This window comes from Haemaphysalis longicornis, unplaced genomic scaffold (assembly GCF_048455015.1).
Source record: "Haemaphysalis longicornis isolate Haplotype H1 unplaced genomic scaffold, Haemaphysalis longicornis Haplotype H1 scaffold_1, whole genome shotgun sequence".
Classification (NCBI taxonomy): domain Eukaryota; kingdom Metazoa; phylum Arthropoda; class Arachnida; order Ixodida; family Ixodidae; genus Haemaphysalis; species Haemaphysalis longicornis.
In genome coordinates this window covers 411,720,121-411,830,491 of record NW_027526203.1, presented here as the reverse complement: position 1 = coordinate 411,830,491, position 110,371 = coordinate 411,720,121, and the positions used below count along the sequence as shown (strand labels likewise).

Here is a 110,371-nt window from a genome sequence, read left to right as displayed (position 1 = left end):
GGGCATAGAGCAGTAATTTTTGGCTGAGGTACTTTGCGACATCTTAATCGAAGTACTGGGCGTGTTGGATGACTACGTTCTGCAAGCATTTAAGATTTAAAAAAACAGTTGAGAAAAGTGTCGCAGGGTCCCTTTAATCCGGCTTGGGGAATGGGAGAATTATCTCGCTGTTCCTGAGGTGGTAGTTGCGTTATTTGGATACGCACCTGGCGGGCGCTGGGTCCCAACCTGGGAATACGATTCTAAAATTGCAAAGAGAAAATGGCGAGACCGTTTAAGGTGTCGTTGGGCGCGTCACTGAGCAGAAAACTGCCGGTGCACTCACACTTTTCGCCGGTGATGTTTACCGTGCCAGGTACTGGTTCCTCAGGACTCTGCGCGTACCAAATTCGTATTGGGTCGAGGTCATATACGCTGAGATTTTTAGATGGTTTCCTGGTTTGGAAAGAGCAGTCCTTGCGTACTCACCTGTGAGAACCCCTTGTAATTGTGGTGTTTTTGGTGTGAACAGCACAGAGCCAGCGGGTGAGAAACTAATAATAATAACTCGTAATCCTCTGTCCCTGTCCTTACGCCGAAAGTGTAAGAAATACCGGGCGGAGTGGTTTTGCCCAGAGAAGCCTTTTATATTCGCAAGGTAAATTGCATTTCAGAGAAAAACTTATGAGGTTTACATGTGAATATTTTTCAGACATGTCGATGCGGGCTGTCTGGGGTTAGAGTCATGAATGGGGTCGTATATATGATAGTTGTAAGTGCTGAGCTGGCATGTCGTAAAAAGAAAACCGGAAACGCGACAATACGAAGGAGCAAATATACGAGCACGCATGAATGGAGGTTTTGAAAACCTGAGATGCCTGGTATACGAGGCGACGAACACACAACTCGCGCGTCGTGTATTGTTCTGCGTGTTGTAGGCAACGTAAGACAAGCGCTTTCTGCTTCTTCTTTTATAGCGTCAGCGAGGATAAAAGGGCCAATCTCAGCACGCCCATAGAAAGAAGTATTTCGCGGAAAGTCCTATTTCGAGTGGAATTCAAACCTGACAACATGCCAAGCTAAGGTACTACTCACGCGTAAAGTTGCATGGCTACATTTGTGGATGAATTCTTGGCCAATAAAGAGACACTGACCAGTGTTAAAAGCATTGCTAATTGCTTTATTAGGCTAAAATATAGAATGGGTAGGCCATGTTCTGATATTTTCGGCCCGGATTTACCAGGACTTTTTCACGAGAAAAGTGAGTCGAAAAGCGCTGTTTCCATCGCACCATCCCCTCCGCCGGCGATTTGCGGAAGTTGGCTGTGAGAACACGTTTTCAAGACCGAAGGCTGGAAATTAACTAATTTCAAAAACATTGCGTGGTGGAAACGGATAAGACTTATCCTCAAATAGCGCTGAGTAAGGTCGTTGCGGTGATTCTTGTGGCTGTGGCGACGCAAAGGGCGCTTGGTGTTTCCTCCCGTTACAAGCTTCAGATATAAACTACAAGACCTGGCGAACTGGTTACATAGCGACCCAAGAGAGCACATAATGAAACGACGCAATGCAGCCACCTATAAAAGTAGCAGCGAAAGTACTTTAGGGTCTTTTTAAGAAATACACTTGTTTAGGCGCCATCTTCGATTGGATCAGTGTACGGAATCCCACTCTGCCGACACACCTTTGAATTCGTTGGTGCGTTGGGGTCGCCGGTGATGAACGTACACTCTTAAAAATCGCCTCAGGTGGGCTTTACCACAACACCCCAGAACGACCAATCATCGTGACGAAATGTGCAAGTTTGGAAAACGACGAAGCCCAGCATGCGATTACAGCAAAATATAGTATCTGCGGTGTGACAACAGCGTAGATGCACACATAGAGTTTCTTAGTAAGTAGAGAGGAAACTGCACCTGGGAATCCATGTCGTCGTGGGGGGTTATGGGAAGACCACAGATTCTGGCTTGGGCTTGGCATGACGATGGGATTCTTAAGGGGTTTTCGGGATTTGCTTTCTTCACTATGCATTAACACGGCTACGAGCTACGAGGTATCCGAAATCTTTTCTGTTCTGTGGTAGCCGTCAGCCGTGGCAACTGCGGGTTCGGTGAACAAGCAGACAGTGCGTGATCGTACCTAACGTTGGTCATGGCGGAGTCGAAGGAACGTATGAATGAGCGGGTAATATGCCGCCGTGGAAGTTGCAGCTGACGAAAAAAAAAAAAAAAAACCAAACACACTTCGAGGAAGGCAAGATACGACATATACGGGCGCCTGTATCCGTCCTATCTTGTCTTCGTCCACGACTGCTTAACGCCATGTTTTCCTTTTTCTTCAAGTATGAACCAACTGGCTCAGAAACAAGTTTTGTGAAATTGCAGCTGACTGTCGGTGCGCCGTTCACCGCGAAGGCGAAATTTTCAGAGGCATGCTCAAAAACAGTTCCGAGTTCTTCAAACAACTCCTTATTTGAAAAACAAAGGTAAAATTATTAAAATAAGAGACTCGAATGAGTTCCCCCGGAAATATTAAGATTACAAGCTTGGCCTGCAGAATAGTAGGCACAACCGTTCCGGCAAAAATACGCTTTACTTCATTTTTCCTTAGCTTTAAAAGCCTATTTTATTTTCCACCTATACAATAACACTCCATTCTTTGCGTTTTTGTGGCACTGTGTTCGAATATACGGCCACTAAAACGTTTCAATCCAAGCCAATCATGAAACTTGGGTGCGTGCACGGTATAATGGCGGCCCATGACAAGTAGCGGTCCCAGAGATTGGTTTTTTTTTTTGGGGGGGGGGGGTGTGGGGTGGGGGCGAATAAAGAACCACTCCCCTCCTTGCGCCAGTTCGGCGGAGGAGGTGATAACCATGCAGGCGAGTACGCGCATGCGGTGTAACCCGCTTGCGCACAAATCACTTAGCGACACAGTGGTTTTTGGCTCCCCTGGCTCGAGCCCGCATTTCTGGCGGTCGCAACAGATTTGCGACCTCGCATAAGTTGGATTTAGCCTCACGCAAGTGGAATACTTAAAAAAAGAAGCAATAAATAAGAAGCTGAGGACCTCTTTGAGTGGGGGGGGGGGGGGGGGGGGGGGGCGATCGCCCTCTTCGCCCCCACCCCCCCTTCCCCCTTGGGACCGCCACTGCCCATGAAGGCACAGACGGGCTTGATATGAGTCGCATAGACGCTAGCGCCACATTACTCACTAGCGTATATAGTAAGAAACTCTATGAATGCACCCCCTTGCGCTGTTGTCACAGCGCAGATACTATATTTGGCTCTAATCACATGCTGGGCTTCGTCATTTCCCAAACTTGCACATTTAGTCCAGATGATTAATCGTTCTGGGGGGTTGTGGTGACGCCCACCTGCGACGATTTTAAAGAGTGTATACAGCCGCATTGAGCATGACCTGCGGCTGTCATTGATATCCACAGATTATATAAGATCCGCTTGAAGCCAGGGCTTCAAAATCAAGTGGACATTATAAGTAGTCAATCTCTTAAAGGGGCACTGACACAAAATTTTGAAGGCGAGATAACTTCGGAGATAGATTGGTGGGAACACACATACATCATTTGCAAAATATCAGCGGCGAATACAGCCTAGAACATATTTAAAATCAGTTTTGAAGTGTGCGAAACGCAACCGAGCAGCCAGCAGAGGACCACGCGCAATTGTAAATAAACAACATCCAAACACGTCACGAGTTTGTGTTTGCCGCTTCCGCACTACCGGCGTTTTGCGCCGGCTCGCGCGGCTCGCCGCTCCAATCGGAGGGCCGGAGGGTGGAGCTTCTGCTCTCGAGAACGAACGACCCGATCGTTGGCGGCGGAGGCGCCGTGATTTCGTCAGCTAATCGGGCAGCTGGCCGCGACCAAAGTTCTACAGCGATTCCAGGCACTCTGTTTCTATTACTGTTTATTACCATTGGATGCGAAAACGCGCCGGAGGCACGAAAAGCTCACTGAGCTAGCCGCACGGTCGTTGTGCAGGCGGCGGCCACGGCCGCGAAGTGGCCCAGGCCGGCGCAGGTAGCTCGAGTGATAGCTTGTTACCGCTGCACGAAATTGTCCCCAAGTCCCGACCATGGTGGCTTACGTGAGAAAGGAGTTAATGATGCGATGGCGGGTTGCATTAAAAATTGTCATCTGCACCGCTTACGAGAGCGGCACTCGAATATCCGCCGCAGTGCTGAGCCGAACACATCTGTAGGCGGACCTGTAGGCAGACCGGCCGGCTGCTCCCAGCGCGCGTCTTGCCACCCACCGTCTCGAGCGTCGCGCGTCGTTCTTTAGCCGCGGTAGCATTTGCACTCGCAGCGCCTGCGTCACATCCACGGTCACTTTTTAATTAAGTGCCTCACGAGATCAGTACGTGGGGGCATTCGCAGAAACTGCCGTCGATGCGGATTCGACAGTGCTACGGCGGCTCTGCTCTGTGATATCCCTCCGACGGTCACGTGGTCAGCTTTGTTCACACAAAATCCACAAAATCCATCGTTTCGCGGCACTCGCTGAAACCGAAACTGCGACTGGCCGCATTGAAAATGCCTCTAATTAAACAACCGTCGCACGCTGAAGTAAATGAGGTTTCTACAGGTTATAAGTAGGTCACTAGCTACTTATCGCAACAAAAAAAACCAAGATGCAAAATTTTTGTGTCAGTGCCCCTTTAAGGCATAAAAATGTGATACCTGTGTTCAATGCCACTAGTTTTACGATATTGTCGTATCAATACCAGTGATCGCTATACGTCACACTAAACGTGCTGTGCATTTTCTGGGGTGCTCTGTTGTGCGAATAGAATTTGCAGTGGAACCCCGTGCTGGGACGACAGTAGGAGGCGTCGTTGCTGCGTAAAACGCGTCCGTTTATTCTCACCACCGTGGCTGGGACGAAGGCACTGCGCTTTCACGACTACGCCTAGAGCTTGCGGTGTGACGACACCACGGGCAGCTCGTCGCAGGTAAGTGCCGCGTTGATCTCGAGGGTGTATGACGAGGTCTTGAAAACCGTTCCCGTCTTCGAGAACTTGCCGTACGGGGCGACCGACCTGTTGTGGAACGCGCGAACATGGGTCATTAAAAGCGTGCAAAAAAAAGGGAGGAGGGGAGCTAGATGAAGTTGTTGCAGTAATTTACGCTTTAGTAACAGATCGCGCAGGGAATTTGACATTATTTTTTGTATTTAGCATTGCGGGATAGCACAACTGGCGCCATCTATCACGTGCGCAAACATAACGCATCAATCACCCGCCACGCATCGTGTGTCGTGTTTGAGTTTAACCACTCAATTTACAACAAAATTTGGAATTTGGATGCTTGCAATAGCGAATATCATTCAATGAAATTCAATTCATTTTAGTTTTACTTAATAGAACATGCCTGAATCCCCTTCCAGTTGCATGGCAGATAACCAAATCGAAGTTTCCAGAACGTCAGCCTGCGCATGGTTCCTCTCCAATATTTCAACGGTAAAGATTAATGCAGCGTCACCCGCTTTTGTAAACATTTAAGAATCACACTAAGAGGGGGTGAACATGGGGCGGAGGCGAGACATGGACGAGGAGGGCACACGGCCAAAGCAGTCTTGTTCTTTACAACTAACTTCTTAAACCAATACACTGAAATAAAGTTTTTGCACCCCTGTACTAATCAAAGAGCTAGTATTTCAACATTCGAATCTATTTTCCGAGGAACAAATTGTAGTCATGCCCTTAAAAACAATTTCTGAGGATGAACTTCGCCTGAATTAAAAATGACACAAAACGACGGCGACAAAAAAAAAAAGGCGGTAAAAGGCGCAGAACAGCAGTGTTTAGGCATGTATGCCTAATGTAAACGTCCCACGTTTAACGGTACTCAAAAAAGAACATCCTGTCGCGTTACTCAAACAGCTTAGTAGACAAGGATGTCACAAGGACTTGAGAAACTGCGCTCCCGCCAAGGCTAATATACGGTGCCGTGACGCATGATTGACACATCTCTTCTGCAATGGCCAAGGCATAAATAATATCTTTCTTCTTGATTTTTTTACTTAATTGCCAATAACATCTGCTTGTTGAAATTTCCGAATGCAATGGTGACTACGACAATGATAGGGAAGATTACTATGCAACGTTTACTGGTCGCAGGTGTTTTTGTGGTCGTGCAACCAAATGCTTATGCATTTGAGTGTTTCTCCCTTATACCGCAGGAGAGATTGTTGAAGTCTCCGCTACGAAATGAGTGGGTTGTTAGCCATGAGACTAAGCCCATCGTCAAGGAAGTACAATTTCCGATGTTATTGCGATAACTAGCTGTTAATCTACTAATCTCTGTGATCCACGCGACCAGGATTGTTTTTGTTTCTAAGCGCCCTTACTCAGTGGGCGTGTACTTTATTATGAATAATGCCCTTTCTTGTATATGCATTGAAACGGTTGTCGTCTGCGTTTCGTTCCGTGTCTTTCTTTCATCGACTCCCCCTCGTTTTATAAAACGGAAGTGTTCTCGCCAAGTTCCTTCTAAACATTGTATCAACTAGCCCAAACCATTAATGGTATTCTTGCCAGAAGACAATTGGTAAATAACGCGGCCTCTACTAAGGTATAAGCTTGGGCGTGTTGGTTAATCATTCTTCGGACAGCGCGACAAAAAAAAAAAAAAACGCAGATAAGACTAGGACAGGACAAGCGCCTTGTCCTGTTTACGTCTTGTCTGCGTCTTTTTTTTTGCGCTGTCCCAGAAAACAGGGTTTCGTCCAACTTGTTTGAATACTATTATCGTTGTGAGCTAGCGCCAGAAAAGATGGTCGACGGCGATGACGACGACGATGACGACATCATCACTATCAATATCATCACCATCACCACCACCGCAATCATAATCATTATCATCATAATCATTTCCCGCCGTCCATCTATGTACATTGCAGGACGAAGGCTTCTCTCTCTCATAGACCTCCAACCGGTCCTGCCCGAGTCCATGAGGAGAAAAACATAAAGATGCGGGATTGGACGATGTAAGACGCCTGGTATACGTCAATATTTTTAAGTGCAGAGCAGTTTATGCGCTCGCCTTGTCGTCGTAGCTCGCTAACGGTCGATGTCAAGCGACTGCAGGAATCAGGTGGCGCAGCGAGATAACGAACCCAAGTAGAACCTGGTGTATCGTCGTCAGAGAGTCACGCTGAGGCTTCGAAAACCACGCGTTTTAAATAGTCATAACCGTTCGAACCTCGTGAACCGCTGGCGCTTGTCATACATCTCCCCGTTGTTTAGCGCAAAGAAAACTACAGGTACATTTCAGGCAAAATCTGTGTATGTAACCCGCAGCCCCCGCGTTCATTTAGTTATGAACGTTCGTTGGGTTGGTTTTTACGATGGTAAGCGAAAAAAAAAAAAAAAATGGCGCGTTCGAAATTACACAGGAAGGCTCCAGCCACGCTAGAAAAGAAAATGGCGCATTCGAAATGCCGCAGAAAGGCTCCAGCCGCGCAAGGAAAAAATGGAGTGTTCGAAATGACGCAGAAAGGCCCCAGCATACGAAATTAAAGCAACCACAAAAAGAACAGAACTCCCGCTGGCGCAGTTTCAGGCAGGGGGGGGCGCGAGCACTGCGAAGGCGGCAAATTTGAATTGCACATTCACCAAGAGAGGAGCGAGATAGGGCGGCGAAGAGCGTGATGGGTGGTAGCAGTGAGCGGATAACGGCGCCACTACTCACGACAGCTTTCACATTGAGTGGAACGGCTTTAATTTTTTTAGAATTTTCGTAGTGAATTAGGCGTAGTGCAGGTAAAAAGCCGACTAGACCAGTCGGTTCCTTAGTCCTGTCTTGTTTAGGAAACCAAAACTAAGCATTCCGACGCAAGCCCTGGACACTTGTCGTTCACTGCGTTACAGCGCCAAGAGACGTGTACGAAACGCGAATTTCATTTACAGTCGCTTCGGGCAGGCTCATAGCAATCTCTCGAAATATGATAAATACATGTAACCTGCGTCATTAATCGGTAATTTATTAAGGTAATAATAACAAAATAAATCGGTATGCGTGAGATAAATGGCCATACTCTTAACGTACATTCGGGAGGGGGCATAAAGAAACATCGTTAATTAATACGGCGCAGATGAGCATGTTGGTCGAAGTGCCTTGAAAAGATTTTTTGCGCGTGCATAAATTATCTGCCTCGCGGCATTTTTGTAAGCGTCTTAATAAGTCAGTTTTGTGTCAGAATTACTTTTTTTTTTTTTTTTGCTGATGCTTACCCAACAGGAACCGGTATCAAAAATCGAGTTGAACCGGGTAGTTCCACTGAAAGCTTGCAGTTTGTCAGCGGGATCGCCAGCGGGTTTCGGAAGGACACTCTGTAGGTAACCTTGCCGTTCTTTCCGATTGGCCCCAGCTGTCAAAGAGAAAACGGGCGTATGTGAAGGAGGCCGCCAATGTTCATCCGCTCAGCTGAGACGCTTATTACCTGAGGTAACAAACAGTAATACACGCACATTGCCTTATTTTTACGGGTCACGAAGACTATATACAGTTTGGCTCATTCAAAAAATCGTTTTTCAAAATGTCTGATCTATTGCTCACGCAATAGAAGATTTGTTATGCAATGCTTCCAGTCTCCCTAACTTCCATCCACGCCTACACCGGCCAGCGGGCCGCCAAATGGCGTTGCAAGAATGGCAAGGACCAAATGGCGTGGCAAGGCTGACAGTTGATGACAAGAATGCCTCGTTCGTTTTTCGCGCTGACTATAAGTCCAAAACCGGGTTCGTCTGGTAGAAAACGTTTTGTCTTCTACTGATATTTAACGACGACAAAAAAGACAACATGAGTAGTAAGAACCATAACCGAAGAAAATAATTGAAGCATCTACCCTATCGCGCAAGACGTAATGAGTGGGAAAGCTCAGATCCTTGATGCGCGGAGCTCCTCACGGCTGTTCATCTCCTACCTGAGGTGTAACTCCGGTGCGTTCACCCCTACCTCCTTTCTTGCGTTGTTTTTGCTAACTTTTTCAGGAACCTACGCACCGCCTTTTATTCCGAACACTTCCTCAGAGCGTGTGACACTTTCCCTCATTTCATGTGTGTCTTTCTTCATTTCCTTGACACATTCTGCATTTTGGGGTGTACCGACCTGGGTACATCAGTGCCAATTTATAAGGGTTCAGGAAGGTATGAGATTGGAGTTGCCTCCATGTCGCTTGCTGTATTTTCTTTAGGGAATGATGAGGGGTAGGATAAAGCAGTTTTTCATTTCTGTAGTGAGATGTAATATCTTGAAAAGTAACCATACACTCCTTAGACCCTCGCAGGCACGATAGGTCCACCGCCCGGTTGACGAGTTTGCGGGCAAAACTGTGGGCTGCCTCATTCCCTGGATGGGACGAGTGCTCAGGAATCTAGATAATCTGAATCGGGCGGGGTTCTAACTGATTTCTTAATAGAACTTGAGATGCTGTTTCCGGAACTTTGTTCTTCGCAAAATTACGCACACCCGTTCTGGAGTCGCTGAAGATAAATTTTGCTTTGGTTATAATGTGTGTGGCCGAAAAAGCCCACCTAGCCTACATCCTATATGAATGCCCTGAGCTCCAACCTAAAGCCGAATGGCATCTCTCTAACCAAATAGAATGGAATACTGCGGTGACCAGCTCCTGAGACCCAAATTCAGGCCGTGGACTGGGCTTTGGAAGTCGCCATGAAACAAAGTCATCTGGCCACCTCGCGGAGTCAAGAAGAAGGTCATCATTGATCAAACAACTCAATGATTGTTGACAAAATAAAGTTGTTCCTCCTCCCTCCTCCTCTTCATTTTCCTGATACGGGCCTCCAGAGGGTCACGAGGTGCTACCAGTCGCTATAGCCACATATGCGCAGTTTGTCACACACAGTCCCTTGGAAGTAACCACAGATAGGTGTCGCGTTACTCGTGCACAAGTCTCCACTGCCTTTATGTCGACGTGATTCGACATGGTAGTGGAGTTCTAATAGGGATCTCCACCCGCCACGGTGGCGCAGTGGCTAAGGCGTTGCGCTGTTAAGCACGAGGACGCGGGTTCGATTCCCGGCCGCGGCTGTCGCTTTTCTGATGGAGGCCAAAAGCAAAAACGCCCGTGTGTTCGATATTTAGGCGCAGGTTAAAGATCCCCAAGTGGTCAAAATTAATCCGGAGCCGTCCACTACGGTGCGCCTCATCGCTTGCGTGGTGTCGGCGCGTTAAACCCAACAGTCAATCAACCAATTAATAGGAATCTCCACTTCTAGTTCTGCATTAAGGTCACGCCAGTCACCACGAAAGCATGTCCTCGTCGCTCACTGGAACAAATTGAATTTATTTCACTCAGAATTTAGAATGGTTTTACGGAGGCAATCGTTCCTGCGCTTTAGTGAGTGACAAAGGAGCTTATAAATAAAAAAATGGCATTCCAACTTTACAAAAGACACGACGTTATATCAAATTTTTATCTTTTTGAGCATCATGACACTGAAAAATAAGATTTTTTAAATGCATGCGCATTCGTACATCACAATGTTGGTTCCCGGTACATCGAATTCCACCATATGTCAAAGTTATGCGGTTGCAAAGTTGCAACTTACAAGCCTGCGTAGCTGTAGACGTCTGTATATTAAATAAAAATGTCAGTCATTTGTGTTATGTGACGTTTGCGTACGACCTAGTACTTACGAAAGTAAACCTGTCTGAACTATGCACGGTATGTACCGCGGGTGATTATCTCCTGTTTCGCAACCCGTGTTGCGAACTTCGTGCTTTTTCAGTGCAGCATACGAAATTTTTTACTTGAGATTCAAGCTCCCGCTTTTTGCTTTCCCCATTAAGGATTTGCTACGGCAGTATGTATCGCTCGATGGAATAGCCGCCATTCCGCTCGATGAAGTTAGGCGCTACATGCCGACTCAAAGCGCTCGTTTACTGTTTTGTGTACAGGCAGTGGAGAGACCTGCCGTGGCTTGTAGAGTGTATACACAAGATCGAAGTATCTCCCCGCGGGAAATTGTGGCGTGAGGGCTGGAGCAATATGTACAGGCGCGGCCACTGTTAGAGGTAAGACGACAGCTAGCGCGTGGAGCGCTCCGCAGTTCGCCACCACTGGCGCAGCGCGAAGCACTGCGTAACCGTGTATACCAGGTGACAGGCAGTTAACTGCACCTCTGGCGATGATTGCGCACTGCCGCAACATTTCCCGCGGCGCTAGTCGTGGCACTACTCATGGCACAAGTTGTGGCACTACTCGGCGGTGTTACCTCTAAAGGTACGTGCACACTAGCGGCGCCGTGCCGTGCCGCGCGCCGTTTGCGACGTCGGCAGCCGCTGGAAACCTGTTTTCGCCTAGAACGGCGCGTTTTCTTTGCCGCAGAGCGAATGAATCCGAGACCCATTTCTGCCGTGCCGCAGAGCGCGAAGGCCAATGAGCGATGCACCGCTGTAGCTTCCGCGAGCGCGCGCCGTCTCGACAAGAATGCGCCCACGAGCTGCTCAGAAAGGAGGGGGGAGCTCTCGCTCGAGAGCGCTCATGTGACAACCGTGGCGGCGAGTTGGTGTGGCCTTCACCGACGGCGCGGCGCCGCGCCGCTGGCGGCCGTCGGCAAGGCGGCACGGCAAGTTCGACGCTAGTGTGCACGTAGCTTAAAGGACCCATGAAGACAAAATACAAGTTGGGTTTATTAGAAAGACTGCTTAGTCCCGATAACAATGATACCAATATCATCGCAATCTTCGAACAAATACCGGAGATATTAAAGAAAACGTGTGAAGCAGTCGCGACCCCCTAGCCAATTTCCCGCAACTTTTCTATGACGTCACGGAACCTTGTTTGTGCGATTGGAGGCCGCCTAACTTACCTGTGGCGACGACACATGACTGGACGTCTGTAATGGGGCCTCTAGTTCCATTTGACCGCATCACTTGAATGATAACGTGCAGTTAACGCACTGAAAATTATGTTTTATTGTTGGCCCGTATGACGTCATTCTTGCTCATAACACGTCACTGTGGCGCAAAATTTGAACGTTTTTATATACTTCTTACTTTTTTTGTTAAAAAACATATTTTGTGGCTGTAATGGAGCTGAGTGAGATACTGAATCCTAGTTCTTTCAAATTACACGTAGTTGTATTTTCTCTTCATGGCTCCTTTAACAGTGGCCGCGCCTGTACATTAGCTCGTTCTGACATTGTTATCGAGGGTTCAAGCACAACGAACAACTCATCTGTACAGGAAGGTCTCGTGCCCCATGTAAGAACTAAAACCAGTGACTCTAATGGCTTACATCCATGTCGAGGTCCGGCACCTTCACCACCACGACGCCTCTTTTGTACGCGATGTTCTTGGCGCACGTGGCGCTTGCTTCCACGGAGAGCATGCACTCGCTTCGGAGCGTCCGGATGTAGTCTTTCGGCTTGATGACGATCTCGAACGGCGTTTCTGCGAGCGAGGGAAGGAAAAAATATTAGCAGTGGCTTAGCTCGGCTATGCCAGGATATACGTAGCGTGAGCTAAGGTTCAGCTGGTAATTCTTAGCTTTCCTGGTTGTCTAGTATTAGTTTGGTTATCATGCTTACGGCTGCTTAAACGACACACATGCGGTATACGCATTATGTGACACATGTATATTTATCAAGCGGCTCCGGCGCAGCGTCACCAATCGCCGCAGAGCTAAAGTGGTTTCAAAGGCGCACGCCGGTGTTGCTGCGACGCACGAGCCATCGGTTCCACACCCGGCCACCCCTCGCATGATCATCAAGTGGACCGGTCCGCCACGTACGGAACGAAGGTCGGCGAAGACGCTGGGCGCGTGGGGTGTGTGAGAAACGCCGGGCAGCGAGCAACGTTCTGTGCGCCGTGTGACGTCACTGCTGCTCGCGCATGCGCAGCACGGCTCTCCAGGAGCCACGCGAAACTGCTCAACCTCGGCCAGTGTACCTCACGCTACAAGGGTGTAGCTCACGCTACCGTAACGAGATTTGTGAGCCGCGTTTAATTCAACGCTGAAATGGAAGCTTAAACCAAACGCCACGGTTTCACTGTAGCAAGGTTTTGTCCTGTTAACCCCCGTGGAGGTTTGGCCTGTAACCATTCCTTTTTCAGTGATGTCAAACGTTCTCTCTTGAATATTTGTTATAATCTAATACCCCGATTTGCGTATTTGGATGTTTGGGTAGCTTGACGTGTTCATAGATATTTTTTGACGCTTTTTATAGGGCACTGTAACTCGAGTCCACGGCCCTTCTCTGCATACAAGGGTAACTGGATCTCTTGGAAGGGTAAATTCGCTTTCGTTCGTAAATTCGCCGTCACCGATCCCCCAAGTCCCGCGCGCGCATTAGCCCGTTAGACATCTCGAGGCACTCGACAGTTAGGTAATTAGGCAGAACCCATCCCTTGGGGGATGATTACGTACGTGGCTGTGATTAGCATTGTATCGGTGGTGGTGAGTATGTAATGCGTTGGGCTACCCGTACCAATGGAGGTAGCCACCACTCCACCCATTGAGGCCGAGTAGGGGTGGCGAAGAACTGCTACCACATGAGAGTTGCGGTGCGTGCGCACTTGTCACATAGTGCCACCTCGATGCGCGGTTTTCTGGGGGCGATCATTCCGATTGTCGTGGTGGGGTGTGCGCTAGCATTGCGATTCTAGTTGTGCCGTACATTTTTAGTGTTCTGAGCTCACTTCAACCCCCTTTTCGACCCCGTCTCATACCCTGTCTCCTTCCCCACTTTGTACCACCAGACCTTCACTCACTCCAACCTACTCGCCACTTGATCCTCCTCATCCCCTTCCCTTGACGAATTGGCGCGTCAGCTGGCGAGTGAGGCTTCTCGTAATTTCCGCTCGAAGACCGATTATACCCCGACCGACGTGCACAGCTCCGACCCCGGTGAAAAGCCATGATGTAGTAGTACCTGCAAGCAACTGTGCCACCCAGCCGGGATTTCTGCGCAGCTCAGGTGTCGTTTAGTCGGGCGCGTTATTTAGCGCCGAAAGGAAGAAAAGACCACCACGTGTTTGAATGACCATGCATAGCGATCAAAGTGGCAAAGTAGGCAGTCGACAAGGCTGCAGCGTACGTGGCTTGATTCAGTGGAAAAGAAACGGTCTGGGTTGATGTATTCGTGAATGCAAGCATGATCCTTTGCAGTCTGTGACGTTTCCGCTTAGAAGAACAGCAACCTCAGTTTGTCTGAACGATTGTAGGGACATTACTATAGTGCAGTGCCCTTAGTTCGCCCATTTTATCAGTGGACCGTATTAGTTTTGTGCATTTTCTGGTTGTGTGCGTTGTTTGTACCGCCTTTATAGTTGCCTGGTCACGCCTTGTGTTTTTTCTACTTTTCTTTCTCTCATTTTCTCCTTTAATATGTACCGCTGTCCTTTCTTTCCCTTTCATTTCCCGTATCCCCTCCCCCCTGAGTAGGGTAGCCAACCGGACAGTATTCTGGTTAACCTCCCTGCCTTTCCTGTACTATTCCTTCCTTCCTTCCTTCAGTTTGTTGGTATGGGTTCATTGTGAAAACCGGCGCATGCAAAACAAAGGCTTTAGACGAAGAAATGGACGAAACGAACGCTCGTGTCGTCCATTCCTTCTTCCCTCCCAGTGTCGTCGAAAGGTAGTCTTCTGCCACCTCTGCACGTAAATGCCTCTCTTCTCTCCCGCGCCCCCGCCCCTGTCACGCTCTTCCCTTACAGTTCCACTCCTCCCACGATAAGTACGGGCGAGATTCGCTGAAGCCAATTCAATTTTCGCGCGTGCCACTGCGCGCGCGCCATCCACTGGAACCTTTTGTTACTCTTGAACTTGGAACGCTGCCACGTGGCCCTGGCTCGTGGCCTTCTATCCTTGTATTTTCGCGTCAAAGTATTGTTTCTAATGCGTATTTTTTATTTTATATTGCAGATATCAAGCAAACATTTGTTTTCGATTAAAAGAACACTGCGAGTTCCAGTTGTATTTATGTTTTGCCTCAAATATGCCTAATGTTTCCGTTTGGCTTAATAATGTTGACTGGTATGAAGTATGTTTTCAGATTCGATGGTTTAGGAAAGTTTTGCCTATATAACCCATCGTTCAAGTATTCCGGTAACATTTGGTCAGAAGGCTGTGCGAGGCCTACAACGTGAAACCAGTGTCCTTCAGCGACCACAGCATGGTGACGTTTACAATAGGTCAGAAGCATAGGAAAACTTGCTTTAACTGGGATACATGGAAATTCAATGTCAAACTACTAAATGATGAACCGTTCACAACTGGTGTAAAGAAGAGATTAGAGCAGGCAATCGGAACAGAAAGCGGTTCACTTATCACTGTCTGGGAACAGCTAAAAAGTGACGTTAAGATAAGTGCAATAGAAAGATCGTCCGTCATACGTCATAAAGAAAAGGAGGAGGAAAAACAATTACAAGGTTAGTTGCACATCTTGTTAGGGGTTGAGGCTCAACAGCCTGGAACTTTTACAAAAGAAATAAGACAGGTTAAAAATAAGCTGGAGGTCATCGACATCGAGAAGTACAGGGGTGCCATAGTGCGCGCACGCGCAGAGCGACTCTGGTTGGGCGAAACGCCAACCAAACGTTCCCTGAGTGACGAAAAGGGTTATGCGCAGAAGAATAAGATTAAAGCAATTCGATACAATAATGTGGTTTCTAGGGACTCTGAAGTCATTGAGCGCGCATTTTTTGAGCATTATAAGGAACTGCTGGGAAGTAAAAAGCAAGGTAGTAAAGATTACGAGGAAACTTTCTTGCCGTCAATGCCAAAGTTAAGCGATGATGACAGAGCAAGCATGGACGCGCCGATCAGTTTGCAGGATATAAATAAAGCCATCGACGAATTAACCGTAGGAAAGTCGTCGGGGCCAGATGGATTGGGAGCCGAGTTTTACAAGTTCTTCAAAGAAGACATAGCAGTAATTTTGTACGGGGTAATAATGGAAGCGTATGAATCCAAGAGAACACCGCCTTCGTTCCGGAAAAGCCATATTGTGTTAATTCCTAAAACTGATGATCCGGAAAAGCTGTTGGCGGTAGAGTCGTATCGGCCAATCAGCTTAACGAATGTTGATTACAAAATTTTCATGAGGGTCTTGGCTAGCAGATTGCAATGAGTCATAAAAAAATTGTTGGTACTCATCAAACATGTGGAATTCAGGGACGATCTATTTTTACCAATATTCATGTCGCAAGAAGTGTATTAGTGTTGCGACGCACTAGGGGGCCACGTGGCGATGATTCAAATTGATTTGCAGAAGGCCTTTGACCGTGCTGCGCATAACGTTCTTTTCTCAGTGTTAGAACACGTTAATGTAGGATCCGTCATCCTCGAAGGTGTAAAGATGTCGTACGCGCAGTGCTCAGCTAGTGTTATTGTAAACAAAAAAGTGGGAGAAAGTTTTAATATACTGTCGTCGGTGAGGCAAGGGTGCCCCTTGAGCCCCTTGTTGTTTGCGATTTATCTTGAGCCCTTTTGTTTAAAGATTCTTCAAAATGAGAATATACACGGATTCCGTTTACACTACAGTGAAGTTAAAATTTTGTCATATGCCGATGACATCGCTGTTTTCTGTAGTGATAAGAAAAGTGTGAGCGAGGTGGTAAAGGATCTAAAGCGATTTTGCTAGTTGTCTGCCAGTTAACTGGAACAAGTGCATAGGATTTTGGCACGGTGACTGACAAAGTAGGCCAGCGTTTTTCGAGAACATGCCTTGGACGACAACTCCGACCAGGTACCTGGGCATCCCGCTTGAAAACTATCAGGACGCTAGCGAGTACTGGGACAGAGAAACTGATAGAGTTAGAGAGAAATTAACACAATGGGGGGGGGGGGGGAGGGGGGGAGGGGGGGGAGGGGGGGAGGGGGGGGGAAGGGATCTGTCAATGTTTGCCCGTGCATCAGTATGTAATGTGTTTGCCGTTGCCAAGGTATGGTACGTCCTTCAGGCGATTTGTATGTCAAGAAGGAACATACAAAAGCTGCACAGAGCGTTCGCGGTGTTTTTGTGGGGCTCAAGTTGGGAGCGCATAAGTCGAACTAATTTGTTTCGCTCGGTTAAAAGTGGCGGATTGGGACTGGCACATTTGTTTATCCGACAAATAGTTTCCCGGTTTATGTTTCTGAGAGAGCAGAGAGATTGCTTTCTATGTACTGTGGTGCAAGTCCGACTATGTGATGCTATTCCAGACTATGTAGTTTCAACTTCTGAAATCCGATGTGTACGCGTGCGTGGGCTCTTGCGCGAAGTCGTGGATGCTTTTAAGATTTTGAGGGTTAGGTTTTCCTCGGAGTATTTGAGTAGTGTACCACGGAAGAGTTTATACAAAGATATGATTGATGTGTGTCTACCTGTACCGGTTTATCGTCAGTTGTATGCAGTAGGTTCAGGAAAAGATGTTCTAAAAAGAGTGAAACGAATGCCAGTACGATCATCCGTTAAATCTTTTTTCTTCAAACTTCATAGCGGCACGCTACCGGTAAAACCCTGGCTGCAGGAAAAAGGACTATATGTGCACCCATGGACACTTAACTGTCGATTATGCCAAAAGCTGGAAACAATTGAGCACATCTTTCTGGACTGTTGGGACGCGGTGTTCCACTGGGACATTCTCCAACGAACCTTGAAAAAAGACTTACCATTAACGCCTTATGGCATTCGCTTTTTGCCCGTAAACAATGATGGAGGCGTGCCCTATGATATGTTCATGGCACTTAGTATGCATTCTATGTGGAAAACTCGAGTGGCAGTTCAAAATGCTGAAGAGGATGCTCGCACGGTGCGGGAGTACTTCATTGAAAGCGTTGTTTATATAAGAGAAGTGTATAGAGTCATGCCGGAAAAACCTGAGTGGTTACCCATTCTGTATGTTCTAGCGCAGTTTAAGATGTTTTAAACCATCCCCATCAGCCGACTGGTCGCTGGAGCTACTAATTTGTGTACTGTACAGTGCGTTGTGTGTTGTCGCCAAGCAGGCAATAAAAAAAAAAGACAGACAAATTTTCGGGTGTAAGTAGCCCAAGAAAAAAGTTTAAAAACATCTTTGCAAATGGCATGTCTGGCCTAGTGATGCGCCGAATTCCTTTCCTTGGACTCAGCGATTCAGGTGCCTGCTAGCGAAGTGGATTGACCGAAGTATCCATTTCAAGCGAAGCTTGTATTTGGCTGACGCGCCGTCGGTGGTGGTGTACGCCGAAACACCTTGCGGCAAAGCCAACTTTATCCACGTGCTCTAATACGACGACGACGATGATGATGACCTTGAAGTGTTTGGCGTACCCACTCGAGGGGATTGGCGAGGGGTATAGTGTTAATTGTGCCCCATTCGGAGCTTGCATCAGTGTCGTCGTCGTCGCTCGCATCGCGCCACATCGCCGGTGCGGTCGCTCGCTCTCGTCGGGCAGTTCTCTTCCTAGCGCGGCAACCAAACCCCACGCTGGAGCAGCGGGAGGACCAGCTGACCAGCTCACGCCCTCAAGACAAGCAACGACTGGTGGACAGGGCCTGCCGGGACTAAGGAGGCATCCCACGAAGGAACGAATACAATTCAATGAGCCTTTATTCACCCCCCCCCCCCTTCAAGCGCGGAATGGGTAGGCCGCGCATGGTTCTCTCAGCGGACGAACGGGCAGCCATTGAAGGACGTCAACGTTCCCGATAATCGCAGAAAAATTATCTACAATAACGTATGCCGAACATTTGCATTCGGGTAAAGCCCAGCGTAATGCAAGGGATTCGTTTTGGTCGATCGATGGTTTCGGGTTTTCATTTATGTCAGTGCTTTTAATTTTGGCAGAAGGTTTTCGTTTTCGTTTTGTGGTCATTGCGTTGCGATTTTGGTCGTTTTCATTTTCACTGAGGTTAAGCTTCGTGCGTACGCGTGTTTCCGGAGGGAAGGGGTTACAATTTTATTATTTTGTTGTGATGTCATAACCTTGGAAAATCATGTTGTGAGGACTAGGGAAATCAAACTCACATTTCTCACCAACAATTTTCTTTTCTCTTTCATTAATCCATTTCTGTTTGCCTGTTCGGTTATTGTAAGCTTCCGATGGCCCGATATACAAATGTTGTTCTAGAATTAAGCATAGGTGCGCGAGTGGCGTTGCTTACCGCTTCCGGACGGCACGGTGACACTGTGCCTCCTGCTGGCGACGTTCCGCGGGAACTCGTTGTTGTAACTCACTGAGTTGACCGTGAGGGTGACCGAAGCCTCACACGGCTCGTTTAGCAGGTTCCCGATGATGTAGGTGATGGCGATAGGCTGTCCCACAGGCACTGTCTTGACGTGCCGCAGCTCCAGTTTCACGAGCTCCGTAACGCCGCCGCGCCCCATGGGCATCCCTGCGACGGATCGGACACAGCGCGCAGTTGCAATCTGGGTGTCCAACTGACCCATTCTTCCGTTCTCCTGCTTGTACCGCGCGAACGCCGCGAGACACGTGTTGCCCACAAGTGGCCGTCTCTATAGCTCATGGTCATTGCACCACCGGACTCCATATAGCACTAATGAGATCGAGTTCGCCGGTTCGATTCCGGTCCACGGAGACTGTTTTTTTTTTTCTTGGGGACGAGAAACGAAAACAACTGTGGTTGATTCCTCTGTCATAGGAATCAGTAAAACACGAAAGTGAAATGTGCAGCGGAATCTTCAGCTGAGCATGATTTGCGGGTCGGCGGCTGTCTTGCGGGTGTGCTTGGCGAGCGACGTCCTGCTGGCGGGTCGCTTCGGCAAAGGTGTACTGGCGTCATTTCCGTGACGGATATAACGTCAGTGAAATCTTGGGGTATCGCGGCATAAAACGCTTTCGTGTTAAAATATAAAACCCGAAAACGAACAACCCTAAGTATAACGTACTCTTTAGTTCTAAAGGTTGCTTCCCCGCAAGAAGACACTGTGTGCAGGGGTGCACTCTTTACAGGCCGCTTGCTTTGTTGAACTGACGTCACTTCCGTTACAAATATGACGTAAGCGAAATCTCGGTGTATCCGGGAATAAAACACTTTCGTGTTAAAATCCGGGTGTGCGACGCTGCGGCACAAGTTAATTATCCGCAGGTGACCTAAATTAATTCTCAGCCCATCCACTACGGCGTTCCACAGACCCATTGACGCGTTTGACTTCACGCGGCGTGTCGATAGATATTAAGACGCAGTTATGTCCCAGCATGTTGACCTGTAGCTTTATCGCTTCAATCAAAGCTGATTCGAAGAAAAAAGGTAGAATAAATAGAAAGAAGCTGCCTGTATGGAGAATCAGTACCCCCCTCCCCCTGATTGACCGGTAAAAGAAGTGTGAAATGGTAGAATTGATGCACCGCCCACACCACTTCAAGTCTTACTTTTGCCTTCATTTGGTGTCTAGTGAACTAGAGAGGAGACAGGTAAAAAAACTGTCCGCAAATTTTGTTATCGGCTTAGCGACACAGCTTGATACCTTGAATAGGTTGTTGAGCACGTCAAAAAGCTCTGGTAAGTGAATAACGCTATTCGCGAGGAACCTAGCTTGTGATGGCGAGTTAATAAGAGGTTTAGTGATTTGGCTGTTTGTGATATTACTGATAATTTTTTTAAGTCTGCCTTTTATGAGGTGAAGTTGCACCCGAGTTATAGTGCGCATCAGTTGAGACCATGAAACTGTCTCTAATATCACAGTTCAAGATTAGGATATCAACGTTACATAAAATTAATCCTAAAGGAAAACTGCAAGAGCAAGGAGAAAATATCTTAGTTCACAGTAAGACAAATTCGCCCAACAATTTCCGAATCGGGTTTTAAGTCTGCCAACTGCTTTTACTCCAGCGAAGGTTACACTAATGATCGCTTCGAGCAGTTTGTGCAGCGCTCCGAGTAAATTATCACGCATTAGGGAATCAGTTGCGCGCTCTATAGTGCATTCTTTTAACCTGATTAAAAAGACAACAAATGCAAACATTTCCCGCAGTGGAATGGAATGAGGCTCCGCAGTACCTGACTTGTAGGTCGAAGTGATGTTCACCATCTGCCCCGTTCCCATGGACTCTGTGACGATCAACTTACCGCACCTGAAAATTCACAAACGATTTTCATCCGCGCGGCACGCACTGCAGCGGTGAAATACAAAACTAAGCGCATAGCAGCCTTGTTTGTTGTTATGGCAACATGCCACCATCACAAAACATTCAAAAAGCGGAAAGATATGCTGATGGGGTGAAATAAGCCAAATGGCTAAGGGGCTACAAGTGATACCCCTGGGTTGTGAAAAACAGTGATCAAATGGATCAAATGGTGATCAAATAGTTTATGCGCGTGACAAAAAAATGCAGATGCGCACCTGTGTGTTTGCAGCTCTGGCACAACGTTAAGTCCCCTGCCCTCTTTAATTGAAAGATCTAGCGTCACGGACCGTGTAACCGCACCTGCATGACTGCGTACTTGGAGCGGAATGAGAAGACGCTAAATTAGGGCGGAAATTGGTGCCTCTAGGTATCTGTGCATCGTTCCAACACCGCAACGTAAACGAGGTGCACGGGAGGTAGATGGTACGCCACAGGGCTCGTGGTGACCCGGATTTCTTTTTCTGTGTGTCCGGTTTATGTTACGGTGTAACAAAGCGATATCCACTTCACCCGCGTAGTCATTAGTCATGACTCTGTGGCTGCTACGGTCACGTTAGCTTTAACAGGGTCCCATGCACCTATAACATTTCATAACTGGAAGGAAGAAGACATTTTCTTAGTTCAAACAAAATTTCAAGCAACCGTGGCGAATGAATCGATGGTGGTCGGCAGCTAAGCTTCGGGAGCGCGTCTGCAGTCACCAAAAAACCGTAGTGGCACCACCCTCTCCTGCCCTCTTTCTTTTGAACTGGGTGTGACTTGCTCGTGCGTTTGTGGACCTCGGGGGCTTTTCAGCAAGTTCGGACAGCGCTCGGTGCGTAACCAGCACGGCGGGGAATACAGAGGGTCGCCGGGAGCAGTGACGCGAAACACAGGAGACTCAAGGGGATATCTCCAGAAGCAGGGAATGTTGGCTTTATAACGAGGCGCGCAGTATCTGTTTTTTGTTTTCCGGGTTTCTTTCATAACGAATGCAGGGATATAGTTGCATCTGACTTCTCGGGAGCGTGCGTAACCTAATTAGGCCACTGTCAAAATACTTTACGGATTTGTCCCGGGACAATTCCGCGAATTACAAATAAAACGCCCCGGATGGTACACCTCTTTTGGAGACCCAAAAGAAGACGCCGGTCACTCTTAGGGGTGGCGGATAATCAGCGGTTACCTGTGTCCAAGTCCAATACTTCGTGAATTTGTTTTAGTTTCTCACTGGCTGAATTCCGGGTTATACGTTCCTAAACTCATGCTCCCTCTTTCGTATCGTACATCCTTTAAAATGTAGCCTGACGTGCGCGCTTAGTTTTTTGTGTTTTGTCTTGCTTTCTACTCGTACTCAACCTCGCATTTGGTCTTGTCGTGTTCCTAAATATTGGTTGTTAAATTGGGTTTTCGCCTCGATTTCCGCACTGCTATCAATGAAGGCTAGATAACAAAGTATCACACCACCGCCACTGGTGGTTGATGGAGAGGTCGTTCACCCAGAGGCGGATCCAGACTGACCGGTGCGAAAGAGGGGAAGGGGGGGGGGGGAGGGGTGGCCTGGCCTGCAGTGTGCCGAGAAGGAAGCATGGCCCGCGTGGCAGATTTGGTGGTGCTTATCTGAGGGGCCCTGCGAAGGCAAAAATTAAATTCGGTTCTGCGTTCGCATCTGTAATAACTACGCACGTGACAGTTTTCAACCCATTTGTCTTGAACTCTGAGGGGAAAAAATGGCGGGCGATTACGGCGACTTGATGGGAATTGACAGCGTCGGCTGCTCAATAAATCGTTGATATTGGTCGTGATTCGAATTGGCAGCGCATTATATTGCGTACTGATTCTACTTACAAAATCTTTGATATTGTACTGATATTGCGTTTTTAGCGAGGGAGCGGGTCATGTGATGTTGACGTAATGCTCCCTGCTCGCCGTCTGACATCGTTTAGCTAGTTACTTCGCATTCTCTCTCATCGTTCTTACGATATGACTTTGTAAACCGGCTGCGGCGCTAACTGCGGATGCCGCGATGCCGTCGGCTGTGGTAGCATACCTGTAACACCAGTTTCGGTTCCACATAGAGTGGGCGCCGGCGCTGACTATTCGTTTATAATAAGCGTGATCGCCGGCCTTTTTTTCTGTATTTCGCGCTATCAGAAACAGCCTTCGCTACATCGACTTGACAGGTGAGCTTCGCCGCGCTACGTGTGACTACACAGAAAAGCACGCTTGGGGGTGATAGGTGGTAAGCACGTTGACGCGAAACTCGGACAAGGCGCCCGTACAGTGAACAAAAAAAAAAAAAAAAAAAAAAAAAGATGGATCCCCCGCATATGCGGGAATCGACGTAAGCCGAAGCTTTCAATGATGTTTACATCGGCATAACTGGCAGTGTTCTGAACTGCACAACTGAATTCAAGTAGCGCCATTTGAAGGGATTGCACAGACGTCACGGCAAAACTGTGTTGAGACTAAAGTGCGTGTGACATTCTTGTTCGCTCGTCGTTTCCGGGCGTAGTACCCACGGCGCTCGTGGTATTTTATTGCCGTCACGTGTTGTTGCCCTGACTCACGTATTCGAGCCAGCACCCATCTTACATTCGTGGTCTGCGCCTCGTTTCGCTATTAGCGAAGACGTTCCTGTTCTGCGTGACACTTTTTCGGGCCTGGATTTCCTGGCCGCTGCGGGGCGTCTTTGAGCAATACAGCTGGCGCGTGTTTGCATGCTCTTCGTATGCATCGGTGACGGAGGAATTCGCGCAAAGCCCCTCTGTTTTGAAGTGTAGCAACACTCTTTTCCCTTCGGCAGCTTTCCGCCTCAGGTTTCACTCTCGCACTGGCCGGCCCGCTGCGCGTGACACGCTTAAAGGCTTTGCATTCGCGGAGGGCATCGCGCAATCTGGTCGTTTTGTGAGGAACCCAGGGTGCTCTTTCTCGCTACGGGAGCGATGGGCAAGGTGGAGCCGCCTATATCTCAGAGCCCCCTGAACAAGAACGGCACATTCGGCCAGCGGAGCAGCAGCAGCAGCATCTCGATAAGGCCACGAGAGAGGCAACTTCACTTTATAAATGGGCGAGGAGTCATGGCGACGTGTTATGAATTGACAGCGTCAACTGCCCGATAGTTAGTTGCCACTGCGTCTTTGTTTGATTTGACATTACGTTGATATTGCATCTTAATTTTACTTATGACATCGCTGAAATTGCGTTTTTAGAGAGAGCGCGCTTGTGACTTTAGTGTATTACTGTCTGTGGGCCACGTGCTATTGGTGCACTTGTTCCTTCGCTCTTTGTCTCACCATTCTTCACGATATTTACACAAAAACAGCTGCGGTGCTCACTGCATATCTATATGAACAATGTGCCAGACTGTATAATGGTATCCCCTAACGTTAGTATCGGTTTTGTACAAACCTACTTCACACCACGAAGTCCTGAAAGTGCGTTGACACTAGCTTCGTTGGTAACTTCAGTCCAAATAGCAAAAATGTACATTAAAATAAAGCAGAAGCAGCATAAAAATAAAACTACAAAATTAAGATGGCAACAAAATGGCTGTGAGTTTCTTACAATAGCAGACGACAGCTTGAATTACGGCGCACCCACACTGTGTGCGTTCCACAGGAAAAAAACGTGCCCAGCTTCATCGACTTAACGTCTCGAACGCTGATGTTAACAGCGAAGATGCCTGGCTTTCCCTAATCACAAGGCTAAGCTTCATAAAACTGCTCAAAGTCAGCAGATCGATTCCCGTTCGCGCGTCAACTCCTGCTGGCGTTCCCGACGAGCGGCTTCTTCTTCCGGACAGCGCGCGACTTTACCCATTTTCCGAACGTTCGGGAAACGACCGCCAAGCGCACTCGTCTGTATTTAGGCGCTCCTCCGAACCATCTGTTGGAAGCGCTATCTTCATTTGGACGACTCCTCTCCTCCTCTCCTCCTCTCCTTGACTCCGCCCACCTGCGCTTGGCGCGTGCTCTCACCCGCACCTTGGCTCCGCCCAGCTGCGCTTGGCTCACGCTCCCCCTCTCTCCACTACGCCGCACCTGTGCTTGGCGCTCTCTCCCCCCCCCCCCCTCCCCCACTACGCTGACACGCGCGCCTGGCGCTTGCTCTCCCCTTCGCTAGGCTATATCCTCTCCACATCGCTGGGCCCGCGTTACCACGCCTCGCCCCATGAAATCCTCGACCAAGAACAGCTTCGCTGTTAAAGGGACAGGGAAGTGATTTGTAAATATTGTGGGATTACTTGCGCAAATTGTATTCTAGAGTCTCTAGGCCATGCTTTGACCACTCTCGCTGCGTTTACGCGACTTTATTCAGTAGAAAAATCAGTTAAAAAATGTTGTCATCCTCTCTGCAGCCTCTTGCCGATTTCCTATGACGTTTCGTATGATGTTAAAACGAGATGGCTTGGCTTGACTGCGGTACTGCACGGCTCGCCGGCCTTTCGACAGAATCGCTCGGCCCAGCGTTTAGTCGGCCAGCCGCCGGCTGGTCGTCGCTATTCGCACGCTCGGTTGAAACTAAGCCCCGACACGTCTGTGCCTGGAAGAATGTGTCTAGTTTTTTAGTTTGTAGACTGTATCAAGTTTCAAGTCCAAGTCGCTGCGCACTGACTGGTACGCTAGTACAAAAATCTAAGGCCAATTGAAGCCGGGAGGAGAGTCAGCGAAGTTAATATAGGTACTAAAGAAGTAAAATCAACCGAAACTTTTATCCTAGAGTGTAAAACCAAGGTGCGGGAAGCACTTTTTCGCTGGGTGAACTAGCACAACGGTCAGCAACACGATCACACATCTGCGGACGATTTTCTGCCTAAGAAATGCGATCATTTGAGATAAGATATTTGTGGGAATTTGGGGGACGCTTACTGCACGAGCGCTATTCAGGAAATAGTCATCTAAGCTGCTTGGAATGCCAAAACTAAATAAAAATGTAAACCGGCTATACATTACATATTTTCACTGATGACTGCACTGGCTTTTGGCCGAGTGGCCTGGAGCCTAGACCCTGGAGCCTAGGTATGTTGTATTGCAATTCGCAAGTTCGAATACCCAGTTGCGGATGTTTTTTTTTTAACTTAGTTTATCTGTTTTTGGGCAATGCTCTTTATACAGAATTCACCATTTTCGCTCTGTAACGTTCATTGCTCCACGATCGAGTTCGCAGAACGTGTGCAGACTGACACCGAGTTCTCGTTGGCGTGGTGTTGCCATAAGCACCAACTGCTTGCGAGCAGAGTCTCGAATCAGCCGACCCGTGGCATGGTGCGAACACGCCTCTTACTATATAGGCACGAGCCTGCGAGCTCCAAAGGTGGGGGGAAAAGCGCATCGCATTTGAGCGTCTCCGTTGACGCGGAGGGCGTTCATCCACTGCGTACGCCTCCGCTAGTGGTCGTTATGATTCCAATCCATGCTGGTAGGCCTATCTGACGCATTTTACAGCCGACAACATGGAAGAAGCACGGTATGCCGATTACTGAGATATCGAGAATGGCCAGTCAACAACAGCGTCGGATGCCAAGCATGCTGTTTCAGGGAACCGAAACCGAAACTGGTTTGAATTCTAACCTTGGACGCCGTCCAATCACAGTAGCACCTCGTATGGACGTCACTGCTTTAGTTTGTGCGGCCTCCGCAGACCGGGCGTAGTGGTGTTTCGTCTTTCGGCTTTATAAATTAAATACCGCCGTATCGTATCATAAACAATGAAAAGTGGGTTTATTTGAGCCAGTCTACGCAGTGCAAGCAAGAACAGGAGCTCGACTAATTCACTTCAGTGTCCCTTTATAATGCCAACAGTTCTTCCTGTCTTTGTTTATAAAGGCGAAGTGGGACCATAGTGGAAGTGAACTGACGCTGTCAACTCGCACCCCGTCTCTGTGATCTCCCACAATTACTTTGCATTTTACGTCTATCAGAAATACGCAATCCAACCAACTACCAGGGAACAACAGGTAGCATCACTAAAATGGGACACTTATTCCCAGTGACAAGAGACATAATTTTGAATTCAAGAATCAGTATGTGATGGTAGTTTGCTACTGCTTCCACAGTTTTCAGAGTGATTCTCAGTCTACGTTCCGCGTGCTCTCCAAACGAAATTCTTCAAACGTGTGCAGTCGCATCCTCATTTCTAGAGTCATACTCAAACCCAACTCTATTTTCAAAGCGATGGTGGGGCATCGAACACGCCTTCGTTAGCAGATTACTTTTATATTGAAGGGTCAACGGCAAAATATTACTGCGCAGGTTCACTTCCTTAAGCCTTAAAATTCGCACTGCCGACAGGCTCTAGAATACGCCTTTCCGTCAAAAATCTGTTCGGCTGCTAAACACCTTTATAAAAATGCTCTTCGAATGTGTGGAAGTGCATTTAGCAGCGTTGGGATGTCTTGCGCGCGCTATTTGGATAATATCATTGTATACAAGAAAATTGCCAGAGTTGTAACAGTCCTCACATATGAACATGTTAATTTCTCAATGAATAGTCAGCTATGTTGCGTTTGTTTGTGTGTTTTTTGTTGGGCGTCAGGAAGACATAAAATAGCGCTTTTAATCGGTATTCCCAGCTTTCAGGTATTCTTTTTCATGCCTGTTTTACTACACGGGACGCTCGAGCAAGCGACAGTGGCCATTGGACATGAACGCGACTAGTGCGCTTGTTGAATGAGGCCAATTGATCCTCACAGGAGCTTTATTGGACAATTGACCGGCTATGTTCAACTGTTGGCGCATTTGTGCAATCATAACAACGTTTTTAGTTTTCCTGACATTGACAAAGGTCGCGCACGTCTTCGTTTGAAATTGTTTGCATTTATGTAAAAATTTATGGTGCCTATATTTACGACGTCAGTGGCCTAAAACGTTGTGTTGCCTGTCTATTTCTGGCGCCTAATACGCACTTTTCAAGGCCTAAAAATTCGGCCTTGAAAATCAGACTCCAGACTGAGGCATGCCAATATGTTGTGCTCCGTCATTAGTATCTTGGCTTTACGCCGGTTTATCTCGTGCCCAGCTTCTTTCACGAGTTCCGAGACGGCATTGGAGACCACCTTTTCTTTTCGAACGCCGTACTGCTGTTGATTCAGGCGTCTGGGAAGATTACCTGATTCGCCGTGGGGTCCGCGCGAGGGATACGATTAACAGTACCGGGAAATTTGCCGCCTGGAGTTTAGTTTTAACGTCGACCAGCGCAGCGCGCAACTTGCTTCCAGATGCGTGCGGAGATGACAAGTTGCATTTGCTGAACACGCACGCACGCGCGCACGCATGCGCGCACGCACCCCCTCCCCCCCACGCGCGCACGCGCGTACGGAAATCTGGTCACTGTTACATTTCCAGTATTTATAGCATAACCTGGAAACCATTGCGACTGCATGCCATGGTCAGTTAATTGCCATTGCGCATGATTATCGACACGAACAGCTCTGTCTCCGCTTCGCTGTTGTATAGTGCTTTCCTGGTTCTTTTCGTAATACGCCACAACCCGTGCTTCTAATCACTCTCCTCAATAGCTGATGCGATTTCTCACGTTATTATGCATTCGTACAATGTGAAGGCGAAGTAATTAAAAACATATACTCTCCTGGTGCATTCTCTCCAAGTAGATAAGGTTTGCCGCGTCGTTTTGTTACAGAGCCGTTGTAAAGAAGGACAAGTAAATCATCATGCTCGGGAAAAAATATTTAACAGGCCGCCGAAACACCCCTCATTTTAGTCACTAAGTAGTGTATAGTAAGGCTGTGGATTGTATTAGACCATGCGGTGAAATAAAACAAAATGGCCGCGTATCTGCTTGCTTCGCTGCAAATGTCGTCGAAAGACGATGGTCTTCTGCTGGCAATGCTGCGTAAGTCCTCATATTTTTTTTTGCGTTTTCTGGGCCTGTGTTTGCGTCTATAGACGCAAACTATAGACTTGACACTTCATGACCACTGCCATGGTCGCTGAAGGATGGAAAACCGCGTGATCTGACGCCGTCCCTTCCAGAACTGTGTGCACTCCTTGCACAATGTATGCACTGATGTACGACTGCGTACAATTGCGTTGCCGCGTACAGTCACGGAGAAATCAAATATTAACCGCGGAACTCACCGCTGATGATACCGCTGGTGCCACCAATACCTCGGGGGTGCGCTCCGCGTTTCGTTTTTCTTCTACAGTGACTGCGGTATTCCATTTGCTATCGCAAAAATAAAGGAACCTGGTATTTTTAACAAAGCAACACTGCAAATATCAGCTATGTATTGATGTTTTACCTCAGATATGCGTAATGTGTTGCTTTTACTCAACAGTGTTGACAAGTATGGACAGTGCCATTGGATTTAGATGTTTAGAAATGGCTTTGCCTATATCACCGTCTCGTTCTACAACTGCGTTAACTTTGGCCGGGCGGCCGAATTGAGGGGCAGACAGAGAGACAGACAGACATACAGACAAACCGAAATTTCCGCGTCCAAGTCGCCCGAGAAAGACTATCGTCTTGAAAACACACGGCCACATTTCAAACGAAACGGAAGTACACAACCAAAGCCAGGAGTGTTCCTTTAATTTAAAATGCGGATTGCGTTGTTCGTCACCAAAATGGGCTAAAAAGAGGAAATAAAAAAGGCGAGGTATAAAAAGAACAAAATAAGAAACCACGTACGTGATCGACAGCGCCACCACAGGGAGACTGGGCGGCACGAAGGAAGAAAAAAAAAAAAAAGGCTGGATGTCCCGGTTCGCGGCAAAGAGGCCAGTAACGGCGCTCCGAATCCCAGCGTTCTCCTCTGTTTTTGCGCAAGCTCTGGTCAGACGTGTCCTATTGGCTACTGCCGATTTTACGTGCCTCCTTATTTGCTTAGTGCAAGGATACCTTGACTTGTTGGGGCTTCTAGAATTAAGCGGGTTCTAGTTATGAAACGAGACAAACTATCCCTGATGGTGAGTATCCTTAAGCGAATGAATAAATATATTCCTCGCATCGTCTTAGCAACCTCTGGAGGGATCTCTCATAACTTTCCATCCTGTTATCTCTATCGATGCGCCACTGCGACCTGACGCACCACCGCACAGCGCCACTAACCCGCTGCAGTGGGGGACCAGCCACCACACCCCACACATTCATTGTTGGGATAAAGACAGTTGGCCAAGCGAGAAGCGGTTAACTACTTGGATGAGCATGGTGAGTATTGTAATGTTTCTCTCAGCCCAATATGCATCGTTTAGGGGTTGCCACCGATTGTTTGCCAGGTCTGCGTCTCTGCTCGAGGGCCACTTTATGATCCGGCCCTGCATGGGCTAAGTAGCGTTCGAATTGGCCCAAACCATATCAGATCGCTGCTGGATCATACCCTAGCGCAGCACAGACAGAATAAACAACTTCGCTCACTGGTTTTCTTCGACTTTAGCGAGGTGCCACCCCGTCGGGTCGCTTGGGTCCGCCATGAAGTAGCGGTACGTAGCTTTGACGGCGGCGCGGGCGCCGTTTCCGTCGTAGGGAAGCTCGATCCTGTCATCGAGGACAGCGCGCACAGGGAAAGGGCCAACCTCGAACAGCTGGGATTCTGCAGGGAGAGCAAGCCAGCATTGCACGCCAGCTGCTGGCGAGAGGCATCCAGGGCACAGAGAGAGAGAGCTCGCGCGTTTGATACACGTGAACTCTTGAGCGAAGATAGCAAGGACAGGGGAGGAAAAGCGTTGGTTCCACCCTGAAGTGTCCTTACCTGCCCTTGATTCATTTCGGCCGGCATTACCTCAAAACAAACCAACCGTTCACTCATACTTCAAGTTTATTGATGTTTATTCATTTTTTTAATTTTACAATCATCATACGAGGTCCCGCCTGCGGTTCTTACCTTGGGACCTCCTAGTGCGTCTGTACCCATTCACTTTTCATGTTCACGCTTGGTCAATAAAATTCAGTTCAAATTCAAAATTCCACAGTTTCATTGAAATGGCGCGGGAACATAGGTGTAAAGTCTGCGATATGACTTCATCCCGTTACCCTTGCAAGCGCTTTGAGCAACGTTTTAAGCGGGCTGTCACTGACGTACAAGCGCCCAAGTGTAAACGTGCTTGCCTCAGAGCTGGCCAAGTATACGTACGGCGGAGTTAAGTACCGATATATATTTGAGGTATCGTCTGTTGCCAGCTCCGCGCATTGGAATTTACAAATATAATACTCATGGAGTGTTATGCGCGTCATTGACCCACGGTAGCCTTCGGAGAACTTTTACCATGAGCCCACGTGAGCCCCGATGATACAACAAAGGCATCGCTATGCGCCTATGACCTGCTTTGGACTAGCCGTGAGTGGTTCTTTTTTCTTTTAACCAGCGAATTTCGCTACTATAACATCGCTCTTCAAAGAGAAGTACTCGCTCCCGTGACGAAAATCGAGATACAGCTCCCGATGAGGTCCAAGTGAACAGTGCAAATGTGAGCCTTCGTAAAAAAAAAAAATAAAAACGCGGTTGTAACAAAAGGTTGCAACAAAAATGTGCCAGACAACCCAGAAGCTATAAACGGGGCCAGTAGTTACGAGTACATGCTTAAATGTAACTTCATTTTTGAAATGTAAAGGAAGATTTTGACTCTTCTTGAACTCTTGCCCCTCTACATCTTAACAACGCAGTTCAGTTTAATCGTATCGAGCAGGTTCCCAAATCCCGCCGAAAGCACAGGAACCCGAGTACGCATAACGTGAACGTTTAGGTTAACATAAAAATAAACGTAAACGGATGTTGTAGTGTAAGTTTATGCTGAGAATTATTTGATGAGTGCATTCTCAATCCTGCATTATTGTTATCAGCAATGATACTGTATCCAGTACTATTGTTGCGTTTTTATTCGCCAAAGCTGGAAAAATGAGCAGAAAAAAATTAATTGGGACACTGAAGAAGACTGCTTCCGGGCTTTAAAGGGAAAGCATTATGGATCCCTCTGGCGATTGTTATCACCGATACTTATCAAAGCCTTATTTACTGCTACAACGTGTTTGGGTTTCTTTCTGCGCTTTATTTTTCTTTGTCTTTTGGGGCGAATTATTTTGACAGGCCCGGACTGGCGGCACTTCACGCCACAGTCTCCCTAGAAATAGAGTTCTCCGTGGGTAGGGTGTCCCTGTTCTACTCACGTTCCCTCACTCACATGTCACACGGTATGACGTCACAGCACGTGCGCGGTTGACTCTTGCTACACCACTGGCAACGCGCTGGGCTCCCGCTTTGGAAGCCCGGGTCCAATTCCCTATGAACTCCTCTCTACCCAATTTTCTTCTCAAACTAACTGATTTACTTCGTAGAAGTTAATTACACATGTGCATAGCCCCGTGTACATGGACGCGACGGGGGCGGGGTGAGTTGAGTGGCGGGTTCAGCTTACCTCGACGCGTCCGAGTTTATATGAACCCCGTCCAAAGAATCGAGGTGAGGGGAGCGGCGGGGTTCACGGAAAAGGGGCTACCGTATTTCCACTATTTTAACGCGCACCCTCTTTTGCTAAAAGGTAGCTTAATATTTGTGTGCGCGTTACAATCGGGCTCAAAACCGAAATAGGCTTTAAAGCGACCAGCAGCATTGCCATGCGCAACGGACCCGAAGTACCCGCAAAATCCAACTCAATACAATAAAAACAATCCGTCAACACCACGTGAGTGAATTTCGGCGCGCTGATTCCTCAATGGCATGCCGCATACCCTGGTCAGCTGTTGCACATTTTTTTGTGCTTCTGCTTAGCCCCTAACGCTTAGAATTATGAAGATCAAGGCACTTGAAATAGCAAGCAACTTCAGTGTTCCCCGCTATAACTTTATTTCCAGCAGCAGCTGGATAAGCAACCTTGTGAAGCACAATTCATTTTTGGCTTCCAGAGCTGCATGCCAAATAAAATCTCCCTCTTCCAGGTACGTGGTGTCATGTCTTTTCCATCTGCGCAGTACCGCCAGTGTCACTTTTTTTTCGCATTTTCCTGCGCGAAGTTACCCGCGCGTTACGATTGGGGGCGCGTTAGAACCGCGCAAATACGGTATTCTGCTCCCCGCGGCCCGCCGACTCAGCCCGACGAGCGAGCTAACCCACCCCCCTGCCTCCGAGCTGACTGGACTCGCCGCGACGGCTCTCTGACCCACCCCGTCCGCTTATACATGGGGGTGTCGAGTCCAAAAAACCTGTTTATTTCGACTCAACGCGCCCTCGTCGGGTCAATGTAAACGGGGCTACAGACGCGCACACCAGCACAAGTTACGATTTTTTGAGGGATGCTCGTTGCTCTTTACAGCAGCGGCCATTTTCTCCGCCAGGCAACAACATCACTTCTTCTCACAATGGGGCAGTTGAGGCTCCTGCCTTAAGCGGGGGTCTTAAACGGGGGTCTCCTGCCTTAAACGGGGGTCTCCTGCCTTAAACGGAGGCTCCTGCCTTTTGTGTGCCGACCTACGAAGCAAATCTAAGAGGGGGAGCCCACACGCGTGCTTAGGGAGTAGCTTGAGTGTTTGCGTTTGGGCCTACTGAAAACATCTTTTTTAGCCGACACCACTACGAACACAAAGAACTCGCATTCTTTGCCAATGTGTAGGGCGGGGAAAGATATAGCAAGCGTTACCCCCCTGTTAAATAATGACTGCTGAGAGCTAGAAAGTTGTTCGGACGTGTTGTAATATAGAACACTATTTCTTATATGTATGCTAATTTCTTTTGGTGCGTAACGTCCGATGGCGAAAGTATGTTGCGTTCGCAGCTCTTCCTATCAGCATTTTGGCTGTGTAGAATAGGGCAAACGGGCCTTCGGGGTGGGCAAGAAGGCTCTACTTTTCTTGCATATACTTTGCACTAGTTTCGGCCAGCAGTCCGCTGAATGCCGTTCTTTGTGGTCGCACAGAAATGAACGGATTCGTACCGCTGCTCATGCTTTGAGGGGTTCCGTCGAGCACCTGCCAACCGCCATAGCCGTTCGGGAGATCCCGCCTCTGCATCCACCCTTCGTTCCACACGTGGAAGTTCCTGCGCAAAAGAAGGCCAACGAGAGCAAGAAATCGAACACGCTATGCGTATGTTTGCCCGACTCGCTACTTTATGCTTACTGAACGAGCTGACGCGAGAAGTAGTTGCGCTGGCCCTTCATTGCAGTGGACCTGCTCGCGCCCGTAGCGCATGCGGGCGGTCTCCACTGTGGGCATCTATAGTCCCCGCGGTGCCTCTTCGTCTCACAGGGCGTGGAATGATTGCCCTCGTCTTGCGAAGCTATATACGGAGTCCCGCCGCTGCTCGCAGCACGCCCATCGAAGATTCCTTTGTTGAGGAAAGCAATATGCGGCCTTGATGCATGCGAAAGGCATCTATGGGACACTTGTCGAGCTATTTTGGTGTAGTTTGCAGCATAATAATAAAGGCAGTGCTGCGCTCTTTTGCGCTCAAAGAGTGCCCCTAAATGCAATGGCGATGGCAGTTCTGTCGCGGAGAGGTAGAAGGGCGATGCTGTCAGGGATGGAGTAGCGTTGACTGTTGGTCCAGTTTCGTATTGCATTCCTATTTAGAGCGGGTGAGAGAACACGACTGTATAGCTATGCCCTTCAGTGCTCTCTTCGCACCTTGCTGAGAAGGGGGGCACGAAGCCCTAGATCAGGGGTCGGAAACCTGCGGCCCGCGAGGCAGTATTATGCGGACCCCGGCATGACACCAGAACACCCTTTCTCCCGGTCCCCCTCCCCTTGTCACTTCATATTTCTGAAGGTTGACATGGCAATTTTAACCTCAAATGGGGTTAGACAGGAGCAAAAAAAGATCGGTACCAGTTGGCATTGCCCCCCTTCTTTCAGTACTGTACATTATTGTCAATCTCACGAATTTTTTTCTTCTTGACTGCAAAGCACCCCCCCCCCCCCCCCCCACCTTCCAATGATGTGTCATCCGGCCCCCAATGAGTCGGCGCCATTCAACTCGTCACTCCGCCTCAAAAGGTCGCCCACCCCTGCATAGATGAGAGAAGAAGAGGACGAAGGTCTCCTCGTTCACTTTTCTTGTCTACGCCTATCTTGTATAAAATTTGGTGGGCCAACAACCATAAATTTTAATGCTGAATTGCTTCATTCGGGCGAATTGAAATAATGGGAGGTCATGTAACTCTGACTTGCAGATTATGAAATCGACTCCCGGAAGGACAAGTTTCTGGTCGCCTCCAATATCAATATTTTATCACACCCGAATCTCGTTGTAAAGTAATTATCGGCGTGGAAATTTTTAGTAATAGTTTCGTGGTGCATAAACAAATAAACAAACATTTCTTTCTTATAACGCAGCAAGCTTTTGAAGCACACATTTTGTTGCGTAATTATTGCGACAATGGCATGCCAAGTAATGCGTTCTGTTTTTCACAGTTTCATAAAAATTTAACCTCAGTGTTACGACCAACAGGGAACAGATCACTTCAAAGTATGGACTTTGATGCCCGAACTTTTTCGTGCGCTTAGGATGACGTGATGCAGGGGAACAGATCACTTCAAAGTATGGACTTTGATGCCCGAACTTTTTCGTGCGCTTAGGATGACGTGATGCAGGAGTGCTGTATACATTCTGTGAACAGTAGGCTTCGAGCTCGACAATTTTGTTTCATGATGGGGCTTGAACTGGAAGAACACGGTGAGGAAACAGGACGCCGCCCACATGCATGCCACCCTCATTGCTGTCGGCGACATGGATCTATGCAACAAGCTTTTCTTTGCCTACAGTCGTCTATTCGTCACTCTTTCGATCCGGGGAGTGACTAGAGAATGCCCTTGCTTGTGCCGTTATAGGATCAGAGACCAAAAGTGTGGGCCTCCCGGCTTTCTCTGAAATCCAGCCACTGACCTCAGACCAGAGAAGCTATAAAAGAATGAAAGACACCTTTCTTTGCGTCTCCTTTTTATCATGCCGCTAGCAACCTCCGGAAAAAAAAAGAGAAAACTGCCGCTTTTAGAACGTGACTCGCACCAAACAGACGGCATCCCATAACCCTTGGCCATTGTAATCACCCCGAAGGGGGGGTTCGCGAAACTGCGCGCCCATTGAAATTTACCTGGGCTATAAAACACGCCGCTACAGAAGGCTCCGAATGAGTCTTTCTGAGGACGCCAGCAAAGATCGCAGCTGTGAATGGGCTGCAGAATTCCGGGCGTAGGGGCCCAATTTTTCCCCGGGTCGCCGCCTTCCTTACGTGCTTCAATCGCTTCACCCGAGTTTCGCAGAACGTGCTCTGTCTATAGCTCTCTGCACGGCCTCCTCCTCAAGCATTCATGGGGCAGGGGCTAAGTGTTTTTCGGAACATGTGAATAGTTATTCCCGCGGAGGCGTGCGCGTCCGGCAAGAGCGCTTTCTTTTCCGGTGTGACAGCCTCTTCTGGAGCGCTAAACAGTACGTTTTGGAGTTTGTGTTTTGTTAACGGGGATTTCTGAAGCGGCGTTTACGTCTGTGCGTGCACTGTGTTGTGAAAGGCTCAAGCTTTATATTTTTTGACGTCATTCCAAGAGGGCTGTGGAAATGAACAAACGTGCAGTTTTTAGGGGGCTCACCAGATTGCACCGTCGAGTTGCGGCTGCCTGCCCTCGTTCACGAAGAGTATGTTGAGCTCCTGGGCTCCATTGCTCGTGTGCACCGACGGGAAGTTCGTCACGACCCGGCTCGGTATCCCAATGCCGCGGAGCACTGGGAAACGCGCGGGAAACGCGCGGGAAACGCGCGGCTCCTCAGGAGAAGAAAGAAACACCAAGACGAGCATTATTAAACCCCGAAAGGCTACCGCACGCTGGCTAGACAATGAACATACCATGCTAAGGAGAAATTGTACAACTTTACGACGAACAGGAAATATAATACCTACGCACAGTACACGAAAAAACAAAACAAAAGGAGCCTTGCTTCTTCGACAAACTAGACGGGTTTCCAGGGCAGACACTAAACAGGTTCCCTGTCTCCGACGGTCAGAGCTCCTCTCACTTTTACCACTGAAGTAGCGTAATTTATTGTCAAATTGGCGCTCCTCTGCCCTGTATGGACAGCGAGTACGACGCATCGGCAGGATCACTTTAAAAGTGAAAGACTGGGTGCCCCGGCAGTCATGGCGTTTTAGCAGCAGGCTATTTGCTATGCCGTGTTGCTTACAGCACAGCAATTAAGCGGACCTCGAAATAACATCAGGTGAGCATCTCACTGCAGATGAGCTCACACATTAAACGCAACCTATTCCAAACATTGAGCTCACACACTAAACGCAACCTAATCCAAACAGTTTGTTAGTTGAAGCGGTCTATACTCGGTGACAACTTAAGAACGGCACCGGAAGTTGCCGCTGTGCCTTATCACCGTAGCCGGATGTTTCCCCGCGCGGCGCAAGTAGGGCATTACTGGGAATATTTTGAAGATGGCGTGAGCCGTTCCCGTGATTTTTTGGACTTAATATGCTTATAAACGACTCCAGTGACGACAAACAAACCGCGTGAGACAAGGCAGACGATATCACGCATTCATAGCAAAGCCCTTTCAAAACGCGCGCGCACTGACGTCACGGGTCCGGCGCTTTGGCGGAGTGATACACTACATGAGGTGGTGCCGTTCTTGAGTTGTAACCGAGTTAGTGGTGTCATTGAATGGAGGAACGGGTGCCGCTAGAAACTGCTTATGTATAGCACACATATGTATGTATGTATGTATGTATGTATGTATGTATGTATGTATGTATGTATGTATGTATGTATGTATGTATGTATGTATGTATGTATGTGTGTGTGTATGTATGTATGTATGTATGTATGTATGTATGTATGTATGTATGTATGTATGTATGTACAGTAATCCCTCGCTATAACGAAGTCGGGACGGCGAAAAATTTCGTTATAAGCGGTATTTTGATATAAGCGACCACTCGAGAAAATTAAAGTACTTGCGCTTTAATTGCGCCACAACTGCGATGAATCAAAATACAATGTATTCAGTGACGCCGAACTTTATTCAGGAGCAAAAAAGGCAGCGAGCTTCGGCTGTTTCATGTTGTTGCCAGGCGCGAGCAACTCCTCTCCAATTTGACCAAGCAGTGACTGGCGTCCGAACACCTCGCAGACTGCAGAGCGAATGAGGAGGAGATGGCACTGGCCACTTTTATAGGTGAGAAGTGGGGGCGTCACGCAATGCTACGAGAGTTTCGCGCTGCAAAGCGCCGCAAATTCCACGGCTCGAATCTGAGGTAGTGTTTGTTGAGCTCAGGAAATAATTAACCGCTCTGTGGGTACACAGGGGAATTATGAAAACTAACCGGTTTTGCACTGGGCGCTTTGCATGATCTCTGGGCATTTTTCCTCGAGGTGTGCAGCCGTGAAGTTTGCAAAACGAGTTTTTCGGTGCCCCGCTTTCGACAACACTTCTAATTCTACTCTTCGAGTGTCAGTTTTCGCGCACCATCGCGTCCACGCCATCGACGAATGTCTATTAACCAAATTCAATCACCCTACCACACGTTTGGACCGTTTGTCTTAAGTCGGATGGCGGAAATCGAGCATGACTGGCCCGAGAAAATCGCCGGGGAAACACCAGCTTGTTAACCCGTTATATTGACCGCCTCACTCACCGCTGGGTCGCCGCCACTCGGTGACGCCTCCGCTCGCCACTTCGCTGTAAGCGGGTCCAGCTCTTCGTGCGCTTCGAGTAATGCGGCCTAAAATGCATGCGTTTGGGTTGGGACCAGACGATATTTCGAATAAAGCGATATTTCGAGAAAAGCGATTGCGTTATAATGATAGATTACTGTATGTATGTATGTATGTATGTATGTATGTATGTATGTATGTATGTATGTATGTATGTATGTATGTATGTATGTATGTATGTATGTATGTATGTATGTATGTATGTATGTATGTATGTATGCATGCATGCATGCATGCATGCATGCATGTATGTATGTATGTATGTATGTATGTATGTATGTATGTATGTATGTATGTATGTATGTATGTATGTAAGCTACCGCGCTCTGTCGTCTGACCTAAACAAACCGTGGAAGGAACGCCAAACGATTGAGTGCGCACCACTCGTGGCTCCATGGCGGCTCCGCGCGCCGTCATCTAACTAAAGCATATACGAGGAAGGCGTAGAACTTTCTAAGAATGTGAAGGCGAAGGTCTAGTTGGACCTTCTGTTGATCCACAGTTGAACTCTCTGTTGAAATCATGTTGCTTCAGTTGGACCACTGCCACAGCTTCATCCACGTCCTCCCGATGGCGGTTACTACGAGCGGCATTTCCAGCTGCTCTAGCCTCTTCCGCCGTGGCGTACCTTCTCCGTGTTCCCCGCCCGCAACTGGGCCCGGTGCGTCGTCCCCCATGGCGATGGTGAATGAAGCTCTTCTGAGCCCACGCGGCGGCGTATACAAGGCGCGTTCGGAACGTTCTGCGGCCAGTCCCCCTTTCTCAGCACCCACATACGGCGCTGCTCTTTTTCTTTCCCGGTGCGCGCTTCCAGGCTCGCTCTCCAGAAAGACGGCTGTGGTTTTAAAACTGCGGCAGGAACACAAGCCTGCGCCTTTTGTGGTTCACAGACTGCTTCGTGGTGTTTTCATCTCTTTATTCACTCTTCTTTCTTCCTCTTCACTGCTACTATAGGGCGGGATTCTGAGTTGTTTATTTCGAAAATGTCCATTTCGCGTCCGTTTCAATCGTCCCGTATAGTTGCACTTCCGAGGCCTCTGAACAGTAATATGCGAAAAAAACCGACGCCCCGTCTTGCTAATGCTCATCACATCCGGTCGTCTGCTTTCAGCCAATCAGGGCTCGCTCGAAATGGACACTTTGAAATGGACATGAAATGGAAAAAAACTGAGAATTCCGCCGCTGACAGAACTCCAATCGAAGTTACGTACTGAGAAGCTACGAATTGGTGTTATGTATAGCTCTATGAAACCGGCATAACAGACGGCCGATCTAACAGTCAAAAAGTCATTTTCAAGTATTGGCAGCAAAAGTCATAATGCTTTCGCAGTCAAAGCACCTAAGCAGAAATTAAACTCCCCGAGGATAGTTTTAATTAGTGGACAGCGCGCGGCACCTAATTTTTCCAGCCATGCGAAGTGGAGCATTGAAGTAGTGCTTGTGTGTGCCGAGTGGATCTAATTGTGACTAACGGGGTAAAAGACTAGTGCTAGCTACATTGCTCAGCGGACATCCACAGCCAGTCAGAGTACAGAAACAGACCGTTCGCGAGCACTTTAGGGCAGGTGTGGAGACCAGTGCATCAACCAGTCGTGACGAAAGGCCTTCTGCTCCACCGATTAATAAGAAGAGACTCAGCCCGTACTCCAGCTTTGGCTACATAAAATCAACATTGTTTCATCCCCTCTGTGTCTCTTGTGCAGTGTGACTGGTGACATTGATTACTAGATTATGAACTGCTCCAAAACCAACCTTGAGCGGACGAAGTTTTTCCGTGATCGCCAAAAGCCAGGGATCGCCATGCTATATCGGAGGATATTATTTTTCCTAGGGACTACTGGATTGTGCGAAGAGAGGTGTCTCGTTCCCTGCTGGGATTCTTGCAGTCCACAGGACTAAGTGAGGTGTGGTGACATTGTGTGTGTTATAATAGGACTAAGTGAGGTGTGACTTTGCGTGTCTCTGATATCGTATTGGGGACGATTAGGCGGAGCGATTGGCGGCAGTTATGCAAGGCTAAGTCCGCCTCATCCAATAATACATACTACTACTACTACTACTACTACTACTACTACTACCACCGCCACCAACCACCACCACCACCACTACTACTATTACGACTACTACTACTACTACTACTACTACTACTACTACTACTACTACTACTACTACTACTACTACTACTACTACTACTACTACTACTACTACTACTACTACTACTACTACTTGCTTGTTCTGCGGCGTCTTTACCGTTGGCGCTACAGTCTTATTAGTATTGGGTTACGTAGCGATTTGAGAACTATCGCAATCGCAGTTTAGTATTTCCCCACACCTTGGCCGCGACTACGATAGCATCCCGGTAATTATCCCGCAGTGCGAGAACGTGACTCAGCTTCCCTTTTTGACTACGGGCATTGAAAAGGCTACTATTTTTGTTTTCTTCGCCTGTGTTTCAGCGACCTTTATGAAGAATTCTCACACTTATTAAAGACGGTTCTCTTACACGTGTTCAGAACCGCAGCGAAGACGAAACACTGGCCGTACATGACCGCGTTTCCGCCCATCTCCATGTACTGGTTGAGTATAGCGGAAGATGAGCTCCAGGCGAACGGGTGAACGCCACCGGTGTAGGGGGGTTCCCACCTACCCATGACCAAGCCATTGTTGTCCTTGGAGTTGACCTGCGCTTGGTTAGCATGATAGTGCAAATGACGGAACACTGCGCTGCCCCGTTCAACCACGGAACTGCGACTCACACATTGTAAGAAGGTACAACCGAGCGGGAGATTTCAGAATAGCAGCTAGCTTATGCGCGGAACGTAGTTCGGAGCTATAGTGACGCACTGCACAGCAATTATTCCGTCTGTCTTGAAAGAAATCACTCAGTTATCATACTAAAGAAACCAAGGAGGTCTGCTGGTATGTGTCCGGCTACATGCCCCACTGCGATGACAAGAAAGCAGCAAACGGCGATATACAATGAGAAGGGCACGGGAAAAGAAAAAAAACTAATTTCTCCTGCATCGATACTCGATCTTAAATGGGCAGTGAAGACAAAGCAAAAGTTTGTTCATTGCGAAAGATCTAGCCTTTGGTAACTTATTCAGCTTCATTCCAACCATGAAATACTTTTTAACAACAACAACAACAACAACAACAACAACAACAACAACAACAACAACAACAAAAAACCCGGAAGAAATATTGAAAACGTTAAAATTTCGCGCCAAAGTGACGTAAGATGGGCAGGAGTGACATATATGGACCAGAACTAAAAACATTTTTATCAGTTTGCTGACTACATGTTAGCATTAGGCGATACGGTCAAACGGAACTAGAGATCTCAATACAATTGCTTAGTCATGCTTCTTGGCGGTAGCTGAGCTCGCCGGCCGCCAATCACACAAACAATGTTCCGTGACGTCATATTAAGATAGCCGGAAATTGGCCGGGATGTCGTCGACGCGGCTACGTATGTTTTCTTTAAATCTCAATTACTTGTTGGGAGTTTGCGATAAAACTGGTACATTTGTTATCGGCGCAGAGGAGTCTCCTTCTAAAATAACTAGATTGCTAATGTGGTTCACAAGATAGGACCAGTGTTGCCATATCGGGGTATCCAAGTGTTCTGCAACAACAGGCTACTACAATCCGCTCCTTGCGCACTTCTTTAGTTATGTTGGAAAAATATTCCGTGTTTTCTCAATCCACGTCACAACGCAAGATACATGTGATGCAAGCATGCTGAATAGCAAAACCGTGAAAGCGTTGCTCCAGAGTTATTGCGCTCCCACGCTTCCGCCTTATGCGGCAGGTTGTTTCCGCTCCTTTGGAGTAAGATGCCCAGTACCCCTTCCTTATTTGTTTACTTTTCTTAATATTGCTGTGCGTGGGTGGGCGGTGGCTGAGAGAAACACGCTTCCTAAGTGCCTCGCTTTTGCTTTTCACCGCGTTGTATATTATTGAGATGGATTACCTGCGCGCCCAGTCGTGTAGTACGTTTCTTTCCACTTGTTTCTTGCTGTACTTCCTTCTTGTACACTTTTTAAATAATGTGTCCACGTGCTCACAGCGCTCCTTGCGAGCCTACATATACCCTGTATTCGACCTATGTACTTCACTTGAAAAAGGCTGGTTCCCAGCCGAAACGTCGTATTAAAAATTGTAATATTGTTATATTTTCGTGGTGACTCTAATTTAATATACTATTCAGCTGCCAAGCCCTGCACTGTTATATATATATATATATATATATATATATATATATATATATATATATATATATATATATATATATATATATATATATATATATATATATATATATATATATATATATATATGTTATATATATAATCAGAATAGGAAAAAAATGAGGGGCTCGTTGAATTAAGACAGAAATAAGGGTTTGCAGTCAAGAAAACCTCGGAAAGGAAATGGGAGAATGCGGTAGGTCATAAAAACAGATGAAAAATTTTTTGAGACAGAAGCGGGCATTTTGCCCCCACTTTCTTTCTGTCTCAAAAATTCTTCATCTGTTTCTATGACCTACCGCATTCTCCCATTTGGTTTCCGAGGTTTTGAGGTTTTCCTGCTGCGAACCCTTATCTCTCTCTCTCTCTCTCTCTCTCTCTCTCTCTCTCTCTCTCTCTCTATATATATATATATATATATATATATATATATATATATATATATATATATATATATATATATATATATATATATATATATATATATATATATATATATATATATATATTCACTCGGCCCGTACAGCAGCTGAAGAAAGAAAGCTGTGAACGCGCTGAGAGTCTTCCAGCAGTTTCACAGTCACCGTAAATCGTCCATCGACTTACTCGCTTAATTTTACAACTGACGAGTTTCATGAAGTCAAGGGATTGACGGACCCTCGACTGGTCGGGAGGGTACATTTGAGAGAGAAAGAGGGCACCGACGAAGTAATGAAAAAGAAAAACTTAAAAGACGTTGTGAACAAGGCTCCCGTGCGGGAGCCGAAACGTCTTTTACGTTTTGCTTTTTCATTACCTCGTCGGTGCCCTCTTTCTTTCTCTGACGAGTTTCACATAGAAAAGCGCTCAGACGAGGGCGCGTCATACAAAACGGGGGGAGGGGGGTTGTGAATTGTGAATATTCTCTCTTGTAAAAGTAAAAGTAAGCCCGTGAACTTAAGATGCCGTACGAACAGACCCAATCAACATCCCTAGCTGCTGTCCACAAGTCGGCGAAGCCCAGGGTACGAGTACTATAGGTACAGGGGAATGATTCGAATCTTTTGGCAATGCTAAAGCTTCGGTTAGTTCGCACAGTGTCCTAGGTTTGCGTGCTTTCAACAGGAAACGCTTCATCCTCTTTGTCCTTCCTTGTAAACGTCGTCATCCATAAAGATTCAGTGCACATTCCTAAGATGTCGAACCTCTTGAATCCATCAGCCGACCACATTTTCCACTAGCCCCCTTTATGCGAATCCTTGCCCAGTTCATTTCATTCTCATCCCCGCGAAATTCTCTTAGCCGAAAATCTGTCTCCTGACGGGGCACACGTTCCCCAATTATCCTGCGTACACTCGAGACAGGTCTTGGGTGTAGGAAGTCTCTCTGCGGAGGCTTGGATAAGCTGCCCTCACCCGCAGTATTCGTGATTCGGGAACCTGGCCGCAGCATCTAGGAACCTCTACGAATGTTACGTATCTGATGGCTGAGGTGGATGCTAAACACCTACGGTCGTTGTGCCACTCGAGCCAGGGCGCTAAGCAAGGCCGGTCTAATAAACCAGATGACCACAACCGCTGGGTGCACGACAGGGGGGGGGGGGGGGGAGCTATTAAAATACTCCCTTGCAGTTGCTGCACACAACCAGACTGCAAGCTCTCCTACAGACCAGCCTTCCTACCGCTTACATTCGTCGCGTTCGTTACTACAATTTATTGTCCTCTCCTCCTCCTTGCCTTACTTGATGCCTTCATTTTCACCTCCTAATTTTCTTTCTTTGCACCTGCTTTTTTATACGGCAATATAAAATCTGTGAAAAAAATTCAAAACTTTCTTTCTGGAAGCACTGCGGTCACTGTAGTCGTCGTCAACGAATAATGTATACTTTCTGTAGATTTTTAATCTCTTATTTGCTTTTTGTTGTTTGGTTTTTTAGACAGTCTATCAAATACAATTGTGCTACAAAGACAGGACAATATTTTCACCGTTACAAATGTTAAAAATAGCTTTCAGTGACAAGTTGAAGAGTAGCTGCAGGGCATGCGAGCTGTGGGATGTAAACGAACTCACCGCAGAAGCCAACATTCGAGACACAGCGATTGGGTCTCCTCTTTGCAGGGGCGGCATTTCGGAGATCTTAAATAGGAATTCGGTTGTCGGTAGCGTAGCCTTTTCAAACTGAAAGGTAAGAAACAGCACATGCACAGAAGGCCGCAGGTTTGTTAGGCTAATGAGTAGTGAATTCCTTGAAATGAGGGAGCAGTGAACATTTACTGCTGTTGAGGGATATTAGAACTGATAAACATCATTTTTGTTGATAATTCCCGGAACGTACGTGGTATGCAAGTAGGGTTTTTTAAAGGCCGTATTGCTACAAGATTTCGGCTCAAGCATCGATGCTCTGAATTAGACGATGCTCTGCATCGTCTAATTTCCTCACCAGATGAATGTCTATAATTCGTAGACCATGATCGGAGATTTTGCCGCATATTTAAGCGCATTTGTTAGCGAGAAGAATGCATTCGAGGGGCCGTGTAGTTCGCACGATGCTCCCCGCCGATTTGCCGCGTCGGTTAGAATGATACGATGCCGTGGCGTGCTCTCAAAGCTAAACATGGTGATTTTTAGCATGTTTAATCTGTACACGCTGTGCACGCACAGCGTGTGAAAATGGTGAAAATAATGGTCAAAATCAAACTGGCGAAAATAAAATTTTATATGCTGATATAGCGCCAATAAAACGATCAGGTACATGCAGCAGCGCAGAGCTTAAGAAATATGTTTGACGTATTAGTCGAAATTGGTAATTAATTTGTATAAATGTTCTTTTTTCTCTCTACTCCCAACAGATGGCGACAAACTTGGGGTGTTGAAATTCAAACAGCTGTTGGAGAGACAGGGCAAAACTGGAGGGTTATCTTACGAAGTAAACCCGTATAATCGCATGAGTGTGCTTTTTCTTATATCTCTGCCGTCACTATTCATCTAGTTAGTCTCTTATTATTTGTCTAATCGTTTCTCTTTTCGTTTCGCTACTCTAAAACAGCGCAAATACATGAATTATCGCGCCGTGACAACTTCGCCGCTGATCTCGTTCTTTGCGCTGTGTCCCTCGCGAATCTTTCGAATTAGGGCATGTACGCTCACGCGCAAAATTGAAAGTAGTTTCACTAAGGTGATTAGCGCTCCCGCGCTGGGAAGAGGGGGAGCGGTGTGTGGATATGCGCAGAAGCAGACGACGCGCTTCGGACACTCCCTCCTGCAGCGCCACGCACCGACTATCCTTGGTGTCGCCTAGCAGCGCGTTTTTGTGCTCACTCAGCATTCTTTCCCCCTGTGGCCTTGATTGAGAGCTTTCCCACTCTGACGGAACAGCGTTGCCTAGCAAGCTTTTTCTTGGCTGCCGCCGGCGGATGAGGACGGCTTGAAACACGGGCATACTTGGATGGCACGTGCCCTTACAATTCGACGAGTGATTAATCGATCGATTGAACGTGTTGACTGTCTGAAATGGGCGACTTCATTAGGCGTTTTATAAAGCCTTGTCCAATACGGCTCTGTGGGTATGTAAGACTGTGGTAGGCTCGAAACACCTGCATATTCGTTTCCCTATAGTACGCACTCTTGATTTAGCGGCTTCATGCATACACCCAATACACCTGCCACGCGAATGCATACACCCAATACACCTGCCACGCGGGGACGTATAAACACTCCGTCTTCACCACAATGCTCCAGAATGACTCACCGATGTTTCCCAGGGTGAAAATTCGACGAATTACGTGGCCGAACACCCAATTTGAGTGAAACTTGAAAAGGGCATATTCGCAAAGACATTGCGCAATGCAAAACGCCATTCACGCCTTACGTGTTCTCCCGGCGCACGCGCTTTTTTTTAATCGAATCATGTTTTGAGCTTCGTCACTCGCCTGATTTGCCCACTTGGCCACTTCAACTGGTCATTCTGGAGCAGTGTGGTGAATGCGCCCTACGAGCACTTGCTAGAGTGTAGGGTGAGGCGTCCGGGAATGGCGCATGGTGCTTCTTCTTCGGCTTCCCGTTAGAGATGAACGAAGACCCTAGATTTCCTCCGAACAGGCAATTAATAATGAATTACATGGGTCAACCCGCACAACTGAGCCCGAAATAAGATTCGACGTTAAGACACGTATTTCGCTGGGGCGTCACAGAAACGGATTAAGAGAATCGAACACCGAGCTTTTATCGATCTAAGCATGTGTCCCTGCGTGATCTCATGCACTCACAAGGAGCCGTGAGAGTATAAACAGGTATGTAATTTTTATTATACTTGGCACGACTTCTAGTTCCGGTCTGTAGCAACGCTGCATGCCTAGCCACAAGAAAGCGCGAGTGAAATCTTTCCCTGCTCCGGGTCGCGTAAACACTTTGGACCGGGCGGTTGCTGTATCGCACCACCGTCGCTTCAGCGAACAGCGCCGCCCTTGGCGAAACGCTCGTCAGTGGAATGCCGGAGGTGGTCTGCGCGGCGTGCTTGTGAATGGCTTTACCCGTCGTTCTGCGGTGCGAATTGCGAAGCATGAATAACCGAAGGACTCCTTAGAATCGATGGGTCTGGAGAGTGGATACAACCTTTACAAGGCACACCACGTGTACGATTTACGCGCATATTCAGTCAATGAAACTACAGACGACGCTGAATGCGCCAATCTATAAAATGGAGTTGAAAATGTAAATTCCTTCCTTCGTGTAGCCGTTGTGGTGCACAAAAAATATTACATGTCGTATTGTTGCCTGCGTGCAGTTTGGCGCATCGAGGAGCATGTTGCAGCTATTGGTTCGGCGAAGCCGGCGTGGACGGCCGATTCAAGCGCGTTGCGGCCCTGGCATACACAGTCGATAAACGAACGGCGTAGTGCACGAGTGAAAGACAAAGTTCGGGCGCGCCTTCTAATTTACCCCCAGGGCTGTGCTCAAAGAACGATGATACATAACCTGATTACGTTCATCAGAACGTGGTTTATTATCAAGGCCATCCGTTTACAACAGCCACCGCAATGCGTTTCCAAAAAAAAAAAAAAAACCATGACACTAAATAGTTATTGCTTCAACGGAAAACCAATGCTGTATGTCTGTAATAAGATTTGGTTGCCGGCTAGTTGGTTCAGGGTCTTTGAAAAAACAATTAATGCTGCTAAATGAGGACAGAGAAAGCAGAGTGCGAAAGCTAGTTACGCATCTGAATGCTGTGACCGTATTTTACCGCATGTATCTACCGCCTACGCTTGAACAAACAGAAACTGCGTCGCTTGCTGCGCTGAAACCGTTGTCATAAATTGTAGGCTGGAGCGAAGCGCTCTGCACAAAAAGAAAAAGCAGCAGAAATTTCGAGAATTGTTTGGTAATGCGGAAAAGTTCTTACGCGACTCCCCCATTTCACAAACCTTGCGTTTTCTTGGTAGCTCTAAGCACGTTAACAAAAACAGCGGGTTTTTATTGTTTCTTTTCTGAGTTAATCACGTGAGGCCGCGGGGTTGAAGAACCGCTTTGTGATTTCATCAGTTCGTTTTCAGTATTTTTTTATTTTTTGCTTGTTTCTAGACAAACGCACGAAGGCGTGCAATTAAGTAGAACTTTGCAATTGCATCATATATCTAATGGGCTGACCAATTACGAATAAAGGAGAAGGCGACATTGATATACGACCAAGACTGTTCAGGGACTCCTACTATACCTGCCCGTAGTACCACTCCTTGCCCGCCGGTATCTCCAGCTGTCCGTGAAAAATGATGCCCCGGTCTTGCATGACGTAGAAGAGTCGCTCCTGTTCGTTTTCCATGAATACCGGGTCCTCTGAAAAGCATATTCCTGTTACTTTTATACTACGCGAGGGAACATGCTGTGATACATCGCCTTCAGATAATTCGAGGACTGTCAGTTAGAAAACTTGGTGTACTGGTTATATAACACAGAGCCAACGGAGAACCTAAAAGAAAGTTGCGACTGACGAAACCACCCAACCCCGTGCGCGACAGCTACGCAACAAACGCCCAGTGGCCGCCTGGGCACGCATCTAAGCGTAGCAGGTGAGATACTCAACAACTCTGATCCGAGCTAGTCCTCTTGTTCAACTGCGCACGCTTCAGAAATTGTGCGGCCTTTACTGCTGGATATCGTGAGCATTTTTCTGCTATGATCAAGGTGCGCTTGCTTTGCCGTGAGCTTGTACCCAGAATGGAGGCTCACCGTTGTGCCACGGGTTGAACAAAATGTAGATGGGCGGCGTGGCTTGAAACAGCTGTCCATCGCCAGCGACATTCAGCACCCAGCGGCCGACACCAGCCGTTACCGGAATGTGGATTTGGAGGAAGCGCATCTGATCCTGCTGTTGACTCAGCTGTAGCGTCCACTGCGCTCCCCCGGCTGCTTGCTGTGACGAGGACTGACCCACCTGAGGGGGTACGCCCAGCTGCACTAGGCTGCCGTCTTCGAACGCCGGGTTTACACCTGCGTGGGCCACCGGATAACATGCTGCGGGGGCACCTTGGTCACCACGTGGTCGTGCCGCTCCCGCGCGGCCATGGTTACATCGCAGTTGGCACCATTTACGACACCTTTCATAGGCGAGTAATTGACTTGGTTTATCAACAACATCGTCGACGGCCTATTTTGGTATACTGCAGAACGAAGGCCTCTCTCACTGATCCCCACCCGCTCTTGCCCTGCACTGCCCGAACCAGTTCTTTGCCTCCAAATTTCTTTATTTTGTCCCTCCGTCAGGTCAATGGCCTTCCCCTTCTTCTAGACACACCTCTCGGTATGCACGCCCTGGTGGTTCACCGGTTGTCACTTCGTCTCACTACATGACCAGCCCAAGTCCATTTCTTTTTCTTAACTTGAACTATGATATCTTCTACTCGAGTTTGTTCCCTCATCCAGGAAGTTCGTTTCCTGTCTCTGAGCGTTGCTCCTATCATCCTTCGTTCCATGGCCCGTTTGGCCGACCTTAGTTTGCTTTCCAATTGTGTAGTAAGGCGCCAAGTTTCCGATCCATATGTAATCACCGGAAGAACGCATTGGTTGTATACCATTGTTTTTAGTGACAGCGGTAGCTCTCTTTATTGGGGAGTGCTGGCCGAGTGCCCCCCAGCCCACCATTGTTCTGCGCCGGATTTCTTTTTTAGTTGTTGGAATGAGCAGAGACAACCTGTCCAACGTTGTTAGGCCCTATATTCTTCTACGTGTTTCAGCGTTTTGTAACCTATGCTGCAGAGGGCGCTTTTAGCATGTTCAATTAGCATTAGTTTAGATTTATTTTTATTTATTTTCAGCCAAATTTTCTGATTGTAGTTCCTCAAGCCCTTTTTGAAGGTGTTCTGCTGACTCACTTGGCGAGTCAATGTCATCTGAAAACTTCAAATGGCTCAAGTATTCCTGTTTATCCGTAAACCTGCGTTTTCCCAGTCAAGAAATACCCCTCCAGACGTGCTGTAAACAGTTTTGGCGAGATACCTCCCTGTCGTATTCCATTTCGGATCGGGAATTTATTGCTTCACTTGTGAAGGGTTATCCTGCCCGTACAACCCTTATATACCACGTCTAGAAGTTTTATGTAGGTCTCCTCTGTTCCCTGTTCCTTTGAACGCTTTTTCTCTGTAGACTGTGGTTGGGAGTGGCCTTCACGAAATCCTACTCCTTTCTTATCGGGATGGCCAGCAGCGCCCACTGTGACGCGTGTGGGGCGGAAGGGACAACAGAGCAGGTGCTGTGTCGCTGCCCCAAGTACTCGTCGGAGAGAAGTGTGCTTGCCACCACGCTCAACCGATTGGGAAATCGACCATTTACAGTAGAGACTACCTTAGGTCATCGGTTTCTACCATCGACTTCGTAGAAGGCAACGAAAACCTTTCTACGTTTCCAGAGCGGAACGAACTTAAATGAACGACTTTAGTGCATAAAACGAGACTATAGAGTGCGCGCCTTGCCGTTTCTATTTTTTTCTCTTCGTTTTCCCTCTCTTTTATCCCCTGAACCCCACTCCCCCAGTGCGTAGTAGCAAACTGGTCTATACACCTGGGTGACCCCCCGGCCTTTCCGTAATATTTTCTCCTACTCCTTTTTTCATAGTCTATAGGTGCCACGTAGAGGGGTTTATAATGCTCTGTGGATGTGTCTATTAGTTGATTGATGACATGAATGTGGTCTATCGTAGAGTATCCTTTTCTAAACCTGTCCTGTTACCTGGGTTATTGGAAGTCTAAGCTATCGCTTATGCGGTTAACTATAACAGGTGGACCATGAGGGTTACATAACAGATACCCAGAGACAGGACTAGAAGAAGGGAAAGGCCATTAAAGGCCAACTGCACTCAAAATTTCGACCTCTTGAAAACACTATTTCCGTATAGTTCGCCTAAAAAGAAAGCAAGATGAAAATTACAACAGTTGAAATACGCGCGTGGACGCCGCAAGCGTTCAGCGAAAATCGGCGATTTTTAAATCGAAATAGAGGAGAGCGCGGCCATTGACGTGACGTTGCAGCCGTCTAGCGAGCGGCCGGCCGGTCAGCCGCTCGGGAGCAAGCCTGCGCGCTAGCTCTACGCGCGCACGGGGCAGCACACGGGTGAAGCGTTCGCAGCAGAGCTCGACCGGGCCAGAGTTAGAAGCCCCCGTCGGCTGGAGCGTCACAGGCGCGTCATGGCTGTTTACGCGATCCGCCGGTACGTGCAGCGTGGTCTGCGGCGGAGCCTTTTTAAACGCTTAACTTAAACGAGGTGTTTCATGGGGCTATCACTCGTGTCGCAGCTGATTTGGTGTCACCTACTACACATTAAAAATAAATTAGGTCGAGGTGAAATTTGAGTGCAGTTGGCCTTTAACTCGATGGAAGACGAAATAACAAAATTCGGAGGCAAACAGTGGACTCGAACAACGCAGCAGGAGCGGGTGGATGTCACTGGAAGGGGTCTTTGTATTGTAGTGGACGACCGAAATAGGCTGTTGTTGTTGAGGATGATTACTTTGGTGAACAGCTTGTGTACAACCGAGAGTAGGCTTATGGGTCTCTCATTTTTAAGATCTTTGGTATCTCCCTTCTTGTGAATCAGAATTGTGTTGTTGTTTTTCCAGGCTAACGACACCTTTAAAATCTTTATTGGAAAATATGCCAACAAGCTCTTGTAGTAAAATGTTTCCTACCCCTTTTTTTCCTTAATTTGTTTCATGCTTTTGAGAGACTTTTCTACTTCCTCCATAGTTACTAGCGGCAACAGGCACGCTAAGCTTGTAGACTCAGTAGTTTTTCTTTATCTAACGCTGCTGACGTGTAGCCTGGCGTGAAATCGTTCTGATACTTTATTATCTCGTCCACATTGTCCGTAATATTATCCTGTTGAGTGCGTGCATTCTGTCTTTACCAAGAGCTAATTTCTTCTTAGTTGCTTTAAGGCTTCGTCCTCTCTCTAGAGTTTCCTCGATCCCTGCCATGCTGTACGCACAAATGTCGTTCGTTTTACTTCTGTTAACTCCTTCGTTATCTGAGTTAGTTTTCCAGTTTGTTTCCTGCATGCTGCTTCTCTCACAGCTGCTGCTGACTCGGTGATTGCCGTTGTGTTGTTAGGTTGCCAGTTAGCATGTCCACACTGTCCTCGCTCTCACCGGTTAAAAGCACGAATTGGTTCTCAAGAATTAATTTGAACTCCTGCCTCCTGGCTCTACCTGACTCCATGTTGGCATGTTGGATTTCATACTTTTCGCTAGTTTCCCTATTTTCCTTTTGAGATTACGCTCTATTTTTTTCAAAACCCAACCATCCTACTTTCACTGCTCCGAATCTTGCCTAGCACCTCCACCTACGGCACAATACTTGGATTGTCACTTAAAATGAAGTCAATCGTTTTTTTTTGTTATACCGTTTTGACTTTGTCATGTCCATTTTCTTTGGCAGAGGAATGTGTTGGTTAGTTCAGATTATCTCTCTCCGCAAATCCCACCAGTGTATCTCCTCGACTGTTGCGACTGCCTATGCCAAAGTTTTCCGCGGACCTGTCTCCCACTTTCTTCCCACCTACTTTGGTATTAGTCTCCCATCACAATAGTGAACTGCATTGTTACCTTGTGCATTGCTGATGCGACATCCAGTTGAAACTGTCTAGGTCCTCATCATCGTATTTGGTGTTGGTACATAGGCTTGTACTATTTTAACCTGTACTGCTTGAGCTTGATCACGACGACTCCTACTCAAGTAAAATAAAATATCACGAGTACACCTAAGCATTCCTTATTTCGTAATCGCCAACGTGTCCTATCATTATCACAATCATCATTTTCCCCCTGGGTCTTTTTATTTTTCTATTTGTCGCTATGACTAACAGCATTGGCGGATCGCCTTTGTTAGGCCTATACTACTGGCCTGAAGTAACGTGGCCATAACGCTAGTTTTACAACTTCCCGTGCGGGTACCGGTTGACTACTTCATTGTTCAAATTTTAACGTTGCGCCTAATATTACTCAGGCACACATCCGCGTTGAATTGCGGGCATGCAAACTGTTAAAGTAGCGCCATATGGTCGCAGGTTTCAGTGGATGCTGCGGGATGGCGCTACTATAGTAAGGCCTGTACATATCCGCGTTCGCATCGCCAGGTAAAGTGGACATTTAGCGAAGACGTACATTGCTGCTCGCCCAAAGTACTGTGTCTATAATTACCATGCTCAAGTCGCTCGTGTAAGCTTCCTGTACATGTCTCTAGTCCACGTTTCTGAATTGAAGGCCTCAACGTATTCAGTTGATTCGCCTAAGTAAGCTGGACCCACTGAGCCGTTGGGGATGCGAGCCCGTCTTCCACTCAAAAGTTTCTGGGACGTTCGCTTTGCATTTACAACGAAGTTTTAGTATTTTATTTTGAACTCATGCGGTTAATTTACTTTTGTTCTCTCCGCGCCGTGGGTCAATTTGGCATCTTTCGGTCACGACGCCAAATTGTTAACCTCAACGAATGCTTGTGCACTCAAAAAATGAAGGCAGGCTGCGCTGAAGTTGATGTGATTTAATGCACCTGTCTCCACGATTTAACCATATAATAAAGTTTGGTGTGACTTACGAGATTAATAGGGTGTTTACTCTACCTCATTTGCAGTGTGTCGAACCGAAAAAAATACGGGTTCGGTTACGGTTCGGGTTCAGGTAAATTTATTTTGTTCCGGTTCAGTTCCGGTTCGACTAATTCTATCCACGAACCGGTTCGCGAACCGGTTCGGAGTGTTGAACCGGTTCGTGAACCGGTTCAGAACTGAATTATTAGCAAGGCGTGAAAAATCAGTTTTGTATACTTCAAATTCATCAAAACTGAAGTACTTTTTTTCTTCACTCGAACTAGTGGTTTTTTGAAAATGAGCTGCAATACTACTGTCAAATTTGAAAATATTGGCCAGGTGTAACAGAAAATGTACCAGCCTCTTTTTCACCACCCCTACTGTCATCCTAGAGACTACACAAAGCCGCCGCCAAGAGACATGAGTGTGTTATTTATTGGTGCCCCTTTCTTCTTTTTATTGTACTGCTTAGATGCTAATAATGACTTAAGACATTGCCCATTTTGCTTGAATTACTTCCTTGTTACGTCACTGCTGATGCTGGGTGGCAGAAAATTTGAAAGTTTTTTCGGTGTTTCTCACCCACTTCTTGTAAAAACAACTTCCTTAACGAGTCACCAAAGGCAGATCTTTCAAACAAGGCAAGGTAGGGCTTTGTTTTCATGGTCCATTTAGGATCCTTGGCCAAGCATGTAAGATGACGCGGCGGAAAAATATCGCCGACCAGGGGCTGCGGCCCCTTCGTTATCGGGCTTACTGCGACAATCAAGAGCGAATGCTGCCTGCAAAACAATCAACAAAGAAAACTTCCACGTAAAGCGCGCAAACACACGCCCGCGCACACAACATGGCGTTTTATTCGCCTGTAAAGAGCAGCTTTACCTGTACAAGAGACTACCAAAGACGCTAGTGGAAATCAGCGAAACCAAACGTACAGTGCCCAACGCTGGGCACACCTGTCAATTCGAAAGAACACAGTCTCTAGAATTTCGAATAGACACGTATCTTCGCTTACCTCACCCGCCGCGGTGGCTCAGTGGCTAAGACGTCGTGCTGCTAAGCCCAAAAAACGCGGTTTCCATTCCCGGCCGTGGCGGCCGCTTTTCTGATGGAGGCGAAAAGCGAAAACGCCCGTGTGTTCGAGGTTTCGGCGCTCGCTAAAGATCCCCAGGTGGTCAAAATTCATCCGGAGCCTTCCACTGGGGCGCGCCTCATCACCTGTGTAGCGTCGGCGCGTTAAACCTCATAATCAATCAATGTTCTCTTTCCCCGTGCAGTACGTTTAAGAATCTTATTTCTCCGGCCCCTTCGCCCTATTTTCCCCTCTTCCTCGTTTCGTGAGGTTCGCCTCGCTTGTATAAAGCCGATGTCTCGAACCAATGACAAACATATGTGCGTCCCTTTCTTCGTGTGTCCCGTTAGTGGCGCTGTTTTAATTCTTGTGATTATGCATGTACCTAAAAGCCAAAATTTCAACACTCTTTAGCTGCTGTAAATAGGCATAGGCAAATGTAGGGCTTGAACCTTGGCTGGTACACAGTGCAACAATCTCGTGGACTGATTGCACTTGCACTGTCCCAATGAGGGAGAAAGAGAGAGCGACAAACGTTTTATTGAGCCTTTTAAGGCCCCTTGTGGGGGCGTGGTGACAGGCGCACCGGCGACCGCGGGAAGGGTGAATTCGGTGCTTCAAACATCGTGCAGGCTGCCAAGAGTTTGACATTTTTTCTTCCCAGCCTTGCACCCTGCTTGCTCGACCATCAGCAACATACCATTGCAATTAGGAGCCTTAATAGCTATACTGGTGTGCAGTCGTTTCACCATGTTGTGGCTATGGCGTTGTGCTGCTGAGCCGAAAGACGCGGGTTCGATTTCCGGCCGCGGCGGCCGCTTTTCTGATGGAGGCGAAAAGCGAAAACGCCCGTGTGTACGAGATTTCAGCGCACATTAAAGATCCCCAAGTGGTCAAAATTAATCCTGAGCCCTCCACTGCGGTGCGCCTCATCGCCTGCCTTGCGTCGGCGCATTAACAAACCTCACAATCAATCAAGTAATCGAATTGTCACCATGTTGTGACCGTGATGAGCGTGTTCGGAGTGTTTTGATTCATTGAACGGGTAAAAGTGAGCGAGAGATTGCGAAGTTGATGGCGCGTGAAAGAAAGAAGCCCCTAATGACACTTACCACCCGTTATCAATAACGGGATGGTCGAACCGTTTTGTCGAGAACCGGAAACCGTTATTTCTTTTTTCGGTTCAGTTCCGGTTCGGGTTCAGCCGGCTCAAAAAATAATGGTTCGGGTTCGGGTTCAGTTCCGGCAAAAATACCGGTTCGGTTCCGGTTTTCGGTTCGGTTCGGTTCCGGTTCGACACCCTGCTCATTTGTATATTTATATCTGACCGAACAGTCAACACTTATCGCAGCCGCCGCGGTCATAGCTTGCTCGTCCAGGCAACCCTCCATAGATATGCATAGGAACAGTAAAGCAGTGCTAGGATTACCTTGGGAGAGGATGATGACGAGTTGTGAGGCCGGGCTCTCCACGGCTATCGTGAAGTCGAAGCCCCGGCGTAGTACGAGCGATGGCGTTTGGCCACGCACGTTCTTGAACAGCTGCGTGAAGTGTTGGGCTGCATTTTCCTCCGTGAACAGGTTGAGCTGGCTCACGACGTAGTTTCCGGGTTGGGCTACGGCCAACCAAGATGCATTTGTGAGGTCCGACTGGTAATGTCTGGTTTGTTCGGCGAACTATACAGCTCGCGACTGTTACGCAATATGACAGAACGGCGACACATTCCTGAGGCTATAGAGTTAAACCTGGATATAACGAAGTTGACAAAAATTCGCATTTTTTCGTTACATCCAGGTTTTCGTTACATTTAGGTTTTGACCTAAGGCTTGCGCGAACGAAGCAGGAATGAAACCAATATTCTAGGCATCAGTGATGCTGAACTCACCCTTGTTCATGGATATATTTCACACTGAAAAACTACATGATTTGCGCTTGCTGCTACTACACGACCCCCGAATTTGCAAACGTAAGTAAGTATCACATATGCTTTTTGATACTTTTCGATGCCTTAACGCGTTTCAAGAACCAAACTTATGCTGAAAGAGCGCAAATTGCGAGCTTGTCTTGAAAAGAGAAATCTTTTCTTATTCAGGCCGCAGTAATCATCCGCGAACCCATACCGCAGATATCAGGGGACTCACGCGACTATACGCTGACAGGCAGGCCTAGTACCTAACCGACACCGCCCTCACACGTGGAAACGCACGAGAGATTGCGGTGCGGGAGAAATTCGTTTAATTAGTGCATTTTGCCCACCGATTTTTTAGAAAAACGGCAACAAACCTTGACTCATCAGCGTAGCAAATTCGTTACATCCAGGTTAACTGTCGCAACTCCTTCGTTACATAGAGGTCGCAAGCACATGGGCTTCAATGGAATTGAAAACTTCGTTAAATCCAAGAATTCGTTACGTAGAGGTTAGTTACATCCAGGTTTGACTGTAGATGAAAGATGGGGGGGCGCGCTAAGACAACATAACTTACGGATTACAATACGCACGTAAATTTGCTTGTATGTATGTATGTATGTATGTATGTATGTATGTATGTATGTATGTATGTATGTATGTATGTATGTATGTATGTATGTATGTATGTATGTATGTATGCATGTATGTATGTATGTATGTATGTATGCATGCATGCATGCATGCATGCATGTATGTATGTATGTATGTATGTATGTATGTATGCACGTATGTACGTATGTATGTATGTATGTATGTATGTATGTATGTATGTATGTATGTATGTATGTATGTATGTATGTATGTATGTATGTATGTATGTATGTATGTATGTATGTATGTATGTATGTATGTATGTATGTATGTATGCATGTATGTATGTATGTATGTATGTATGTATGTATGTGTGCATGCATGTGTGTATGTATGTGTATGTATGATGTATGTATGTATGTATAATGTATGTTTAGAGAAAGATATTGAGAATGAGAGAGAAAGAGAAATTGAAGCTTGTACTTGGAAACGATGATCAAAGAAAAAAAAAACACCTCGAACAAGGGGTGTTCAGTCTGCCGGGTTCAGAATGCCAAAAATCTTGAAGGGCTGGCGCCAATTTTCAAGAGCCAGCTCAGCCCCTCAGCGAGGAGCCTTAGCTCAGTTCGGCGAGGCTGCATAAGGTGCATTGGCACTGCACTGGAGTTTTTGTCGGAGCAACAACTCTTGGGAATCGGCGCTTTTATTCTGTGACGTCGCGGGGGGTGGCTCTGTAATTTGAGATTGAAAATTAGAACTTGAAAACAACTGCCTCTGCGATCACGACTGCGATGGTGCCTCTTGAGCAGTTCGCGAGTGGTACTCAGCTTTCGGCATCGACATCATGATGGGATAAAATGCGCAAAACAAGGACGGGACGAACAGAACGGAAACACCACACAGCGCAGACTAACAGACTTTTATTTCCCACGCACGTATACATTACATCCCGTCGGCACGTATGAACAAACAGAAGAAAAAAGAGAACGGAAAGACAAAAAAGCCAACACATTCACATCAAGAAATGCGATTTCTTTGGAAGATAAGGAGATCGAAGCAACGTTTATGCACTCATTTCCCCCGCACGCGCGATTTCCGGGGCTTCTATCATCTCCCGAGTGAGCAAGTCATGGCTCCTGGCGAGCACCTCGGTTTTCTTAAAAATTGAAAAGCATTTGCAATGATGGCAACGTATGCCAAGATGCCTATTACTAGAATGACTGATATTATACATCTGCCAGTAGCCGATGTATACTTTCTTAGAATTCATAGGAATCTTGTAAACCCCTCCTTTCCTCACAGGCGACGGACTTGCTATGGTGTTTCGGGCGAGCCATGACGTCAGGAGCCGTGACTTGCTCGCTCGGGAGATTATAAAAGCCCCTGAAACCGCCCGTGCACAAGCGTTGCTTCGATTTCCTTATATTTTAAGGAAATCGCATTTCCTGATGAGAAGTGACCGGTCAGTAGCTGCTTGCGTGTTGCAGTGAATGCGTCGGCTTTTTTTTTGTTCTCTTTTTTTTTTTGTTCCTACGTGCCGGCGGGATGTAGTAGGTATGCGCGTGGGAAATAAAAGTCCGTTAGTCTGCGCTGGGTGGTTTCTTCGTTCTGTGCGTCCCGACCTTGTTTTGCGCATTTTATCCCATCATGTCAAAAAACCAACTAGCCCCTCAGATCGTTTCGATCGACATCATCTTCGCACTAGGTAAGTTTTAGCCGAGAGTCTGAGTGCAGGCACAGATACGACTCCTAGCCTAGGAACCAGTGAAAGTAACCGGGCCATAACCACAAAACGCACCCACGTAACGGGCAAGTTAAACACAGCGGAGTCATGGTTCTATGAAGTAAAAAAACACAGAGGACATCGACGCTTGTGTGGCTCAAGATTTGGCCGCGTGAATGTGCGGCTGCAAGGTGTTGTTCAGTTTAAGCGATAGTGCGGGTTGCTATGTTTCGAACTGTATGTTTCATGAGCGTCGTGGTCCAGCGGGCGCTTGGCCGTATCGTGCCATCAATCATTTAACAGGTGGAGCTGGAGGAGGTGACTGGGTGGCGGGAGATATATAAAAAAAGTAATTTGCAAATTTACGTAATTAGACACGTTTTACTGGGTATAATTTCTAGTTAGAACACAGTTTTTAGTTCTTTTCTGTTCCTGATCTAGGCCTTCCAGCGGTTTTTGAGAGCATCGCTTAAATTGTGGCCCCTCTTTGTAGTCAGGTAACGCAATGTCGGCGCCAGCATCAGTTCCATGGGAGAGGCGCTTTGATGGGATTGCGCGGGTTGCGCGCATGGTTGGCGGCCGTGTCTGCTGAGCAGCGCGCCACCACCGGATAGGGAGAACAAACGTCACTGCGCAGTCGCGGCGCTCGCTGAAATCGTGTATTCTTTCTTTCGCCTCCGCCGTAGTTTTATTGTCGGCGAGCCTACCAGCACGCCTCCTCCTTCCCACACTCCACTTGTTGCTGCACCCGATTCCAGCTTCGTGCAAGCTCTCGTTCCTGGCTGCCGCCATCGTAGTTTCCGGTTGTCTTTCATTACGTCTTGTCGCGGGTGCTTGATGAGCATGGCTGGTGATTACCACGACTTATAACCACGGCAAGTGCAGATGGCTAGCGCCTACGGAAAATCTCTCACCGAGACTTCAAACGCTGTCGAGTTGAAGCACAAATCTGCGTCAGCTCCACTAATGAGAAAGCAATGGCGCACAGACTCTTTGTGCTTGCTGAAGCCGGGCGGCAGCAAAAGAAGGCGAGCGAAGCCCCGCGTTTCACTCCAAAACTGGAAAAATGCCCGCACATCGACAATCTACGGCCAAATTCCCTCGCATAACGTGTTAATCTCTCCCGAAAGACTAGAGCAACACCTTGAAAATAGCAACCGTATGCCGGACGCGATGTCCGGCTTTCCTGAAAACCTCAGCACCCTAGACGTCCTAAGGAAAGAAAGGGAATGGAGACGTTGGTCTCCCTTTCCTCAATTTGTTACCTATATTGTCTACTGGTATGTCGACTGGCATGTCTACTGGTAGTAGAACCTTGGACCTGAAAATTAAACGTACCAGGTACTGCGCTGCACACTTTCTGTTTCATCGTTATCCGGCAGAACGCCCGTGACCTCGATTTCGCTGAACCTTTTTGCGTCAAAGTTACCGCCTTGACGGGCCCCGTCTTACCCGCAAGTGTGCCCCTGCCTTATCGCAATCGGCAAACGTGGCTATCATAGACGAGCCGTTCACAAAGGCGGAACTACTAGCCGCCTTGGCTTCCGTCAACAATGCTTCTTCCGCGGGTCCAGGGGACGTCAACTATGCAGTTATGTCATGGTGACAAAGCTAAGAGCTTCCTGCTTGGCATATACAACCACAGCTGGGGAGCTGGCCGCCTCGAATTGAGTTGGAAGTTCGGACGTCTTGTTCCCGCACTAAAAACTGGCAAGATCTCTATGAACATAGACTCCTATCGGCCCATCGCACTGCTGAGCTGCGTAGTGAAGCTGATGGAGAAAATGGTTCTTGCTCGTCCTGACTGGAACTTTAAAAACACGAATGCGTATCCCCACAGATGTCTGGTTTCAGGAAATTCGCTGCAACATAGATAACGTGCTTGCCCTCCTAAGTCACATAAAGTGCGCTGAAGCCCAGAGTCACACCGTGTCCATTGCATCAGAGCTGCCTTCGACTGTGTGCCGCACGAGGGGCTCAGCTGTTCCACATGCTGTCAAGCTGAGCAGAAGCTTGCTTTGTTGGATCTCTCCTACGTCTCTACACAGCACTTTGCGAGGGAATGCTCCGGTGCAGTCTTTGAGCACTCTGCCCACTTTCCAAGACAAACACAAAGCGGATGGAAGGTATACGCAGGCCCAAGCCCTGCGAATTTGTCTTTACTTTCCAAAGATAACCAACCCTGGGGACCCTCAGGGAGTCTCGATGATTCTCTCCCCGTGTACGTTTGCTTTAAAGTACATTCTGAAAACGCAAGCTTGTCAATTCGTGATTTTCACAGATTCACGGGCGGTGCTTCAACATCTCGCCTCATATCCACGTGAAAAACAAGCCCAGTAATGCACTCCTTTAGCACTCGGGCTACCAGCATTCTGTACGTCATCGCGTTACAGTGGCTACCAGGGCACTACAGGGTGGCTGGAAATGTGGTGGCTGACCAACCAGCTTACGCGGTCCATAGCCAGACAAGTGACGTTATCGCAATCCCAGTCACCCGGCGTGATGCCGCGTCGTTGCGTATTTTGTGGTAAAACATTCACAATTGCCGATGTGGACAGACAGCACAAAAAAGTACCAAACACTGAACAAAATTGATCCTGCATGCACCTTCCGGATTCCTCATGGTTTAAGCAAACGGGTGAAAGCCATCATACCCCGCTTACGCAGTAAAAAGTTATAAAAACTAAGAAAGTAAAAGACGATTGGCATAAGGGCAACATTAGGCTTAATCTATAAAGGTGAAAGAGGCAGCCCATGCTAAATCGTACAGGCTAGTTGCAGTTACCTCAGTGGTACACAGGCTTGCAATGCAAGCCTGGATGGAAGCGAAGGTGAGTACTGAGACAACTACACAATGCATTCAGACGAGGCATACCTTTAGACGGCAACCTACTTGTCCAGCACAATGCATGGAGTTGTCAATGGGTCAAAAGTGAACGTTAAATAGGATAGCATTTCTGGATATAAAAGGATATAAAACGTTCTCTACGACAATAGGCATAAAGAACGTTTATAGAGCCTATTCGAACAGGAGGAATTACGCCAGGATTTCAGATAATTTACAATGAGTGCCAGGTGCGAACTACCTGGGTGTCCCTAATGTCCACCGATCCGCTAGATTCAAATGGAAGTCTAAAGCCCCATTGTTCTCTATCGACCGCTGCTTATACTGTACATAAAAAGACGAGAAACGAAAGCTTGAGGAAATTAAAATAGGTTTCTATCTACTCTACAGTCGCATAAAGCAGAAAGTAGAACAACATATCCCGGGACTGATATACGCGGACGACATGGTACTACTAGCAAATAACGAACATCGTCCGCAACACCTCACGGATATGTGCGAGGAAGTAGCCACTGTTCTTATAACGATAAGATTATGCTAAGGAAAGTTGGAAGTTATGGCTTTCAAGTATGACGATCTTAAAAAATCAGCTTCGATTGAACAAGACACAATGCCGCAGGTAACAAAATACAGATATCTGCAGGTTAACGGTAAACGAAGGCGAGGAGTATCCGAAATAGCCCAAAGAGCATTTAGGAAAAAAGGCGTGCGGCGATACGGACGAGGACGAAGAAGATAAGACACACCATTTAGAGGTGCCTATATACAAGAAGTTTTTTTTTCGAAACGATTCAAGTCCAGAAACCAGAACTAAGTCAGATAAAAGTGTACCTACAACAAAAACTCGGCAACTTTCCCCAGAAAAGAGGTTGCAAACGTAACGCCCGGCAAACGTGCACGCAGATCGTATTTTGTATCGAAAAAAATCAGAGAAGCTTGCAGTCACGCGCAAGACTTGAATGGCAAAGCTATTGTAGGTGATCATTTGCGGACACAAAGTTGAGTTTTAGTATCGTTGTGGTGACGTGAATGACGTCGGTGGCATGACATTTCAATTGCCTTATGTTGAGCAAGGCCACAGTGAGCTCGTGGTTTTGGTCGACGTTTTCGTACGCCACTCTCCAAGCGCGACTTATACTCTCTAGCGGATGCATTGCACGCCGATCCTCTCGAAGCGCGGCCTCTTCCTCAGCCGTGCGAACTATCCGCGGCCAGGCCATGTGGAGTCTGATCACAAGCAGCAGCTTCGACATTCAAGTCGCGGCTCATCTACGTTGCTGAGCGCATGCGCGCGCGACGACACGAGGACGAACGAGCAAGGGGCGTACGCTATGACGTGTTTTTTTTCGTTCCGAGAAAGTGTTGCCACGATACGGCGAGCGCTAGAGGTTTTTTGTGGCCAATGTTGGTCAATCTCCACAAGTGGGTATGCTTAGCGTGCCCCGAACGTGCGCTCGAGGCACATGAGCGCTCAGCCTTTTCTTGGTATTTTTAGCTGTGGACAAACTATTTGCTCAACAGCTGCGCTGTTCAAATGAACCGCATCCTGTTGAGGCACGGATCAAAATGCGCTAAATCCATTTTCTCAATGGGACTGTGATTTTGGTTTGATAGCATATAACCAACGTAGCAGCCTCCTTGTGAGTTCCAACCTGACAGCTCGGAGTGTCAGGAGGGATTGACTGATTAATTAGGATATTATTAAGAAATATATATTTTTTTTTATTTGCGATAGTATGCCCGTTGGCATAAATACTATGCTACAAGTATAGGTTAACTCCCGTTTCGCGAACGAATGCAAGAAGGGAGCGGTGGTGGGGTCCCCATATCCACCGATGGAGGTCAGGTGGTCTGCCAGGGTGGAGGCCTGTGCTCGAAGGTGTCGTGTTCTGGCCGCTTGCAATGAAGGGCACGTCCACAGCAAATGTTCTGTGTCGGCATCTTCGGCAGGAGCCGTGAAAAAGGGGCAGTTCTGGTCGAACGGGGCATGGTAGCGTGGTGGCCACTCCCGGGTAACAGCTGGAGAGAGGGCTACACCAACACGAAGTCTTCGCAGCAAGACCTCCTCCCAGCGAGTGAGTCGGCTAGGGAGGTCCGTTCCACACGGTGGAATTAGAGCTCGTGTGGCGCGACGAAGATCTTCTTTCCTTTGTAAAAACTGTCCTGCTATATCTAATGTCAGTAAAGGCAATGGTCGTGGAACAAATGCAGTGTGGCAGGCACCATCCGCCGCAATGTGAGCGGGAAGCGTATTTCGCCGGACCCACGAAAGCCGCAGAGGGCAGGGGTACGTATCCAGTATGTCATGAATGTCCCTCGAGATGGCCGCGTTGTTATTCACTCGACGTAAATCACGTTTGGCCGCCGTGGAGTCTGTATAAATTTGTAAAGTAGTACCTCCAGGGGCTTGATGAAGAGCAGGAGTTAGTGCTTGCAAGCCGTCCCGGATGGCCGTAAGCTCAGCCAGCATAGACGGCAGGGTGCGGTGTGTTTCGTAGAAGCACGTTTGACAGACCTCTGGGTGGGAAGGACATTGTAGTGTTGTCGTCACCACGTAGTCCTTGGCCCCAGCGTCCACAAATGCCTGCACCACCTGGGGTTGAGACTCAGCCGCCAGTTCTTGTGCGACCGCGAAAAGCGTATCAGTATGTCCGTCGCATCGATTGTGAAGTCGCGTTAGTGGCCTGTTGTCGGTCACCTGGTGGTATAGCCAAGGTGGCCTGGTAACGACGTAGGCTGGAGATGTGGGTAGTGAACGACCCATGTAATTTCCTAACGCCGCTGCCTCAGCAACAAAGGTGAGTTTATGCATGCGGGCGGACCGACGCTGATGGACAAGCTCATCCAAGGTGTTAACTTGAGCTTCAGCCTGAAGAGCAGGGATCGGTGTTATCCTAGGGAGGAAGGTAATTGTACGCATTGCGGCTCGGTTAATTGCCTCAAGTCGAGCCCACTCCGCCTGGTTCAGGTGTTGGAATTGTGCCTGGTAAACAAGCCGAGGCTGGAGTACAGACCGCACCAATAGACGGGCCATTTTGGAACAGGAGTGATCAAATAATTTATTTCATTTTTAATCAATGTGGCTGTAAACTTCCCCTCGCTGACATGCAAAACGTATTTTGCCTTGCCAGGATTGCATTTAGGTCTTGTAACAAATTTCGCTTTTTTCTCAAACTATGTTTAGGTGGATTTGACTCATTTCGAAAAAAAAAAAAATCATGCCTTATATCTTGTTTTCACCCACTGATCTCCACTTAGTTGCTGGATGGCGCTTCGCCGCTGTCGCGGCCGGGCGCGCGCACGGCCACCGGAAGTTCAACGGCTCGTCCCGGAAGTCGGGCGTCTGCTATGCTTTTCAACCGCTGATAAACGTCCCCATTGGCGGATTTTGGCATTTTGTTCTCACTTTATTGCATTTTGGCTATACACATTGCGTTCAGATCGCAACATATGCTATACCGAAATATGCGTGCGACGTTAATATGAAGCAGAATTTAATTGCAAAGGAGAACGAAAATGTCACTTGGGTATTGGTTTGAGAGACGACGCAGCTCTAACGAGATTTATGCTAGAAATTTATGCTAGGGATTTATGCTAGAAAGAAAACAACGTGGGCGCGGCGACAGGCTGTAGCCGAGTTCGTGCGCCCGTTCGGTCAAAACAGTTGTCAGTAAAGTGGTCACTGCAGAGCCTGCTGCCTGGGGATGGAGAGCTAGTTACACGGGCACAGTTAACCACGGTTAAGCAAACCGCGGTTAGACAAAACCGCAGTTTGCTGCGTTACACGACAGACGAAACTGCGGTCACGTCGCTAACCATGGTTAGCGCAAACTGAGCTTGGCACCTCAGTTCGGTCACGCTAACCGCACTTTCTGCAGCCGCAGTGCTCAAAATCGCACAATTCAGTTCGGACGCAAGTGGCGGCTCATCAGCGGAGGCGAAAAAAAAATCACCTGGCGTTCGGAAGAGACAAAGGTTCTCAAATAGCGGGCGCCCAAAAGCTGTCCCCAAGACGCGCTTACGTTCTTTGCATCGCTCTTGCAATCAGCGCGACAGCCCGTCAGCAGCGGCTCGTTTCCCGATCCGCCCGATCAACTACGACAAACGCCGCGCTAAATTTGTAAATTCCGCGCGTCGTCCGCCAAAAATGGATATAGCAGGTAATCTTGAAGCGTTTTCAGCACACGGAAACGATCGGCGCGCCCGTCGGCCGTGCCTGTAAACACGCCGGCGCGCCTGCTCGCACGGCACTGCTTGCGGCCCGAACCGTCACAGACCACGGCAGCAACAGCTTATCGCACGCCGCTCTTCGAAATCAATCTGATCGCGGAAAAGAACTTCCGCATTCGAGAAAATGGATGCTAGTGCGGTGAAAAATTGTGCTATGGATTGTAATTCGCAGTTGTAGAGATAGCGGTGGTCAAATATCTACCGCGATGCTATGATGAAAGTTCCTAACACCGAACAGACCTAAGCAAACCAAGCCGGTTGCGAGCTGTTGGGGAAGCCCCTCTTCTCGCCGCGCACGAGTGCGTTGCGTTTGTGTCAGAAGCGAATGCTTTAACGATATTTCTTTTTGTCTACACTGCTTCTCTTTTTTTATATCGTGAAGTTAAAAGTGCGGTAATTTATTTTTGTTGCGCTCATAATTAAGTGACTGCGGTTACCAAACTTGCAATTTCGCGTGCAACATCCAAAACCGCAGTTGGCGATAACCACGGTTAAAGTTTAGTAACCACGGTTAAACTTAACTGCGGTTACTTTCGCCGTGTAACTAGGGTATAAGTATGCCACCCAACGCCGGTATAAATCCGGCTTAGAGCGAGGGAATCTGTAACAAGAGCCCCAGCTTGAAACCGACACTGATATGACATTTGCGTTTCGCTGCGTATCACGCACGTCGTTCAGAATATTGTAATACTTCCAAGTAGAACGTCTTCCCAGACGACTTCTCTGGTCTGCTTGTGCAGTTGACGGCGCAACAAGCAGGCATTTTTGGCCGAATGCGAGCGAAACCAGCCCATGCGTAGCATGCGCTATGCTGGAACGGCCCGACTTCCGGGACGAGCGCTCCAACTTCCGGCGGCCGTGCGCCGGAGAGCTCGAAGCGCCATCCAGCAACTCTGGTGGAGATCAGTGTTTTCACCGTATGCAGTCGTATTTAAGTGCCTTAGAGGCTTGTGGATGGCAATCGCTTGAACCTAAATGTGAACAAATGTGCTCTGCTTCCATTCTCAGTGAGCGGTGCAGTCTTCATATCTCTTAGTTGCCGGCAACAGGACATTCCTCAGGTCAATTCCTTAAAATAGCTGGGAATTTTATACGAATATACCCTCAATTGGCGTCCACACATAGATTACATTACTACTGAAGGGGCTCAGGACGTGTCATTGTTGAGAGGGCTAAGTCACAAAAGATTGGGCATGCGTCGTAACACCCTATTAATGATTTACAAAATGTACGTCCGGCCAATTCTAGAAGTTGGATGTGTGCTATTCTCCGAAAGTCCCCAAAACAAACTTCGCCCGTTGATAATGCTCGAAAGACAAGCTCTACGTTTATGTCTGGGTCTTCCCCGTTATGTACCAATTAAAATTTTATACATGGAAGCCCGTATTCCTCAATTAGTCTTGCGCATGCATGCCCTCACCGTAGATGCATTTTTACGAGTCATGGAATCGCCCATATCCAGGCCGCAAACTGCCTTCGTTACATGGCTTTCGTTGTTCTTCGGTAGTTCATGGCCGCGGTTCAAACAACCACAGGCGGTCTTTGTACAATCTCTGCTTGGCCCATTAAATGTGGCCCTCTTGTCGGCCCCAGTACTTGACAGAGTGTCACCCTTAGATATTTCTTTTGATGAAATCTTTCCCTCTAACGCGAAATTACTCCCTCTGAACCTTTTAACAGGCCTCCTACAGGATCATCTGAATGGTTTCCCATTCCACGCCATTGTTGCAACTGATGCTTCTGTCTGGAAGGAGAAGGCAGGCGTAGGTGTTTTTTCTCCCGGTCTCGATTGGGCCTTTTCCCTCCGGCTGCCTAATTTTACTACATCATTCCACGCAGAATTTCTCGCAATAGTCTTGGCCCTTCGTAAGCTTGGTTCCTCGAAACGACAGGCAATAATTCTCACGGATTCATTTTCTGTTTGTTCTGCCCTTACTTCTTCAACTTCATCCCCCCTACGTCGAGTCCTTGCTCCTTTATCGCCTTCCTCCCTTCGTTAACTTCGTTTGGTCTGGGTACCTGGACATGCAGGTATCTGGCTTAATGAATGGGCGGATGTCCTGGCGGGAATGGCATTGGGTGGTCCAGTTGTGGAGGTTCTGCCGCCCATTTCCCTCATAACTTCGGCTCGCTTCCGTAGGCTGTGCTTACTTCAAAGTCTCCCTGATTCTGCTTACGAAGACTCGGAGCACGAGCACCTCCGGTAGTCATGGAAGTGCAGCATAAGCCTGTCGCGAGCTTGTGAAGTCACCCTCACTAGCTTTCGCTGTCGCGTGCCAAACTTAAATTATTACTTGCACCGCTCTAATCTGACCCTGTCGCCGTTATGCGCCTTTTGCAAAGAACCAGAAACAATCGACCATTTCTTCTTCTCCTGCCGACGGTTCTCCTCGATAAGACGAAGATACTTAGAAAGTACATGCAGCCGGCTAAACCTCCCGCTGTCTGCTACAGTTATTTTGTCATTCGGGGGGAAGGAACTGGGATTCTGCCACGGGGATCTTTGCAGTGCGTTGCACTCATTCATCCTGGAATCAGGCCGTCTGCCGTGCTAGACATCATTTAGCCCTACTGGATTCCCTTGTCAAGAATATGCGCGCCCAGCTCACTGCTTCGTCTGTACCACTTCCTTGGTGTTTCTTTCTTCCAATTTTTATTAAATGATGTTCGTTTTTACCTTTTTTTCTTTCTTTCTCTAATCTCCTTACTTTTATTTCTCTAGTCATCTACTGCTAATCCATCCTAATATTTAAATATTTTTCTTTCCCTACAAAAATTACCTAATTTCTTTCGGTAAGGCGCCCATTTCCTGGCCAATCCCCCTGAGCGGGTACGCGCCATTTCACTGGAACCACCACCACCACCGTCCTCGTCTGTTTAGCGCCGCACGTCTTTTTTTTTTTTTTAAATATGAACCAACTCCCTCAGTATCTAGGAATGAAAAAAACAAAGGAAGAAAACGCCTCTATCACGAAAAACACAACACTATGGGCATACAGCAAATGTGAACCAGTGGGAAGAATCTGGAAGTGGGTAACAGTACCGGCGCTCCTTTCTTTTTTTTTCGAACGCACTGGCGCGTGTCACATCCAGATCTCATCCCGATAGAAGTGAACCAGAGGGCTGTATGCCGATGGACATTAGGAGAATACAGTGAAACAATAAATAAGGTAGTCCCCAGTGACTGCTTTTTCTGATGGAGGCGAAAAGCGAAAACGCCCGTGTGTTCGAGATTTCGGAGAACGCTAAAAATCCGCAGATGGTCAAAATTAATCCGGAGCCCTCCACTACGCGCGCCTCATGGCCCAGGTGTAGTTTCGGGGCGTTGGACCACACAATCACTCTGCAAATGAGGTAGTGCAGGGAGACATGGGCTGAGCCTCATTTGAAGTGAGAGATGCGCAGAGCAAAATATGTTTCGAAGAGCGGCTTAGAAACACTGATGACCTGAGATGGCCAGAGACGGCATCTTTCCTTGAAAAGCGTGGACACGCATCGTAGAAAAAGAACCATATGGCTCAGGACAAAGTATATGAAAGGTTGAAGCGCAGTGGAAAAGATGGCGATAATTGAAAAGAAAATGAAAGAATCAAAAGCAACGAAGTGGGAAAAAAGGATGGAAGCGAAGAACTGCATGGATATCTACAGAATCGGGAAGTGGGAGATTTGGCAATACCAATGGGCGTGCACGGCCTCTTGAAGCCCGAGTGGGTTGCTTGCGAACAAAAATGCTCATCCGTGGGCAGATACGCGATGAAGAATTGGGAGCGGGCTGCGGGAGGGAACCAGAAACCGTTGTAACGGAATGCAAGGGTGTCCGACCAGTACATGAGGGAGGAGTCCAGCCTCCGGAAACGCTGGGCTTAAAACCCAACGGAAAAGTTAATTGAAAGCTCAACGGAAAAGTTAATTGAAGAGCAGTATAGGTTGTGAAAAGAAGATTAGAATTTTGGTGGAAAAAGATATCAGAGAAGAACTCAAAAAGGAATCTGAAAAAAAAAAAAAAAAAAAACAGGCCAGACCAGCCCAAAAGTACAATAGAGGGTAAATGTGTGCTTTTCTTCGAAGACGAAAGGTATGTATAGCGACGTTATTACTAAAGTCACGTATTTTTAATTATCTAAAAGGGCTAGCGTCGACGGATCAGGCGACAGGGAGCAAACGACGCTAACACGGTCGTCCGGTGTTACCGGAAGTGCACGGAAAAAACTCACCCATAGCGCAAATATTAGCTCCTTGTCGTGTAATTAGGGTGATGGAATGTAAACTCAAAGCGATAGTATCACGTACATTAAAAATACACTCGGAAAAGAGCTTTTAAACTGCGCAGCGTAGCGTGACTGAGGCTTCTCTGCTATTCGTAAAAATTAATATTCGGCTTAGACGATTGTGACCACGTCACTCACTTTTGCGCGAGATTATATGCTATATTCAAAGCGTGTTTTAGGACTAGTGTATTTGAAGGTTATTTTGATTTTTTTTTTTGGAAACCGCAGTAAATTTTTTTTTGCGCTTAGCAAAAGAGTCGCTATAGGGAACACTTTTGTTTTCGCAAAACGAACCTTGATTAGCAGCCGAAAACTATAAAAATAACAAGCGTCCAAAACTATACGCAGTGAATTTAACACGAGTTGAGCTTTACGAAGAAGAGTTACAAAGAGGGAATGTATGACCGACACGGGGTTTCTAGCTGGGAGGCACAATGGGTATACTCGTGAGGGCTCCGAGTAGCCAGCGGGGCCTGCCTTGAAGCCGCACTCCTTGCTTTTGCGCGCGAGCAAGCATCAAACGCCCAACGACTGCGATGGCCAGCTGAAATTCTGCGGAATCGGTGGAGGAGCAGCGGGCAGGCGCACCGGATGGGTCCCCTCTGGACACAGCGAGCTGTGGGTATACGTACCCGCGACAGTGACGAGCCACGTCCACAGGCTGACGGCGACGACGGTGGGGCATGGCACACGGCTGGACAGCATAGCCGGACGTATTCCAGGACGTTATCACCTGATCTTCCAGCGGGCGCGCATAAAGCGTTCAGTTGCATCTCGATTGCGAGACCATTCGTGCGCCTGGCACACCAGAAATTCCGCTGAGTAATGTGCCGGAAGGGAGCCAAGAACCCTTGCCTGTCGGTTCAGGCTCGTCTAGCGCAAGCAAATTCAACAGGTCGCTCCGTTCCGCGGTGGGAAATGTCAATGAGATAGACACTGTTCAGCCAGAGGTAAGGCTCGACCCTAACTGGGATCGGAAATTGGCTACTAATTGTGACAGCCCGTGAGGAAGAGAGTTTGCTCGATCACACAAACCAGGGCAGTTTGGCTTCCTTCGATCACTTCCGACGGGTGGTAAATGCCTGGATGCCTAGGAATTGCCCGAATGCCTAGGCGTGCCCGAAAATGCCCGAAAATGCCTAGGCGTGCATGTCTGCAGACGAACTAAAAAAGAAGAAAACCAGCTCTGCTTTTTTCCTTTAGTTCGTGCGTTCTCGTCATTTAGGTGTTCTTAACCGTGAACGCCTTGAACCACCACCCCAAAGCCGCTGAATGGTGCGGTTCACTTCTTCGAAGCCGCTGTCGTTTCTGTCGAATATATTGCAGATAAGTTCTCCAGACAGCGGCGATTCATGCCTCTTTGCGCCTTTCGCAGAGACGTATTCTTGTGTTCCCTCATTTAGCCGCCAGCGTGCGAAACTAAACTACAATGGTTTGTTTTTGTTTTCCAAAAGTTTCTCCCGAGGGACTACCAGGCGGAAAAAGAAGATTAGGTTTTCTGGAACGTCATGGATTTCTTTTGAATGAATTTTCTTATTTGTTTTCAGTCGCTCACCTCGTGTCATTCAGTTCACGTAGAAGCCTATTCAACTTTTTTTCTTGGTCTTGTATTGAAGGGTTTTTAGCACCATAGTTGGATCGTGACTTCATTGAAGACGAAGAGGGAACCGTAGATCATCCTGACAGACGCACAAAGGAGGGCCCTCTTCCTGCGCACGGATGTGCGCGTGTTCCCCGCAAGCAGCGGCAAGTTTTTTTTTTTTCGGAACAGATGATCGTAACATACTATATATGTGCGCCCTGCCCTCGGGGCGGGGCGAAGACGAACAGGTTTGCGCATTTAAGCGAACGGGCAATTTTTTTCTCCTCGCTTTCACGCAGCTCGTGTTGTGAAGCGCGGCTAGCTCCTCTGATGTAACAAGTTGATTTAATATGTCCAATACTTTTAGATTTGATAGACTTCATAAGTTTGAGGCGGCTCCCCAGTGTTTTCAACCAGAACCATTTTTTTTCACTCCTCCGTTTTTGCTTTACTGCTTCGGTCACACTGGTGGTGATTTTAATCTGTCACTCAACAACAGTGTCTACCATCAATATTTGCTGCAGCTTTCAGTGTTAATTTGTTTAACAAGCAGGCGTGGGTGACTTCGTGAGGTTTGGACAACACGAGGTTGATGAAAAGTCACTTAGCGTATCTATTTAAGGTTACGCTGAGGTCAAATCAGAGTTTGCAGCGTGCTGAGTGAAACTGCGGTCTTGACCTGAGCCTCAGTCGATGAGTTTGAGGTTCATTGATGTTGATATTGGATCTGAGATTCAAGTCACGCAAATATAAACGGCCTCTGTTCTCAACATAGGCAGCATACTCTTGTGACTCTCATCTCTGAGAGCTAATACAAAACTGGTTGGAGGAAACGCCTTATAAACTTGTGCCCAAGTTTTCTTTATATTCAGCTGAGGTATTTTGACTAACTAATCACTTTGAGTTTTGAATCTTACATGACTGGACGCCATACAGTTATTTAAACTTACGTTGAAGGCGCTTTTGACGCTTCCGTGCACGAGTCTCTCGACGGCCGTATTCAAACTCAGTGAAAGGCAAACGCCGGAACAATGGAGCAGTAAATAAAACAAGTTAAAACCATGCTGTACTATTGATAGATGGGGTAAAGATGTGAAAACAAACTAGTAGGATAAGGTATCTTGCGGCGGCGGACCACTGCTTGGAAGACACGTCTTACTACATTGACTGGTTATACGGGCCCCATCATCGCTCGCTTTGGGACTTCATCTGAGGGGCGAACATTTTAATGTTCATCCGATCACCGTTTGTATTTTTATGCCCTTGGCGAAATGAGAGCTTAAATAATGCTCCACACCTGCAACCAGACTGTAGTCAGCTAGTCACGACGGATAGATGAGCTTTTGAAACAAACTTTTTTTATACGTGAACACGATTTGTTAATGTGCTTTTCGTACAAACTTTTAAAAAATCAATATCTATTCCATCCTGGAAGGGGTGGAAACTGGTTCCTGCCGCTTTTGCCAAATATAACGCTTACCGTTTCAAAGCTAAAGAACAAATCAAATTGGTGTTTTACCAGCCAAAGCTACGCCTGTAGTGGCGAAATCGCTGTCAGTGGGGGGAAGAAGGGGAGGGGGGTTGCCTTTATCAGAAAAACAGCCGTCGCCTCCGGGAATAGAACCCGCTTACTAGCCTAACGACTGGGCCACTGAGCCACTTCGTTGGGTCATCCGAAACGAAATGTCATGGTTGCCCCCCTTTTTTTTAGGAATGCAAGGATATTGTTGTTGCTCAGCGTTCTATCTACGCTAAAGCGAGAGCGTGTGAACGGTGTCACGTGTCAGTACCTTGGCGGGAAGACGTCCGGTGTGGTTCGCATTCACGAACACGCCCATGGCATTAGAGAACTTTTGTTTCGTTTTCTCTGCAGTGTCGAAACGATTTGTAGTCACGGTTTGTGTGCACATAACGACGCTTTTTTTTGAAGAAGTTCATCAATAATAACTCATATCACCTGGAAGCAAAGGTGAGTACCGATTCTTTTTGTGTGTGTCTGTTCAAAAGTTGAAATGGGTAGCTCTAACACCATGTTCTCACTACATATGCCATTCTTTTTAAACAAGCATTTGGACGAGGAACACGAGCGGATGAAGGTGCAAGCCAAACGAGAACTGAGGGCGAAGGTGCCGCACAATCCCCACCCACTTCCCAAAGGGCTTCCGCGCGGTGCGGAAGTGCTAATATACAAGGCTAGGACAGGTGCTGCCCTTACGGAATATGTTTTGGCAAAGTGGCGAGCACACGCTGCATCCAAAAGAGCTCGTGGCGGTGACCCACAAGTGGACATCACCGATCAGAACGAGGAGGGCGACCAGGCATCCACTGCGACGTGCTGCACGTGCAATACCGGTGCCTCTCCAACGTTAAGGCACCTACTGTGGGACTGCCCCGGCCTTTCACCGCTGAGGAACAGGAACAAGGGCGCCGGCGTTACATCATTGGAAGAATGGACAACTCCGCCCCCTCACTTGGACGCCGCGAGCACGATCCTTTCTTTGTGGGAGTTCGTGCGAGCGGCAGACCTGACCGGACGACTCTGACGGCCGCCCCACTCCCTTTCCCTTCTCTCCTCTTCCCCAACTAGGCTACCAAGCCCCCCGTATCGTTAATAAAGTTTCATTCATTCAATGGTAGATGTAGGCAAAATTGGGAGTTTAGAAAGATGCCCAAAGACCGCGAGAACCGTCTGTACTAAAAAATTTGGGCCATGCCTAGTTATTGCCATAATGAAGCAACAAGAAGGTGTTGAGGGAGACATAGACGTAGCAATGGCGTACTTGATAGTTATGTCCTTGTTACGCAACACAGCAAAACGAATTTTTTTCGACATTACATGCCTGTCAGACCGCTCTGTATGCGCTGTAATGGTCTGAAGTAATATTGATGTAGTTTGTTTTTCGGTCCTTGGGCTCATATCAGCAGGTACGTTCCAAGACCAGCGATACCAAACCAACTGCCGATTCTCCTACTCCTTCCAATGGGAAGTTTATGGTTCACAATAAACATTTGTACGCTTTTATATTCTAGAAGAAGTCCTATATAGTCAGGGGCTGAAGGGGTACCTCCTGTAAAACTAGCATTAACCAATAAATGAAAATACAAGCAGTTCAGGCTCGAGTTCAAGTCCTTTTATTTCCCCATTTTGAGTGGGCAAGATCGAGGATTACAGTATCGGGTGATTACAGGGGATAACCGTATCGAGTGACTTTAGTATCAGGCTGAAGATAAAAATCCCCAGTACACCTAGGCACTCCGATGATGCAGTGATTGAAAAATCCTGAGCGTCCGATTGCTGAACGCCCGCATGCCCTGTCATTATCATCACCATCTCATACCTTTTCTGTCGCTTTCTTGTTTCCGTTACTATGCTTGTCTCAGCACATACTCGCATTCCCATCGCCAAACAAAGATGACCATCAGCGGGGACGTACTTTGCTACTCGCCTAATGCTAAGGGCGTAATTATAACGCTTGTCTGTCTGAGGTTTAGACACGTGGCAGGCCGCGCCCTGTGCATTTCATCCAGCAGCCGGGCACAGGTCCTTGAAAGTCGCTGAGTGCGCAAAGCCTGCTCGCGCGTGCACGCACTCCCTCCTCCCCCTTTGTAACCGCTGCACGCATAAAGTTGTTGTTGCGAGCTTTAGGAAGAAGAGCAGGGGGGAGGGGGTCAGTCCATATGGAGGTGTCGTGTGGCAGTGATGAGGGGTCCATGTAAGTTGAGGTGTCGAGGTAACGAGGAGTGAATAAGGAAGAGAAAATTTGGGGAAGGGCCGGATGAGGTGCTTGAGATCAGCTGTGATGGGGTGGTGACAGTAGGGAAATCGGGGGGTGTTCTGTGGGTAAAAAATTTAGGCCGTTCCACTCAATGGGAAAGCTGTCGGAAGTGCAGAGCAGTGATTCGCCACAATGGGCTGCAGCGCCGTTATCCGCTCACTGCTACATTTCAAATTTCCTGCCTTCGCAGTGCTGGCGCGCCCCCTGCCCGAAACTGCGCCAGCGGGAGTTCTGTTCTTTTTTTGCTTGCTTTAATTTAGTATGTTGGAGCTGTTTTGCGTCATTTCTAACGCGTAATTGTTTTCTTACGCGGTTGGAGCCTTGCTGCGTCATTTAGAACGCGCCATATTTTTCTTGCGCGGCTGGAGCCTTTCTGCAGCATTTCGAACGCGCCATTTTTTTTTTTTTTTTGCGTGGCCGCTTTTTTTTGCTTACTATCGTAAAATCCAACCCAAAGAGCGTTCCTAACTAAATTAACGCGGGGACTGCCGGTTATATGCTCAGATTTTGCCTGAAGTGTACCTGCAGTTTTCTTTGCGCTAAGTAACGGGGGGATATATGACAAGCGCCAGCGGTTCACGAGGTTTGAATGGTTATGACTATTTAAACCGCGGGGTTTTCGAAGCCTCAGCGTGACCCACTGACGACGGTACAGAAAACTCTACTTGGGTCCGTTATCCCGCTGTACCGCCTGATTCCGGCAGTCGGATCGACCGTTAGCGAGCTACGACGACAAGACGAGCCCATGAAGTGCTCTGCACTTTCGAATGGTCCCTTGCGCAGTACAGGTGTTGGCGAAAAGCTTGTTCAGTAAGATTTCTTGTCCTCAGGTTAGGGTTGGGAGGGAAGCGGGGTGGCCTGCACATGTGATGTGCAGGCCACCCCGGTGATGTGCGCTGACCTGGACGGAAAAGACCCCGGCCAAAGCGCCGCTTCAAGAGCGCTTCAAGAAGGCAACACAGAACCTTCGAGCAGTTGACCATATTTTCTGTACCATCCGGTAGCCATATTTTGCATGCCACGGAGGCCAGATGTTCGATAAATATAATTAACCACCACTTTCGCACTAAAACAAAAGCAAGGAGTGATTACAGATCACTGATTAGCACCAATTACACTGTCACACTGAAGATGAAAGCCAAACAAAATGGTGTTAAGGAACTAGTAGGCGTAAGCTACTCTTGATTAAACGTGGGTTTGAAGCACTTTTTATCGTGCAGGTAAACAGTACGAACGGTAAGCAGCAGAAAAATGCATAGAATGCGTAGCTTGTGCTTCCGTAATTAGCTGTAGCTTTCGGAAGTAAAAATCGTTATTTGAGATACAATGCGTGCAGCTTTAAAGGGGCCCTGCAACACTTTTTCAACTTTTAAAAAATCTTAAGTGCTTGAAGAACGTAGTCACCCAACAAACCCACTACTTAGGTTAGGGGGTCGCAAAGTACCTCAGACAAAAATTACTGCTGTATGCCCAGCAGATAACTTGCAAACTTGTAAACAGATAACTTGGAAAGGTTTTTCTCCCTTTCCCGGTATTGACGTTCTTCGACGGCTCGAAATGACGTCACTGAGGCCATGTAGCGGCTGTTTGCCGGTTTGCCTTCAGTTGCAGCAATGAACGTATTCGATAGGAACTTTTAAAAAAGTCACAAAAACAAAGCAGAAGGGGAAGACGTATCTGCTGCGACGAGCAAATCCCGCAGTGCCGCTCAGTGCTGGCGATAACTATATCTTTCGCAGTGCTTCCAGACGCGAAGGAAAGAGTGGAAGCGCTTATCAAAAGTTTTACAGGGTCCCCCTAAAGCGGAAGCCGGCCAATTTATAGCGATAATCACGATTAGAATTAAAAACTGCTAAATATCATGCGATGTACTAGCGGCAAAGAACTTCAATTAAAATTGATCCGTATGGCCTGATTCTCGATATGATGTGCGGGGGCAGCGGCGTGGGGTATGCATTGCCGAAGACGATAGGCAGTACCTAACTTATATGGCTTGGAATAAATGCATATGAATTAATAAAGTCACCGAGTTAAACTATGAATGAACTCTAATGTATATCTGCATTCTATAGGCTGCTTATTTTACTACAAGGAAATATGCCCCAAAATTTTTTCAGGTTTACACTTACCAGATGGAAGGCTATATTTCCAGGCCAACGGCTGGAAATGTATACAGCATGTCCCGATGCAGGAATTGTATTCATTGAAATTAATGGTACCGTTTTCCAGGATAATTTTATATGCAGATCCTTTTTCGTGGCCATGCTTCTTTTGTTGGCGGAACAACGCTAGTAACACAAATAGTTTTGTACAAGCATCCATCGGGAAAAGCGTAATCTGAGCTAGAAGTAGTCTGTATTCACCTCTATATATTTTATGGGAGCAGAATATCCCTCTTTGATGGTCCAATGTAAGCGGTTTTATAATCTTAAACCTTGTGATACCCAACCAGTTTTGGTTGGAGAAGTTGAACAGGCTCTTAAGCCTACGAAGGCCTGGTGATACTGTGGCGACGTGTTGCGCGAATGGGGATTGTTAGCAACGTAACTCGGCACTACGGCAATAACCGCCGGGCATCTTTTTCCTCTGATGGGTCTAAATATGGCGTATTTATGAATACGGTGTATTTATATACAAGCGTAATAGATTTCTCTGAATCATCGCTGGAGCCATGCTTTTACGCCACAAAGCAGGCAAGATTTGGCGTAATAAATTACTCGTTTTGACACTGAATGCGTCAATTGAAAAGATCGCGCGAATATGATGAAACGCTGAGTAATAGCTCTGCTCTGGTACAGTTTTATTGCATTCAAACGGAGAGGGACCAAAAAAATTACACCATCTTCCCGTAGGGGAACCCTGAGTAGTATGCGATGCAGCCATGGAGACGACTGAAGTTCCCATTAGTTTTCAGTTTGCCGTTTCCGTTGACGTTCAGCTTCGCGTGCCTTCGTTGTATCAGTAGCTTCTTGGCGTAGTTTGAATAAGTGAAGGACATAAGGCGCGTTCGTAGCAGATGCTCCCGTCTCGGTTTGTAGCGCAGTGGGAAGAGCGCCTCGTACCTCCCGTTGCGGCCAAAGATTCGTGGGATCTAAACCGGGCGCCGCCTAACTACTTCTTTTTATAGTGGACTGCACTGACGTCAGCCCGAACGCTGACGGGGCTGAAGAGACGCGCATGCGCAGTAGAGTGCGGACGGCGGACAGGGGAGGGAGGGACACAGCCTCGAGCATGAGATGCTCCGCATCTAAAATGTTAGCCATCACTTTTGAAGGCAGAATGGCCAGCAATAGCTGGAGTCCCAACCAAGGGCACCTTGAAGCTCGTAGCCGCACATCGTTACGTTCCAACATATCAGTGTCAAGCTGTTTAGAACTCGCTTGCCGCTTACGTTCAACTTTATTCTAGTTTTCTTTCAATCCCATCATCTCTCAGGAAGTTCGTTTTTCTACATTATGTACACCCGGCGTCAAAATAAGCCGGGGCACGCGAGCGCGTGGCAAAATGCATCGCCGCGACATCTGACGTTGCACATCTGGTGTCGAGACACCGCTGTGCGCGTGCGCGTCCAGTCACGCTCGCTAGCCTGTCTTTTCATTCGCTTCAAACGGCAACGCTTGTCTCATTCAGCGCTTGGCGCCAGGGGCCACTTTCTTTGGGCAACCCCTCTTGCTCGCACACGCTTCAGCGGCCGAGGGCGAGGGTGAAGATGCGTTGCTCGCTCTGCGCTGCTCTGACATATGATACATGGAAACGGGACTGCTATCTTAGTTTTAAATACTGCATTCTTTTTTACAGGAAAGCTGTCTATGGCTAGGACATTTTCTTTCTCTATGGCTAGGATCCAGCAGATCGTCTCCGGTGATAGAGCAATGTAGACAAGAATGTAGACAATATGTAGACAAGAACTGCGTCTGAGGCCGGGTTCAGAGTGTTGTCGCAATTGTCGCAATATCTTTAAGTAATGACGTCATTTGACGTCTCAGCCAACCGAACTGTGTAAAACGCCGTTTTTTGCGTCCATAGCGCACGATACGGCTGTTACGTATTTAGTCTGAACATAACATTAAGCGAACGCACATCATTGTCGCGTGAACGCCCCCCTCCCGTTTTCTCCAAGCGTCGAGAGCCTCGTGCCGGCACAGCATACTGCCCCTTTTCTTCCCCCACCGCACACTTTCGGAGAGCGGCGGTGGAAAGTCGGCTTTACCTGTAAACATAAACGCTTTGCTGGGAACTCCGGAGGGAGCGTAAAACGATACAAATTGTAGTCAAGCCCAGCCCAAGAACTGCGTCGCTGTTAGAAATACCGAAGTGGGAGAGCATATGTGGGGCACAAATGTGTCACCGCGAGACGGGCAAGATTAGTTATCTGTCATAGCAGGGCAGGGCGAGCAACGCATCTTCACTCTCACCCTCGGCCGCTGAAGCGTGTACGAGCAAGACATGTTGAGCAAAGCAAGTGACCCCTGGCGCCAAGCTCTGAATGTGATCAGCACTACCGTTTGAAGCAAGGTAAGGCTGAAATTTTGTTTACATGGTTTCACGCGGTCATGCGTGTGTTATGTTCTTCAGTGGCACGATAATTCACAGAAGATGAATGGTTTTAAAAGGGGTTCAAAGAAACTATCCTGTAGACGTGCAAGCGCGCTGCAATTGACACGGAACGTCGAGTAAGCCTTGTGCTACAAGAGTTTTTTTTTATGCAAGTCGTACGGCTTGCTGTCGCTACGAGAATAATTTATGCTTGAAGGCTTTTTCGGCGTGGCAGACACCTCAACAAGCATGTGAGGCTCGCTTACGTTTTCCGCAGGTTCGGCAAGCACGGCCAGTGCGCCGAACTCGCAGATGTGAATACAGGATGTTCTGTCACTGCTTAATGTACGTCGTGTGTAATCGTCACTATCGGGCTGGTCATCGCACCGAATAACGTTTTTTTTTTTTTTTTTAGTGTCAGGCGCCGAATGAAGACGATCCGCTAATGAAGGCTTAGACCTGATACAAGCGCCACGAAAAGGGCTTTGTTGCCTTGCCAGTATTTACTTGTATAAGCGCGTGATTGCTTGCCTTTTTACTGTAAGCAACCCAACGATTTTGCTGTTTTTCGCGAGCATGTAATCTGCAAATGCTGGCCCCTGCCAGCGCTTGAATAAAGTACTCGTAAGTGGTCTCCTCTATCTAGAAGAATGTATCCGAATCAAATGCATTTTTATGACACTCGTTTGCCCGAGTGGTGGCACAGGTAATTCGTGCGGCACTTTCTAATTGAGTAAACGCATTGCTGCTATGGAACTTGGACTTGAAACGCAAATCATGAGCGCTGATCAACATTTATATATGCGAGTTGCAAATATCGTGCATAAACTACTAGAAGCAGGCTGGGCGCCACACCGATGCATTTTGGTCGGGAAACATAGTAGGAAACGGGAAATTTTAGTGGCGTGATACTACAGCCTATCTGTCGAGGCCCACCCAAATGGGCGCGTAACAACGGCATACACGCGCATCGACGTGAGCGTGCGTAAAAGCACGTGCGGCTGCGCACTACGCGGGCGAGAGCGAGCGACCCCATGGACGGACGTCACCGAGACGGCCGTCGTACTCCCAGCCCTAACGTAGCTGGACGCGCTTGACACAAAGCTTGCCTTTACCATTTTACCGTTAAATTGCACCCTAAAAATGAACAATAAAAGCAGGACTTCTTTAAAATAACAACCCATTTTTAAACTGGAAAGAAACAACGGAGGAAGAAACGCGTGGCCCGTTCTCCACCAAGCCATGTGAAAGGCCTCTTCTTTTTTGTTTTCCCGCGGAAACACACTTACCAGAACGCGCCGTATACTGCAGGGATTCACAAAAACTTTGACCACATTGGAATTTTGACCACCCCGGAATATAACAACATACATGTTTTCGTTTTTTTGTCGAAATCAGAAAAATGGGCGTAGCTTGCACTAGTTGTGCAAGGCTATATACCATTCCATCGAACGAGGGGGAAACGTACCCTCGTACTCAGCGGTCGCGGCGCGCGGGCAGCCTTTCCCCCTCTCTGGAGTGTGCGCGCCGATCACAGCGTGCCTGGCGCGGCCGCTCCTTTGCCGTGACTACGCTTTGTAGGCATCGTGCGGGCGGGTGTGCCACTAGTTTACGCATTGTTTTAATGCAACGTTGCTAATAAGTGAGCCAGACTGGCAGCTTGTGAGTTGCGCACTTCAAAGAACACAAGATATTTGGCAATTTTGTTCGGCTGAGCTCTTTCTGTACACCCACTGTAGAGTAGTGGTGGAAAATTGGGCAGAATGTAATAGTCCCTGTGCCTGGGACAGCGGATTTTTTTGCCACGGGTTGACGTCACACGGAGGCAGGGAGGAGGGGAGGAGTTTAAGGCAAGCTTTGCTTTGCGTTCTGATGTCTGGGCACCCGCCTGTTGGGGGGCCCCGATACCGAGACTCTGATACCGCGTCCTATTTTCGCGGTAGCGGACGTAATTTCCGCAATCATGCTTCATTCTAGCTCGAGCTCTCTCCGGCCGAATTTCTCTTCGGCCTAGAGGAATAAACAGCGCTAAAAAAGCAAGATATGTCTAATATCTCTTTAGATAAGAGCCACCACTTAGTAGCTGTGCTCGAAAGCTTGTAGCGGTTGGTACCTAGTCGCACGTGGATAGAAAATAATGGTGGTTTATCTTCCCTTTGCGTACCTTCGTTCCAAACTGAAATGGGTCACTGAAACTTGCCTGTGCCGCAGGTGGTTTTAGCTCCATCTCCACCGTTGCAGCGGTCACATTGCGGCATACCCAGCTCCAAGTATTACGCGGGTTGGCCTTGGCGATTGTGTTGATGCATAGATAAGATTTAATACAAGCTATATAATATGCCAAATAATTACTAAGTTCACCTAAAACTACCTATTACACTCTACAGGGATATGAAGCCAGAAGTCTGTTACAATGACACGCACTTTCAAAGTACCAGCTATACGCCATCCCAGGTACTTACACAACCAAAAAAAAAAACTTGTGACGAAGAATTGCAAACATATGTTCGATACGGCATCATTTACCCGCCGTGGACCATGCTACCTCGAGGCGAATTTCAGCTCCACCGTGGCCCCAAAAGCCGCCAATTTAAGCCAGATCGCTTAAACTGGTCCTATGCAATAACTTTCTATTTTAGAGTATATTATGGAAAAGAACGTACAACGCGCTACAACGAAAAATTCGCCGAAACGCCGTTGGCGCCCATACCCATACGCCGCGGAGCAAACGCCCAAGCCAGCAAATCGGCCAGCTACGAGACGGCGCTCCGCACGCGAAATGGCGGCGCCCTGGTTGGAACGGTCTATAGACACAGCGGAGCTGATCGACAACTAGCTGGTCCTGGCAGTTTCGAGGTTTTGCTAATTGTTGTCAGGTTATGCTAGGTTTTAACACTTTTTTTTTATACAAGTAGCCGGGCTTGCCACGCAAGCATGGACGTCGGCAGGAACGTGCAAAAGGGGCAGTTTCCCCCTCTTCCTCATCCAATCTGCGCCCCTTGTGCTTACTTATTATCTATTGTCCCCAAAAATCATCTATTATCATCTATTATCGTGCTTGCTTATCATCTATTACCATCTATTATCTCTTACCATCTATTATCCCTGTGCTTGCTTTTCACCAACCTCCCAAAAAAGGGGGCGGGGGGCTCTGTTGGTTTCTCGTCAGGGAGGACGCACGTAGACATCACCAAAAAGATGTAATCCAGCCACCACTGAAGGCCTTTACCGTGGAAGTTTGGGTTCTTGCATTCTTATGAAGAAGCCAAGTTGTCGTTTCAGACGAATTCGAGACCTACTTTTGAATTTCCGGATTAGCTACGCTTGCGTTCAGCGCCTGGGTTGCCAGGTTCAGCGCCTGCCTCCGCTAAGGGCAGGCGCTGAGCCACTCAAGAGGCGTGTCAAATTTGTTTGAAAGCCTGGCTTCTGTGCGAGTTGCACCTGCAAAACCTTCTGGTCAGAAACTGGTCTTTGCAGACCTTCACAAGGCTGTATTTGCAAGAAACGAGGTTCCGGGGAATATAATAATTCGTTCTACCCCTTTATCCCCCACCTGTTTCCCCCAAATTGACCGTCGGTATAGAAAAAAAATGTATCCGTCAATTGCACAGTGCTCAGTACACACCCCCTCTTCAGTTCGGGGAAGGTGCCTCTGGGTGTGTGGTCTAACTAGCGTCACTAAATAAGCACCCCTGCACACAGGGTCTTCTTGCGGGGAAGCAACCTTTAGTACTAAGGAGTACGTTATATTAGGGTTTTATAGCGTTTTTAGCGTTTTAGCGTTTATAGCGTTGTAGCAATTTTAGGTTTTAGCGTTTTCGGGTTTTATATTTCAGCTCGAAAGTGTATTATGCCGGGATACACCAAGGTTTCACTGACATCATCTCCGTCACGAAAATGACGCCAGTGGAAGCGACCCGCCAGCAGGACGTCGCTCGCCAAAGCCCATTCACAAGACAGTTGCGGACCCGCAAATCATGCTCAGCTGCAGATTTCGGTGCACATTTCGCTTTCATGTTTTACCGATTCCTATGACAGAGGAAGTTTTCTTTTTGCTTTTGTTTGCATCATGCTTTGAAGACAAACGGCCTTATTCTGCGTGTGCGCGGCTTTAACATGAACCATGAAGTTTGCCTTTTAGCCTGCTATATGCATGGTGACTGGATAAATTATTTAGTGTGCTTGTTCTGACCGTTCACTCGCTAACGCATACGTGGGTCGCTTAAAGCTGCGTTTTTTAGTTTTAATCTTGTGTAATAGATGGAACCGCAGGATTACCACCAGAAAGCTAGGTCTTCTACAAATGAATAATGCACCTGTGAAAAAAATGCAGCATGCATCGTCTTTGTTTCTTCTGTCCTGTGGAGTAGTTGCTTGCTGTGATGTATGAGCGTTAATCAACACTAAAATTTGTAACCGTTAAAAACAGAAGAAAAAGAGCTGTCTTCCTTTTTCTACGCAGCATCTGGATGCCGTAAAATTTCGCTTATAATATTTTACTCCCCCCCACCAATCCTACCGCGGCGAAACGGGCTTGCCCCCCTCAAGACAGAATCCTGCCGACACCCACGCACGCAAGGACTTCAGCTTATCTCGTACGAGTAATCAAGAACTTGTGTCGGGGTTAGACCTCATGTATTTTTATGTACAGCTATGTAGAGCTATATACAACAATGTACAGCTGGTAGTTGTACTCGTCACGGTCATATTCATCGTCGGACCTAGCCGGAGCAAAGGGCGTCTCCATCGCTACGTCTGGCAGACCGCCACCGTACACGAGCCATCTGTTACGCAGTGACGTCACGGCTTGACGGGCGCCGGTGAGGCTCGGCGGAGCCTTGCCTAGGCTAGCGAAGCGAGCGCGAAGCTATGCACAGCTGCGCCAGGGGTTGCTAGGTAAGGCGAGGGGACGTCACCGCACCACGAGGTTTTTTTTGGTGCGACGGACGGATAACGCTGTGTTTAAACAGCTCCGCTGTTAATACGGCCATCGGGGGGTGATGATCGAACGTGTATCCTTGCCAGCGGCTTATTACCACTGAACATTGCTGTAGGTAACAATTGTCAAGTATTTACACTTTCCAGGTGTGCGACATTTTTAAGCAAATTGGGAAATGCAACAAGAAGGCACGTTTAGGGTGCCGGTCTTCATCGTTGCGCAATTCAGCAATCTTGCGACCTGATTGCCATTGGACGGTCGAAGTGAAGGAAGGGCAAAGTTGATGCTGCGTACTGCCTGCAAGATGCAGAAACTGGGTCGTTTCTTCCGCTGAGCCTTGCACTCTGCACGCGCTACCAGCAGCTGCACACCATTGCAGCATTGGTGCGCATACCTTTCCCCATGTTGCGAACACGTACAGGGCGTTTATAGTGTTGTGACTGCTGTGATGGGGAAAAGTGCGTGAGAGGCTACGAAGTTGATTGGGCGAGAAAAAGAAAGCCGCGAATGACATCGACCGCGCAATAACAACAACAGGTGGTCGAACCGTCTCATCGTGAACCGGTGACCATTATTTATTTTTACGGTTCAGTTCCGGTTCGGGTTGAATGGGCTAGAAAATAACGGTTCGGGTTCGGGTTCAGTTCCGGCAAAAATACCGGTTCGGTACCGGCTTTCGGTTCGGTTAGATTGCCGTTCGCCACCCTGGAAGAAAGGCATAGAGATCACCCCAATGTTATTCAATTTCTGCTAGTGAACGGAGACAGTGCAGTTCCATATAATCTCTTCCTTACTTATGGGGCTGACCAGCTTGCGGGAGTGCCGCATGATCGATCGGCATGCGGACCCTCCTCGTTCAAGGAATCGCTCTTTCGGGAGCAATGTGTACCAAAAGTGAGCCCCACAATGGCTCTATCGCCTTGATGCGTGTGCGTGCCTTCCCGACTTTTAGTCCGAATATTTGACTTGTTCCCCTTCTTAAACTGTGAAGGTTTTTAGACTGCTTATAGTGTGCGTCTTGTAAGCGCATATAGCTTGATGCAGTACAGATTGATGAATACAGCTTGATGCAATATGGACCCCACTTCACCCATGACCGCAGAGGGAAAGTTGCGAAAAAAAATTATTCGTCCTTTTCCTAAACGAAAAGGTAAAACACGCGAAGCTTGATGGTAAACACGCAATGCACATACTGAGGCCTTTGTCGCGTGTTGGCCTCCACTTCCGCCGCCTGACGAACTTAGGAGTCCGCACGACGCTCACGAGCACGCTCACGCTCATGAGCGCGTGCCCGCATAACCGCCTGCTCTTCTGCCGAGCCAATCACCCGCGACCTAGGCCTGCGATCGTGAATTCAGCTCACCACCTTCATCAGATCTCTTTAATGTAAGCTTTACTGCTTGGCGTTTAGTTCGAACATTGGACGTTCAATTCAGTTATTTCAAGCTTCGCTTGAGAAGATACACTTGCTTCGGATGCGCTTTGTATCAGCGATCTTTCATCTAAATTGATGAGGTGCATTAGTTTAAATAATTTGTAAGAATAATTGCCAACTTTTAAGGACTAGTGTTGGATACGTAAAATTTCGCGATTCGCCACCACAATAGTTTAGCACTACACACGGCATTTTATGGCGCCCAAAAAGCAGCTTTACGACTGTTGCTTCTTTGAGCTACATGAGCTACTCCTATTCAATCGTATTCCATTTAAGAAATTAATACGCACGCTCTCATCCTTTATCATGCAGGTAATATACTAGCAGCCGCGGCGTCCACAGCAACGCGCGACGCGCAGTCCTTCCCCTCCAACTCCAGGCACGCATAATCTGCCCTGCTTCGGTGGTGCAGCAGATGGCGTGAACATTTTTTTTTTCGAAGTTCCAGGTCGTGCGCAAACTTGAGCGCGCTACGTCTTTGGACTCGTCAACGTATACATCCTTAACTATTTATTGCGTCCGCCCCACGCATGGCCCCATTATGGCCCCACGCACAATGAGCTAGTCCCGCTCGTTCATAGATGGCGCTAGTTGGCTACGATGGTGATGATCTTACTGGAGGACCAGGGAAAGAAATCACCAACCAGCTATTAAATTCCGCACAAGTAGCCTAAGGAGGTCAATAATTTCTGGTTTCTATATCCGCCTGTGACTACTATGTAGTGACTTGGAAGAGGAGTAACTGTCCTTGTGCCTTGTTTGTCCTCTTTCTGTAACGTTTTTTCGCTGGTTTGTTTTTAAGGTAGCAAAATCACTTAAAGGAGCCTAGTAACGCAATTGCTTTAAAATTACGCTCCACGCCACCACGGCGGGTGAAAAGGGGGTATTTCTCTTGCAGCAAACTTCAAGGCAACGTGCCTCCGCTGCACACGAAAACAATTACTCATCGGCGCGAGTACCGACGGGGGAAAACGAATTTCACTGCGCAGGGGTCTCGCTTGCAGAAGTCCCGTATCCTTTCTTTTTTCCCCACCGTAGTGTTATAGTGTCGTCGGAGAACCTACCGCCGCGCCTTCTCCTTTCCACACTCCACTTGTCGCTGTGTCCGATTCCAGCTTGAGGTAGGCGCTCGCTACGTGTGGGCCTGCCCCTCTGACCCCCACCCCACCATAACTTCCCCTGACCACTGGACGGTGACCCTGGGCCGCTCGGACGAAGACTCCCAGCGCCCACTGGTCACCCGAGCACCTGCCGTGGTGGCGGCCCTTCAGGCAGCCATGGCGGCCCCTTAGGCCAGTGGTGTCAAATAAACGTTTTTATCTCTCTCTCTTTCTTTGTCTGCCACCGCCATCGTTTCCGGTGGCTGATGCGTCTTTTCACGGAGGCCTGATTAGCACAGCTTATAACCACGACAGCTGCGGATGACCAGCAGCCACGGAAAATCGCTCACGGAGCCTAGCAACGCGCTTGCATTAATAATGGCATTTTTAACAAGCGCCTATCCAGTGGGTAAAAGCAAGCTTATCAGATGGACATCGACGTGCGAAATGCTGCCGCTTGGGATTCGATCCCACAAACATCTTATTAAGTCTGTCGTAGCAACGCCGCCTGTATAAACATTGCCTAACGCGTGAGCGAAAAATGGCCAAACAGCCACTCTCCTGTTGCTCTCTCCTACCCTTCCCCGCACCGTAGCCTTCCAGCGTGCTTTCGTGCCCGCCAGCCAGCGCCGCTTCTAGGAAACTATGCAAAATAGTGGAAAGTTGGTTTAGCGTTCCCGAGGCGGCGCTCCTACGCCTTCTTGTTTCTCACCATGCCTGTCTGTCTTGGTCTGTCACTGATAAAACTTCCTTTGTCACGAAGCAAAATCCCTTGCGCTACCGCAGGCTGATGCTGGCTTTGCGCGCTTATCTACTCGAATGACAGGCCATGAAATTTTCTGAGTGGGGCATCCCACCTCTATCCCCTCCGCATTTAGTTGTTGTTTTGACCCCGTTGTTCGCACTCCGAATCGGTACGCACTTCTAAAATTGAGGACTGTACTGTAGAAGCGCCCGGACAGCGGGGCGGGATCCCAGCTGCTTATCCTTTTGTTTCCTATAATTTTCTGAAGTTTACAAGCACGTGATATTATTGGAAATTAATCGTAGAAGTGAGCGCCTGAACAAAAAAACGTGCACGCAAGTTTTTTTTCTCTAAATACTCCAGAAAGAAAAATATCAGTAAAATAATAGCTGCCCCAGCAGAAAATATCGTTTTTCTGTTAGCTATATGTCTACCCGACAATCAGTATGTTCTTGCACTGTTTCAGTCCGCCTCCGTCTTTATCTTTGGAAAAATGCAGCAAGTATGAAGCGAGCGACACGTTGAACGAGATCCCCAGTGCGCCACAGAACTAGCGCCCCGTCGCGGCTAAGATGTAAGCGAAACGGCTCTTGAAGCCAAACAGGCAAGCTGACAGACACACGTCGTAGAAGTGGGTGCAGCGTTCGCGACTCGAGAGCAGTGACGTAAGGCGAGATGTCCGCCAGCACGAGCCACATAGAGGATCAGTGCCTGAACTAAGCGTCCCTACCCTTCCCATTGAAAAGCGCGCGACGCGTCAGGCAATGTTAGTACAGGCGGCGTTGGTCGAAGCATAGTTGTGGTTTGATAAGTTGGATAAGAAAGAATCGCTTGACGCACAAGCGACAACATTCCATTCCCTGGTAGCTTGTGGAAGCCATGAACGTTTAAAGATTTTGGTGATGAGGCCTCTGTTTATCATGTTTTGTTCTTGCAATTATTGCACTGGGGAGTATAAATGCTCATTGTTTTCATCTTAACCCGCTAGTTTGAAAGAGGAACAGAAACATTGGACAAGGACATCTTAAGCAGTGTTTAATAGAATACCTCTTTAAAGCATCTGTAACCAACTTCGTGGTGAGCAGTGTGGTGTTACAGTGTATACTGTAGCTTGGTTGACCTAAGAGCGACAGTGATTGATCGAGCAACAAACAAGGCGTATATCCGCGCACGCGTCCGCGTATCGCCACAAGAAGCCAGCACAGTCAAGTCGATGCTACCAGATTCTTTATTGTCATACACCGCAGCCTATGGGGCTGGTAAGAAGATATTGAGAACCATTTGTTGCGCCGATATTTCCGTTGACGTCCGATGCTTTGTTCTTGCCGATGACAGCTTACTTCACGACGACCGCCTTGTTGCCACGGATGTCGGTGAGCTCTCGGCTGTTGAACACTACAAGCAGTGACTTCTCGCCCGGACGCTTCGGAATTATCCGGCTCTTGTGCACGAACTTGCCCTTTGCGGGTACATCCCTAGCGGAACAAGAATGGTGAATGGCGATTAACAAGAGGCCATGAGAAAATTAAGCAACCACCACAGCACGTGCTCTACTCTAAGGAAAGTTGGTAACCTATTCGCAGCACGCTGTAACCACTTAGTGTGAGATATAATACCTAATGAAGGAGGAAAATGAACCCCGCTAATTGAGCTACTAGGTTCAGCTACTAATTGAGCTTAGCTAACTGAGTCACGCATACAATGAGTGTATTCGCTATTACCAGAGTTGGATTGTCTCGTGTCCTCTGCTCGTATCAATATTAGTCAGCGACAAGACTGACCTTTAGGAGTGCCCCTAATGTTCCATAAAACGCTGGTTGGGCATTTCACGGAGTTGATAAAGGCAATGGAATTATGTGGTTGATAGAATAACTTTGTCGGTAGAGTAATGAAGGTGAAAAAGGAGGAGATTAGGAAGGCGGAAGACAAAACAGTACTCCTCCTTCTGCATCTCCCCTTGAACCTGTCGAAGGCAACAAAAGTATACAATTGGGACGGAAAAGCCGAATAAGGATTCAGGTTGTGGACGGGCAAAGGGCTAAAACGAGGGGGGAACACAATGTCGCGAAAGTTCGTTGCACAGATGTCATGGGAATTAAACTATTTGCCTGTTACCCTGACCATGCCCGAAACGGTCGCTTTAAAGTATGTCGATGGCGGTAAGTACGGAGGAAGGGAGTCGGGACAGTGAGAAATGATGGGAAGGGCAGAAGCCCGTCATACACTCCGCTCCGATCGCGGGCACCGCAGTTCAACACAGCGAGCGTGAGGCATCCAGACTGACATTCATTCGGTGCTACAAAGAGGCTGCCACTACTGAAACGGGTACTTACGGCACGGCAAAGACCTGAGACTGCTGCAACCCCGGGATGTCGATAGTGAGGCTGCAGCCGGTTAGGGGCACGCTGAGTGGGTTGTCGAAGCTTAGCACGAACTCCATGGGTCTGGACACATTCGGCTGTCCGGGAATCTGGTGCACCAACAAAAGCCACGGCAGAATTGTTAGATGGGCAGATGAGACCAAGAAGTTTGCGGGGATAAATTGGTTGCAGTTAGCACAGGGCCGGAATAATTGGAGATCCATATGAAAAGCCTTTGCCCTGCAGTGGGCATAGATAGGCTGAAGATGATGATAATTATTTCTAATGGATACGGTGAGTGTTATCTCGGACAAGAGAGCTCGTCGGGTTTCAGTTTTGACCCTGGGAATCGTGGTGTGTAAGCGGGTTGCACGAGGGTAGGCCGGTACTGACCTGGATGTCGATGTTAGGGTTGCCGATGGTAATCCTGGTCTGGCGGTACCAGGTGCCTTGTCCGCTGCCATCAAAGCTACCATGGGCGAACAGCTTGACGACGTTCTGGGGGGCCAGTTTCAGCTGGTACTCTTCGGCAGGCACCGTCAGGCACACCGTCTCGGCTGCGCAAACGAAGCGTAAAGGTACTTAATCTCCGTCACAGGGACCTAAATTATGCAACATGTACGAGGACGTTCTCAATCAAGATGCAGCCCCTCAAATACCGATAGCCGCACTTTAGACACCTTTTACTCCATTGTGTGGTTTGAATGCAATCTGCCCGTCAGTATTCAGGGAAGAAGCACGGAGCATTCGACGACGTTTCGTCTATGTTCTGAGGTCAAAGGTGCTGCCCTTGTGGCCTCGCATGCTTTTATTGGAAGGGCCATGGTCGGGAGGGCCATAATTTTAAGATTTCTCTACTTTTATATATGCGCCGGCGTTCGTATTTTTCAATGGACAATCTCGGTATTATGCGAAACTGAGGGGACAAAGAAAGAAACAAGGCAAACATGAGGAATTATTCCTCTGTGTTTCCTTTTGCGGCCTCTTTCCGGAAATAATTTAGTATTTTGTGGTCCTCACGTATTTCAACAACCGATTTAGCCCTGGCCAATTACCACTTGTGGGTACGTATTTGTCGTACGTCTTTGTGGGTACGTCTTTGGGTACGTCTTTGCGCAGGTCTTCTTTGAGGACATCATCATCCTCATCATCGTCCCCTCCTTTTCAAGACATACCTAACGACATATTACTACAATTACCGGCCCGCCAGGCAGTCAGCGGTTCTGATGGTATACAGTGTGAGGACGAAGATTGCAAGGACAATTAAAGGCGCTGCTGTCGCAGGCCGCTGCTCTTACACTGCCCGGGCCCCAAGTCGACGTTGAAGGTCTGCTTCTTGAGCAGCTTGTACTCTCCTCCGGTGTAGAAAACGGAGTGGGCGGACAGCGTGAGTGTCACCTTGCGCTGCGTCTTGGAGTGGTTGGTGCAGGAGACGGCTAGGCGCACGGGCTGGCCCGCAGGAACGGACGAGATCTCCTCCATCTTCAGCTCCACCTCGTCCGCCGGCGCGTTGCTTGACAGGCCCATCAATGCCGCTTTAGGCTTCACTGAAACGGCGAGTCCGGACGAGTGAAATTATGGACAAGCCTAACGAAAATTAAACTGCAGGGTACGAAATGCCGCGAGACTCTTACGCAACTTGACCGAAGCTTTCGCAGAAAACTGTTATGTTCGGGTAAACTATATACAGGTTTAACGGAAGCCCCCGATTTCTTTTTGTTCTAAGCACTTTCGGTTGTCTAAGCCATGGAGATTTTTTATATAATTTCTTTCTGCACAAGTAGGCAATAACTCTCCCGGTGCATAAAATCTAAGGGGGCCTGTAGTTGAAGAAATACGGTATAAATATGTACATTTCCACACTTCAAAAGTGACAGAAGTTGCTATTCGGTAATAGCTTTGAGTGTGGAAGTTTTTATTTTGACTGCATGGTTACCTGCTCTGCAGAAAAAAAAAGCTGACTTTTCACTCACTTTTACTTCCGCCCCTCCGCACACCTCATTGCTTATTTAATTCCATGAGTATTCCGCGTCTGTTTGGCTCTACTAACGCTTTTAACAAATCATTCTGCCTACGGCCATTGAATGGAACGGATTGACGGACGCTATTGTCAACAAACAGGTTGCCTTTAAATTTAGAGTTATTACTAGCCACCCTTGAATCTTAATCGCTGTTTATCTTTTTTCGGGGTTTGTTCGCTTCCGTCTGCATATTTTTGTTATAGCATTGACTGTTATCCATTTTGTTTCCCATGTTCAATGTTCTTTTCGTTGTTTGCTGCTAACTCTATGTTTTTAATCCACAAACTGTTACTGTGTATTGCATTTTCGCAGCCTTTTTTACTTTGATTGTCCCCCCCCCCCCCCAACTCTTTATTTAATACCCCGAGAGGGGTCCTGAAGGGTAAATAAATGACGATGATGAAGAAAATTTGCGTGGAATTTCTTTTGGAGTAAATTTGTCGATTGCACATTGCAACGATGCAGGTCGTAAACGGAAAGTCCGGTCACAACATTCAATACCTTTTAGTGACTACCCCGCACTTCCAAGAAATGATCCCTGAATTTTGTATTTTTGGGTGACCAGATAATTCTTAGTTGGTGAATGTGAGGGCTGAAAACAATTTCGCCATGACAGCCGTGCAGACACAGGATGATGAGGAGCATCGGGAAACAGCGTCCCATTGCTTCACCTTTAACGCCTTTGTACGTCTTGGTGAGGTCTTCGGCGTCCTCAGCCGTGTGCTCTGTCATCTCTCCTATCTTCTTGGTGTATATCAGCATACCAGCGCTGCACGAAACGGAAAGAAAAAAGGGTTGAAAACTCAGTTCGCCGTAAAGGTACTCAAGGTGGTAGCTGGCATCGTATGTTCATCAGGCGTTGCTGTAACCACAACAGGACGATGATGCTCATCCGTACGCGACAAATTCATCCGGGGACGACTAAAATATGTTTACGATTTCAAGGAGGTACCAGGGAAGCCTTTATTCGCTTTAACAGATCCCCCTTTCCCTCTCATTCCACCCTTTTTCCCTTTTCTTGGTCCTCGAACCCTTAAACAAATACTTGGGAATCAGCACATATGGCAGCATGCCTCCATGCGTTCTCCAATGGCGGTCTTTCCTCCCGTTTCTTAGTTTTGCAAACAGGCACTTTGCTGCACATTGCTAAAATATTCATAGCACTGCCATTCAAACCACTGCGCATTGCTAAAATATTCATAGCACACGAGCTGCACATTGTTGCAACATTTGCGAAGACCATTGTGTGTTCGGCTGGCTAAGCGAATAAAGGACTACTTCACACACATTGGCTACATAGAATCGCTGGCGCAGTGTTGAACATAAAATAAGAAATGGTCAAAAACATCAGCAATATTGTGGTTCATTACCACATTAGCATCACCAATTGTACTAACTCCTGTCCCACCAGTGCTCTACATCTTGCCAAAATGACGATACAATAAAGAAATAATGCAGAATTGTTTCTTAAGTCTATTCCACGGCAATAGTACAAGAACTGCCTAATCGGTGCAAAGCGGTTCGTGAATATTATCTGCACAAATTTTTGATGGCTTATATTTAACGGCCTTCACTTCACAGAGTGTGTGCTTAAGCATATGAGGGCATGTTTGGTCGGGAATGGGAGTAACTTTAAGAGCGACGCTTCTTTTCGATTTTTCAACGTTTTGCTGATGTAGCGGGCCTAGAATGATGGGTGAGAAAACGGGCGGGGGAGGGAATTAGGTACTCCACTTTAAACCTTCACAGAAGGGCTTGCTGTCCAAAAATCCATGCTTTGAGCAAAATCAATACCGAAAAATTCACTTATGCTCTTCATTGTTTCTTAACCTCACTTGGTAGCCCGGTACGTTAACATGACTTTTAATATCGTAAAAGGCTTGGCAGTCAATAAAGTCAGCGCTTTTCCACTGCCACCAAGGGAAACCAGCACCTCCTGAAGGGTTGGGGACACAGTCGGGTGGTCACAACACTGAGCGCGGCAACAGAGTGTGTGGTATGGGGATAAAGCAATCGCAACGACCACGCGCATTGCCCTTCATTCACCTACGTCACATCTTTCCCCCTTCAACACGCCAGCCGCGAAAAGAAGGCAGTACCGTAGAGTGGCGCATTCGCTCAAGTATACTTTTTAAATGCGCCCCCTATTGTTTCAGTGAACAACCGAGGAAACCTGCACTCCCGCGCTCACACATTTTAGCCCAAGTTCTGTCCGCGAAAAGCCACCGCTTGGGATATTTTACCTGTGCCCGGAATCACAGAAAAATCAAGGCCCCTTTCTTAAGAGAATGATGGTTAAAAGCCAAAGCTTTCTCCCATGCGGCCTGAGCCTAAGTCAAAGTACAAAATCCAAACAGCTTACACATTGTCGTAATGGTCCAATCGGATAGGCGCCTGCTTCATAACGCGGAGGACCAGCTTCGATTCCATCCACGAGAAGCGTTTCTCCTTGAGGCACTTGATGCGCCTTTGTGGAAACAGATTTTGTTTGTCTGTTTTCCAGCAGCGCGTTTTGGCCGTAACCAGTCGGATTTTGGACTTTGAAGACATTGGCTTTCGACCAGACAAAGCTTCGCGTTTCAACCGTCTTTAACTTCGCCCATGACCATCATCATGGTCAGAGAAATTTGGTTCGTTTTGTTCGTTTTGTCGCGTGCCGGACACCGTCAGTGAGGCAATGAAGTTTTGATTTAATAACGTCCTTATTCGTAGCGCGCTACCCGTAACATTAAATGCGTTTCGTATACGTATTGCATTCAAGAGAAAAAACATTCGCCGTGCAAGAGTGCACATTGGCTTACGCTTCGGCCTCGTTGTAGTTCCTGACGTTCGACTGCCTGAATTGGCCTGTTGCCGGATCCCGCTTATAGCTCACAAGATCGGCGTTCACTTCGGCGTAGACGAATTTGGTGTCGTAATCCAGATCCAAGTGCCCGTTGTAGATAGCTGACACAGGGCACGGTCCCACGCGGAATAGCCCTGGAAAATATAAGCACGCTCAGTTGCCAATCCGTTGTCCGCTTTATTTCAGAAGGCTCTAGTACAAACGAGCGCTATAATGTTATTTCTTAGCTCGAACTTTTAATCTATACACACTTCGTATTATAGGTTTCAAATTTACGAGTACTAAGCAACTGCAAGTTACACAGGCATTGCAACCCAATATCAATGATAATCACAGAGATATTTGTGAAATAAGTTGCACGTATGCTATGGAATACATTGTACTGGCTGTAAATTGTTCATATCCACACGTTTTCTTCTTGTTGTTGTTTTGTTTTGAAGACGATAGTCTTTCTTCGGCTATCTAAACGCAGAAATTTTGGGCTGTCTGTATGCCTGTCTGTCTGTCTGTCTGTCTGTCTGTGACTCGATTCAGCCACCCGGCCAAAGTGAAACAGAAACTGGCAATAGTTTTATATACCCACAGCCAAATATAAACGTCCAAGTGCGGTGGCAATGGTCATACTTGTCAACTTTGTTAAACAAGAACAAGACATTACGTAAATCTAAGGCAAAAAATCAATACATAGTTGATATTTGCAGTGTTCCTTCAGTAAAAATTCACGGGTGCTTGGTTTTTGCGATAGCCAATGAAATACTATATCTACTGCAGAAAATCGTCGCCTGCTGTTTCCCGCGCTACTATAGCCCCTGGCGGCATTTAAGAAATCAAACGGCAACAGTAACGAAAGGTTCCACTAGATAGCGTCCACGTTCCATTTTGAACGCCAGTGGAGTAGGGCAACGTAGATCTATAAACGTTGCGGTAGGGTGCCTCGATTCAAGCGCGTCTCCGCCGTACGGCAGCGCTGGCATCGACTTGGAGCAGTGGAACGCGGTAAATTTAAATTGACTTGAACAAACCTACAGCGCGTTATCTTGGGAGGAATGAGACGGGAGTGGAACAGCCTGAGAGGTGAGCGGGAAACAGAAGGGAGGCATTTAATTGGCAGGGGTTCTAGTCGACTATCGCCTTTCGTCGACATTTGCTGCGAAAGGAGAAGATACGCAGTCTTTTTTGAACTTGCAGTACATGCACGCACCTACAATCCCCCCTTTTTTGCGTTGCGCTCGACTAAACATTTCATGAGATCAGCTGCCTAGGTCGAACCAGAGATTTGGTGCTTGCAGCAGCTCACCGCCGCTTATTTCAATGATATGGGTTTGTAATGCTACACAGTGCTTCAGAACATTCATAACTGTGCTCATGTTCGTTTCTTCTTACCGTCGCTGACGGTCTGGGGCGTAGCGTCGATCACTTGCCAGCCACCGTAGTCGCCGGGGAGATCCGGACGCATCATCCACAGCTCGTTCCACAAGTGGAAGTTCCTTTGAGATAGGCATTTTATAAAACAGGATTACAGATATATCGACGCGAGCGGAAAATGTCATGGTCCGCTGAAAATTATTCTTGCTCTCTCTTGTTTTTTAGAGTAAGAAAGCGACACTTTGGTATACACGTCTTTAACGGCCTCTGGCCGTTTCGGAATGCAGTCCATATTGTTTAGAGCTGGCAGTACGGTATCAAAACTTACATAAGCGATTTTTTCTTGGTTGTGGCTAAGATTATTAGATGCTAGAAATTTCCCTAAAAGGGTACTCAACTGGCATTCTGAACGCTCAGCGATCTCTATCAGTACCATACAAAAGTGCACGCAATGTTAGGCCGCGTATGCTTTAAAGTTTAGCCAGCGCATGTAAGTGCCATTTAACTATCATAATTCCGTGTATGAAGAAGTTCGAAACCATCATTATAGCATTGTTCTGCGGCGTACCAGATTGAGTCTTCGCTCCTTCCAGCGAGCACGTTGTCGTATTCGTCGAAGTAGCGCTCGATCAGCAGGTTACCGTCGGTGTCGTGCGCTGACGAGAAATTCGTGATGGACCGGCAGGGGATTCCCAGGGCTCTGCACACTGGTACGCGGGAAACGGAGCGAGCACGCGGTAAGTTCACGGAGGGCGTTGCTGGTGTAGCTGAAGAGTTATATCGCCCAAGAGGCTGGTAACCCGTACAGAAGGCGAAAATTTGTTTGTTTTCAAGTATTGGTCCCGAATTGAGTGCCCGTGTTTGGTCAGGAAAATCTCAGATAAATCGCGTACTTGATTGAGGCCTCGTACTCGGCACAATGAAACACAGACCAACCATGGTTACAATTTCTTGCCGCCTTTGCACTAGCGTACACCGACAGCTATATGTGTGTCTGCACGAGCCCGGTGGTCTGTACGAGGATTGAAAACTGGTCTGAATTGCAAATTTTGAAAAGTTAGCAGAGAAATGTGTACGAGGAATTGTTTACTACAACAACGGAGACTTTGTACACTGTAGAATAGCGATGTAGAAATTAAGAAGAAGAAATGGACGTGGGCAGGGCGTGTAATGCGAAGGCAAGATAACAATTGGTCATGAAGGGTAACAGAGTGGATCCCTAGAAAAGGCAAGCGTTGCAGGGGGCGGCAGAAAGTTAGATGGGCAGATATAATCAAGAAGTTTGCGGGGATAAATTGGTCGCAGTTTGCACAGGACCGGGGTAATTGGAGATTAATGGGAGAGGCCTTTGCCCTGCAGTGGGCGTAGATAGGGTGGTGGTGATGATGATGATGATGATGATGACTTAAAAAAAAGTAGTCCGTTTGCAGCGCTGCAGCGATGGCGCTGGCTACCCTTTCTTAGTAAAGGTTGAATGCCCAAACACCCATAAACGTACAAAGAACGACAACTGGTTGTTTAGCTTAAGTAGTAAAGCAACATACCTGTAATCCGTATATTATGGACACGACTCAACGTCGGGTCTTCTGCGCGTTCTCTAGAGGTCAATATTTTTTGAGAAGGGTCAAAACAGAAAACCCTTCCTCTGCAATTTTCCTTACGTCAATCCTTGCTGGATTCTGTTTCTCACTGAATTAAGAAACATTGCCAAGCACACTAAGACCCAAACAGCAGCGTTCCCTCAATGGCGGCTAAGAGATTAATTTGTAAATGCGGCCTCAAAACTGGCTCCCGCACCAACACAGTACTTCGTCCAATACGTACTTGTGGTTACAAGACCGGAGTAGACCCAGCACTGGCCGTACTTGACGGGCGCGCCACCGGTGTGCATGTACTGCTCGAGGATGGTAACGCTCGAGGTCCAGGCGGTGGGAGACACGCCGTCTGCGTAATTGTTGTCCCACGAGCCAACCAGCACGCCGTTCTCGTCCTTGGAATCCAGCTGGCACGCACGACAGAAAACAACGGGCCGTGGAACAGCAAGCTCCGCGGGAAAACATCTTGCCGGTCAGTTTTGCTGGCCTTACATTTTGTACACGATATTCTAACTCGTAGCTTAAAGAGGGCATCGTTCGAAGACAGACCTGCTGTTGTAATCGCCTGCTCTTGTAACCTGCATTTGTAATCTGCTTCGAATTATCTATGCTTGAGTACACAAATTAAGCTATGAAATAAAAAGGATTTAACTAGAAAATTCTTGTCCCGTTATTTTACTAGTTCGCATTTCCACTGCACTAGCTTTGTTTTTTAGCAGTTATAAGGCACAGAGCCATCGTCTATCGACGGACTAAAGCTGATATGCAAGACATTATATCATAAAGAAATGCGGGATGATATTGCAGAATTTTGAAGGGGTCACATCCGAAAGCCTCACGCCAGTATTTCTCTGCTGTTTCCTAAAAGTGGTATTCCTTCCTTTAGGACGAACCTTGACGCGAGCATTTCTTCTCCGTTCGCGACAGACAATGGAGTTCTTATTATCTTGCCAAACCATCTTTTCGTGCGATACAGACGCAAGCGGGGGGGTCTCGGACTTGTTTGAACCTTCGCAAGGGTTCCAAAGGTTGCGATTTTACGCGCGCAATCGCTGGAGTACTACCCAAGGAATGTCCTGTCGCAAAAATGTTTAATACTCAACTAATACTCAACGCTTTTAGCGTTGAGTATTAGCCGAGTATCGTTCATTAAAATGGCCAGCAATATGGCCTGGAGCTTTTACCGCCTCATCGCGCCTCCAAAGCACTGTGGAAGCTGTGACGTCACCGACCAGTCGCAAGATTATCTATAGTTCATCTCACAAGCTAGCTGCAGCACTGTGGAGGCTACATTGTTGTCCCCCTCAGGGCGCCTAACTCACCGCGAAGGAAGCGACAAAAGGCGCCGGGGCCGTGGGGTGCCACTTGCCGAGAGGGGAGAAGGGAGTGTCCTTTCAGGACCCCCTTCACGGCGGATTAGGCGACCTCAGTGGGCGCACTATTGATAACAATGTAGCCTCCACAGTGCTGCAGCTAGGTTGTGAGATGAACTATAGAGAAACAGGGCAAGGCCCTTGCTGGTTCGAGATGCGCGCAGCCATTGGTTCCACTCGGCGGTTTCTTTTCTTTCTTTTTTTTAGCGGTCGACGGCCATGCTGCGCCTTCTACCGCCGCTACCGCTCAGCGGGGCCAGTCGGCGGTCGGCCCGCATCGCGCTTCCGTGCGGCCGTGCTACTCGCGTCGGCCGTGGTCGCGCCGGCACGTCAGTTTTGGAATAGCGGAACGAGCGTTTGAAGGCCAGATAGGGGGAGGGAGGGGGGGGGGGGGCGGTACCAAACACACCATGCTCGCTCAAGACAGTAATTGAAGATTGTCACCGACGACTAGCGGCCCGATAGCGTTTCTGCATGCGGCGCTGTCACGGCGAACAGGTCCCTCCGAGGTTGACAGAAAAGGCTTAGCATCATCGCAGTTCAACGCAGTCACCTCTTTATGAAACTGCGCCGACGATGATTACCAGCGCAATATTTCACAACACTATCACCCCCTTTCGCGCATTTATAAACTGATTTTCAGCAATAGTCATACACCGCACAACGGTCTCCTTGTCGTTCGCAGATGCTTGCCGCGGCCGCGCGTGTATACGGTGTTTCCGTCTGCAGATACGCTCCGTGTTTTTAGCTTTATTCATACCATGCAAACAACGCGCTACATCTACAAACTCAGCTAAGCTCGTGTGACGGATGGCGACGATCGACATTCGTCCTTACTGAGATACTCCGTGCCGCTGGTGCCGGAGCGCCGCTCGCCAGAACCTCACCCGCGTTTCCCCCAGAGCCGGGAACGCTGATTGGCTGCAGCATTTAAAGGGGCCCACCAATAGCAGCGCCGTACTGTTCAGCGCTTCGTGCGTCATAGAGGCTGCGTCAGAGCCTACTGCCGTACGTCAGAGCACGGCAGTATGGCGACGAGGATCGGTAGGTAAACAAGGAAAGAAAGGAATATCTGTTTTGCGTGTTTGTGCGGCCCCTGCATACGCAGAGGTGTAATATTTAGTACATATTGCCGTGCAGGTATTGCGCGATTGAAATGGCGACCTTCGGGAGCCTACTATTAGGGCCCCTTTAAGACCCGGTTTTGCCTTAGCGAAAGACTCGCCCCCCCCTCCACTCGCTAGTGGTGGACGAGGTGAGAGCATCCCAGTGCAGCTGTAAAGCTTTTTTTAAAGCTACCAGCCATTTGCGAGCGTTGAAACGTGTCCTAGCCTCCCCCCCCCCCCCCCCCCCCCGTCCTCACCCTCCCCCTGGGACGTTTGAGAGGCTTTTTCAAAGGAATGAGACGTGAAAACAGCCCTCAATGGAATGTTTACGCTACCTAAATATCATTCCGGAGAGTGGTAGTTGTAGAGATCGAACAATATCGAACAATATTAAAAAAAATGAAACAATATTCGGCTACTATTTAGGGTAAATGGCAGTTCCATATTTCTGTGGTAGTGTGTATAGCCTGTAAAAAGCAAATTTCTTACCAGCGCCGCAAGCGCTCTGGCGACCTTGATGGGCGAACTCCTGTCGCTGACGCTCACCTCTCCGAGCTCGAAGAGGTAGTTGCACGTAGGCAGAACGACGTCGTTGAACTGAAACGGGCGCGGCGCCGGATAATGAAAACGAGAACACGATATTTCTTTTGCGTATCGCATAAGAAATAATTCGTACCCATTAGGCGACTTCACTTCGACCTGCCTTTTGCGGCTCTTCGCGCAAAATAAAAAAATTCAGTAGTCGAAAGAATAACTTTCACTGCTTTCCCGCCTTTTTTGTACAGGCGAAAGTGAGTATCACTGCATTTAGCTCGGCAGAGCGGAGAGATTTTTTTTTTTTCACCTGGCCGAAGAACCAGCGTTTCCCTGTGGGGTAGTCGTAGTTGCCCTGGTATAATTTTCCCGTGTCGTTGAAAATGTATTCCGTGAGGAGGTCTTCCTGTGGCATATAAACGAGGTCCTCTGAAAAAAGAAATGAGCGAAATATGAATAAGAAGTGCCGACCGAAATACGATGATCTTGTAGCCACACGCAAAGCTCAAGGCCGGAGTGGCGCCCTGGCGGCACGTTACCTTGACACCAGGGGTTGAACAGTACGTAGAAGGTCTCCTTGACGTTGAAGAGGCACTTGTCCGAGGGGTCGCTGGAGCCGCGGAGGCGTGTCTCGACCTCGAGGCGCCAGAGGCCCACGGCAGCGCACGGGGGAAGCATCACCTTGACGGTGACGCTGTTCTTCTCGCTCAGCACCAGGCTAATGCTGTAGGGCGAGTTGTCCACCTTGAAGAACGAGCCCATGGTGGTGGGAACCTCGAGCCGCACCTTGCTGCCGTCCGCCTCCTTTGGTTCGAGCCCTGCGCGGCCGCAGAAGCATCGGGAGAGCGATGGACGTCAAAACTCCTAGTGAGTAAACATTACTCCGTCCCGTCACCACGCACTGGGGTTCTTCGATTTACACTCTCAGACTCACTGCGGATAGTCCGCGGGTACTCCGAGGATTCCCCGAAGCCATAGGGATACATGGGTAAACCGAATGCCGGACTGCTTCTCGGGGAGTCCGCGGTGAGTCCGAGACGGTAAATCGAAGAGCCCCACTGTTTCCGAGCGACTACTTCCGTCATTGCCACGTCACCAAAGCCGTGAGACATCGCTTCTGAGAAGTGGCGAAATTCATGACACAAACCTCCCTCCTGTAAAAGCAGTTGTTAGGAGACGAGATATAACAGTATAAATTTTGCTCATGAATGGTTGGGTGACCATAGCACCAGGTTTGTTCGTGCCACGGTACGTCAATTCTCATAAGAAGTTTAAATTGAGCTATACCACTGAGGGAACTACTATTCCGACGAGCCTATAGAATTCGGCGGTTAAATTTGTCAATACCCTAAATAGGAATTTCCCATTCTACATCTTAACGCTCTTTGTTGCCACAATTTATTGCTGATGCATCTGCTTGTGTTAGCTTCAAAAGTAAATTTAAACTGCCTGACTGACTTTTACATGCCCCCCCTCCCACATCAACTCACACTGCCGCGAGGGTCACCAGTTGATGAACACCGCCTTCGAAATTACCTTAAAGCCTCCATTTATGTCAGTGACAGTGGCGCACAATCCTCTGATACAGGGAGGCTACAGGAGAGCAAGCGGTACCGTACGACCCTTGTGCACGTACCTGTTTTGAGGATGAGGAAGACCTGGTCCCTGACCCCGTCGTAATGCCGGTCGAACTGGACGCTGATGGTTACAGGCAAGCCCCGGCGCACCACAAGCGTCGCATCGCTGCTCTGTGTCAGCAGGAACTTGTCGGTGCGGTGGTGGCGAGTGTTGGCCGGGATGTGGTAGTCCAGCTGCTTCACCTGCAGGGGATTTGTCCCGCCTGTTTGGAAAGGGGAAAAGCAGAGCACGCTGTAAACGGCGCGGCAGCAGCAGTATGCCTAGTGAAAGGACGCGCGCGTGCGCGCACTACCCCCCCTCCACACACACACACACACCGACATGAGGTTCGGCCTGATGTATACGTCAAGCTCTGGCTTTAGGATCCCGCACCACGGCATTTCTCACACGCCTCTCGCGCAACATGGCAACCGTGCTCTGCGTTCTAAGAGCCTCAGTAGTCATGTATTCTAGATTCTATAGCGGCGCTTGTTGCTTGGCGCTCGTCTTGTTGCCCACTAGTATCGGCATTTCGTCACCCTGAAGTCCATTCCATCATCTTTTGCCGCCTTCCTGGCGCTGCACTCGCTTCACACTTTATTTTCCGCACGGATGCCGCATGACGGGCGCGTCGACAACGGGATGCGGCCGTCGTAACAGGCCAGCAGTTGCGAGAAGGCAGCGCCACAAGTGCCAGCTGGGCATGACGTCACGTTTCCCCGCACGTGCCCTGTCGTACTCGGCTCTTGTGTCGCTTTCTGTACATGGATCGAGGGCGCAAAGGTTTGCCGACATGGGTTATGTGTTGCTTACGCAACAAGACAAGGGACCTCTATGTTACCGTGCAGGAGTCCTCGAGTAGAAACGTACAACTGTGTGAAGTTCAGAGGTGTACTCAACGAGAAGTGTGCTCTGCTTGCGGAATCACGTAGGCGGAGCGTGAATACAGAAGGTGGGCACGCTCGGTGCGGTGCAGGCAAGAATGTGCTAGGTATGCTGTATCATCGACAGCGAGGTATGTTTGCTCAAGTCGCTCTGTTATTTGTCCGTGGAAATGTCATATAGAGCTTTCCTTTATTAAGACGACCCGTTCTTCCGCGCAAGTGGATCCAGATTTGCCTTGTATTATATGTTTCACGCTAAAACAAAGCTACTGAAAGCGTAATCAGGACCAGGCTGCTTCTTCTTTGGTCCCCATTTTACTTTCACCGTAAGAAAAAGTAGAAAAATGCGCGAGGATAATCTGACAAGAAAAATCTGTACTCTTCGTATACGCCTCGAAATCTGGGTCGTTATATACGCCTCGAGCGCTGCCTGTAGGGGCTAAGATCCCTGAAGCCACTGAAATCCCCCCTAGCGGCCCGTTTCGAAAGCAGTCGCGGGAGTCGCCGGCCCGCTCACCACTGTCGCCTTTGCTTTTGAGGCACGTTCGCGACTGATATTTTCCGTTTGTATTCGTTGGAAATACATGTTTATGTGGAGCAGTCACTCTGTTCCCAAATGTGGAGTATTTACGAGAGTATTAATGCTTCTGACGCGATCTTACTGTGGTACATTCGGTCCGCAGAAGCGCCAGGTGTGTGTCACAAGCGGCGCGTCACGAAACCGGCATGGAACTGATTGTAATTCCATTGCCCTGAAATTTACTAACAGTACCTCCGTATGCAGCGTTCGTCCAGATGCTCATGGTACGGCTATAGGCTACGATGTAAATCGTTTTTTTTTTGTGTGTGCTTTCGTAACCTAGCGGAGCCCTCATACCTGACAGCCCGCCAGTTACACTTCATATCTCGGATAATGATCACTACCCTGAACAAGCCAATGTGGCATACATTTCACGGACATTATAGGCAATAAGTACGATAGATAATGCAAATTTGATTGATTGATTGATTGTGGGGTTTAACGCACCGACGCAACGCAGGCGATGAGGCGCGCCGTAGTGGAGGGCTCCGGATTAATTTTGACCACCTGGGGATCTTTATCGTGCGCCGAAATCTCGTACACACGGGCGTTATTGCTTTTCGCCTCCATCAGAAAAGCGGCCGCCGCGGCCGGGAATCGAACCCGCGACCTCGTGCTCAGCAGCGCAACGCCTTAGCCACTGAGCCACCGCGGCGGGTGATAATGCAAATTTACATGCGGGAGTCAGCAGAAAGAATTTACGGCTGGTTCGTCTTGTCGCGAGGTGAGCTTTTCCAAACAGTCATCGGTTACATATATCCTCCGCTTATATCCGCGGCCGCGACTAAACGCTTCTTGGAAACATCATCACATGACACAGGGAGCCTGCAGAATTTAACACAAAAGTGAAATCAGAGGGCCTTATCAGATACCACACTCTTCCAACGACACTTATCGCTTGTGAACGTACACTTCAAAAATGTGTCCGCCGAGTGATCAGCTGTTCGCTAAAGTCGAAAAACAAAATAAAGGTGAACGCGCAGATTGTGTGTGATTACTAAAACGGTCATTACTTGATTTCGCCCCGCTTTTGTACACCCCGATAGTTAAGCGCCCCCCTCATCCCCCTCCCTGTCTTGGAAAATATCAGTGCATCTAGTTGGTCTAGGGAGTTCAACCTTGCTTAAGGTATAAGACGAACGTCTCTAGGATTTCCGAAGCTGCACTAGGTTTTTCATTCCCGCACAAACTATTACATTGCTTCCGGACTTTGCAGACCTTTTATTTTTTCGTGGTTTCATTAACTCTCCTTGGTCCATGCTATCAGGCGGGAGTGGGCACATATTTAACGACCCAGAGACTTGGAATATACTTAACATGTTCACGTGGCCTCTATTTCTATAAAATGCACAAGTTATTGTCAGGTATTAGGTAATCACCTCCCCGAATGATATTTTTCTACGACGTATACATTCAAAACAAGGCTGAATTCGTTGTCCGCGCTGCAAAACAAAACCAACCTCTCACTGTGCCAATATCAGGTATAAAGGAGGCGTCAATAGAATTCAATTGCGCCTGAGATATTCGGAGGTGACTGTGGTGATATGCTGCTGCCGTCGCCGACGCCCGTAAGAGCGTCGAAGAAGCGCGCAGTACCGCGTCCCCGGTTAGCTCTTGTTGGCGTTCGAGCACTCTAATCAGGACGCAGCTGTTTTTTGAAGTGCCCTAAACGTACTATTTGCTTACAGATATCATCATAACAAGGTGTTAGGGCACGGAAAGGCAAAAAGAAGCGAAAGAGAACCAAAACACTGCATGAGCCGCTATCAGCTGCGCAGCGGATATCCCGTAAGCGCGCGGTAACGAGGCTGCCGATGCCTCAGCCCGCGCGCTTGATTCCCGGGACCCTCCTCACCCTCCAGCTCTTGACGATCCAGAACCTAACACGGTCAGCTCATTTCGCGACATCACAGCGATGTACAAATCAAACAGGCTCCGATTTCCGCCTCCGGCGCCAGGCCTGACTAAGGCTGACGAACGCTGGCTCTTACGGCTATACACAAACACGGTATTGTGCGCGGCGATACTTAGGCACTTCAATCCGGCCTTCTCCGGGGAATGCCCACACTGTGATCATCCGTTTGCGGATACTTTCCACATTGTGTGGGCATGCCCATCAAACCCGGCGGTCCCCCCAATCACGTCCCCTTCCCTCCCTACCCGTGAGAGCTGGGAGGCTGCCCTGCTCGGCTGCTCGACCTTGGAGGGCCAAAGAGCCCTCGTGATCGCGAAGCTCGAGGCGTATACGGGTTACGCAACCGCTGCGACATACCGGTGTGTGCCATCAGGCGCGGCATGCGTTCGAACTCAGCCCCTGAGCGGAGGCTTTCGATGACGATCTCCATGTACTGGAGAAAGTTGCTGTTGGCGAGCATCCGCTGCCGCAGCATCTCGATGATGGCTTCGTCGCTGGTATCCATGGTGCTGCTGTTGGTGCGGGACGCTTGTGTAGCTACAACGGGCGCAGGGATCTGCGAACAACGATGGTCCCAGAGTTAGGTCGTCCGTCGTACAACATTTGTGCGGAACGGGAAGATTGAGGATCAGCGTTTATATCTTTGCAAGAGAAGCGGAGTTATGTAACCACATCCTGTCCTCCGAGACGCACGGCGGCGTCGTTACTGCCCCGTCACCCATCGTGGTGGTGTATACGTGGCCTGCTTCTACGCAACAAATTGCCACTTCAAAAAAAGAAAAAAAAGAAAGAAAAGAAACAAATAAGAAGAATAAGAACAGGGCGAGGTGGCGGTTTTGCTGAGGAAAGAGAACAAAACCGACCTGGTAGGCGACCCTGTGGGTGCATGCACAATCCTTGCTGCGCCCGCCTTCCCGGCATGTCCGCCTTCCCGGATCCTCAGGATTTTTTTTTTCAATCGTAAAAAGAAACAACAAACCCACCCTAGCTGAAGAGTGAGCAATGATTGGTAGGTTCACAAAACGTTTCACTGAGCATAATAGTGATGTGGATGACCTGCTTATTGAGATAGTTCCAGCCTTTGATTTTTGGCATTGTCTTGCTCGCAGCGATATTCAAAAGAATCTCCCAACAGCCTAACATGAGCGCAGAGTGACAGGAGAGCATCTATGTATTCGTGCTCGTATCACTTTACGAGGGGCTTTAAATGTAAATTAGCTGTCGTTTTCAAGAGGTGCGCTGGCCACACCTGGTACTAGCTATAAGCGCCCAAAAAGCACCGCGTCCTAGCCACTGCTCACTCTTGCGGAGTGCATATCCTCTAAAGGCACCCGTGGTTCTGCTTTCCCACAACGCACTTGAATTACCAACCAACACGACCATAGGGGCAAAATCAGCCATTCACAAGGAGCAGATGACGATCTAGCTAAAATGGCAACTGTACTGTAAGAGTACGAAATGCGAACACGTATTGTTTGCATTTCCCGGCGCAAATGTCCCAGCGCAAACGACAGTGCTGACCTAAATCATACGTCTGACCGCGTGAATCATGCGTCGAACCCTCTCCCTGAAACTGGGAAATTGCAACTTAGGCGTATTTTGGTGAAGCGGACGCAGTATGTGTGTGTACGCCCCATCCCCAATCGTAACGCGCTATATCCACACACAGGAGAACCTTGCAGCCTTGGTGCAGAACAAGTAGCATAAGGAGGTTACTGGCGATGTGATTGATCGTCCCAGGTAGTGCGGTCTCTAGTCGCGACGCGGAAGTTAAAAAGAAAGTGCCCTTCAACCCGCGTTGTTGATGAGGCGCTGGCTTCTACCCTTAAGCGTAGAATACACTTAAAATGGGCATAAATGCAAGTGTAGCAGAGTATAGCTCCTGAGGTGGATGAATTGGTAAAGCATCAGACGTGTAATCTGAAGGTCGTGGGTTCGGATACCACACGGCGTTTATGTTTTTGGCCACTTCCGCTGCTTTCGAACATTTGAAGAGAAATTCAATCTTCACACACACACACACAAAAAAGTCAGGCTACTTCCCCCTGTACTTTGGCTGGTTCACCTTTCTGTATTCACTCAACGAGTCCATCATTGCCAGTCGTAGTAAGCCATATATATTCATACATATTTTTAGACTGCGGGCAGTGCAGGAAAACTTCGGCGGGAACGACTTACCCAAGAGTTCTGCTCTCCTCGCAGGACTGAGCGTTGTGCACGCTTGCAGAGATCACTTTATAGCCTGAATTCGATTGTCCAGTACTTAGCGTTATTAATTGGTGGCGGAGGTGTGTAAGGCCAAAAAAAAATACGAATGTAATGTACCACGGAATAGCTGTGTCGTGACCCACTGCATCGTTTAGCGGGCAGTTGGAAGGGGCTGTTAGTGTTATAAGCGGCAATAAAGTCGAGAAACAGGCGACCCACAGCTGCTGGCGTCGATTCAGGCAGTGCACCTGCAATGCCAGGGAAATAGCTGTTTTGTTATACACACTCCATTTCCGGGCATTTTCATTGATTCGTGCCTTATAGTTGGTCAGCTTTACGATTACTTTTGAGCTCCCGCTGTCTCATAGCAGTGACGGAACGACAGTGCTAAAAATGAATACCTAGATCATAATAAAAAAAACGGTTGTAAGTGCAGTTCGGCCAGCCTTTAAGCGGGATATCTTTTCTTGTGTAACGTCCTCCTGAAAAAAATCAGTTGGTGTGTCTATACCTCGTGGATGAGTTCCTGTTTGATACGTTCTCCCTGCACTTACGTCTACGCTCCAAAACCATACAAGTATATGTTTCTTACGTTTATCTTCGCGCTCTTTATGTCGGGAAACGGCGAGGGTGCGCAGTTTCTGTTATCACGTACTGCTCAGAAAAAATGGCACCGTTTCGGCACCACTGAGCAGCGTTGCTTCAGAAAGTGCGGGTTTAAATGTTGGGCACTAGCATGGTGTAGGGCTATCGCTCTGCACTGTCACTCCACTGACTGCTTCTTCCCTCTGGGAGGAGCCCAGCCAAATGTTGCCTGCAGTCCTGCCGGCGACCTAAACGATGCGGAGTGCAACGGCAATACGCCTCCTGAACAAGCCCATGAGCTTGAGGTTGCTCTGGATGACGTCACCTGTCATGAACATGTGTAGTATAAGAGCGTTGTGGAATCACAACCACAAAGCACTGACATCGCTGCCGATTTCAGTACAGCTGTAACGACGTAGAAAGCGCAGAGGAGACGGACAAATATGCAAGGGTGCGCTCAATGCCAGTCTTGCGATCACTGTAGGGGCCACGACAGCGGTAACCACGATACCTGCGGTACCTGCACAGCGGTACCTGTACAGAGGTCGTGGCCACTGTGCAGGCACTTCAATTCACAAAGGTAGGCGGCCACTCAGGAGGGGAT

General features: G+C 48.0%; 2 protein-coding genes across 3 annotated transcripts; both read right to left on the bottom strand.

The window, feature by feature from the left end:
* Positions 1-4,846: 4,846 nt before the first annotated feature.
* Positions 4,847-81,968, bottom strand: LOC144155505 (hemocyte protein-glutamine gamma-glutamyltransferase-like). 2 transcript variants are annotated; one of them, XM_077686998.1, is made up of 14 exons: positions 81,850-81,968; positions 56,530-56,641; positions 49,183-49,443; positions 48,671-48,789; positions 45,028-45,135; positions 41,229-41,406; positions 36,599-36,731; positions 33,949-34,052; positions 30,443-30,617; positions 20,958-21,031; positions 19,101-19,331; positions 12,269-12,423; positions 8,238-8,374; positions 4,847-5,042 (listed from the first exon to the last, which is right to left on the bottom strand). In XM_077686998.1, exons 1-14 carry the CDS (start codon positions 81,931-81,933, stop codon positions 4,913-4,915), a joined length of 2,001 nt encoding a protein of 666 aa, XP_077543124.1. In that variant the 5' UTR covers positions 81,934-81,968; the 3' UTR covers positions 4,847-4,912. The 2 variants fall into 2 exon arrangements, with proteins under 2 accessions (XP_077543124.1, XP_077543123.1); XM_077686997.1 differs by lacking the exon at positions 81,850-81,968 and adding an exon at positions 71,299-71,885 and having other exon boundaries at positions 56,530-56,715.
* Positions 81,969-90,840: 8,872 nt separating this feature from the next.
* Positions 90,841-107,479, bottom strand: LOC144161485 (hemocyte protein-glutamine gamma-glutamyltransferase-like). Its single transcript, XM_077692149.1, has 14 exons — positions 107,332-107,479; positions 105,871-105,884; positions 103,615-103,876; positions 102,518-102,796; positions 102,289-102,407; positions 101,934-102,041; positions 99,195-99,372; positions 97,939-98,077; positions 97,389-97,492; positions 95,962-96,139; positions 93,832-93,929; positions 92,438-92,686; positions 91,533-91,696; positions 90,841-91,249 (listed from the first exon to the last, which is right to left on the bottom strand). The coding sequence occupies exons 1-14, from the start codon at positions 107,477-107,479 to the stop codon at positions 91,109-91,111; spliced, it is 2,181 nt and encodes a 726-aa protein (XP_077548275.1). The 3' UTR covers positions 90,841-91,108.
* Between the last annotated feature and the right edge of the window lie 2,892 nt (positions 107,480-110,371).

Bases quoted from the DNA above. Each gene is read 5' to 3' on its own strand.
- LOC144155505 (XM_077686997.1), bottom strand. From the start codon at position 71,371: ATGCTGTCCAGCCGTGTGCCATGCCCCACCGTCGTCGCCGTCAGCCTG. The intron at 56,716-71,298 runs GTACGTATACCC...GGTTGGCCGTAG, and splicing joins GTGGCTCGTCACTGTCGCGG to CCCAACCCGGAAACTACGTC. The intron at 30,618-33,948 runs GTACGAATCCGT...CTCTCCCTGCAG, and splicing joins CCCTCAAAGCATGAGCAGCG to AATCCCAGCTGTTCGAGGTT.
- LOC144161485 (XM_077692149.1), bottom strand. From the start codon at position 107,479: ATGGATACCAGCGACGAAGCCATCATCGAGATGCTGCGGCAGCGGATG. The intron at 98,078-99,194 runs GTACGTATTGGA...CCCGCGTACCAG, and splicing joins CTCCGGTCTTGTAACCACAA to TGTGCAGAGCCCTGGGAATC. The intron at 92,687-93,831 runs GTGAAGCAATGG...TCGCCGTTTCAG, and splicing joins GACGTACAAAGGCGTTAAAG to TGAAGCCTAAAGCGGCATTG.